This window comes from Sander vitreus, chromosome 11 (assembly GCF_031162955.1).
Source record: "Sander vitreus isolate 19-12246 chromosome 11, sanVit1, whole genome shotgun sequence".
Taxonomy (NCBI): domain Eukaryota; kingdom Metazoa; phylum Chordata; class Actinopteri; order Perciformes; family Percidae; genus Sander; species Sander vitreus.
This window is the reverse complement of record NC_135865.1, coordinates 22,722,877-22,839,410: the sequence shown is the minus strand read 5'-3', so window position 1 is coordinate 22,839,410 and position 116,534 is coordinate 22,722,877. Positions and strand designations below refer to the sequence as shown.

General features: G+C 39.9%; 1 protein-coding gene across 1 annotated transcript; it reads left to right on the top strand.

Moving 5' to 3' along the window:
• Nucleotides 1-27,038: 27,038 nt before the first annotated feature.
• On the top strand, nucleotides 27,039-94,679 carry klf7b (Kruppel like factor 7b). Its single transcript, XM_078262388.1, has 4 exons — nucleotides 27,039-27,514; nucleotides 71,715-72,366; nucleotides 80,757-80,880; nucleotides 86,236-94,679. Exons 1-4 carry the CDS (start codon nucleotides 27,413-27,415, stop codon nucleotides 86,285-86,287), a joined length of 930 nt encoding a protein of 309 aa, XP_078118514.1. The 5' UTR covers nucleotides 27,039-27,412; the 3' UTR covers nucleotides 86,288-94,679.
• The last annotated feature ends 21,855 nt before the right edge of the window (nucleotides 94,680-116,534 follow it).

The following is a 116,534-nucleotide window of genomic DNA, read 5'->3' as shown; positions in this document are numbered from 1 at the left end:
CTGCTGAACAACTGGCAACTGAAATCAGAGTTCCAATCTAGATATGACAAATAGAATCAGATATACCAAAACCCTTTACTTTGTTCACGGCGGCCAATCAATAGTTGTTATAAAATCCTAAAACCTAAAATTAAAATCTTTTCTGAGCTCCAGCCTTTTGGGAAATGTGAGTCGTACCCAGAGTCAGATGAATAGATCTGTTTAATCTCTGTGCATTCAGTGGAGAGATGGGTCCACAATGGGTTTGTAGCCTATACCCTGTAAAGCGACTTTGAGTCCATGAAAAGTGCTATACAATTTCAATTTATTATTATTATTATTATTATTATTATTATTATTATTATTATTATTATTATTATTATTATACACAAAGACAGTACACCACAAGTGAAATGTAGTTTGTTGCTGCAGTCCGGAAGCTTTTGTTTGACTATTTGGCAATATACCTATGTGCTCTTGTAGAATATGTCATTCCAAAATACAGCCTCCATCCTTCTGGTTTCAGGCTTTCCACAAGATTGTGAAGGAAAGGGACAAACACAAACTGGAAACACACTTCAGTGCAGTCTAAAATATCCTTGTATCCTGTAGCATGAAGCTATATTAGCAGCAATTGTTCTGCCTGTGATCATCTTGCACTGTTTCAGGTCACATTGATTTTTGTTTCGGTTCTCCACAGTAATCTCTTGCACTCTCCGCATGTCTGTTGTCCTCTTCTTCCATTGCTTTCATATCTGTCAACTGCACTGGCTTTTATGGATTTAATCGCAATAAATATGGGGGCCAAACAATTTGTGACTTGAAATGCACTTGAAAAGGATTATGGGATACTTGACATTTGTATGTGCGTATGTGTATGTGTGCATTCCCATTTGGATCCAAAGGTGTCCTGGTGGTCCTCTGTTTCCTGTTGGAGCCTCTAATCCTTTCAAATCAGCTTTGTTAATCCCACTTTCTTCTCACAGCTGCTGTGGCTTCATACAGGCACATACAAGCATGCTTACCACTGTGCATGCAGGCTGCGTTTTCTGTCTGCTTCATTTTTTGAAATACGCTTGTTTGCTTGCTTGCAAAGACAGAGTAAGATTAGAAGATCAATATCAGTTTCCACTGTGTGCATCCAGAGAGTTCAGAAACATTAAGTCCATTAACATTTGCCGAGAGGCAGTGTACACTTTGGACAGGTCGGGACAAGATCATGATCTCATTATTCCGATTTTTATGAAAGTGGAAAACGTGTGGTGTGGTGCCTGATGTAACTTAAAGTGTCTTTAAAAATACATAAGGTTGGTTGAATGAATATACTCCTTTTAAATACTTGATGAAATGTAAAATTCCTAAATGTGAAAACAATGATTAAAGTGGCCATATTATGCTCATTTTCAGGTTCATAATTGTAATTTGAGATTGTATCAGAATAGGTTTACATGGTTTAATCTTCAAAAAACACCATATTTTTGTTGTACTGCACATTGCTGCAGATCCTCTTTTCACCCTGTGTTCAGGTCTCTGTTTTAGCTACACAGTGAGACCTCTCACTGCTGTAACATCTTTGTTGTCAGTCGCACATGCGCAGTAGCTAGGTAAGGAACATGAGCTAGCTAGGTGTTTCTGTAACTTCGGCCTGTACAAGGCAGGATTAGCCAGGAGACTTCGTCTAAATGAGGGCGGACTTCCAACTTTGTGCGGAATACCTGCAGAACAGGGACATGTAAGTAGTTCTATACAATTTATTTTGTAGATTAGGGTGAATTTGTGTGTGTTGAGAACGAGCTAGCATGCTAACAGTTAGCCCCCTAGGCCCCTCGTCTCGGCTAGTTACGTAGAAAGCCGTGCAGATTTTGACCAGCTTACCCGGAGACTGAAGGCAGGATACATCCAGAAACCCGTATCTCACTCAAAACAGCATGGATGTTTTTTTTTTCAAAGTTTTTATGCGTGTGGAAGCACCAGAGACACAAAATCCCCAAATCCCCAGAAAAAGTGTTGTTTTCATAAATATGGGCACTTTAAAGGGTAACTATCATTTTTTTCAACCGGGACCCCATTTCTCCATGCATTTGTGTCTAATAGACTGATGTCACCAAAAATCTTTGAAATTGGTCCAGTATTGAGCGAGATCGCAATGACGGGCCAGCGCAAACCGAACTGCAATGTAACCTAATTTTGTTTTACTACTGACAGGCTCAGATTGTTACTAAAAGTGTCTGAACACATTATTGATCTCAGGACGTGACTTTTTGTCAGAAGACAGCGGTGTGAAGAGTTGGACACCAGTCAAGACCTGGGTTCCAGGTTGGAAAAAAAGGTGGTTACCCTTTAACTAAAGAAATAGAGAGAAAAGGAAGGATAAGTGGATGAGAGATATAAAAGCAAAGCAGCCACTTCTCTGCGCTACCACTGGGATTTCTTTTTTGTTTTGCAACTTTGCCCTTTTTCTCCTTCACCTAATCTCTTTCAAATATTCTCTCCAACTCTCCCACCACCCCCCTTCCCAAAGATCTGTTTATGGAGGCAGAGGCTTTGAACCCCGACAGTCTTTATAGTTCAGAGGCTGTGAGGTGGCAGCTGCTAATGTCAATGCTAATGACCTGATAACCTGGTGAATGCTCAAAACACCTCTGCACTTCCAGCTTATAGAGGCTAAGGTGCCAACAGTCCTGAATTCTAATTTCAGAGAAGTCAGATGGGATGATGGTTTGGGGAAAAGGGTGGTACCAAAAAAGATTTTTTCAAAATAAGTGGCTCTATGAATGTATTCATTGAAAACAAAGATGAATGACAACCCAGAGTTGCTAAGCTTTCGAGTTATTGCAGAAATGACTAGAGAGGCTGCATTCTTCAGTTATAGCATGTCAACACCAAATTAGCATCTGGAAGCCCCAGGGACAGAAACACTGGGAAGCCCGTTTCCCCGCTAAGGAAAACCTGAGGAGTGACACAAAGCTGCAGGGAGAAAGAGAAAGAGACAGATCATATTGAGGACTGCTCTTATACAGAGTGTCTGCAGCTGTGTCCCATTTCTGGCTCCTCCTCCTCTTCCTCTCCTTCTTGCAAAGGATACAGCCTGTCCTTAAGAAGGCTGAAGGTCAGCGGGCTGAACCTGCACGTCCTCCCAAATTAAACAGTCTACAGAGGATTCAGCGCCACCGTCAGATCATGCTATGAGCCCTCTAGACATAATCAGCGATGTCAGCAGTGCTCACCACAGGGTGGGGCAGAGAGCACAGAGCAGGCATAGGATTAGAGTAGGTTTAACGCACCAATATGCTCAGGGTAGCAGGAAAGCACCTTTTGTATTCATTAATAAAAAAGCTGCTAGCCCAGTCTGACTGTTGCGTGGTATAGCCCTGCTTAAAAGATCATGGTACAGTATGATTTTAGGGTGGTTTTGTACAATTATGTCGCTAAAGTCGCTGAAACAAAGAGAATGAGTTTTATCATGGGTCACATACAGACTGTATTGTATTGATTGTGCATTGATAGGCCATCCACAAACAACGTCAACGATGAAGATGATTGAACTTTGAGTACAGTGGCAAGTCTGAATAGGGCACAATGCCCAAGGTAGCACTAACGCAATGTTTAGCGTCGCCACTCTCTGCATGGGAAAACAATAATTTACGTTAGTACAAACCAAATCTCATCAACCGTGAGGGCTTCATGCTACTGTCACAGCACAGGTGGGCTATACTAGTTACTAACAAGTCCCAATATATGCTATAGGCCTTATTTGCCAAAGTCAGAAAAAGGATGCAGGCCTTGATACATTCATCTACTGCAGCATCATCTCTCGCAGCTGGATGGTTGTGGCGGCCCAGCATTCTTTTGCATTGCTAACTGTTTACTGAGCTCTGCGTTTGTTTCAATTCATTTAGGTGAACAAAGAACTGCAGCCGTAAACTAAACCAAAATACTTCAGGAATGAGGGTTCTCATTCCTTGTCTTCATTTACCCAGCCAGCTCATATTAGATAAGACCCACCTTAACGTTTGTGGGTCAAATGACAAGCAGTGACCAATTTCCGATTGGTATACTTAAAGGGATATGTTGCTGATTTAAATCCAGCTCTGTGTCATCTTTGTGTGGGCAGTGTGTTTCGATCAACGTTGTTTGGCTTCAGTGCACAGAACTCCCTGGGGAGCCGGGCAGCGGAGGTCTGCCGAGATCTGCCGGATGACGCAAAACACGTCACGGAGGACTGCCAAGATCCGCTGCTCCACTCCTCCGTGCACTGTTGCCACGGATGGAAGCCAAACACTGTTCATCTAAACACACTGTCCACACAAAGATGACACAGAGCTGTTGTATTGTAGCTCTGCTGCAGCTATACTGTATAACCTAGTTTCAAACTGACATTCCTTAGTGGCTAAAAGGAGGCTTGTACTATCCAGCCATCTCACTGTTGTGTCCTCTTATCTGTAAACCTTTTTTCATAGACTCTCTGCAGTTTCATAATCCATGTCTTCTCACAGCTAACAAATACAACACACAACACACAATACAACCACTTGTCACACTTTTCTGTGTCACTCTGTTATTTTCTCCTCACACAGTGTCATTGTATTCCTCTCTTTTCAGCTGACTCGGTGATATGTTCCCGGAGTTTTCCACCAAAACCTTTTTCTTCATGCCGCTGTATAACTGGTGTCTATTTGTTTCAGGTTTCTGAATTCAACTCAACCACCCTGTGTGCATTTCTCACTCATATTTATCTTCAGTCAATTTATGCCACGATTTAACCTAGTTTTCTATTCCCCTGTTAGCTCTGCTGTTCGTCACAATTAGCGTCCAACACTAACTGGCTCTTAGTTAGCAATTAATGTCCTCTCCCACAATAAAACACTTCAGTAATAACTGCAGGTCTCTTTCCTCCCATCTGAAAAATACATAAATACATCAAAGCAATTCAATTAGATGCCCACAAAACACAAATTATAATAGAGAATGCGATGCAATCAGCTGAACACAGATGAGTTCATTAGAAACAATCGGGATGTGCTAAAGGAGTTGCCAGGAGAGGGCGCTGACTATGAATTGTATATTGGTAAGCTTTGATTAGGTGGCACCATAGTTAAAAAGCGCTTTAAAAAGAAACACAAAGATACAGTGCGGTACGTAAAACACAATGTAACACAGTAGATACAAGCCGTAAACTTGTCATTTCAGAATAAAAAATTTTTTTTTAAGTAAACATTTTTGGTGACCTTCCCTGTGAATGCTATTTTTACATTCACTGTTTCTCAGTTAAACACATTATGTGTATTATTGAGGTCTAACAAATATGCTGAATGCATTTTCTTTCTCATGAAACATTAGTACAGCTGATGCTTTATGATTTGACTCGCGCAACTGTTTCCTAGCTACCAGTATTCTTTATTTCCTGCCTTTGTGGGTGCATGGCTACACTTCTTTGCACTTTACCACCACCCAACTGTCAATAATGTGAAACCATCAGCACTAATTTGTTTTGCTTCGTTTGCATGCATCTGCACATACATGTGAGCATGCATGATACAGACAAAACAGGGGCCAAATCATAAAAGCATTAGTCCATATCACAACTAGTGGTCGAACACCACAATGCGTCTTTAAAGGCTGAACATAGCAGACCAGTTGGACCGACTACTGGAACAGGTGAACAAGGGATTATAGTTTCCAAATAAGGAATGGATCATGAATGATTTTTCCAAATGGTGAGGATAAAAACTGTTTCTTACAACTTAAGACCACTTAAGAAAAGTGGTCTGACTGAAACAGCAATTTCACACAATGTTTTCAAATCCAGATGAGAGTCAAAGAATAGACTCTTGCACATGTTCACATAGCCCACAGGCCATGTATTTTTCAGACAGCACTGGCTCTAGTGTGTGCACCACTTATTAACACATCTCACCCAGACAGAGACCATAGAATTAACATGGAAAAGAAAAGTTATGGGTTATAACAGTGTTTGAAGGCTGGGTAACTAAGAGGAAAATGTCAACAGATTCACAGCCTCGGGGTGGAAAACCCAAATCAAGAACTACCATCTTTTTATCCTCCAGTGCAAAACTCAAGCACTGAAGCGGTTGGCAGTTGCATAGCAATTAGAGCTAGGATAAATCAATACCTCCCAGGATGTGACACAGTGAAAAGGCTTCCTTTCACACAAGCAATGAACTATTAAGCTCAGTATATACATATTTATAAAGTGATGGGAGATGGGAAAGAGATGAGAACTCTGGCTTGGTTATCATGCAATAGGCAGCCCAGAGCCAATGATCGCTGTCAATGCACTCAGCTGAATTTTTCAGTATCAACATTCTGTTTGGATTCTTTTCAGTGACAATTTTCCCTTATCTGTGCCTGCCTGTAACCCTATGTATCTTCACTTGTTCAATAATAATTGTACATACACTGTAACAATTCTGATGTTTGTTTTTTTAATCAAATGAGAGTAGTTGAAGTGATTTAATAACTTTAGATGACAAATCTGCCAAAATAAACTCTAAACTTCACTCAATTAATGATAAACCTAATTGTTTTTAAATATAGTTTCACCACACTAATTCTATGTCTCGTTTTCTTGTTTTCATCTTGCTTTTATCTAAACGTTGTGCATAAATGTGACAATCCGGGTGAAAATTGCTGCTTTTATCTCGTTCTCAATGCCACAGCCTCATTATAGGCAAAATTTGGTGACAGTTTGTCAATTAATGTGACTGAAAGCATAGCCTATAAATTGGGTGTTTGCAATGGAAGTAAGTGTGCAGATGTTTTGATCTTCCCACTGACTTTTTGGAACCACATAAAAAGTCTGCGCCTAGATGGAAAAATAAAATTCCTTTGTGGATCATGTGACAGTCCAGCCTTTATAGTACATTACGTGACACTGTGAAAATGTGGGATTGAAGCAACACTATAAGACAGCAATAAATGTTTTGTTGCCTTTTGTTTAAGTTGGTCATCTGTACCAACAGAAATTCATTGATTCCATTAAACCAGCAGATGTGGTTCAATCTAAGCTGCAGTCTTTGAAGCCAAATCCCTTTTTAAAACACACCTGAGACATGCACACAGACATGGCCTCATACATTGAAGACACTTACAATACAAACATGTAGGCAAAAAAGATCTGTTGATCTTCACAATTGAATTAATTAAAATGAAAGAATACATGTTTATTTGTTTGACCTCACTTTCCTCATTTGCTGCACTTTTCATAATTTGTACAAACACTAATTAACTTTATTTATTATCACAATTCTTCTAGTAAGTGGTTTTTACTTCATTGCACTGATTTGTTCAGTTTAATTAGCCTGATAGCGTGGATTGAATTATTTTACTTCAGGTAAAACGCTCATCATATTGCAAGTGCTTGTTGTTTTTTATGAAGACATATTTACCTAACCACATAAACATTTAATTATAACAGCATGTCGATTAGTGGCAGCCTAAAATGTCCTCTTACTTGCATAATAATATATTTTATAAAATTATGATGTCTATAAAAGAAGCAGTGACCTTCAAGTTACTGGTACTGTACAGCCAGTAAAAACAATAAAAAATGTTCACACAAAACTAATTAGATATAGCAATTAAGTTCACTGGCAATATTTACTGCCAATGGAGAAGTAGTTCAACATTCATAGTTATATGAACATAATAATAAAAAAATAAAAAATAAAAACTTAAAAAAAAAAAATTTAAACACATCAAGCCATACCATTGCTTAAGGTCTGCATACTGTAATCAGCATGGGCAGTGCCTTTTATTCTGAGTCAACTCTGCAACTAAACATTCAGTGTCCGGACAGTAGCTCTCATTGAGCATGCTCAGGCATGTCATCCATATGTCACCCATTGCATATGTTTGTAATATTTTGTTTTGACAACAAGACGTCTATATGGCACTGAGAAATAATATTATTCAGGATTTGGCTACACAGATAATACTTAGTTAGTAGAATCAATTTATTGATGGTTTTAGTTTTATTTGTTGACAATAAGAAAATGATAAAATATTGAAGTTCTTTTAGATTTTTTGACGCGAGCATCACTCGCACCAACTACGACATTAAAACACTGGTTAGAGCTTAATACAGTACATTAGCACTCTGAAAGAAACCATTCTTTTTCTTCTTCTTCTTCTTGATACTTAAAATTACATTTTGATGCTAAAAGTTAGAAAGTTCGTTTGCAATTGAGTATTTTTGCATTGCCATGTTGCTACTTTTCGTTGAGTGAAGATATGTGAACGCTTGTTCAGCCTCTGCAAACAGTTTTTATACACCGGTGAGGTGCACTGTAAAGGTCTGAAAATAATGATCACCCTCTAAACATAGGCCACATTAGCATCGCATTAACCTTTGGGAAGAGTGTGTGTGTGTGAGCCAGGGTTAGAGGACAAAACAGTCAAAATCTTTCTCTCCTTCCTTCCTCTCTCTCTCGCTCTCTCTCTCTCTCTCTCTCTCTCCCTCCCTCTCCCTCCCTCTCTCTCTCTCTCTCTCTTTCTCTCTCTCTGTAATTCCCTTGAAGTGGATGTCATGTCCTCTCCCTCTTCTTCTGCCCCTCTCCTTCTTCATCAGTCTATCTTCTTTCATTTATCCGTCTCCTGGCACAAAAACACAATGAAAGAATGTGACACTAAAAAGCAATTTCTTCCCTTTTCTCTTTTTTCTTGTCGGTCCTGTTTTCTTCTCTTTTCTTTCCTGCATTTATGTTATGTATGTACTTATGCTTTTTCCCTTAAAAAAACTCATACCATTCTGATATAATATTTGATATCACTTATGGTGAAGTATGCTAATCACTTTTATCAAAAACATATGTTTGAAGTGTGATCGTTGGCTTATACATAAGGATGATGAGGGCATTATTATCTTGTCTCAACCACCCTTTATATACCCTCCCAGAAACTAATTGGAGTGGACCAAATCACTGAGGTGGAAGTTCACAATATAGGTACTATAACGAACAGATATTTACAATTTGTCTAATTCTGTTCACAAATCACCCAGCAATTACAGAGCAAATGTAAATGTAATCACCAACTTCAGGAAAACATGTTTTTATCTAAAACAGACAGAGGTGTATAAAGTACTAGAGACCCATACTTGAGTAAAAGTACAAGTGCTCTATCAAAAACGTGACTTGAGTAAAAGTAGAAGTGCTCTTTAAGCACAACACTTAAGTAGAAGTACTAAAGTATTCAAAAAATGTTGTACTTAAGTATTGCAAGTAGTTTATTTTAACATTTACTACTCAAGTACTGAAAGTAAAAGTACAAGTATTGTGTTATTTAGTTAGTCAAGAAAGCAGTCAAAAGTTTGAATATCATATTGTTTATATTATGTCAAATGTTTAGCCAACGCTGTAGCCAAAGGAATTAACAAATATGAATTATATTAAAAAATAACAAATATTAACAAATACTGAAATAAAATGTACAATTATCACACTGTGCAAGTAAAATAAACATCCTCTCCAGCACAGTAACGATTAAAGCCCCCAAAAAAGTTATCCCACACTAGCTAGTAACATGTGTGATGAACAGGAAAGTTAGCCAGCTAGCAAAGTACAAATAATAGCAGCTTCACTTCACAGGGTCAAACGGTTAACATTCAGGACTCACTGCAGACTCAAACAACTCAGGAATAGTTTAATCTGCTGCAACAATAGCTAAATAGAAAGAGTACAAACTTACATCGTCTCTGACTTCTGAACGGGCAACCGTAATGAAAAGAAACACGACGCGATCTCGGGGATTTCTTACGTAATTAGCGTACGTAACTAACGTACACACACTAACCTACACAGTCTCTGTAGCGTGAGGAATTCACAACAGTAACGAGTAACGATGCAGCACAAAAAAAATATATCGGAGTAAAAGTATTAAATTCATCGAAAATATGTACTCAAGTAAAAGTGGAAGTAGGAGAAAAAAATAATACTCCAGTAGAGTACAGATACAGCCTTTTAGTACTTAAGTAAAGTAGTGAAGTAGTTCTACTTCGTTACTATACAGCTCTGAAAACAGACATACAGTATGTCCCCCTCCTCTCCTCAAACATGGGGGAACCAGGAAGTATAAATACACATGAGAGCCTTTGCAGAACTTTTGCCTTAGGACCAGAAAACATCAAGGTAACATGACAATATAACAAATGTGTTAGCAGCCTTGTAAATGTAGCTTTGTTAGTATGCTTAGCATCGATCAAACAGAAGACAGTTTGTGGTGCTGGCCTTACTGCTTTTCATGTTCCATGCTGAGCTGTACACTGAATCATCCCATGTTCAAATATGTAAAGGCTACATACCTAGCATAATATGCAACATCGCAACATGGAGAATTTTCATTACAATGCATGGTAAAGTTGGTTTATGTATTTTTTTTATTTTTTATGTTTTTATCCACTCCCTCAATTCCAACTTGTATTTCAGAAGTTCGCTACCTCAGTAGTTTAGGTTTTAATTACAAAAAAATGAAAGTGACGAGTTTTTGAATGCCTTTTTTAAAAATTGGATGCAATTATTAATATTGTTAAAAGTTGTGGAAATTTGATCTGTTGTGAAAATATCGGGTCAGACATGTTCAAGTCTCAGCAGCTCTTTAGAATCTTCTCATTTTTCTCTTTCTATAGCGGACTGAAACATAAAATCCAAAAGTTTAAGTTCATTTATTCTTATTATAAATAATATTAACATTTGCTCAGATGATTCTTTGATCTTGAACAGTGAGGAAATGATTACAGCAGACAAGCTCTGATAAACTTGCTGTACATGACCAGGAGTGACTGGAGACCAAACCAGAGCTACTGTGCATTCATAAGTGGAAAGAAACACAACTCCAAATGAATGATAATGTTGCTACATGTTTAATGGATGTGTAAATAGCACACACACTTTTTTCTTCAGCACCTAAAACTACGTTTTCTTTTAGCTACACGTCTGAAACTTTTGGGCAAAGTGCCCACATTTGTCTACTACAAATGGCAACAATTTAAATTTCTTCAACTATATCACAGACTTTGTGAGATGATGACAAATACAAGGTGGTCCTGTGTTACAACCTACCCCACTACTGGGGTACTACACGTGTGCGTTTGTGTGTGCATGTCTGTATGTGCACATTCATATGGGTGTGTGTGAGTGAGAGCAAATTAACATACACATATTCCACAGAACGAACAAATGAAATGCATTTTTTATCAGTCACAATGGTGACAGTATAGTCACAGCAGTATACTGTATATGTTTATGTGTGTGTGTGTGTGTGTGTGTTATTTTCATCACACTCTGGCTGCCTATATTATGGACCGCTATGGGCTGACTGGATTACAACCAGCTACTGTATGGATGATTGGAAAGCAGGGAGAAGCAGAGTCTGACAGCTGAGGAAGCATTTAAAGGAACGTGCCGGTACAGTCAGATGAGACGACGGATCGGTTTTTATCTGTTCGTTCTGTACAGAAAGGTCCAGGATGTGTTGAGCCAAGTATTAGAAACACACTTCACTGTCATCAATCCAATCTACAACGCATTTATTTGGCTGCTACTGAAGCACAAGACAAAATCTAAAATTGTTGCTTTGCCCTTTGGCTCATTCGTTTGTATGGATCATTTAGATTATCTTGAACATTTGGTTATGTCACTAGTATGATCCTTTTAAAGTCATTTCGTTAGATGTGATGGTTTGGTCTCTTGAACTTAAGCTATACAGTGCTCCACTTTAAAAATGGTGTAAATTCAAATAAACCTGCCAAAGCTTTGCGCTAATCCATATCAGGTCAGTTGACGTGCTTACTCACTTACTCAACTATTTTACTTTTGTTATTACTTGAATTCTCAATGTTTCGTTTCCTTGTTATATCTTCTGTAAGGTCAATGCAATATTTCCAACACTGTAGGGTGGCATTCATGTAGCCTTTTTGTGCTGTAAAATAATGAACAAAGTAATAGTTTGAACTCAATTCTGTGTGTACCAGGGCCCGTATTTATCGAGCTTCTCCAAGAGCCATTTTAGTCTAAAGTGCTGAGAATTCATGAAATTTACCATAACATTTACCATAAAATATCATAAAATCTAGGCTATATCAATTAACAGCACACCGTTTTAAAATTTGTAATGGTGGAAAACGTTTTTATCTTTCACTTCCAATGTGTTTATCATAATGTATTCTCTTGAAACTCCTCTTAGGAGTTTCACCATTTAATGTGAATTTATCTGAGAATATTCTTAAATAGGGAAATCTATTCAGTGATTGGTCCATGCCTATGTCGTCAGCCAAAATCCCCTTTGTGGCTCAGCACAGTGTCGTAAATCATCTCTAATACTGACACTTAAGATGTAGTCCTACACTTCCTTTAAATTACGACTGAGATGCTTGATAACTTTTAGCTTTGAGGCAAGCATTTGTTTACTCTTAAGTCAATTCTTAGCAGTGTTCTTGTGAGTAATTCTCAGAGGCTTTATAAATACAGGCCCTGGTCTGAACTGATACTTTCTGGGGTGGGGTCATTTTAAAGGGGAATTTGTGGTTTATGAAAAGGATGGAGGGAGGATTATGAGTGAAAAGAAGGGATGCAATGTAGATGCAGTCACTTATTGTTTTGTGTCAGCTTATGGATTGTAATTCATTGATGTAGTATGAGTATTTGAAATATTGCTCATTTGTTTCTCTGTTTGTTTACAAACTTGTAACTCTATCCCAATTCTTTTATAAATTGGCTAAATCATAATGAAAACACGCAAGAAAAGCTTGAAAAGAGATAAAACTAAAATACGTTTAGAGGTACAGACTTGGTAATTCAACAAAAGAATTAAACTTTAAGGCACTACTGCATTTTCTGAAATTTAGGAAACTATTTGTCTTCATGGTATGACATGTTTGTTGTCCCTTGTGCATGAGGGATGGAACATTTGATCAGACCATCACCTGCAAACAAGAAAAAAAGCTATAACTGCAAAGCTCAACTGCAGTGAGCTCGGCCCAATCTCCTTTTTAAGCTCTAAGTGTGTGTGTTTGTGTGTGTGTGTGTGTGTGTGTGTGTGTGTGTGTGTGTGTGTGTGTGTGTGTGTTCCTACTCTCCTCCCTCCCAGTTTTAAGCCCAGTGCTGAGCCACTAATGGAGGACAAGCCTGTTAGAGCAACACGCTACGCTTTACTAGCAGCACACCAGGGACACACACACAGAAAAACACACACACAAGAAAAACTCACATGTATTCATGCAAAAGATAACACACTGAAATGCACCAAAATCGGAGCACATACACACATATGAATACTCGGGGAAACAACAAGCATTCAGCTCCATTATGGGCAACACACACACACACACACACACACACACACACACACACACACACACCAGACACTAAACACACCCTCACACACATCCCAGTAGAGTCCACCACCATAGCAACAGCCTGCAAACAGCTAATCTATTCAGTGATGCAGCAGTTGTCTCTCAGCGTGAGCAGAGCCTCCAATTATTCCTTCATTTGTTTGTCAGTTGTTTTGAAGTCAAGATGAAAACCAGCAGAATGGCAGCGCTGTGATTTAGAGGAGCATCAGACCTCAGTACCACTTCTCAGACATCATACAACATGGCTTTATTCTTTGGTACAAAAAAAAGGCCAGAGGGATAGTATTGTTGGGTCAATGTTGTATCAGGAATACTAAAGGCGCCTACACACTGTAAGATAACAGTAATCCTGCAGCAGGTTCATTGCATATGAGAGATGGGACCGATGAACTCCTTATCTGTGTCAGACTGTGTGATATCAGTTTTGAAGCCTGCATGCCACATTGTGCTATGTATGTAAATAAATGGAGCTACACGTCATCAGCTGGCGTCATCCATCTGCATCACCCTCATATTTTGAAAATGCAACAAAACAAAAACAAGCTTTGGCTTTTAATTTTATTCACAAATGTTACCTAAAGTGTCACATTAAACAGTGTTTTGCCACTGACAGGCTCAAATTTGTTTAAATTTCATCCATCCATCCATCGTCATCTGCTTATCTGGGATCAGGTCGCGGGGGCAGCAGCTCCTGCAGGGGACCCCAAACTTCCCTTTCCCGAGCCACATTAGCCAACTCTGACTTGGGGATCCCAAGGCGTTGGGAATTATATTTGAATTTCAGTTCAAATATAAATTCTGAGTTTATATTTAGCCAAAATTTAAACCTGTACATGGCACTAGTTTTAACCATACATACCAACAAAAAAAGAGGAGGAGAGAAGGAACAGGGTGTGAGGAAGGAAGGAGGGTTTCAGAGACATAGCAGTGTGTAAACGGGAGCCAAGCATGGCAAATTGGACTGAATTTTCCGCCTGTGCGATTTCAATACACAAACGCAGGCGTACATAACCATTCTTAATAAGTGCCGGGCTAATGCATTGTATAATCTCCTCTAAATTAATATGTTAGACACAATTGCCTGGTAATTAATTCCTGTCACAGCATATCCAAATGAGAAGATTTATTCGGTTCTGTCAATCACAAAACCCTGGAGCCTGAGGCAGATTATTGCCCAGCGACATGGCAGTGTAAGGATGATGATGTGCTTATGTGTGGAGGTTGTATATGTCTGGTTTCTTTAAACATCCATTTCCCAGCCTTTAAAGAGCCAATGACGAGGGACAGTCATCAAACAAAGGTCATTGTGATGACAGGATGAAGGGAGAGGCCAGCCTTTTGTTTTATGGCTTTATAAAGAACATGTCTCCACGGGCTCTTCAACCATCCAACATCCAACCTCCATTCGGTATCATGGCTTTTCCTTTCCCACACATGCCTTTCTCCGTCATTGAGTATGTTTACATGCACACCAATATTCCACTATTATTCTGAATATTACAACATTCCGAATTTGATACAAGTCATGTAAACAGCATATTCCGGTCAGACATTCCGAATAAGGCCTTTTTCCGAATATAGCATTTTCCGATTAAAACGTGGGATATTCCGGTATTTTGGGGGTTTTAGGGGCATTCTTTGGACATGTATACAGCACATTGGAAATATGTGTCTGAGTCAGGATTTGTATCGCAGTTTACGCCCAGTTTACCACCTCTTGCCTGTTTACAGTTTACGGTCAGCTCTGTGCTCTTGCTATGATTGATGTAAACAAACCAACCAGCCAACAGTTTGCAAGGCTGCAGACCTGATAAGAAGGAGAAACACAGCAACGTTTAAACATTATCAAATACTTGGATATCAACAGGTTTTTGGATATGCGCACACATCGCTACCCTGATCTTTTCAAAAAGCTGGTTGAAGGAATGAAAGAGGGATGCTGTGTTTGCGCGGTCCAACTAGTCCGCCGCCGCTGGCAAACTTTGAAAAAATCATATTTTGCACAGCTGCACGTAAATGGAAATATTAGTGGAACATTCACTTTCATTAGCCATGTAAACAGCTTAGATGGGATGTTGACTTTTTCAGAATAAGGGCAAAAAACTGAATATTATGTGCATGTAAGCGTAGTCAATATTTCTCCTTTTAGGTGAAACTACAGCTACATTCCTACAATCCACACAGTTTAAGTGACACTTTCTATGAAGCCTGTCTCTAAGATGCATTATAAACACATTTATAATGTGGTATAATCTGCTTATAATGCTCCTAAGTATAGTTATAGGCACTCATGAATAATGATAATGCTTTATAACTATAATCAGAACACATTGTAATGCATTTATATAATGACTTAAGGTCAGGTATTATAATACTCAATACTTTCTGTTCACTTTCTGTCTATAATGCATTATAAACACATTTATAATGAGTTTATAATCAGCTTATAAAGATGTATAAGTATAGTTATAAGCACTTGTGAATAGTCATAATGCTTTATAACAATAATTATAACTTATAAGGTCAAGTATCATAATCTATAATTGTTCATTACTCCCTGACTACCATATTCTTTCCATGATCATAGTGTATTATAATTCTCATAATTTAATGCATTATAATCATTTAATAATGCATAATAATCAGTGCTATACGGCATTATAATGTGATTGTAAGTGGTCATTTGGTGATTTAAGTAAAGTGAAAACATATATTTAAATATATGCAAGAAGAACACAGAAAACTTAAACTGTAAAATGTATTTATATGTTTAACTGGTCATAACAGAAATCGAGTACTGCAATTTGAATCAACTTTTTGGTAAAAGTAAAAACAAAAAAACTATGTAAAGAATAATTGTTTTTCACTTTACTTAGAGCAAACAATGACCACTTATAGTGAATCATAACCTGCTTGTAAGGTATCATATCTACCTATACCTCAGGAATTTCATTACTTTACTTAATTCATCCAATGACCAATTAGAGTAATTCATAATCATATATAATGCCTTACAGCAGTGATTATTATGCATTATAAAATGATTATAATGTATTAAAATTAGGAGAATTTCAATGCACTATGATTCTGGAAAGAATATGGTAGTCAGTGAGTGATGAGCAATTATGATACTTGACATTATAAGTCATTATAAAATGGTTTATAATGTGTTATGATTGTTATAAAGCATTATGATTATTCACGAGTGCTTATAACTATACTTTGAAAGATGATTAAATGTTAACTAGCGAATAATGACGGAATGGATGGAGCTTACAAACACTGATATATGCAGTTTTTTATATTATGTGCACATACAATACAATACACAACAACATACACACAAGCACACACTAGAGTGCAGATCGGGCCGCATTTTCCTGTCCGAGCCCGGCCCGCGTCCAACAGAGCAGTAACCGAACCCGGCCCGAGCCCGACAGGCATTAAGATATTTATGTCCGAGCCCGACACAGTTAAAATCTCGTTTTTTTCTGACACATGTACGTTTGTTTGTGTGGAAAGCCCGCTTTTATTAAGCAATTGTAGGAAGGCATTCGGAAATGTCAACAGATGAGCATATCACCGCACGTGGGGCAACAAGCGCACGCACACCTACATAATAAGCATTTTTAAATTAAAAATGTTCAATGCCTTATCGCGCTGATGTGACCGAGCCTGACCCAAACCCGAACATCCTTTCTAAATAGCTGTTCGAACCCGGCCCGGCCTGTCGGGTACCGTCGGATACCATCGGGTCCCGACGGGCTCAGTTTACCCTCCTCTAGCACACACACACAAACACATGGTAAAAATTTCTGCACACACACAAAGCCAAAAGGTATTTCACTTTTCAAATACTGGCTCATGCCTGGTGCTGGTTTGAAAACACACACACACACACACACACACACACAGGCCTGTGTTTTTTCTTTATTAAAAACCAGAAAGTGCAATTAGCTGCGGAATATGTTTAACCCTGTATCGCTCCCTCAGCTCGAGGATATATTGCTTCTTCCTCTCCATTATTAAAAATATCACAGACATGAGAGGAGGAGGGTAGCGGACAGGAAATATCACAGCTATGTTTACCAGGTGGAGGTTGGGAAATGTGTTCTATTTAGTGGTAGGAAGGCAAGTTACATTGTGTTTGTTTTAAGTGTGTTAATGGAGACTGAATTCATATTAGTCCATATGCTGTGTGTGAGTATTTTGGTGTGTTCTGGATGTTGTGGAGGTGGTGCAAACTTTGACTGACTGACACACAATGCCGTTGTAGGTTTTTCCACCTAACAGTGGTGGAGGAAGAAGTATTAGTAGATTGTATTTATATTATATTAAAATAATTTTCTTGCGTAAAAGTTGCAATACCACTCTATAAAAATACTCAATTTCAAGTGAAAGTCCTGCAATTAAATATTACTTTGATACAAGTACAGAAGTATTTACAACATGTATTTAAAGTATCAAAAGTACACATGCAGAAAGGCCCCTGTGAGTGTTAAAATGTATTATTGAATCACAGTAATGTATATGTAAGTAGCACGGTGCTTTAATGTTGTAACCTTATACTGTTGGAATGTTCTTAATCTGTAAAGTATTCGTAAAATAAATGTAGTGGAGTACAACATTTCTCTCTTGAATGTTGTGGAGTAGAAGTATAAAGTGGAAAAACGCAAGTGCAGTACTTCACCACTGATCCATGATAACACACATATTCTTTATTAATGGCCAATGTGTTGCATATGTTCCAGGATTTGAAGATTAAAAAAATAAGTTAATACAACTAAAACAACTGTAATCAGTTAATCTTGTGTAAAATGTGTTAAGACATAAGCATTCCTTTTGATTATGCATGTGTTAGTGTTTTTTATGTTTTTATGAATTGACAGATAGGCCAAAGACAAATGTCTTTTTACAGTCAGTGGTGTCTGCAAATCAGACCAAATGTTTTCATGACCTACACACTGAGCTCTGGCCTCAATTTAACCATCATGTGAAGGTGAAAACAACTTTTTGCCCTCAAAATCAGGACGTTATGAAGACACATGGAGAAGGCACAGAGATGTATTTTACTATTACAACCAGCCCACTGAACACTACAATTCTTTTTTTTCCATCTCTGTTACTGTGCTGTGCATGCAGAGTTGTTCCTGTGTTATTTTGAGGACTTTGATCCACCATGTTGCTTATGGTTCACAGCTTGTGGTTTCACCTCTGGTTCTCTCGGGCAGACGGAAATGTTCTGCTACATCCTGATGTCCAGCTCAGTGATCCAGCTGTGACTCTTGCAGCAGAACATGGTGTCTGTGTCGTCTCCTCCTGTCAGGGCCAGAGAGACGGAGGGAGTTTGTGTATTGTTTGGTGGGTTGTCCACCTTGATTGAGGTTTTCATGCACTCTGCAGGTAGGAGGACTTTGTGTTTGTGATGTTCTCTGGAGGCAGGAGACAGCTCAGGCCTTAGGGGTCCCACTCCGCTCAGTTGCTCCAGTTTTTTTGTCTTAAAAACTTTTTTAGGCTTGCTAAAAGCCTAAAAAAGACTTGAACTATAACTGCATTCTTTGCTCAATGAGTATATGTGTATGCATAGTGTAGTAATATCCCAAGCCCACCGGGTTGCACAGAGTTTGACAGTCTGACCTGTTTTATAAATTGGCAATTCTAGGTAGGGACATACAATATGATTGTTGGGAGAAATATAAATAGGATTTGACCGTTAAAACTTACTGTCCCAGTCTTGTTGTTGTTATTGTTGACAGTCTGCAAATAAAATCATACAGTCTGCATAATTAAAAGATGCTAATTGTTGGCGTTTTCATTCAGATAATGCCTGGTTATCGCATTAAGAAACTAAATTTGTATAACTACAATCAGGACAGTCAACATTGCAGATAAGTCTTTATGTGCTTTTATTGTCAATACTAAAAAATGTGTATTTTGAAGGAAATAGTTAATTTGTGTTGGGTGTAGCAGTTTCTTTACAGAAGTTAAAGTAGAGCATGAAGATGTCTTGCCACCATCCTGACTACGAAACACTCTGAACGCCTCAGATGTCTTCAGTCAGCCTCTCACATATTGTATCTAAACACCCCTTTCCTCCAACTGTTTCCTCAAGATAAAAATAATTAAAATAGAATGTGAGTAATTGAAACATTCACAAAGCCTGGGGCTCTGCACCAGCCAGTGGAGCTGAAAAAGGCTTGAGGGTGTGCAGACGTGTTGAAGATTAAAAAACTGATGTGGGTTGCACCTGCTTAGATACTGCAGCAGACATTGATCAGAAAGCTGGATACGATGTTTACATGCCTGTTTGTTTCTGAGGAACAGAGCCAGCATATTTTTCAAAACCAGGAGAATGGCTTGTTTGAGTTGCTGAAGCAAGAATATAATGATTATATGTGCAAACACAAATGGTACACTCTAAAAACTATCGTTCCCAGGATGATATTAAGAGTTTATGGGACTAGAAGCTTGTTGTCATTCTGTGATTATTTTACATTTATATGCTCTTATCTTTCTGTGTTGACTTTCACTGCCACTTTTGTTTTACCATGTCTTCATTATTAAATGTGGTTCCATATTAACCAAACAAAAGAGAAAACAACTGAATAGTTTTTTTGATTAACAACACATTAGCATGGCCATAAATCTCATCTAACAATTGGGGGGGACAATAAGACTTTACCATTATCCTTCTTTTCAGTGTTTCTCTTGATTCAATGAAAAATGTTTTTCATACTACCTCATCCAACCAAATAACAAGACTAAATAAAGACTCCTGTTAAATTAGCTGATCATAATGTAAATTAGTGAGCCACTGGTAAAACTCATCTGCTAACCCTGACAGCCACACACCTCCAAAAATATGAACTAAGCTCAACACACTTACCTGAGACTCCCTGTTCCTCAGTTCTTTCTGTCTCCTTTGCCTGCGACATAGTGACGTTAGTATTTCCATAAGCATCCATTCTTATAAAGATGTTACCAAATTGTCTTGATATGAGGACTTATTGTACTTACTTGGCGTTTTGGTGCACTGAAAAAGGATCTTATGTCTGTTTTTCTTTTCTTTGTCAATTTATCTGGGCAACAACAACACAAATCTTTAACGTCAGATGTCTAGGTTCGTGGGTTTTGACCACGCGGTCATAAATAATTATAAAATGATCTTGCGTCCTCCACATAAATATTAGGTTTTGTCTGGGACAGAGGATATATACAGTATTTAATGGCAGCAAACCCACTGATCAGCCACTTAACATCATATTGAGCAAAACACAACTGTAGATCTTCAGTATTAAAGGAACACGCCAACTTATTGGGACTTTAGCTTATTCACAGTATCCCCTAGAGTTAGACAAGTCGATACATACCCTTCTCATCTCTGTGCGTGTTGTAACCATAGACAGTATATACGAATGGACCGACAGATCTCGTTGCTCTGGACGGAGACCAGTGAAGGATATTAGAAGCACTTTTCTGGTGAGCGCTGAGCGTTGCTGCGCAGCCTCCAACTGAGAGAAACGACGTAGATGTGACGTGAGCAACCTGTCTGAAAGTTGTAAGTCTTCTGGTAGCTGTGCCAAGAGAAATCTCAATCATTCCCAATCTTGCAGAGACGGAGAGCGTAGGTATATGTAAGGAGATAACATAGGCACAGGCTAATTATTGCTAACTAAAATGCTAGTTAACATTAGTAATTAAACTTAAACAGCGAATGTAAGTCGAAACTGCCTGCGAGCTTCTACTGACTATACGGTAATTCCTCTACTATGTGACAGTAAGTCGCGTGGTTATGACACAATCGTTAGCCTATTTTTATAAAAACGTATGCTACGGAGCCATAACGTGAGGTACAAGGTAATGGAGCCTTTTATACATTGTCGTGTTTCTTTAGAAATAAACAATGGACAAATAAAGTCTTTAAACGCTTCAGATGTAAAGTTATTCGCTGTCAAAATGACTGGCTGTCAAGTGACGTCAAAATGAATGGCAGTCAATGGAATGCTAACGTCGGGTGATCGTTTGGTAGCATCAAAATGGCGCCATAGGAGGTTAGAGTTCTGAAGCGAAGCTTACCCCCTTGATTCCATCCCATCACGGACCACTTTCCGCCGGACTTGTTGTGTGTAAAGCAGGCAGTGGACCAAACCACTCAAAATGTTTCTAAACTTAAAAAGCATTTTTTGGGGTTTGTATTGTTTTACTACTTACGCAGATATTTTAAGTATACAGCATTATGTTATTTAAAATACACAGCATGGTTTTTAATGACATTTCTAGGGGGGGGGGCAACCCTTAGATGGGGGGAGGGGGGGTCCTGACCCCACCGACCCCCCTGGGATTTACGCCTATTCACATTAGATACAATGTTCTTGAAAAGTAAAAACTAGAAATGGCATCCTAATTTCCAGTTTAACATCCTGAAGTTCCAACCCTGATTAGATGATGAAATAATGTTCCTCTCCTCCACCCTTCCTCTCCTCCTCTCTCCCTCCAGTCCTTCTCAGTGCCAAAACAACACAACACAATAATAAGATTACAACACTGAGTGAGAGTGGAGCTGGTACTGATGCCCAGATTTTAAAAGGTTTTGTGGGAGGCACACACACAAACACACACACACAGCTTTTATATTTTCTCCTCTTATGGTGTTTCCTCTTTGTGTTTTTTTTTTATAATTTCCCTCGATCTTTATTTGCAACAACAGAGGAGACAAAAAAGAAAGAAAAGCAGAGTCCAGGGTAAAAGAAAAACAAAGAGTTGATGTAGAAGTGGTAATGGTTGTACTAATGGTACTATAGTAGTATTGATGATAATAGCAGTAGTAATAGTTATAGTGGAAAAAGAGGAGGAAATAGCCATTTTATTAGTAATAATGGTACTGTAGCAGTAGTTGTCATTGTCATCTTAGCATTCATAATTGTAGTAGCAATAGCAGTAAGAGCAGAAAAAGAGTAGTTGTCGTGGTAAACGTAGTAGTAGTTGGAGTAGTTGTAGTAGCATTCATATTTGTTGTAGGGCTTTTTTTGTGTTTTAAGTTTACTTCCGTTCAAATATTGTATGTACTATTTGGTAAATCTTCTTAATACTGTTGTAATCTGTTTGTCTGTCTGTTACTGATGTTGTGTATTGTCCCAAACAAGTCTTTCTTGAGTTACCTGTATAAATAAAGGTTAAAAAAATAAATAGTAGTACTAAAGTAGTGAGAGGTGGAGTAGGACTGGGAGAATTATGAGGAGAAGGAGGAGAAAGACTAAGACTAGAAATAGTTAGGAGTAATAGTAGTAGGAGGAGGACAAGGAGTTAAAGGACAGTTGCATTACTAAAAGTTCCTCCTGCTCGTCGTACTAGTGTAATGGTAGTAGCATAATAATAGTTGATGTAGTGGTGCTGTAGTCTCGCATTGCCAGACCTTCCTCCAAAGTGCTGTGGAGGTGGGTCTGGTGAGTCCACACAGCATTCCGGGATGGGAGAAAAACGTGCTCTGGTTTTTCGCCATTTCTTTAAACCAATCACAATCGTCTTGGGCGGTGCTAAGCTCCGAGCAGAGCCATGGTGCCGCTGCAAAATAGCCTCGGGAAGGAACTTGTTTTCGTGGAACGTGTATGTTCAAAGGTTGTTTTAGTCGTGCAACAGAAAACTCAGATTGGACAGACAGTCTAGCTAGCTGTCTGGATTTACCCTGCAGAGATCTGAGGAGCAGTTAACTATAGTCCTCATTAATCGACCAGAGTTCAAAATTACAACACAAAAAAACCGGAAGGTAACGGGACATCCGAAAACGGACATCCGTGGAACGTCGTGGATCAACACATTCTCACTCCCATCACGTACAATACGGACGCTTGGTCAGGTGCCTTTGGCATTATTATTGACGCTAAAAAGATCGTTGGGTGGGCTTATAAAAGGTACGTTTCCATGACACGTGGGACAAGAATAGACAGTTGGGTTTAGGAAATGAAGAACGGGAGCGTTGGCTTTAGGAAAAGAAGAATGCGACAGTTGGGTTTAGGAAAAGTGATACGCGGGGCATGAACACCGGTCTCCGGGGTGAAAGTCCTGTGTGCCCCATCCACCACCCTCCGTATATGGAATTTCGGGCTTTAATTCTACTCGCGCCCGTTGTCGCTCTTAATACTACGTCATCTTCAAGCGCTGCCTAGCTGCTGCTCTGCCCAGTGCATTCTACACACGTGCTGAAGGGTGCTTTTTGCGTTGTATCTGAGGCTGACAGCCATCGCCCAAGCGTCCATATTTTACGAGTTCGGAGTGAGAACGGGTTGCGTGAATATAGACTAGTGGTGTTATGACCCTGCTATTGGTAACTCTTGATAATAGTAGTGATGGTAGTTGCAGATATAGTAGTGATAGTAGGAGTAATGGTGGCGGTAGTACAGTACTGTAGATAAAATAAGTAGGTGTAGTAGTAGGACGGGGTTGTGGCGAAAGTAGTACTGGTGGGTTATTATGGAACCCACGGTACTTTTAGGCAAGAACCGCCCTACTATTGGCCAGGTGTCCATGCTTGCGCGAGGTAACGGAACCCAATTTGTTCAGGTCCTATCCCCTGACCAATCGGCTATCCTAACCTTAACTACTCGAAGTAAATGCCTAACCCCAACCAATCAAGCTGCTTTGTAGGGCGGGTCTTGCCTAGAACTGCCGTGGGATACATAATTACACAGTACTGGTACTGAAATTATAAAAATAAAACATGATGATTGTTTTATACTTTAATGTTGAATCTCACAAAGATGTTGCATGTGAGTGTGTTAAGGGCCTCTTATAGGCACTCAGTATTAGTATTGATCCATACTTCTCAACCATCCACCCCCACAAAAAACACACACACACACACACACACACACACACACACACACACACTTTCACCATCTCCTTCCTGACTCCCTCCTTCTTCTTATCCTTCCTCTGTTCCTCTAGTGGCAGACTGAGCTGTAAAAATCAATGGGGAAAATGTCCAGAAACAGCCGATCTAGAAGCCATCTGGCCCTTGTTTTCCTCAGAGACCAACAGTGTGTCTCCCAAGGGACGAGCAAAAGAGAGAGAGAGAGAGAGAGAGAGAGAGAGAGAGAGAGAGAGAGAGAGAGAGAACAACACAAAGCAAGTGTTAACTCAGTAACACGCAGATTGTCAGTGTTTCGCTACACATCATGTGGCTTTTACATAAGAGACAGATAGGTGGAAGCATACAGTAATTAGACAGACTGATATCACATATTTTTTGCATGTTGCCAGCTCTGCTTCCTACGGTTTAGATTCATACTTATTCAGATGAAAATAAGTAAGGATATTAAGGGCAGGAAAAACCACCTAACAAACAAGCTTTTAACACCGCCTCCATCAGTAGAAGCTGTTTGTTCAATGCTAAAACAAAGTGTCAGAATGAATCACTGTCCAGGTTTTAGTCAAAATCAAACCAGTGTTGTCTGGGACATCACATTTGAGTTTCAAATTTTGACCTTTAACCCTCTGGGGTTGAAAGCTCCGCAGGCAGAAATCATTTTATTTCAAGACAGTTGATTCCTGTTTTAAATCAAAATTGTACTGGGAGTAGAGGAAAATTAGATTTTTGGTTATCAATAATTGACTAAATCACGATGCATTTTTGCAGTGAAAGTGATGTTAAACTGGAACCAAGGTGAAATATATAATAGGACTGTAACAGTATGTGTATTTTCCTTTAGTTGTTCGAAACATAATGTCCGGTTAGATACGTGACTTTCTTTACTTTGATACACCCTGTGAACCCAATGGCCACTGTTGAATTAGGCTAATACAGCTCAGGTGTTTAACACATGCTAAACATCTCAAGTTCAAGTTTTGGAAAACTTTGGGTCTGTTGATGTCTGTGTTAGCTAAACCATGCTATTTTGATTAGCCTCCTGATCTGTAGCTCATATAGTAAGTGTCGTCATTATGGTGAACACCAATAAGAAGTCAAAGCTGGATGAGCCTCAGATGTCACTTACAGGAGTGGTGGATCGTCATAAAACTGTGTGCTGATATTTTTGAACTGAAATTGTATACATATCTGTAAAACAAAGGTTTGGGACAGCATCACCCAAATGTGTCTACTGTAGAATGGAACACAAGCTGCAGTCACTCTCACCAGGGCTACAGAGCCTGAGTCTGAGTAAACATATCAAATGTGCAGGTTACGATAGAGCACTACTGACATATTGTTTGTTGTTTCTTATTTAAATGACTACGTTAAAGCTATAGTGGGTAGTTTCTGTCACTCCCATGAGGAATTCTAAGAAATGACAACAACACTGTCGCGTGTCCACATGATACAAGCCTTCCGTGATCGCACACCACCCCCACCCCTCCTCCACGCAGTTGCTAGTAGCCAAGGAGGACACGGAGGATTAAAAAAACATGATGGACTCTTCAGAAGAGGTCATTATCTTCATTTGAGTTTCTGGGCGTGTAAGTCGCCGGACGACACAATCTTCTGAACACAGTCATACTGAGAAATACAGAGAGGGTTGTGTTGAGCTGATAGTCTTAATTAGCTTCGTATCAACTAATTTGGCAATGGCTTGAATGTAACGGACGTTCATTAATATCAAAAAGTTACGCACTAAAGCTTTAAGTGTCTCACTGTTTACAGCAAACCTTATGGCTAATGAGCCACAGTTTAATGTTAACATGTTTTACAATAAATGACACAAATTCTATCATCTGTGTTTCTTTAAGACATTTTGCTGGATCAAAAACTTGTTAAACATGGATTTTTTAAATCACTATTACACCCCTTCTATATCATGTTTTGAGCGAGTAGCTATTTGTAAGTTTCCCCTTTTTAAACTGCACAGTTTCACATCTTATGTAATTTCCTGCAATGTTGCTATCATTAGCAGATATGGAAAGTAACTAAGTACATTTAATTATGTCTTAAGTAGAATTTTGAATTGATTTTACTTAGTGTGGTATAAGTTGAGTATCTGAACTCTTCTTCCATCACTGATCATTAGTACATGGTGTGTGTTAGTTTATACAGTGACATTTGGCAACAGTGTTCAGAGGATACATATTTAAAGTGAGGCAACAAAATATGCTAATGAATGTGAATGTATTTGTACTCCGTAGAACAAAAGGAGAATAAAGTCGTGTAAACTGAACAGGTGGGAGGATTCCTGTTGAGCTCTTCCCTCCACTGCACCCCTGCTCTCTGCACAGACATCACCACATGGAAACCACATGGAGGAGTCTCTGAGGTGAAGCTGTCACACCTCAGAAAAACAACACAGTATTTTATCTCCAACATCACTGCTGCTGCTTTTGACGCTCAGCTGCCTTTTTCTGCACATTTATACACTGTTTATGTCTTTTTGTTGTGTTTCCTCACAGCAGCAGCGCTCATGGTTTGTCTCCTCTCTGCCTGTGCAGTCTGTAATGACTGAGACAGGAATGCTGCTGGTTTTATATAGGCCTCTAAAAATAACTCTCCCCTCACTGCCATCTACGGCCGGACTGACAGCCTCCTGCAGCCAATAGCGTCCCTGCATCCCTGAAAGCTCCGCCCGCTTACTCAGTTTCAGCGCCTCCTTAATTGGACGCCAGTGACATCATCAACCCTATTTACCTTATTAGGTCACGCATGAAATTGACTGACAGGTGGCTCCTCCCCTGCCTCCCTCCCCTCTCGCGCCGGTCGCCTGGATTGCAGCGCGGTCCAGTCTGCTGCTGGAAGAGCAAACCTGGCAACCTGGCAGCTTGTCCGGAGACCGTTGGCAATCTGGCAATGCGGAAATAGATCTGGCACCCCCGAGCACGGACTGAGGAGAGAGGCGTGACTGAGCGAGCAGAGAGGAGAGTGGATTGCATTGGCAAAGATAAAATAGTCAACTATTTCTTTCCTGTTAGCTTTTTTCTTTTTAAAATAAAGTGCTCAGGTGCGCTCGTCTGCATCGGCTGGGATTTTTTCCAGCATTTGTTTTTCAACCTGACAAGTCTGGGAAGAAGGAAAGAAGAAGTGCGTTTTTATCGTTTGGATTCCGGACTTCTTTGCTGACTTTTCCTTTTTTTGCATCAAGCATGGATGTGTTGGCGAATTACAGTATTTTCCAGGAACTCCAACTCGTTCATGACACTGGTTATTTCTCTGCTATGCCTTCCCTGGAGGAGAACTGGCAGCAGGTCAGATTCTGCGTTTTCTCTTCTTTTCCGGGAAATTGGAGGGGTTAGAAACTGGGATGAAATGCCATGTGTGCTCTGGTTGTTGTTTTCTATGTGTGTGGTTTTAGTGTTATGCATCAGTAGAGCGCTCATGGAGCGGCAGCAGCGGCCCCGTGTAGTTGCGTTAGTTTTTTTTGTCGCTCACATGGAGCACGGCGAGGTCCGCTGACAGGAGAACACACACACACACACACACACACACACACACACACACACACACACACACATACAGAGAAAGGAGAGGATATAGACAGCGCTTTAAGCACTAATGGCACTAATGGACAAACAGCATTTTAAAATGCGTAAAGAAATTCGAAGAATATTTACATTTTCGCACACGCCCCTTTCTACGAACGAATGGTCCCTTAATATACCTTAAACATACTTAAGGGTTTATTAAACCCCTTAAGCATTAGTGTAAAAGCAGGAGCATTGGCGCTGTTGTCCTATGAAATCCCCCATGATGATATTCCGATTTTGAATCAAAACCTAAAAAGCATTTTAAATGCTGCTGGAAAAAAAACTCAAATGGTCAAGCTGCTTTTTCTCAGAGGTTGGTAGTTTTTTGGCTTGACTTTGGTCTGTCAATGATCAAATTCAGCTGGTTTACCACTTACTTATCCCACACATATTCACCCCAATGGTAATATGAAAGGCTGTTGGATAGACCTCTGCAATGGCAGGTACTGAAAATCCTGCTATCCTTTACCAGAGAGAGAGAGAGAGAGAGAGAGAGAGAGAGAGAGAGAGAGAGAGAGAGATTAAAGGTTCCACGTCGATCTAATGAGGATCACATTTCAGCTGTTTAGGTGACTTATTTGGTGCATATTTTACCTTAATCTGAATAGCAAAAGTTTTAGGAGGTTGTAGAGTTTAAAAACTGAGGCTTTCCTTTAACTTCCCATCAAGGTTGTATTGCTTTTCGTCCTGTTATATTGGATGAAGATACTGTAGACTTCATGATATATTTGATTGACAGCTGAGAACTGAGTGAGAGCTGACTGAAGGTGACTGTGGAGTGATTTAGTTTTTTCAGTCTGAGCTGATGATGGAGAATGCAGTCTTTAGTATAACTGATTTAACAGATAGACCAGTCTGACAGCCTGATATGTTTGAATTATCACACACACACACACACACACACACACACACACACACACACACACACACACACACAGGCAATTGAAGATGGACATATGCTTAATAGCTAGTGACTTGTTCTTAAATAATATATCCACATCTGCCACTGTTTGTTTGCAGATAATCCTGCTGAATTATGCATTATCAACCACTATTTAACATACACTACTGAGCATGAGAGCTCACAGTCTTATAACCTTTGTGTGACATGAAAAATATTAACTGTACTAATTATGGTGATTTTCTGTGTACGGCACGACCACGTGGTCATTTTGTGGTCTGTGGGGATAAAAAAACATTGACATTGGCCTTTTTCTGTCTCACAAACAGAGTAAAGGTTTCAAAATCTGAAAGAGGATTTAAAACAATTATAGACTCAAAAGAGATGAGAATTTAATAAGAGCATCAGGTGAGACAAATATTTTCCCTAAAGTTTCCCTCCTTTGAACTTGCGAAATAAGCTGTTAATTGGAAGTGATTTCCAAAGCCATAACCAAAGGCTCCCAATAGGTCCCTGCATGGGACAAAATCCACTCAGATGTTTCGGTATTCAAAAGGGTTGGACTATGGGTGTTTATTAGGCATGGGCCGGTATGAGATTCTGACGGTTTGATAACCTTCAGCAAAAATTTAACACAATTGTATTTTATTTTGAAACACACTGCACACTGGCAGGGAGAGGGAGTTCTAAACTGCACTTTCTGTCCTTCAAGACTCATAAACACTAGGCATGGGCTGGTTACCAGCCCATGCCTAGTGTTTATAGTCCTGAATGAAGCCCAGACTGCATCTCTCCTCCATGACTGTCTTACTGACACAAATTCACTCTGCCTCCTCCTATTTTTAGCACGTAGTTTCATCCCCTGTAGCCTATTTTTTCTGTCTGTAATCATATTGATAAATGATTGAGAGGTTTCATAGAGTTTCAGGTTTTGATGTCATGTCTTATTTTCCACAGAATGGCTGGAAAAGCTGTTTAAATCAGTGCAGAGAGACAGGAATGTAGAGCTGCGGGGGAAAGTAATTCCACTCAGTTTATCCACACTTTTATTTGCAGACAACAGCTGCAAATATTTCAGCCAAATCCAGTTAAAATAAGAGTACACTGTAAGGTATCGTTTGAAATGTGACAGCTACTGTACGTGACACCGTGTTTTGGCACAAAAACCGAAAGTGAATGACAGCAGCAGTTTTATGCGATTGGCTGAAAAGACATATCAGTCTCAGAGTTAGTTTGTTTATTTGGATCCTCACTGGTAAATCCTGGATCTGTAAGAAGGCTTTGCTAATAGCTAACTGTCAAGGTGTGTCTTCTTGATGTGGAGTTCTTTTGCCCAAAATGGCCAGATATAAATCAATTCTTCTAAGACTTCTGGGTTAATGAGCAAACATCTAATTTGAGTTGATGGAGCTTCTTTTAGTGGAAGCTAGCAGTTTCCACTTACTTCTAATCTTTGTGCTAAGCTAAGCTAACAACATCTGGCACCTGTCTCGTTGTTGAATGCATGATATGAAATTGATATCAATTTCCTCATCTGAATTCGGGTAAGATATCCAACCAGCACCCAAAATGTCAGAATATTTTCTATATTACTTTCTTTTGGGTGTATCATCAAATCAAAATCATATCAAATCATATTTGTAAATGTAGCTTCTAAGGAAATTCCCACTTTACTCACACAAACTATTACAAGTAAGTTTTTATACTCTCCAGAGAGAGTTGATATAAACTCAGAGTGGAAAATGCTGTTATTGTAGATGGAAGGCCAAAACTGATTATAAAAAAATATGTTTTGTCAATTTTATCTGCACTAGTGGGGACAATCTCAGAGAGAGGAGAGACACACACACACACACACACACACACACACACACACACACACACACACACACACACACACACACACTGGGACCAGGCACATCCACATTTTTTCCACTCTTGTTCCTTCTGTCTCCCTCTATCCCCTCATTCACTCCATCACACGCACACACACGGCTGGCATGCACTAATGGAAAGCTATGGTCTGGCAGGACTCATCCCGCCACTTTCGACAGTAATTGGCCGTTTGCTGTCAGAGAAACAGAGAAACACACACACACAGGCACACGCACACACAAACTGAGTCAAACACACGCACAAACAAACAACCATATTTGTGTGTGTCATTTATCTTTCCTGTCTGTCCCTGCATCATGCTCCTGGTCTTTGTTTCCTTGTACTGGCTTCTTTTATCAGCTGCTTTGTATCATGGCTAAACATGTGGAAAACACACGCACACACCACACACACACACACACACTCTCTCTCTCTCTCTCTCTCTCTCTCTCTCTCTCTCTCTCTCTCTCTCTCTCTCTCTCTCGCCTGTCTATCAGCCTTGTTGCCTCTGACAGTATGAGCCCATGTTCTGCATATAATTGCTGCATCTTTGCAGGTCTGGAATGATGTGATGGGCTTTAGGGATTTGTGTGTGTGTGTGTGTGTGTGTGTGTGTGTGTGTGTGTGTGGTGTCCAAGGATAAAATGGCAAACCCAGACTTCCCAATTAGATATAATCCATTTATTTCAAAGCAGAGCCATGCCAAAGTCTGATGAGCTAAAGGGAAAAATAGACAGTGACAACAAACAACAGAGGTTTAGGTTTCATGAGATTCTTGTGAATACAGATATATCTGCATTTATAGACTCATACTATACAGTAAATGGACACTGCATGCAGGTAAGCAGCCTCACTTAGAAGCCTAACGATACTTTAAACTGGCTGAGTCTCTTTCTCATCTTGTCTCTTGGTTTATGTACTCTCTGTGTGTCTGTAGTTCTTTTCAAGCTGATTGATTTATTTGCTGTGGTGTCGTTACAGCACTATGCTAGACCAACCAGCTCTGTGTTTGTGATATACGGTACAGTGTCTCCATTAGACCTGACAAGCCTGCAACCCACAGCCCTGCGTCTTTCTCAAGAGTTCATGCTGGCAGTGTTGTACCTACTTCTGATTCAACCATTGCATGTACTTTTGTCCAATCCTCACAGTAGTTCTGCAAAAGATACACTGACAAATCTCACCAATCACTGCTATTTTTCAAATCAAATCATCCAATTCACAACCACTGCTTAAAGTCCAGGTCAAATACAAACCTTGCCCTCAGGCAGAACTTACTCTCCGGTGTGTATCTCCTCAACAAGCTCCATCATTTCAAATCTAACACGCTCCTGCACCTAATCTGAGCTATCAATAACACAATAACTCAGCCTGAGCATTTGACTTATGTAGCTTGTTTGTTTGCTACACAGCCTGTGAGGAAACCCTATAGGTTAGATTTAGGAAAAACCATTTTACAAAAAAGTATTTTTTGTTTAGTTTTTAAAGTTCTTGTTTACTCCCAGGTACTTCTGTATCATTGAATTCTTTGATCACCCACATTTTACTTGCTGACTTACAAGTACAGGATTGCCACAGTTTATCGTAAAGTGATGTAAAAAGCTAGCAAGTTTGCAATTCTTTCAAAAATGCTGCTATCAATTGACAAAATTCACAACAAAACCCATTTAATATGCAGTTTGGACTGAAGGTCCTTGTCAGAGTGAAGGTGCTGGTTTTGTAATGATGCCCTTTTTACAAATTGATTCTGCTGGGATCCGTACATTTAGAAGTGGGGTGTATTAGATGTATTTTAAGTGGGTTTTGTTTTGTATTCAAACATTAAAAATGAGACCCAGTCCTACCCGCACACCAATAGATGAAATAAGATTTCGATCGTAACAGTCATAAGATACTCAGCCGGCTGTGCAGCTTCTCATGTACAGTGTCCATTGTTTCCCCTTCCTCTTTTCTCATTGGAAACCTGTTAACCTACTGCAAGGACCACTGCATGAACTTGGTTTTTCTCGATGTCTCTCACTCTTTCTCTCTCTCGCTCTCTGGCTTGAGGCTGGCCCTGGGAAGTTTGACAAGATAATGAATTGCCATGCATGCTGCAGTTTTTCACATTTCACAGCCCAGTAACTCTGCATGTAGGGATGGAGGGGATGGGGGTGGGGGTGAGTGGATAAGTGGAGGAAAGAATGAGGGAGAAAGGAAACACCAGTAGACACAATACATGAGGTAAGATGCATAAATGCAGGTAAATGTTAGTCAGGAAAGAGAAGACCTTTTATCACGCAATCTTCCTCTTGTCTATCTCGCCATCCGTCCTGCGTTACGACAGACACGCACACACAGAGTTATGTAATTGTCTGTGGCGCACAGCTGCTTCCTCAGTCATAGTAGAAGAAAAAAGAGGACGATGAGGGAGATAAACAAAGGAATGGAGAGAAAAGACACGTCAGAAAAGTGAGGGAGCGACACAGAGAAAGACAAAGAGAGGTGAAGAGAAGAAGGAATGTAACTGCTGCTTATGTAATTCAAATACCAGAAGATATACCTTTTTTGTAAAAAAAACAAACTAGTTTCTTGAATTCATCAACTGGAACTTTTACTACTTAAATTATTGTATGGCAGTATTACAATATATTTTTAGTGCTGGAACAATAATTCAATTAATCAATCAGTTTATTAAAAGAAAATGAATAAAAACAACTTTATTCAATTAATAAGTTAATTTGTAAAAATTGCAATAGGGTGGTTCCTGCTCTTAGGTTTGGGCTCTGCTAATGTTTCATCACTTCTAAGGACTGTGATGTCCGTCCAACACTTCTCGAGTGAAATATCTTAGCAACTATAAAATGGATTGCTATGAAATTTTCACGCAATCCTTCATGTTCCTTTTAAAATGAATCCTGATGACTTGGTCATCTGTCCTTTGGTCTGGTGTCACCAAAACTTCCAAATTACGATATTTTTGACCAAATACATCGATGTCGATATTGCGGCGATATTGTGGGGTTGACTATTGGTGCTTTCACAATATATTTACTAGTGCTGTCAGTTAAACGCGTTATTAACGCCGTTAATGCAAACCCATTTTAACGGCGTCAATTTTTTTATCGCGAGATTAATGTTCTTTTTGGCCTAGCAAACTTTGTAGTTTTTTTCACATGCTGTTGCAACAACTAGTAACGTTGGAAAAACTACAACACCACACCGGATCTAGCTAGACCGGAAATAAAACAACAGGCACGCCGCACACACTTGTTTGGGCTTGCGAGCCGGCCAAAGAGTAGTAGGCTAACGTTACGTTTTGAGTGGATGGTGAGCGCGAGACGCCGAAATGGACGCCAATAAGATTCTGAATGGAAAGTTTACTTTTAAAAAGTTGCCGAATGGTTCCATTGACAAGACCAAAGTGATCTGTGTGTTTTGTCGTTGTGAACTGAGCTATCATCGCAGCACGTCCAGTTTGAAATACCACTTGGCCAAGCACACAGCTAATGCGAATTCTCCGCTCCCTCGTCAAAGCCAGGCGACAATAGCACAAAGCAAGCCGATCCACTCTTCCATGTTGATAAGAGCATTAAAATGAGAAAAAATAATTGGACAAAAAGAAATCTAGGGACATTTAGAATAGATAAATGCGATTTTTAAATATTTTAATCGTTTGACAGCACTAATATGAGATAACAATGAGAGTTTTGATAATTAATTACCAATAATGTGGATACAATGACTAAGTGTATAAAGGCAAATAATAGAACCGCTACAACAGCCTGGTAAGTTCAGAAAATGACATCACTTTACTGTAATGCAGCCTTTAAAACCAGGAAAAGACAACACTTGTGTCATATCATGATATTACGATATCCAAAATTTAAGACGATACCTAGCCTCATATCGATATCGAGATAATATCGCTATATTGCCCAGCCCTACTGCAGACTACCAAGATTTTAACAGTCACACCAGATGAATGTAAATTAAGCATAGATTAAGGCCCTGTCCACACATTTATTCAAAACTGCAGCTCTTTCTATACAGTTACAGTACAGCCGTTAGTCCACACGCAAACGCAGTATCAGGTCACTGAAACCGAACCTTTTTGAAAACTCCTGCCAGGGTGAAGATTTTTAGAAACTCCGGCTGCATTGGTGTCGTGTAGCCGGTAAAAACAGTGATTTTGGCTTGTGACGTCGGAGTGCACACTGTTGTCTCCTTTTTTTGACATCAGATTGTGCACCGCTATCACCTTTTGTTTACATGAGACAAATCTCTGCAATGGCGGACGTAGCTAAGATATTGCTGCTAATAACTGTGCTAACAGTCCTTGTTACATATATACAAATACATGCACACAGTTCTCCCATTATATTGTGGAACAGAGGTGTCGGAATACAAGTCACTGCTTATGACTACACTCCCACGACACAGAACTTGCCGCCATCGTCGCCGGTTTTGGACGAGACGGACGAGACCCGGTCGGACCTCAACAGGAACTTCAGGATTCTAATTGGCCAACATGGCTTAACGGTTAGGGTTATATCGCCACCTGTTGGTTTGGCATGCTCTTGACAGCACTTGAATGTGTGTTTTTACGTTTTCATGTGGACAGAGGTTTTTTTAAATCTTGCTTGTGTGGACGAGATTTGTTTTTTCAATCCAAAGAGGAAAAACTTGGTTTATAAAAATACCAGTGTATGTGTGGACTAGGCCAAAATTTGTTAACAAGTGAAACCTGATACATGATGCATTGCTCCTTAGCTGAATCAATTGTTAATATCCAATTTCATTTAGATGGAAGTGCCAGCAATAATGGTTTTGCAGCTATTTTCCACTTTTGTTGACACTTTTGTAATTCTTTTTGGCAAGTGGGAGATATTGTAGCTGTCAGAAATGACCCATAACAACAACTTGGAATTACAACTAGGAAGCTGACATGGTTTTTACCATTTGGCTGCTTGTTTCATTTCGAACTGTACCCGCCAGGCTCCGGTTCATTAATAGAAACTCTAGTTTGTCTTTATGTGTCAGCCCTGTGATTGACTGGCAACTTGTCCAGTGTGACCTGCCTCTTGCCCACTGCATGCTGGGACTGACTACAGCCCGCTGTGACTCTGAACAGGACAAGCTTTATAGAAAATAGATGGAGGTCCTAAAATATGATTTTTAAGCAAATAATTATGAGGCACTATTTCACTAACATAGCTATATATAAAGATATCATAGTCCAGAGACAACCACAAACCAGAGAAAGACTGAAAAACATTTGAAGCTGTAAAATAAGTCAAACCTGTAAAAACAGAAGCCTTTAGTCACAAACGTGCATCTTCACTTCTTAAAGTGTGGGAGCTGGTGCCAATATTCTCAATATGAGGCGCTCTAATCACTGCATTCATTCATTTTCTTTATCGTTTTTCCAAACACACACACAGTTATTGTCTTCTCCTCATAATTTAAAATCACTCGAGTAAAACACACACACACACACACACACACGCCTGAGAACCCATAATTCAGTAAGTGAATAAGGCACTCGGTCTACGGTGGCAGAGATTAGATAAGAAAGTGAGCAGTCAGACTGCAGCAGCAGAAAAGCAGAACAAATTAACTGCACTAGTGATAGAGAGAGCTTATACTGTGAAAGCCATAGCCCTGATCTTTCAAGATGAGTGGTTTTTTTATGGAGGGCAACTCTCCAACGCTATTCACCATGGAGCTCGATTACTACAGTTTACAAGGAGATTTATCCATTCATCTCTCCATGCTTGAAGCACACTGTGGCTATCAGCTATTGTGTCTTTCTATTGTGTTTTTTTTAGGGCTGTCAATCGATTAAAAAATGTAATCTAATTAATTCCATACTCTGTGATTAATTAATTGAAATGAATCGCATACATAATTAACGGTGCCTAAATCGATACTTTTTAAGAAAGTAAAAAAAGAAAAGAAAAAAAAAGGGTACTAAACAACAGTCGGTGACATTAAAGAACGGCTTGTTTATTGCTAAGGCCATATGGTCAAAATTAAATGATTAAATAATAATGTATAACAATAACAATAACTTATTTCACTAGTAAATTGCTGTTGAACGACAAAAACAACCACCAGATGGGAAAAGGACATTTACAATAACTTCAAATGCACCACGAGGCTGTAGTTTACCAGTTTCATTGAACGCACAGTCTGTGTTGTTTCTCCGACGGCAGCTGCAGATTGTTACATACCGGTGTTGAATCCTCTACAGTAAAACACAGTCACACTTTACACCGTTTAGCGTTAGCTGTCAGCATTTTAACCGTGTTTAATCCAGCTACTAGCTAGCGGTAGGCTAACATTAGCTGCTGTTGAGTATAGTGTGAACTAGCTTCACGTGCAGCGGTGTTTGTGTTGCCTGTATCGTCTTCAGAGCATCAGAGAGAAGTGCAGACATATCAGTAGCACCAGATTTCGGTAGCCAGGGTTGGCAGGAAGAAGATTTTTACAAGTAAACGTTCCAATTAATGAACCAGGCAGAACATTCTCGTCTCCCTCCTTCATTTTACAGTCCAATGGTGCTAGAACGGCTCCGGGTCAAACGTCAGTATGGAATGGATTATTCTGCGTTACTTTTTTTAACGCGTTATTTTTTTCTCAGATTAATTAATCGAAATTAACGCGTTATTTTGACAGCCCTAGTTTTTTTGTATTTATTAGGAATGTATAAAGGTAAAGTCTAAACATTTTAGGAAATGTGCTTGTATTACCTGCTGTCAGATGAGAAAACCGATATCAGTTTTATCTCTCTGGCTTCGGTAGAGGAAGGTGTTTAGCCTAGCTTAGCAAAGACTGTAAGCAGAGGCTGACTGCTGTCACAGCTCCAACAGCTGCAGGGCTGTCTAATTTACATGATGTTTAGTTAGCAGTACATGCATACGGTGCTAGTGTTTTTAACAGGTTAAGAGTATATTTGTGGTGGTCAAAGCTCAAAGGTGGAATTCCTGAGAGAGAGTAGATTTGCTGGCAGAAGTAATGTAAATTCACATTTTGCGTTCATATAAAGTTCAGCTTTGCAATGATTAGTCAATTAATCTGCAGCTGAGTTGATTAATCGTTTCAGTCATTCTTTGGTTAAAGCTTCTCAAATGTGGCCATTTCCTTTCCCATTTTATATAATTGTAAATTGAATATATTTAAGTTGTTGACTGCTGGTCGTACAAAACAAAACAAGGCGTCACCTTTTGGCTCTGAGAAATATGAGCATTTCTTTTCCCACTATTTTTTGTGCTAACCAGCTGGACAGTCCAAGCTGTGTTCTTTCACCTTTTAATTTTATGTTACGCTGCTTTGTAAGTGTATAATAAACTGTTCCGCAAAAAAGCAACACAGCCTGCAGTCAGTCTTTAGTGGTCCAAATAAGTTCCCTTGAACGAAGAGTGCTAACTTTCCGTCTGGTCAGTGACTGAGAGCGTGAGTAATTACTTCATCACAGAGCGTCCATCATTATGCCCTGGATGCTGAGTCATTTTCTTGTGTGACTGGGCACTTAGAAAAGTCATATTTCAGCAACTGCAGGTTAACACATTTGAGACTTTTTCCATTTATACCAAGTTATGAGGCTACATTTGGGAAGTTATTTCAAAACAGAAAAGCTGAGAGTGTTTGATTTTATGCTTTTTTTATTAAGAGAAATCCTTCTGGTGATCCCAGGCTGAGCTGTGTTTACACACACACACACACACACACACACACACACACACACACACACACACACACACAGACACACAGACAGACAGACAGGTGTGTTGTGTAGTCTGCGTTTGTGTCACTACATCCTGCTGAGCCGGTGTTTGCAGACCGATTGGCTCAGGGATAAAGCCTTGTGACCTGGCATCCATCCAACCCTCCCATTCTCTGCTTACCAGCTCTCTCTCTCTGTTTTTCTTTTCTTCTCCCTCTCTCCTCCCTGCTTCTCTGCCCCCTGTTCTCCCACTAACATCCTTCTTGTTTTTGCACATTTTGAGTTTAAAACAACTGAAAAGATAGGAATTAGAAACAAAGTTTGTGCTCTGGTCTGAGTTTGAAAAGCTGATTAGTTAGCAAGAAAAGATGCAAAAAAGGCTGATGGAAACACATTTTCCAAATAAACAATGACATTGTAGGACCTGCTTCCTCTAACTTTCTTCTGCTTCTCTTGTATTACTACTAATAAAGAGTAGAGAAAATTAAGGATAAAAAAGAGAGGCTGACAAAATCATGGTAGATGGAATAATTCATTAAAATTACAACTACCAGCAGCATTAAAATGTCACGATGTACCAGAAGAGTTACTGCAGCTCTTTTTCATTAAGTTATGATCTCCTGAGAAAATTCTCACAGCTCAAGTTAAGGAACACACCATCACATTTTAATTTGCAGACTTTTTTTAATATCTGCACATCTGGTTCGGAAATACACCCTCTTTCTGTCTCTTTAGTTATTAGCTCCTGTGCTGAACAACAGCCACCAGGGTGTGTGTGTGTGTGTGTGTGTGTGTGTGTGTGTGTGTGTGTGTGTGTGTGTGTGTGTGTGTGTGTGTGTGTGTGTGTGTGTGTGTGTGTGTGTGTGTGTGTGTGTGTGTGTGTTTTAGCTTGGCAAGGCCTACAGTTGGCAGTACACCATCCAGGATGCATACACGAACATTTGCCGCTGGTTTCTTAAAGAGCTAGTAGACTATAGTGCATGAAAGTAATTAGACCTTGCTTAGGTTTTTTTGTTAGGCTACTCTAAAGTAATTCAGACATATTTTAATAATAATAAGTTCACCACCATGTCCCCAGGCTATCTCAATAACAACCAATGTCACCTTCTCACATAATGATAAAAACATGGCTCCATTTGTGGTTCGTTAACTGTGTTGTGTACATAGCTAGCAAAATGAAAAGAGAAAGAAACATGCTTCTGCTTCCCTAATCCCTAATTGTTCCCAGAATGCCCTTGTAACTGACATTGTAATTGTGCCAAACTTGTGCATTCTGAAATTGATTTCAAAGGCACAACGTCTGTGCAGGGGTGACTGGAGACGAGCAACTTGAACCTGCCTTAAAATGGAGCTCACAACATTTTCAGCAAGTTAAGAACACAGTATGCTGGCTGTTCACCTTTTAAAGAAAATTGTCAATTATTTTCTGCTGGTGTTCAGGTAGAGGAGAAGGGCAGACAACTAAATACATGAATTAAACATGTAAAGTCCATAGGCTTCAACATATCTTTGAAAAAATGACCAAAAATGACTACACTTATGAAGAACATTGTAAACACAGTCAGCCATGTGGTTTAGTTTGAATATAGTGTAAACTAAGTTCCTATCAACCATCATAGTTATCCTACATGGTCAGAAGTCAAAAACAGTCATCTTTGTGAAGCCTTTGTGACAACTGCTTATTTGAACAGAGATGTAGTTGAGATATGGCTGAAATCAGTATTACAATGTTAATGTTTTTTTGGCGATTGGAGAAGCGTTGAACTGTCGCCAAAAGTCAGTCAAGTGTGTCTGTATGAAAGCTCCTGCTAAGAGTTTCATCAAGGATGTCACATTGTTTCAGGGAGGTGTGTGTGTGTGTGTGTGTGTGTGTGTGTGTGTGTACCGAACAAGAGACAACGTTGCAATGAGGATGGAGCGTGCAAGCGTTGCAGTGTGCCTTTATGCATGCATGCATGGTTTGTGTGTGTGTGTGTGTGTGTGTGCGCGTGTGCAGAGTGGGACACAGTAAATGGGTCACATGCAGTGGAGGAGGATGACCTTGGGAATTTGTCCTGTTTTTCTTTACGAGTCTGCAGACACAGTTCTTTGTCAGAGAGAGAGAGAGAGAGAGAGAGAGAGAGAGAGAGAGAGAGAGAGAGAGAGAGAGAACTGAAAGTCACATTTACCCAAAGCTAGATTTGTTCAATTTAAAAATTAAATGAAATGGTCTTCTCCAAACTGTTACCAGAAAGTTGGGAGCACACTATTGTTTAAAATATCACTGTATACTGTAGCATTATGATTTTCCTTAAATGGTTCCCTGTGAAGTTTTGGACCTGTATTGGGACTATAGTGCAGTTTTTTTTATGAGTGGGTCCTGTTTTGTTAACCTCGTGCATGAGGACACATACACAGTCCCACCAATGGTGTCCCACTGATCTACTGATCCATAGGTGATGTTAACACACCAAGATGTGCAGCAAAGGCAGAGAAGGGTGCTTGCTAGTCAACATGGATGTATGCAATGCTAGTTTTAAAATTGTTTTTTTAAATACTTAAAACATTGGTTTTGCTAATGTTTTTATTTGGAAGGAGATACATCCAATAACCCTAACCCATTTATTAGAGCTCAAAGATACATTAATGTAAATATAACTTTATTATGTTTACAATAAAACCCCACAGGGAACCTTTTAATTGGAACTTAGAAAACAAAACCCAGACCAAAAATACACTAAAGTATCTGCAACACGGTGTCCACTTTTAATCTCATCTCCTTCCGCCAGCTGTCTTTGAAGTCATTGCAATAGTATGTGTTTGAAATGTTGAACACAAGCTTGTTCTCCCTCCACCGGACTTCCCTTCCCTTCCGGACTCCTCACATACTTAGTTTAAAAGCAAACTTTGTTCACCATCCATCCATCCATCCATCCATTCATCTTCATCCGCTTATCCGGGGTCGGGTTGCGGGGGTAGCAGCTCCAGCAGGGGACCCCAAACTTCCCTTTCCCGGGCCACATTAACCAGCTCCGACTGGGGGATCCCGAGGCGTTCCCAGGCCAGGTTAGAGATATAATCCCTCCACCTAGTCCTGGGTCTCCCCCGAGGCCTCCTCGGTTCACGTGAGTTCAAAATCCTTTGTATTTTATAGCTGCTGCATTGCAACTTCGGCTTAGTTGGCTCCTGCCACGTTGTCAAATTTTGCTTTCATGTTTTCCTCCAGCTCTCATTGGCTGGATCCACCTGATCTGGATATCAAACAAAAATGACATGACAAAGAATGAACAGCTGCAGGAGCAGAAATGTTAAATGTCTGAGTCACTAACTGAATCCACATTATGTCATTTCCTCTAATGTGTTTCCTGCTGCAGCTTTTAGTGATATGACTCAGTGTTTTGGATGACACTTCTTTTAACACAGTTTGGAACTAAAATATCCCTGATTGAATCGTTCATTTTACTTAATAACATGTTGATAAAAAGAACTACTCCTATCCAATTATCTTACTATCACTCTGAAATACTTCCTTCTAGCCTAACTTCCCTATTCCCTAATGTCCAAATACCACCCAATTTTAATTAGGGCAATAATACTATTGTTGTAGTTGTGGCGGGTCACCATTTTTCAATATTTGTCATAATTGCTAGATTTCTAAATCAGGCCAGCTGTGTGCTGTTGTATGTAGACAAATGGTTATAGTGTCTGGCCCAGCAGAGCCATGCCCGCTACACTGGGATATGTGGGTCGTCAGCTATTTTAATCCACAATGTTGCCAGTAGTACCAGAGGGAATAGACATAGTGTGCGTGCGTGCGTGCATGTGCACACACGCATAAATGTGCTCTCGGTTCATATGAACATATACACACACATGAACAGAGACAAAGTAGACAAAGATTGTGTCTATCTGAGAAAAAGACAGGGAATTGGAACGTGTGGCCACACTAATGCAAGTTAATTTGATAATGTTGATTAAGTGTCAAGCATGGGTTGTCATTTTCTAAAAGGAATGGTTAAACTTTCTCTTTTTCCTACTTTTTTTGATGTCAAACAATGGCCTTGTGCATTACATTCCTTCATTCTGCTGCCTCTGTCTCTCTTATTTTGTGTGGCATTGCAGCTAAACAAACAGTACATGCATTGTCTTTAACGCACTGTATATTTCTGGTGTTTTTTTGCTAGATGATTGCACAAATTTGAAGTAGTGATTAGGTTAGGTGTCATAAATGCTACCTGTTAGCCAAGGCTAGTTTCTGGGCTGCTGCATTGAGGCCCTGGAGCAACTCACTTGTTTATACATTATAGGTGGAGAGGCATAAAAATAATATCATTGGTTGTATATCAAAGACGGTTACTGTTATGATAATCGATTGTTTCAGTCATTCTTCAAGCAAAAATGGCCAACATTCTCTGACTTCAGCTTTTCAGATTGGAAGATTAGCTGATTTTCTTTGTTTAAAGTAATAATGTGAATTTATTCCATTTTAGAGACATAATGAATAGAGAAAATAATTGGCAGATTACTTGATAATAAAAATTATAAATAATAGCCCTATTAATAATAGCCCCTTTGCAGCCATGTCATGTTGATGGTTGCCCCAGTCCATGTTACAACAAGAGACCAGTGAGATACCACAGAGATACTGGCAGGGAGCCCAGGAGAAAGACAAAAATATGCCTTTTCAGATTTAGGGTGGACATGGCCTCAGTTTCCAGCTGAATGAAAAGCCAACTTCACATCGATGCCAATTCTAGACACTGTGTGTGTGTGTGTGTGTGTGTGTGTGTGTGTGTGTGTGTGTGTGTGTGTGTGTGTGTGCGCGTGCATGCGTGTGTGTGTGTGTGTGTGTGTGTGCGCGCGCGTGCGTGCGTTCGCCGGGGGAAGAGGGGAGACATTTAATTTATTTAAGGGTGAACTGCAGGACACAGCAAAGTGGAGAGAGAGAGGGTGTTTCTCTTTTACCCCCAAGACAAATTTCTAATACAGAGAGGGCTTCTTCTGGCCAGTCGCACACATACGCACACACACAGGCATGTATGAGTCATGTGTTCACCCGATTTGCTTTCCAGCAAGGCCAATGAGATCAGTGGCTTCCTAAAAATACAAAGAATTCTGGAGGTAAAAAGAGAGAGTGACCCTAGAGTAAAAAAAAAAGGTGTGATGACAGTAGAAGCCTCCCTGGAGACAGACACACACACACACACACACACACACACACACACACACACACACACAATCTTGTACATCTATCCATTGACTCCATTTCATACTGTTTGTCTTTTGTCAAGCAGAGTTGCTGTTGAAGTTTCCTTTAACATTGTGACATTTTGGTTTATGAGGATATATCCTCAGAAGGTTATTTCTTGTGTCTCTCTCTCTCTCTCTCTCTCTCTCTCTCTCTAGCCTTTATTCAACTAGTTACAGTAAGTCCCATTAAAGACCTCTTATGCAAGGGAGACATTGCCAAGAAAGTTAACAATTAAGAACATACAGAACAATACAGAATCCAACAAACAGTATTACTGAAACAGGCCAAAAAGTGCTAAACACAGTCATTTACCATATAACACTTTCAATTCTTAATTCAGTTTCCTTCTGAAGAATATTTCAAGTGGCCAGAGCAGACTGATGAAACGTATACTAATATATGTCTTGGTTGGTATGGTTCTGTTCAGGATGTCTGAGCTTCTTGACGTCACAACAGTTGACACATCTTAAATTATTCAGTGTGATTAAGATGGTTTGGAGCTCATTGGTGCATTTAGTTAGTTAATTCTGTGATTTTATTTAGCGTTTCCTCGTATAAGATTTGGAAGAACAGTTTTAGCTCATGTGGATCCTAAACCACACGATGAAACAAACAGACTCATTTTCTGAAAGTGTAACATTGTATTGATAATTAGAATATACGGTATCAATGATAATCCTGATATGATTTGGCTCTCTTTGTTAAGTTTACATTAGTCTATTACAGACAATGACATGAATACATTTAAACAAATGGAACATAAAGGAAGGGATCAGCTGGGGTTGGGTCTTAATGGATTGGGTGTGTGTGTGTGTGTGTGTGTGTGTGTGTGTGTGTGTGTGTGTGTGTGTGTGTGTGTTAAAGGAGGGGTGATGTGAGGGATGAGGTCATCATTTAGTGTGAGCATGCGTGACTCTTTGTGTGTGTATGTGTGTGTGAAACAAAGGCAGTTGGGACTGTGTGTATAAGTGATGACTTCACTCATTATGCATTTATTTATGATCATTGTTAAACCTCAAGGTGTGTGTGTGTGTGTGTGTGTGTGTGTGTGTGTGTGTGTGTATGTCACCTTTAAGGGAAAAGACTGAAAAGAGAATTTCATTTTCTGATCTATTGCAGTGATTCTGGACAGTAAAGTCAGTGTCTATAAATGCACACAACTGTCTTTTCCATCAGAGCATCACAACTTGACCTCAGTATCTTAAAGGGACAGTCCAAGATTTTTTTTTTTACCCCCTCTGTGTGTCCTGTGTAGAGATAAAGGACAGCCCACAACATGTTTAGCCTAGTTTATCGAAGCACATGGAAACTGGTAACTTACCATCAATAAAATACACCGTCCAGTAACTACAGTATACCGCCATGTGGCCAACAGAGACAACACTACTTAAAGTTGAGGTTTATTGGGTAAAATGTCATCAACATACAGTTAATTGGCATGTTGTTACATTGTATCCATGGCAGAAGCAATAAGCAACACCGAACTAAGTGGTTGTTGTGTGCACATAAGTAGGCCACGAATTTTGTTGTTTTATATCTCCGGTCTGCATGTTGTCTGAGCAACTTTAACACAAAATACGCTCCTGAAAGAAAACTGCGTCAGATGTTTGTATAGTATGATACAAAACATGTTGCAGGTTCAGGTTTTCTGAACAGCTTTATCAGTATTGTTTCATATAGCAAAGCTGTCATTGTAACCTCAGATTGTAAAACATTATTATCAAGAGCAATGCAACACAAATAATTAAATTGGAATATTACATTGTTAATCTTTTATTGTCAACGACATACGTTTGTTGTGCATTTTTATCAACATGCAACTGTGTGAAAGGTGAGTGGAAAGTCTGTTTTCCTCTGTTGTTAAGCATCTAGCAGCATGTGTTTATCAGGTGATGTGTAATGAAGCCCTGCACTGAGTCAGGACACAGATTTGTGCACAGATGTGCTTTGCGGAGTTAGAATAAGTCACAGTTTTGTGCACAAACTGAAGTAGGAATACGTGTGTTTTGGCTTCTAGGTTTTGTTGTTGTTTGTTGCCTCCAGAAATGTCTCTGTGACACTTGGTGGCTCATGGTGATATGTAGCACTGTGTTTAAAATTCATTGATTCAGATTTCCAGCTGAGCTGTAAACCCAGACTTTACTTGGCTCAAGTGTTGATTTAAAGTTACTCTCTCTGCTTGTCTTTGGTCTATAAACCGCATCATCGGCCGGTCAGCGGCGTTGTTGACTCTCTGCCTCTGATACACATCAGCAGGTCCTCTGCACACTCGCCTTGTTAGCTCTGCTTTTTTGTAAGTGGAAGAGAAGCTTTAGCAAGCAATAACAGCGAGAAATACTTTTGGAGTCCTCTGTGCATGCTGGAAAATAAGGTTTTTATTGGTCCTTGGCTAGGGAAGAGGTGGACTGCGGCCCTTGTTGATGAACAACAGTTCAAAATTAAACAGTGGTTGCACACAACAATATATATATTTTTCCCATTTTGCTTGGAAACATAATTTTAATATTTCCTCACGTCCTTCTCAGTAGGTGACAGTTTGGAAATCAGCTATAGGAAATATAATAGAAAAATCAAGATGAACGCTAGATAAATTGCATGTCATTGTTCCATCACTGGGAATGCCATGTAGCCTACATTTGAAAATAGTGACAGTAAACAGCAAACTACAGTGTTAGAATGCAACTCCCACAAAGATGAGAGCACAGCTGTATGCACAAATCAATGGTTGTGCACATGAGTCTGTAGGGGAGATGGTGCATGGACAGGTGCAGGCATGCTAAAATCATAAATTGTGTTTTTGCGACTTTACGCCCGCCTGACATTGAAGTGAATTCTCCTGAACTGTCGCTAAGATGTTTACCTGCCCTTGTATTGGTATTTTTTTTAAACATTCGACTGATGAATAACATTATTACAAAAGTTCACTTGGACTTCTTCCTGTCCTGTAGAATAACCTTATCAGGGCTGCATGCTGAGGAGAGTCATGTTGAAACAGTTCTTTACAACATCAGAGATATTTTTTCTGTAGTGTGAGATTCAAGTCATGATGTTACATGTTCTGACAGAGACAGTACACATAGCACTCTGAGCGCGCCCACACACACACACACACACACACACACACACACACTGTAACATACGTAGTTGTTGATGTGACCTCGCACAGGAGAAAGGTGACGATCCTCTACTTCTGCGCTGTTATTGTTGGGGGAGTGCGTCTGACTCTATCATTTTCTGAGTGTGTGTCTTTGTGTATGTGTGTGTGTTTCTCTCTGCCCTTTCTCATCCCATCTCTCGTCACGTCTTTGTCTCAGAGTTGTTCACTGTGCCGGCTGCTTTTCTTTGGCCCTCTCATCGCTCTGAGCGATGAAGATTAGCTTGGCACATGGGACACGCACACACACACACACACACACACACACACACACACAATCCAGCGTCTTATTAAAAGCTGTTAACCCCCGTTTATAAGTGCAGCCTTTGAATCAGCTCGGTGAAAGGGAGTGTAATCCCTGCCGGACGATTTAATGGTAATCTCCACATCCTGATTAGATTACACACAAACACACACATGTTGTCTGCAACACTTCTAAAGGACTGAATTGAAACCAAATTTTACTGAAATGAACTGAAGTCCCTTTTTCTCTTTTTACCCACCCCTCTGTATTTTAGTTATTTACCTCTCTCTGTGTTTCTGGGTTATTAAGAGTTTTGGGCGTATCTTTTTCTTCTTCATGATCACACGCTGTCAGGATGGTCTACAAAGATTAACATTGATGATGTCTTTTTATAGCATTTGTTCCTTCATGTTTTGGTAATTGACAGTACAGAGTAAACAGCATCAATGCCTTTATATATCTGACATATTCGGCTTTATTTTTAGAATTATTTTAGCTCAATCTAAAATTCACCCACATCCATTTTTGAACTATATCTGCAGCTTTACCCTGAATACCTCTTACAACTTTTTCTCTTTAGGCTGCATTCAGACTGACAGTAGCCCTGCGTCCAAGAAATAAAATAATAAAATGCAGCTCCTCAATATGTTGGCACAGTGGTGGCCCCACGAGGGCACCTGCAAAAGAAGAGTTTTACCACAACACACAGCTTTGGTCAATCAAAGCTGTGTGTTGTGGTAAAACTCTTCTTTGTGCAAGCCCACAATCCTGGTAGATAAGATAGATAATAAGTGAACGTCTTAATTCTACAATTCACGTTAGCAATTGTCAAGACAGAATATTTGATATAAATATAAATTAGTTTTTGCGTCTTCAAACTCATGAATCTAAATATTAAACTAGACTTTTAGGATTGTATTAGCTGTAGAAACCTGTACTCAACATCAACCCTTTTGAGAGTTTGGTCTTTTTAGTGCGGTCCAATTTTCGGTTTGATCGCAACGTTATACTCGGATGGCTTTTATTCTTTAATATATATGTACTAGTACTTTAGTTTTTTTTTAGGTTCTTCCTGTTCATTTATGCAATGTACAAAGCTGCCAAACGCACACGCATGCCACAAAAAAGTGGAAAGTTTCACTTCTACTACTTAAAAACATGAATTGCTGAAATCATTCCAATGCCAACATCCAAAATGTTAATTGTTCGGTCAAGTCTGTGGTTAAAAATAAACAGATGTGTTATTATTATTCTAATGTATTTATCTGCTGTGTTTGTTAAATTTAATCTACTCCATCTGTTCTCGATACAATATATGACCACGAGTCACATTTTTGTGCTGTGACCTCCACACATGGATCTCCTGACTCCAGTGAGCAGTAGGGAGTCTGTTGTTAGCACACCAACTGCTGACACACACACACACACACACACACACACACACACACACACACACACAATACCCAGGCCAGCGATCATTAAATGAATGTATTCTTCAGACTGCAGGCTGTCAGCAATATACCAGGAATACATCAGGGGGTAAAAGTCAGCATGTGTGCTGTAGTATGCAGCCTATCACACACACACACACGCACACACACACACACGCACACACACACACACACACACACACACACACACACACACACACACACACACACACACACACACCAAACACAGCACCATGGTGCTGACATCATATATAAACACCATCATCATGCACAACATCATTTAACAGCTTGTGGTATCTGTTTGCATTCAGACTAATGTGTGGATGATAAACTCAAGCTTGTTGTTCAGAGTAGCAGCCATTTAAACTAAACGATTGTCACCAACAATAACCTTATTTAACAGAATGAGAAATGGGCGATGAACGACACCAAATAACTGCTTGCCAGTGTGGGGGTTAAAACAGGAAGTTGGAGGTGCTGTGAATATTCATGGTCCTCAGATGACAATCAGTGGTGATTTGGCAACCTCCTAACCTTTCATCTAGTGCCATCACTATGTCAAAAATATTGTCCTTGACTTTGGTCCATTATACTAATAGCTGGATTTCCTTGAAAGTTAGAGAGCAAATTCCTGCTTAACTTTAATAAAACTTTATTTGAAACAGGCTTATATTAGAGACAGGCCTTTTTTTTAAAATATATATAATTTCCCCTGTTTTATAAGTACACTTTATTATATTTTAGGAAGAAAACCTTATATTCTGATCTGTTCCCCTTTAATTTGTTGATGATTCTAAATGTGAGCTAGTACTGTACTAGTACTACCCCCCCCCTCCACCCTTCTGACCTTTTCTAGCATCCGGCCATAAGTTCTTTTAGTGCTGGCTATTATTTAAGACATTATTGGAATACCAGATATTATGTGAGACTTTACAGTAGTTCTATTAGTAGTAGTAGCTGTTCTGAAGCCTTTCATGGGAATGGAAAATAGATCAATTAGACATTCTGCCCCTTAATACAGTAAAAACACCATAAATTGAGAATTCTTTGAAATCCCGTGTTTCACATTGGTTAATTTACATCTCCGTAGTTTTTTAAAGCAGTTCCTCCTGCTTGTAGAAAGAGCATAAGTGGAGCACCAGTGACATGAATAGCTTATGTACCTGAACCTGGCATTCACAAAGTCAGCAACTCTGGGAGCAGCAGGGTGGGACGCTCATATAATTAGGGTTACACTGTAGGGCTTTGGGTAATGTAGCACTGGGTCTGTCATCTGAAAGCATCTGCCAGCCTCAGGTGGCATGCTTTCACTTTTTTTTCCGTGACACCAACACAACATAAAAAAATGTCTGTGAACTCGGTCACGCAATGCAGACCGCCCTGCAGGACCCTCCGCAGGGGGGCAGAATGCTAAAGGCCATGCTCAACACAGCTTGACTGACCTTAAACAGGCTTCTACTTACTTACTTACTTACTTACACACACACACACACACACACACACACAGCTATAAATGGGTTGTCATATTGTCACACGCTGTAGAAAATGCAACCGTAATATCAGCATTTTCTGGATTCAAAGGAATCAAAGCAGTGCTTACCCTGCTGACAGCAGCTGATACTGAAGTAAAACTCACCTCACTCCACAAAGCACAAGTATAAAAGTAATCAAATGTGAATTTGCATTCTTATCATGATTGGACCAGCTGCCATGCACACACAGCGGTATGTCTTTCATGCACCTAAATAAAGCCAGAACCCCCCTGTGGATTTGGATGGAAGATATAAAGTGTGAGTGTGAAGAGTATGTGTTTGTGTGCACGTACATTCACATGCATGCTATCTCCTCTCTGGCTAGTTGGCAGAATTGCAGTCTCATATCTCAGCATTAACTTAATGTTCTACTTCAGTGGGTTCATTGGGTTCAGTGCAGTGTTGTTCACAGTACTGCTGGTGGATACGTAAATGATCTCTGTAGAACATTTTCTTAATGTTTGAAATTAAATGTGTTTATTTGATGTACACACAGTATGTACTACAATAATGATAATTTCCTTTGGAAATATTATTACCATATACATATAGCTGCATTAAGTTTTATTCTCTGAGCTTTTACTTTTTATATCTAAAGAGGCTTCATGAGGCAAATTTGTGAGTCATTCAGTAATGCAGCTTTTATGACATTAAAATGCTAGCCTTAATACATTTGATACAGTATACATACAACTCTATTTTGATCAACACTTCATTGAAACAATATGCCCTTTACATTGAATGGAAGTTTTTTGTCTGCAGTGTTCATCACATGAAAATACTGTAAAATGTGCAGTATTTTATGCAGTTTCCCCCAAAATTCACTCTATGTTTTGAAAAAATCCAGTATTGTCTTGTGGGATATAGAACACAGTGGATTCGAACAAATCTTGTAGTGTGTACACTAAGAACAAGTGTTTTTTTTTTTTTTTTTTTACAAATGTAAATCTGTTAATGTCAGTTCTGACTGCAGGTCATTTTAATGATTTGGATGGTGACCAGGATTCACCATTATTATAGACAATGGTTATGTAGATTAAAGTGAAAAATCTCAGTCCTGTATTTACCACTGCTCCGTCCAGCTGTTTTTATTACTGTAAAGATACCGAGTCCCTTAGTGGGCAACTTTTATCTATCCATCCTGTCTGTCTGTGGCTGAATGGACGTATTGATTTCTATGACATTTAAAACCAGCAGATGATTATGAATGAAGCTTTAGGTTTTTATAATTATACCATCAAACTAATGAAAACTGTGCAAAGTAGCCTGGCCACTACAAGTAAAATGACTGGTTTCCATTTTGCACCTCAACAATATTCGGCTTCAAGACATTTCCCAAAGCGATATTGTTGAACCTGTTAGCAAACGGTGGAGCAGCGCGAATAGATCCATACCAAAGCAGAGCCAGAGGGCAAATTTCAGACCTGGTCCCAGAGTGTCTCGGCCCTGACAGACAGGGGAGGGGACAAATGAGACAGTGTCAATATTGAAGCAGGCTAATGGGCTAATGAATGTGGAGAGTTCTGCCTAATGTTCCCAACAGAGATCCTAGCAAAACCATTAAAGCTCTTTTATATGACTAGACAGGCACAATGCAGTAACTCGATTTATGGGGTGCTTTCATGGTCAATTAGGAAGGGAGAGAGAGGAGAGAGGCCTGATTGTGTGTGTGTGTGTGTGCGTGTGTGTTTTATGAGCTTTAGACAGAGTTACGGCTGTTTTTGTCAATATTGTCCTGAGGTCCTTTTTGATTCTGTCCTTCTGATCAGCATGTGCACAGACTGAACAATTTAACAATAAAAAATGCTGTCAATCAAACCTCATCATAGCGGTCAAATATGAGAACATACGCGACTGACTGGATATGTCAAGTAAAAGAGTAATATTGCTTCAAATAGTCACCTGGGTATCCTCCAGACCTCAGTATGTCAGACTGAATAATAAAGTTTGACATTATTTTTATGAAAGCAGAAGCTCCCTATGGAACCATCTCACCACCTTCTTGATTAACTTTTACACAGCTGACTGCAGCTGTCCTTTCATCTTAAAAAATGTCCAGATTACTCTGCCCCTGAGGGTCTTATATCAAATGGCAAAAGATCAGACCTGCAGAGGTGAAGTTGGGCACTTCAATCGCAACGCATGCAAAGGATTTCATTATTGACCGAAAAGGAAATATCTGAGTGTTCCTGTTGACACGAAAAACTAGTCAAATAAATGTTCAAACCGTGTTTGGAAAGGTTGTCGTGGTTACTATTTGATATAACTTGTTAACTATAACCCGGTGTTTGATAATCTTTGTTGTTTAGTCTTGTTTCATCGGACCCTGGTTCATTTTCCCCCTTGATACGATTTGTTTGGGCAGAGCTGAACACAGCAATGAAACTCAAGAGTGGACCAAAACAGCTGCTCGAAGACCTTTTTAGAGGATGTGGTCTTGGTTTGTTCACAAAATAATTCTGGAGTGATTCACTTAGGGTGGAAACGTGATATGACCTCGCTCTGACCCAACTGCAAGTTATTCTTTGCAAGTTTGACCTGAAACGGCTCCCACAGCCAGGTTAATGATGCATAGATGAGCGAACTCCAGCAGGTAGCCTAAGAATGAATCATAGTCTGACCTGGACCAGCAATAAAGCACATTGGGCAGATAGGATCTTGTTCAGGACCATCTTCCTGTCTTTATGTTGTCCCTCCCGCCCCAGACTCATCCACTGATTCAGACCAGAACAAATAAACAATATTAAGAAAAGCCCTTAAGCTTTGCAGCCAGAGCCATGAGTTTAGTTCATAATTTCTGACTCTGGTTTTCCATGCAAAAATGTTGCTTTTATACATTAACGTTGGTGTCATGGAGGCTTTGTGTCGTGGCCTCTCAGGGTAGCAGCATTTCAGACAGATTGGTTCTATAATTGGCATGACTCCTGATCTAATATAAATTGTTTTGGAGAAAGAGGAACAAGAAGGGAGGATTCAGACTTCAGCATAAATAGGCACTTGGTCTGGGAAAAGAAAATGTGTTTTTCTACTGATTAGATGACCAGATGTTCACAGAACGCTTCAGCAAGTCCTCTCTACCCTTATATCAGTAAGGACACCTGTGAATGGATTGTAATGTTAGATGTGTTTTTACATTTGGATCTGAGGTGTTTTATGGGCAACAACATCACATGTATTGTATATTTTTTGCTTTTGATTAGTTGTATTACTGAAGATCGGCATATCAATCTATCCATCCATCCATCCATTCACCTATGATATTTACAGTTGCTCTTTGCATTATGCCAACAACTTGCAGACAGACTTATGATTTGCAAGACCAAAAATCACAAAATCTTAAATAGTTAAGAATGCATTTGTTTTTATTCTAGCAAGCTGATAATGGCCAAAAAACACTGTCAATATCAGTCATGACAAACCACCCAAATGACCCTGAAATTCATTAAATCTTCCGTAGAGGTGCACTCAAGATAGAACAAAACAGAGCGTTGTTGCAGCAGGCAGAGTCTGTGTAGGATATTTTTGCAGAAAAAAACGAATCAGGTAGTAGGACAGTTCCCCTCCTCTATTGGTTTGAATGAAATGTTTCAGTGGTTAGAGCATCAGTTCAATGTGCAACCTGAATGACTCAGTGAACCCTGGGGTGTAAATCATATTATAGATCTGTCATTTCATGCTAGGCAGGTAGCATACAGCCTATTTGTACTATAGCTCCAGTATTTGTTACTGTTAGAAGCAGCATTGTTTTGGTTTTGTTGGCTAAAAGCTGCACAGAAATGCTTGGTGTGTTGATTCTCAGTGTCAATAGCAGCACTGGCAATAATTTCACATATCCTGGAGTCATTTCATTTTACGTTGATAGGAAAAATTTTGTTTAATGCATCGTTAATGTACCAAACCTTGAAGCAGCAGCACAATTGTTAAACCCTTTTTTCAAAAGCCAGCAAATAAGTCTCTTTTTAAAACATATTTCTAGTTGACATTATGAATAACATTAAGTTGAAAATGTAATTGAATTATTTACATGTATGTTTTACTGTTTTACAAAGTATTTACAACTGCAAGTTGTTGTGGCTGAAAATATGAACAGACCTCCCCAAGAGGCACATACTAACAAGCATATTTCTGCTAGCTGTGTGTTAATGATGTGTGCGCCATCTGAAGGAAACATTTCATTTATTTATAAGATAACATTTTGAGTCAAGTGTTTAAATGTTTTTGTTAAAAGGCTAAGATGTGAATTATGGATGACCGCTTAATCAGAGCAGGCCATGTAATCCGAATCACGGGCGGATACACAAATGTTCTTTTCATTTTTGTTTACATTGCGAGATAGGGCACGTTCCCTGGCTCACCTGATCTGTTTCCTTTGCTCTTCGTTGTCGTAGAAGTACTGGAAACCGCTATCAACGTGTCGTTTAAATGCTCTGAGCAATATAATACACCACATCTTCTTTGTAGCGTCCCTGTTGTTTCCACATTATGACTTGAAGTTAAACACACCGAAGTTGGAAGAATGACTCCCAACTTGGGAAATGGTACCATCCAAGGAGCATGTGAATGCAGTTGGCCTTGGCGGAGGTCTGAATCCAGTTTACTCTATTGATATGTGGTGCAGGTTGGCATATGTAGAACTGGTCTGATGGAACAGATTCCCCTTGTGGAGAATCCATAGCCTGCAAAATGTGAATGAGTGAGTTTGTGAATAAGAGGCCAGTTCCACGAGATGCGTTTCATTCAAGCTGAACGTCATCATGTAGTTTATGTTCTTGTCATTCTTTGTCCTCTATCAGGAACTACATGAAGCTTTTAACAAAGCACTTGGCAGAAGTGTCTCTTTACCTCTCACATTTACCCTTATTTAAGTTTCGAAAGCAACAGTTTTTCTAAAGTCAAGTGTTTAACATTCACTTTCAGTCTGTGGCTCTCAAACTGTGGTGTGAATGAAAGTGAACAAAAGCATTCAGAGTGGAAACCACTGGGTGCTTCAAGTAGCCCAGATACACTTTGGCTGATAGAAATGGTATTTACATTTGAAAAAACAATGACGAGATTTATTCAAATGCTTTATTTTCAAATTAAATAAGGCCGAGCTTTAATGATCCCTTTGGGGAAATAGAATTACTGCTGCAGAATACTGAAAGGAGATAAAGCAAAAACAATAGATCATAAATAAGAATGTAGTTAATGAGGGGATTCATTATATCACATTAAACTATTTAAACACAAGAACACTAACACACAAATTGATATCTTTTATTACAGCAACAGTGTTTGCACAATAACAGTAGTAACATCAGCAGAACGTATGCGGGAAAAGACAAAAGAAAAGGAAATGTGTCTAAATGAAAATAATACAGTTCTCGCGAGCAAAGCTTTGATTTTTATAAAAAAGAGGAGGTCATTGCTACAAGAAAAATAAACAGAAACATTAGTTTTATAGTATGAGGGCAGGGTATTGTTTGAATAGTGTATAGGCTACTGGAAATGATACTGATACACGTACATGTATGCACTGTCTGTAATGTAATGTGTGGACAGCAAGCCTATCATTTTTTCCAGGCTGGACAAATGCCTCATGGTGGAGGATAGGCTGTCCGACATGACAAATGACCTGGAGGGAGGGAGGGAGGGAGGGAGGGAGGGAGAGGGAGAGGGAGAGGGAGAGAGAGAGAGAGAGAGAGAGAGAGAGAGAGAGACAGAGAGACAGACTTCATTAACAGAAAGCACAACAGACAGAGGAACAGATGATTCTGCCACAGATTTCAATCCCTCCATCTCGGCCAATTAATGAAATAGCTAGGACACACAAACACACAGAGGGACAAAGAGGGAGAGAATGGCCATAAGTCTGGTTAAGCAGTATTAAATTATTCCTCAAATTAAAAGGCCGTACCTGCCCTGTCCTTTAAGAGCTCTCTCTGTGTGTGTGTGTGTGTGTGTGTGTGTGTGTGTGTGTGTGTGTGTGTGTATGCATGCGTGTGCGTGCAAGTGAGTGATTAAGCTGTTAATTAATTTTATGTCCTTGTATTTAATAACTGTGGACAGTGAAGTGTGTGTGTGTGAGAGAGAGAGAGAGAGAGAGAGAGAGAGAGAGAGAGAGAGAGAGAGAGAGAGAGAGGATGAGTGATTGTGTTCTGGATAATGTCTCTGTTGTAACAGCTTTGTCTAAAGAGAAAAGAGAAAGGAAGAGCAAATGAGTAAAAATCCACACAGACGGATGATGTTTCCTGAACTCGTCTCACAGAAAAGATTATTATTATTATTATTATTGACTTGAGGCAAAATCGTATAGCGAATGTTGAATGAACATATTGTTTTACAAAATTCTTTCCTCCATTTAATGCAAATCATCTAAGCTAACAAAATATGTGTGACGTGTGTTACATGTGAAGAGGGTCTATGATGTAATGGATAACAGATGAGCACAGTTCATTGCGCTGAACATTGGATTGGTTATTTTATATATGATTTTTTACCATAAATATTAATATTGAAGTTACAATCTTGAACATCTTCATTTCATTCTCTTTAGCAACACCTATGGTGATAAGTGGTAAATGCAGGTTTGTTTTTGGATTTCACTTTTTTTTTAATATGTTCGGCCATAGTAACCGTTTACTCGCAATGCTAGCAGAGAGCGGTAAAAACAATACACGGCTTTACTCACAAGTGAATTGAAGAGCCTGCTGTTGCGTTAGCTCCGCCTACCCTCTATGGTAGACCAACCACTGCTTGGTGATGGAAACGCATCGCTAAGTGTGCGCCGCTTGTATTTTTTCCCAGGAATGTCGCCACAGACACCCAGTTCGTAACACTGCAAATGCTAAGGGCCTTCATCAGTGGGCCAGATGCTCAATCGCCATTGTGTTACCTCATTCAGCAATAGATAGATCAATTTAGAGGCAACAGTCCACATCAGTTGTGTTCTGGCTTGTGTATTCATTTTCTATGCATTTGATTGTGATTTGTCATTCTGTGTGCAGCCAGAGTTTTCAAAAGATGAGAAAGTAATAGAAACAAATGTGAATGAGAAGGAGAAAGAGGAGCAGGTGACCTTTGCTTTGTGAATGAGGAAGTGAAATGTGTGCATTGAAGAGAAAAGAGGAGGTGTTTATAGAGGTGAGAAGGAGGAGGAGGGGAGGCGTGCTGAAAGGCATGAAAGGATAGAGAGAAGATGGAGAGAGCAGTTACACAGCAGGAGAGTCTGAGTGCTCTCCTCCATCAGAGACTGTTGATTAAAATTTCATTGGCTGAGGCTGGAGGTCGGAGGTGATGTGTGTGTGTGTGTGTGTGTGTGTGTGTGTGTGTGTGTGTGTGTGTGTGTGTGTGTGTGTGCGTGCGTGCGTGTGTGTGAGCAATAAAAGCTCTGAGCCGGCTCTCTTCATGCACTCACTCACTCCTGTACTCTCACTCTCATTGGCTAATTATCTTTCTTTGTCTCTTGAGTTCACTGCTTTCTAATTGGCTACTTGCTTTTAGTCAATACTTACTATAGTTACTAGTTTAATTAGCATGTGCATAATGGCTACCCTATGTGTCGTGCTTTAATTCTGAACATTGGTTGTGCATGTCCCCGGAAATTAATGCTCTTATGTTCAATCGCGTTGAAAGGACCGTTGTAAGACAAGTAATTATAATTGATATCAAAATATTTAAACATTTCCTAAATTTTATTGTCCTCTGAATTTCCTTAGAAAACATTACAGATGGAACCATTATTCCTAATTATAAATATTTACTGCTTTACTTAGTTTAATGTAAATAAATTATTAAGTTAAATTAGTTGTTGGTGTTTTTTGAAAATGTCCATACAAGTGTCAATACAAATTTGAATACCATTACCAATACTGAAATGTAAAGAAAGAAAGAATATAAAGAAATAAAGAAAAGTAAAATTGTTATTGATTTCACAAAATATGCCAAAGTTCTCAAATGGCCTATGCTGTTTAAACACAAGCAGCTGAACAAGAACTTTGTGTAAGTAAAATGATGTCCACATTTGCTAAATAATGGTTTCAATCAGGAAATATCTGATCTAAAAATGAGTAAATAAGATTACTAATCCAAATGGACATCCGATGCCAACCTCTTCAGACTTTTGACTGTTGCTCAGACTAAGAAAGCCATTTGTAGACTTTTCTTCGGGCTCTGGCCACTTGTGGTTGGTATTTGTCAGGATTTTTGACATTTGATGAAGTAAATGATTAATAAGTTAATTGCAAAAAAAGATCTGAGCCATTGCAGGGATGTCGTCTCGTTCTTTCATCAGGTCTCGTCCCCATTAACCTCTTTCATTGAAGCCTCCACCTGCTTTTCAAATCAGACCACACCGGACTCTCCTCCGTTTGTGCTGGTGCTTTTTCAATTAAGGCAGAGTGAGAGGATACCTGAACACACGGATGGTACACACAGATGTTCACACAAACACAAGTGTCGGCTCTGTCACTGTGGCAGTGCTGTGTCGGCATCTTTATGTCTGCAGCGAGTGTCACACATAACTGATTGATTGTAATGTTTTTGTCTGTTAGTGTGTGTGCATGTGAGGCAAACTATTTTGGACTTATTGTTAGTATTCAGTAGTGTCTGTATTTGGTGATTTGGTCAGAGCTGTCTTTTTTTTTTGGGGGGGGTTCATTGGAGGAAATGTGTGTGAGGAGCTGCGCAGCGATAGAGGATCTGGCTAGTCCACACAGCATTCCGGGATAGGAGGAAAACGTGCTTTGGTTAATTGGCATTTCTTTAAACCAATCACAATCATCTTGGGCGGCGGACAGAGCCAAGGTGCCGCTGCAAAATAGCCTCGGGAAGGAACTTGTTTTGGTGGAACATGTGTAGTTCAAAAGTTGTTTTACTCGTGCAACAGAAAACTCAGATTGGACAGATAGTCTAGCTAGCTGTCTGGATTTACCCTGCAGAGATCTGAGGAGCAGTTAAACATAGCTCTCATAAATCCACCGGAGTTTAAAATTACAACACAAAGAAACCGGCTGGGAAAATGTGAAATCCGGCCGAATTTCCGGCGGCAACGGTGTAATCCCAGAAGTGGAACGTCGTGGATATAGACTACTGTGTTATTAACCCTTTCCTTGGTCCTTGCATCGCACTGAAATGCAAAAAAACACAAAATCTTCACCTATTTTGAAAAGGTGAAGACCTTTTACTGCCACATAGAATAGTGTTAAATGGCACGTTCATTGTGTACTTCTTTTTCTGTGTGAAAAACACAGCCTTGCAAGTTCAATTTGAAGTCGGCAAAGATAAAACAGGAGACTCAGATTCAGTATTAGCTCATCCAGGTTTTTATCATTTACTGTACAAAAAACAGTACAGCTCAAGGGATTTTCTTTGAGCAGCCAGCATCGCTATACAAACTTTTTACAGATAAAACCACTGATGCGTTGAAGCTGAACGGTTAAGAGACTGAGCCGTTAGTCTGCTGTTCAGTCAGTATGTTTCATTGTAACTCTGCCTAAGTAGCTGGTTTTATTGAGTTACACACCTTCAACCAGAGAAGGGAGCTGATCATTGATTGGATGAGCTGCTGTAGTTTGTCTGCAAAGCGGGTTTTCACTCCATCCAATCACCAGACAGCAGTTTATGTTAGTGATTTGCGTCTTTTTAACCAGTGTGTAGGAATAATATTGAAAATATACATATATGCTAAAACAAACCACGCTACAAACTAAGTTAATTTTGTATAATGTTGTCTTTAGAATATTTAAATAGTCAATTCTTCAAGTTCAGATCATTAAAGATGATTAGGAATAGTGGTGTTTTTAGCTGCTGTACTATTAGTATAAAACTAATTGGTTGGGCTATCAAATTTTAGATTAATTCAGTGAAACAACTATCATAAACACATCAGAGCACTGCAGAGGTTTCACTGGTACTGGAAGCAGCAGCAGCGCCAGTATTGGAAGCAGAGGCAGGTCGAGATTGTCACCACCCAGCATAAAGATATTGGCTGGTTACTGCAGCTGGCTCAGTGCAGTGGAGGCATGAGGAAGCTGGTGTCTCCAAAATGGCATGCATAAGCGAGCTGAGGTTCAGACTGCATGAGAGGATAGTTTATGTTCCGTATGCTGCTGTGCTACACTAGATGGCCCACACATCCATGTCCATATACGTTTGTAAAAACTGATATTTTCGACCATGATGTGGTTCCAACTTTCCAACAGGGGAAGTTAGTCTCCTGTTTTAACATGGCAATGCTCCCGTGCACAAAGCCAGGTCCATAAAGAAATGTTTTTTTTCCCAGTTTGGTGCGAGAGAACTTGACTAGCCTACACAGAGCCCTGAACTCATCCCCATCCAACACCTTTGGGAACTGGAACCACCGACTGTGAGCCGGACCTTATCACCCCACATCAGTGTCCGACCTCACTAATGCTCTTGTGGCAGAATGGGAGTAAATCCCTGCTGAAACCAGAAGGGTGGAGGCTGATAACAGCAGCAGATTAATGCCCATGATTTTGAAATGACATCACAATCCCATAGATGGTTATGTGAGTTGCTCCGGCATCTGTCTGGAAAGCTGCAGATCTAACTGCACTATAAACCAATTAAAAGCAAACCGATGTTTCAGTACTCACCTTAAGTATAGAAACTGTTTGGATAGTTATTCTCCTTTTCTGAGGGTGTTGGATTCATCACCACACAAGCCTCCACAGATTCATGCATTCACTTCTTTGCCTCGTTAAAGTAGAAGTCAAAAGAAACGTCACTGCTCCTGTTCCTCCACTGCTGCATTTCAAAATTCCTCTTAATTCTTACTCATCATGGAATTATCTAGTGTAAAAACATGAGGATTTTAGGACATTAGAGGCAACAACATTTCTCGTGACTTTTAATGTGTAGCCTTCAGTGAATTTGCACTTTAAATGTGAGATTAAAATTATTGAAGAATGATGTGACACTGCGAGGTAGAAGGAGACATGTGGTTGTAACTCAGTGTGGCTCGGCACAGACGTTGCTGCAGTAACTCAAACAGCATCTTCACAGGCAGCTTCACACAAACTGTACTTCAGTCTCTTAACAAAGCACCAAACCCACATCCACTCTGCAGCACTGATGCCTGCTCAGACATAAAGGGAGGCAGCTCGCTGCCAATGGCAGCGGGTTTGATATTGAGGCATTGCATATATTCACACACATCAGTTAAAAGTCATTATGCTCTTCTCACTCTTACAAACACACACATCCACCGTGTACACAGCCGCATCAGCAAATTAGCTGAATAAAGAGCCTCTTTTTGCCTTTTCCTTTGAGTGGCTAATTAGCCATCAGAGCCCGCTGTGTGGAGAGAGCGAGATCCATCAAGAGGTAAAGCTTCAAAGAGCAGTTTATGGAAGCCAAAGCACTTTAATTAGGACCTATTTGTACGAGAAAGTGAGGAGAAAAACATAATTTGAAGCCAAAAGCTGTATAATGTTGAGGGAAAATAAACTCTAAACTCTAATGCACACATGAATAAAGAGAGACAGGAACAAACTGAAAGGATTAGACTCAAGGAGATGAGATCCTCTCAAGGAGGCTTTCTACAGCAGCGTGCGGGGAAACTGATTCCTCATACGGGGACATCAGTTTTTTGTCGTAGTCAGTGAGGAGCTTTACATGAATGCAACTGTAACACAGCTATATTTACGATGAATGAGAATAATGTGAGGAAGATACAGTCAGTATGTTTACATGCACACCAATATTCCACTATTATTCCGATTGTCATTCCGAATATGACAATATTCCAAATTTGATACAGATCATGTAAACAGTATATTCCTGTTGGATATTCCGAATAATGCCTTTTTCCCAAAATAGCATTTTCCGATTAAGACGTGGGATATTCCGGTATTATTATGGGTTTCAGAGGCATTGTTTGGACATGTATACAGCGCATTCGGAATATGCGTCTCAATTGGGGTTTTCACCACAGGCTTATGGTCAGCTCTGTGCGTTGCTATGGTTTCTGTACACAAATCAACCAGCCAATAGTTTGCGAGCCTGGAGACCCGATAAGAAGGAGAAACACAGCTACTTTTAAACATTATCAAAGAAAACGGGTTTTTGGATATCAAACAAACATCACTACGCCAATCTTTGGCGTCAAGCTGGTTGAAGGAATGAAAGAGGGACGTTGTGTTTGCACGGTCCAACAAGTCCGCTGCCGCTGGTAAACTTTGAAAAAATCCTGTTTTGCACGGCTATATGTAAATGGGAATATCAGTGAAATACTCACTTTCATTAGCCATGTAAACAGCTTAGTCTGAATATCGTCTTTTTCGGAATTAGGGCAAAAACCATAATATTGTGTGCATGTAAACATACTGAGTGTTATGTTCTTCATTTGTGGAATTTTATTGTAGTAATATGTAGTTACAAGAATGTTAATGCGGTTAGTGGAGACCTGTCACGGCACGTCCACACTTAAGTCATGTTTGTTTAGAGGAACATACCACTGTTTTGCATATTTTTACCAATTATCTACAAATTACATGCACAACAACTCATGACCATTTATTTATATATGAGTATCTATAGAGTTACAAAAAAAGGCTACAATTACCAGAACATGACTTCAAACATCAGCCAGTCGATTGTTCTGCAAGTCTAAAAGATTTATGTTGTGTTCAATTCTCTAGATGACCTTTTCACCATTTCCATCCATGTCAAGCATATGTGTTTTTGATCAAGGATTCAGATGTGTGTCAAAGAAATGGAAAGGAAAATTGGGTTCCTTTTACAGCCTGGGGCTTGTTTTCAATGTTCTGACCGTCATTCCTTTAGATTTACTCTCCAATGTTACTGAGACACCAACTCTGCTAGACACAGATTCACACAGTGTTTTAAAAAAGACAATCTGGAAAAACCCATGTGTAAAAGAAAACATAAGCGAACATTAAAAGCATCACCCTATTACCCAACTTGTTGGTTTTGTCAATTTGTCTGGTTTAGTTACTGGTTCGAGTTTTACCAACTGAATTTACTTTAGTTGTGCATATATGTTGCTTTATAATACAATGGACAATTGACAACCCAGAGGGTTATTGCTGGATCCATCAGGCTTGGACAAATTGCAGGAGCTGGACTGTTCTTTTTCCCAGTAGTTTTCATTTTTCCAGAGTGATCTGTGTCTGAATTGTAGATGTACCACTGCTCAGCTTGTCAAGCAGTTCCATGAGCAAAATCCCATTATGTGTCTAAAAGGCTGTTTTTCTACTGTAAGCGTGTACCTGACATTTACATCACAAGATTCCGACCATGTATCCTCTACTGGCTGAGCTGTTGCTGCTGCTTCTTCATTGGTCTGTCTGTCTGATGTTACACAGACATCTTAATCTTAAGAGTATGCCAAGAAACTTGTTGTCGCTACTTGGAAACTCATGAATAAGCATGGACAAAGAGTTATTTTAAAGGCCCCATATTATAAATAATTAAATCTCCATGTTTTTTTTCTATTACAAACCAGGTTGAGGTGTAATGGAAATACTGCATATCAAAATGTTCAATCCACAGAGAAATGCACACAGCTCGTATTAGCTCGTATCAGAAACGGTGCCTTTAATTGAGCTGTCAGGACTTCCGGTTGTGATATCACAAATATACTATTTATAGGTAGAAAGTGCCGCTACAGTGCTGTTACTGTCAATTCCGGCTCCCGGCTCGGCTGCAATGACGGTGCAGAAATGCTGAGTGCGCAGATGCAGAAGACTCAGAAACGCTGACCAATCAGAGCAGACAGGGCTTTTTACAGGATGGGGGCTTAAAGAGCTAAAACGAAGCGTTTCAGACGGAGGGTAATTGCAGGTACAGTATATTCAGACAGATGGTATGAGGAATATGATGTGGTTTTTGAACATTAAAGCATGTAATCATGTTCTAGTTTAAACCCATAATACAGGTATGAACATGAAAATAAGTATTATAGTGGAAATTTGTTCTAAGCTGTACACCAGAATGAGTTTATGAATTAAACAGAAAAATAAACAATGCAGAATCAAGAAATTGCATCTGCATGCTTCACTTCACAAAACCTAGTTTTGATGGGTAATAGTTTGTAAAAGGGTGACAGGTCATGTTGTTATGAAAAAATTCACTGACTTGTATTGGAATCGGTTCATAATATTTCTAGGCTTTGTAAAATATTGCAGAATGAAAGCTGTTGATGTTGCTCATGTTCTGTTCAGTCATTTCTCTTGCAATAACCACATGCGAAGCAGACCATTATAGGAAGTGTCACTTTACAGAATCACGTAAATGGCTTAATTTCACCATTGTCCTAATGGAAATGTTGGTAATAGTCACATAACTGTGTGCATGCAAACACAGATGGAGCATCTCCTGCTGAACCACCCACTTCAGTCTGTTTGCTGAGCTCCATCCTCAATGATCTTTTGTCTGTCAAAAGCTCTTAGCGCTTCCATCCAGAGAGCCCTCTGCTCTCTGCATTCATTATTAATGAATCTCAGCAGGCTGCACACACACACACACACACACACACACACACACACACAGGCAGGACCTTGCACGCCACCGGTAGCTATTTTAGACAAGATATTAAATCAAACACTCAAAATATAAAGGGAAAGAAGCGTTCATTGAGGGAACAGAGTATGCAGGAGGACAAGATGGATCCTTTGTTTTTATTTTCAGCTCTGTGTATGAAAGTGTGAAATAAATCCACAAATCATCACAACCAAACATAGTTGATTTTACAAGTAAACCAAATGTAGAATCACTATATGAACCTGTAGAGCCTTCAGATAAAGGGATATATGCTATGCTATGGAGTGACATTTGCTTTTGATCTTGTTTGACATTGATCTTAATACAGTTACATAATTAAATCAAGCAACATTGAAGACCATGAAATTATCACAGTGGACATAATTCTGTGAGTGAGTACATTAACTGCAACTGTGCTCTGCAATTGTTTTGTGTACATGTACACTGTCATATGAACACAGAGTAATAGTCTTTATTGATGACTTATTTCTTACACAGATCAAACAATAGAAATGAGAGGAAATAGGCAGAGCAGCTGGTTCTACACGTGTTTCCTCACTAGAAATTAACATTTGAAACTCAGCTTCTCTCTGTTCTCAACACAGAAACACTTGACTCTCCTGGATGGTTTTACAATATTACAGAGTTATAGTTTTGCTTTTAATCCTTTTTTTTGTTTTGTATGTTAGGTATTAAGGACCCATGAGCTGTGAAGAATCTTGCCAGCCAGTGAAATCACAGCTTTGGCATATTCTGAAGACTTCATCACTGCAATCAGGAGCAAAACACTGAACCTCATGCCACATTCAATTGGGAGATTCTGAATTTCTGGCAGCAGCTACATTATCTCCCAATTGTTGAAAACAACTACAGAAGTGTCAACAAACTAGAGCTGGGCGATATGGAGAAAATCTAATATCACGATATTTTTGACCAAATACATCGATGTCGATATTGTGGCGATATTGAAGGGTTGACTATTGGTGCTTTCACCAAATATTTACACAATGAGAGTTTTGCTAAATAATCACCAATAATGTGGATACCATGACTAGGTGGGTAAAGGCAAATAATAAAACAGTAAGTAAGTCCAGAAAATTACATCACTTCACTGTAATGCAGCCTTTAAAACCAGGAAAAGACAACACGTGTGTATATATCACAATATTACGATATCCAAAATGCAAGACGATATCTAGTCTCATATATCAATGTCGATATAATATCGATATATTGCTCAGCCCTACAACAAGCTGGTGGCCAAATGGCTGCCAAGCCACCAATGCTGACGGTTATGTCAAGATGAAATCCAGTATTAACACAAATACAGTTGAGTCAGTATTAAAAAGCAGCTATGCAGTATCTCTTTGTGGTTTTGCTTGTTTGTACATATCTGGTATGACTGCAGGGCTAGCAAAAAAGTAACTATTTCAAAATAAAGCAGAAACGCTCACAAGTCAGAATAACAGGATTTTTTTCCATTCATCCTATTCTGCCAAAGATGACGTGAATGCAGCATTAGTTATTTATTTCTTCTTTATTTGTTCTACAGAGATCAACCTCTAACTTCAGCCAGCCATTAGCTGCCAGCAACAGAATCTGAAGCTCTCTGATTGGATGTTTCTTGCTGCAGCGGGTCTCTATTGACTTATGTCCGAATACTGTTGTGTGCACTGTGTTGCAGATTTGACTTTTTGTCGGTAAAGCAGATTTTCTTCAGCTCAGTGTCTCATTGTTTGCACTGATGATTCAAGGAGAGATTTGTGTCCACCCGAGTGTTGAAACGCTCCAACAGTCAGTCAACAAAATGTTTTTACGGGAATGAGTGTTACTGGCTGCCTGTGTGCGAGTGTGCGAGTGTGCGAGTGTGCGTGTGTGTGTGTGTTTCGATGTGACCTTTCTCCATATGGTGTGGGACTGAGCAGGGGGACAGGAGGTGAGCCCTACACATGCTATCAGTCTGAGCTGTTAGCCAACTGACACACACACACACACACACACACACACACACACACACACACACACGCTGCAGGCCATACATGTCATTGTTACCTGATATTCATTGTGTGTAGGAGAAACAGACGAAGGAGAAGGTCATACGTGTGATGTCAGAGGCGGTGCGTTCACTGCCAGCCGTGGGTTTGATTGCCGCTCGCTCCTCTTCTACAGCCTCGGGCTCTCTCTACTCTCTGTCCTCGCCCGCCCACCTCCCACAATCCCCAGCATCAGTCCAGCCCCCGCCAAGAGACACACAGACCTTTCTATTTTTGATTTCTAGTCCAAGTGATAAGAGTGGTACAGTGTGCCATCAGAAATCACTAATAGAGGCTGTATTTACTGTATCAAAGAGAGCTGATATTTATGGTGCTGTAGTTGTGTTTCCGACGATGATTAGTAATGTTACTAGGGCTGTCAAACGATTACATTTTCTTAATCGCGATCGTTGAATTTCTATAGTTAATTGCGATTAATCACATGTTTTATCACATGATTAAAATTCTATTATTTTGCATTTCAGAACTGTTTTTAAGTACATATTAACAATGGAAAGCAATTCTTACCAGTGTATCTTGATTGGGAATCAAATGAATGCAAAGAAAATGATTTTATGAACTTGATTTTAAGATTTGTATTTGTTTATTATATATTTAATCTAGTCACACATTTGAATCTAGAGTCAATATTAGGGTTGGGTATTGTTTGGTTTGGATACCGGTGCTAAAGCGGTACTTTTAAAACGGTACCGGTGCCTTAACGGTGCCTGAACTGATACTTTTTAAGAAAGTAAAAAAAAAGAAGGGTACTAAACAGTTGGCGACATTAAAGAATGGCTTGTTTATTGCTAAGGCCATATCGTCAAAATTAAATTTTTAATAATAATGTAATCACTATAACAATAACTTATTTCACTAGTAAATAGCTGTTGAATGACAAAAGCAACCACCAGATGGGAAAAGGGCATTTAACAACAACTTTGAATGCACCACAAGGCTGTAAATTACCAGTTTCATCGAACGCACCGTCTGTGTTTTTCCGACAACGGCAGCTGCTGATTGTTACATCCCAGTGTCGGAATCCTCTACAGTGGAATACAGACACACTTTACACCGTTTAGCGTTAGCTGTCAGCATTTTAACCGTGTTTAATCCAGCTACTGGCTAGCGGTAGGCTAACGTTAGCTGCTGTCGAGTATAGTGTTAACTAGCGTCACGTGCAGCGGTGTTTGTGTTGCCTGTAACGTCTGTTTCAGAGCATCAGAGAGAAGTGCAGGCATATCAGTGGCACCAGAATGAGGCACCGAAATCTATGTATATGTCAATGCGAAATCCGCGTTGCTATTCCTGCAGCAGCAGGATGTGTTACGAGGAAGTACGGCAAAATAGTAGCCTGTTGGGCACGACGCAAAGCCGAGTGAAGTGAAAATAAATTAATAAATGGCGGCATGCGATTGATACGATTAAAAAAAATGAACGCATTATGCTCGACCCTTAATGTTACTCATACAGTGCAGTAGCAAAGTACTCCTTTTGATGACCTTTACATCCTCACAGTATCTTGAATCTGTAGCTGTGTCAGCCAGATGGCCAAGTTACCCAGATGTATATCAATGGTACACTTGTAACTTGCAATTTTATATACATCACACGTTGATTTACAACAGTTGACACCTACCATCCAATCAAGAACAAGTACTTCTGCAAACATGACATTTTCTAAACCACTGATTGGGAGAGACGATTTTAAATTTAAACCAAACTTAATGAGTTAGGTCTAATAAGTTAATCATTGGGGATTTACTTCTTGGTTCAACATTAAACACTGTTCTTTTACAGTATGGTGCATAATTGGAATGATAGCTTTTACTGTATTAACTTTTGGATTGTTATTTGTATGAAACCACATTTGTTTAGAAGACTGCGTGATTGGTTGGGTTTGTAATGCCTCTCAGACTCTGTTAATATTGCTATGAGTGATCAAAGAACAGTGTACTTATTCTACTATCCAAACCATGCAGCTAAGTTGTCCTGAAATAAAGCACTTGGCTGTTTAAGTTCCACTCTAGATAACCTGATGTCTGCTTGATAATCTTCAGTATTGGTTCCTAGATGCATTAGCAATGACTGATCTAATTTAAACAGATATAATAGCCTCCTTTAGCGTGCTTGATTAGATATTGTATTACACGGAGCAACTACTCAAAGGAATACCAATGCTAACAAATCATAGCAACAGTCTAGACAAAAGGCTAACCTGAATGTTTTCCTCAGCACTATGAGCTTTTGCAAAAGATATTGTTACTTGGCGTCATCTTTGCTTCTGTACATGTAGCTTCTCATTTTCAAGTTTCCTTATGAAGCAGTGTTACCCTCCTAAAGAGATATCTTTGGTTTATATTCATGTGCAAATGAGCATCCTTAGGAAAAAAAGATATTCTTTCAAAGGGAAGAAGAAAGGGGGGAAAAAAGAGGGAGAGGGAAGTTCAGCTTATCACCACTCAACAGATGTTCAGACTAAATGTGTTGGTTTGTCTGTCTCGTCACTGAGGCTGAGCAGAGCAAAGCTCCAGCGCTGGCCGGTCTGAATGGACCAAGTCAACAAGATGTTGTGGCTAAGAAAAAGAAAGAAAAAAAAATTCTGTAGTGGCTGTAATTTGCTCCAATAGCAGAGGTGGAAAGAGCCAAAGGATCAGGATGAGAACCCTCAGCTGCCAAAGGCCTTTGGCCACACAGAGGAAATAATTCAATTCCAAATAGATACAGTAAAGGCAGTATGCTGCAGGATGGTGTTCGAGCCAGGTAGCTTGCAAGAAAGTGCTGAGTGGACAGTTACAGAGCAGCAACTGGAATGTAAACCTACAGCTGGAAGTTTGATCCAGTTTGATCACTATAGTGATGATATTTCAAGGTTGGACAGTACATAAACTATACGTTTGACAGTTGGGCGGCAACTTTAATGAGGTTTGGTGAAGATTTTGTTATTATAGTACATAAAATAGTCTTTATTATGGGAACACACAGGCGCAACCACAAACATTTAAAATCCATGGACCCAACAGGTGTTTTTTTCGGGGGAACAGAAGCAGATTTTGGTGAGAATTTTCATGAAATTCAATGCTACTCCTGTTGGTCGGATAATTGGTCAGCATTGTCATTACAGAATGAAATTTCATAATGGAAAATATGTCATTATTTTGCGGTTAACCATGAATTGATTAATGATTGACACATTATTTTGTAGAGCAGTAATGGTAGTGTGCACATCCCCACCGGTGAGGTGCAGGGCAAAAAGGGGCTGGATACAACTGAAAAGAATGAGATGCCCGCACTCTGCTAATACTCCCATACGTTTATTGTGCTGCAACATTTTGCATCTCATTCTTTTCAGTTGACACATTATTTTGCCATATGTTTTAACAGTTATATTGTGTAAATATTTACTAAAACTGCTGCTCTAAAATCTGATGTTCCACCATCTGGTTTGCATCTGTTGCTTTGTAAAACCATCTAAACTATAAGAGGCACTCTTTGTACCCCTTTAATAGCATTTGTTTTTTTAGTTTACATTTTATATCAAACAGCTGTGGAAACTTCATTTTTACTTCTTTAGATTACGATCAGCTATAACAGCTACATGTGTCTTATTTCCCCTGTGGAACAAGGCAGACAGAAGTTCGATAAAAAACAGTGTTGTAGGTGGTGTAAGAGATCAAAGCAGGAGCAGGATCGACTAAAGTCCCATGTAGACCTCAGAAGTGCAGTTGGTGGTTCCAGTGAGAGTGGGCAGGAATTACAGAGGTTACAAAATTAGGTTACTGACCTAAAGGTTTCTGGCTAAAATCCCTTGAGGTGATGTGGCCGGTGCCCTTGACCAAGGCACTGAAGCCCTAGCAGATGAACAACTGTGGTGATGCTGCTCTGCTGCCAGAACTGGAACTGTATAAACAATGCACAGATGTCTCTGTTGTTTCTGGATAAAGGTTGAAAAAACAATTGTAGAATGACTCGCTTGTTTCTTTCTCCCTATCTCCCGTCCTTCTCTTTTGTTTCTTTGTTTGACTTTCCCTCCATCACCTCGCTCAACTTCCTTCCTCTATCTTGCGATATAACTTCCATGGCTGGATGATTTGGGTGAGCAGAGGCAAACAGGCAAGGCTTCCACAGTTCAGGGCTCCGTAGAGCTTGGCCAGGCAGCGGCAATCAATCACAGAGTAAATCCCTCCTCTCTCAGGACTGCCATGTGCCAGGTGACATGGTCAACAGCTGCAGAGAAATATAAAGCCTGCAGTGGGTATTTGAATTTAAATAGACTAGTTAATAGGGGCTCTGAACACACTGCAGTTGGGAGAAAACCCCTGAAAGAGGCAAAACAATTGCATTGGTCTTTTGTTCAAACAGTTAAACCAACCTATGTTTACATTTTCCTGACAATCCAACACTGGTCCTTAAATGGTGGATGGCTATACACAAGGCATGTGACTTTGACATGGAAGGCTGCTGTTTTTGTTCCAGATCCTAGTATCCTGACTTATAATCAGATTTGGTTTCTTTTAACCACAACCATGGTCTTTCTCTCTGGAGTTTCTGACCTCTAGTAGCGCTATGGAGCCAATTTCTAATGAGTGTGTCCCCATGACCAGGGTAGCCCATGGAATGACTTGATTGATAAGCTCGAACTAACACCTCCATTGAGTGATCAGAGACCCTGGAAAGTCATGCAAAGTCAACTGAAGAACAATGATAGAGAGGTGCTGTTCCTGGCATTGCAGTGCAATTCAGTGTAGTTAATGCTGGATTACTGTTTCAGTCAGAGACACGTTAAGGAAGTGAGCATTTATTACAAATAAAAGTGTACTCTCAAAGAATCTGAGCAGCAACAACAAATCCTCCAACATATTAGTTTTTACATACAGAATGATAGTGTACTGATATCAGAGATTGCTGTATACATGAACATTAGATAATAGCAAAGTCAACAATGCCAAAAATATGATGAGTTTGAAGTTGTGGTGGGAGCTTCAGCAGAAGTAAATGATGGTGGAACGAAGGTATCAGCAGAGTAACAATGAGACTGGTGAGGTTATAAATTCCTCTACACCTGTCAGAATATGATTGTATGTTACTAGTCAACGGGTGGTGATATAGCTTATGTGTATCGGGGTATATGAATAAAATGGACTTGCTGAAGCGTGGATGAACCTGATGGCTAAAGGCCATTTAGTCACCAACTTTGCAGTGAGACAGCATCTTGCATATGTAGATGGTGTGACTGAAGTTGCGAGAAATACTGAACTAACAGACTCATGTGCTTCCTTGTCTTGCAGACATGTCTCGAGCTGGAGCGCTATCTACAGACGGAGCCCAAGAGACTCTCAGAGCTCTTTGATGAGGAGCTGGACTGTCTCTTAACGCCGACCTTCATACAGGGCGGTGACAGTGACGAAGACCTGATGGACCCCCTCCTCCCCAGCCTCCCTGACCCGCCCAGCCCCCCTCCACTACTGATAACCCTCCCCAAGGTCCAGGCCAAAATCCTCCAGGTGCCCAACCCCAGCAGGACCCAAGCAGAGGCAGGGACTGAAACCCTTACACCAAAGGACCAAGTCCTCACAGGAGTCAGTGCCGCACAGCTCAGCGCCGCTGTTACATCCCTTACACCACCATCGTCACCAGAGCTTGGCCGCCACCTCATCAAGCCCACACAAACACTGACTGCGACGGCAGACGGTACACTAACGCTCAAATTTGTGGCAAAGAAGGTTGGGTTTGGGGCGGCTAAACTGGTGGCAGCACGAGCATTACCATCACCGCCGAGCCGTGGAGGAGCCCTCAGTGACAGCGAGCAGGGAGGAGGAGGAAGTCTTGGAGGAGACATACCAGAGAACAAAAAGAGAGTCCACCGGTGCCAGTTTAATGGCTGCAGGAAGGTTTACACCAAGAGCTCCCATCTGAAGGCACATCAGAGGACTCACACAGGTAAGACCTTCATTACATTCATTACAACTTTTCAGCACAAGTACTTTTATATTACATTATTTCAGCACAGTGATTATGAGGTTACAGTGCTGACTTTCAGCTACATCTTCAGGGTATTCACATCGATATTATGTGAAGACTGTAATATTCATAGCCCTTTGTATACATGGAGCCAGTTTGAGAAAGATTTGCAACATAAGATCTCGTCCTATCATTTTGACATGTTTTACTAATCAAAAGTATACTAAGTTCACTACCCATGCATGAACATGCAATAAACCTGTAAATATACTGTATCTGTAATTTGCTAGCAACAATCATTTGTGAAACATAACACTGCTTTAGGGCAATGCAGCAGGACAACATACAGACAAACAAGGAGTTTTATGGCCAAACATGGTGACGTTTTTGGTTGTCCAAGTGAGTCATATGACCTCAATCCAACTGATCATGTGTTTAAATGCTGAAGACCAGACTGCAGGCAAAGTGCCCTGAAAAAAGAATTGAAGCTGGCTGTAGTACATGCCTGACAGAGCATCAGCTGGGAAGATACCAAGTGTCTGATGACGTCTGTGAGACTTGACAATAAATATTGAAAATAATGACCTTATTCAAGTTTATTCAACTTTTCCAGTTACTTAACTGTGCCCTTGAATTAGGAGACTATATATAGAAGTGAAAACAATTCCTACACCATTAACACACTGATAGTCAGCATTTCTGCCTCATAGTCTATGCTCCTTTTCAAACCCAATGTGCTGGAGTTCAGAACCAAAACAATGAAAAATGTGTCCACGTCCTAAAGAATTGTCATTACACAAGATGTAGTAGCTCCAACAATATGTCTAAACCTGGAGCTCTGAGTAAGGCTAAACCCAGCACATGTACATAACCCAAAAGATACTTCACCTTGTGAGTTGGTTGAGCTCATGGAGACATTTGCAAAGAAAGTTGAGTTTTTTTTAAAGGCCCTCTGCTCGTCTTCTTTTGCTTCTCAGGTGATCCTCTAGATTTATTAATTTCCTCATGCTCCAGCTCATGGCCAAAAGGCCGTGCCTCAGTAATTGCCTGATGAGTGATAGACTGGTAGTACAGTAAATGACATTGATAATTCAGCCGTGTCCAACTGGGTCAGACATGCAGCTTAAGTTGCTAACTACAGCTGCCTTCTCAGTGACCCCTCAGACAGAACACACATCAGGCTAATGTGTCCAGGGGCTGTTTGCCATGAGCTCTGCAAAGTGTAAGCATGTGGGGACGAGTTTTGGGTTAATGAAGGAGACACATGAGTGAAGATGGATTTGACTGATGCAGATAATGATGAATTCCTGGTTTAAACTGCATTAAGTCACCTGAACCACCTGTTGTCGGTCATATAGAAACTAAACCTTTCAATCAATTACACAATTAAGTCTGTATACCAAACAGAAGCATATCTTGTTTGACATACAATAAAAGTAATTGGGGAAAAAGTGCTCTGACTTTTCAACCAAATTCACAAGTAAACCAACCAAAATAAAGTTGAGTCCACAAAAAAAAAAGTCTTATAGACGTATAGACCAAAAGCAGCCCTGCATTTAAGACACAAATAAATGCAAAGGGGTGCGTTAGTAAGGGTGTTATTGTTTCAGATACTAGTAAGGTACTGTTGAGAAATCCGATGTCAAAACTCTCTACAGTGTTTTACTATACTATGAGGAAGGATTTTACTGTGGAGAGCACATGATTTTGTAATGATAGTAGTAGTATAGTAGTAATTTTGTGTTTTTAGTTGAACCAAAGAAAATAGAAACTTTATGAATTGTTTGTCTGAAAATGTATTTAGCCATTATTCTTTTTGGAGGTTGTTTTGATTTACGATTGTCGCTCAGAGCTACATCACTACTTTGCAAGTGACAGGAACTAGTTTAGCCCCACATATTTATACATTCTTATAAATCCTTTCATCTGCTGTCACGTCAAAATGCATTCTAGATTTTAGTCAAGTAACTGAGTCTGAATCCATCACTTATCTGCAGCATGAGGCCTGTACAGACCTGCACCACCTGAAGCTAGCATTATTCAACTTTAGCTTGGACCCCAGTGTCATTTACAGTATCTGGAGTGGTTCATGGCCTCCAGTTGTCATCATCCAGTGTTAGCAGTTTCCTTGGTGTTCATCAGGATTACAGTACATAGCCTGCAGACCTTCTACTGTATTAATACTGGCAACCTTGGCATCATTAATCCAGCGTGTTACAGGCTTATATGATCCCAGTGACCATCGCATGGCTTTAAGTATAGCATTACATTCAAGGCCAGCACCTAGCATAGCCGGGGGAACCCACAGCTGTAGCTTTATTATAGTTAATCCAGAATGGAGCAGCTAGCTTTCTAGGTAGCCTGGCCGCTAGCTGCAGTATCTTTAATCTTCTGATGATTCTACAGTCGAGTCATGCTAACCAAAGATGAGCTTTTAAAGGTGAATCATTCACTGAGGAAAAAAGGCACCCTGGAGATACCGCAGCTTCTTCAGTGTGCGTGTGTGGTATAAATGTGGGGGTGGTGTATTCCCTCCCAATGTGTTCACTACAAGCACATCACTGGTTTAATTAGCTTAATCCTCTTTTTGGGTTATTATGACCATAAATCATTGGACATACATGTATGGAGGGATTAACATAGCAGAGACCACGGGGAGGAGCAACTGCAGAAAGCCTGCACAGTATCAATACACTTACTGTCACATTGTGCACACCAGAGGCCATTAGAAACATAATTATAGTGAGGTTTGTCAGGAGTTTACTGTTACATGTGTAGCAATTCCACATAATGTTGGTAATAATATTCCTCTGTTCATATACAAAACAATTTCTCTGAGCCGCAGCAATATGAAAATGTTCAGACAGGGAGAGTTGTAACATTAAAAGATGTACAAATTAATTCAGTAAATCTCTAAAGTACCCAGTCAGAGCTGTTCTGAGTCAGAGCCAGGTTTTATCTCTAAAAACACTAGATGGCTAATAATTGTATCCTCCTTGTTATTCAAGCTGCAGTCCAACTACATACTTGGCACCTGAGATAGCAGAATAGTTATGCAGTTTTGGAAGGAGTGGAAGAGTATTTGTCTTAACTGTACTTAAATAGGAAATAGTCATCAACTCAGTGTGCAGGCACCTGATACAATATTTCGATGTGCATACAGTATAATACAATTGCAGATCACAGTTAAAATACACTTAGCTGCTGTCAGATGATGATTTGCTTTCATTACAGAAATAAAACAGAGACATGTATATAATAGTGAAGAACCAAGACTGGAGACATGGGGGGGGGGACTGCAACCCTAGCTCCATCAGTGAAGAAATACACCTTTCAACAACTCCAACAACAAGCTGTCTGGTTGTCTAAAAGTTCAACGGCAGTTAAGTTAACATACCCAGACAAAACCCAAAACAACCAAATAGACACCAATCAGCAAGTGTACGACAGAAATGTGGTACAATACACCATACAGGCTTAATGGTTTAGTAAAATCCCAATATTTTTACAGTGAGAGTATATGTATATATGTATAAAAACTGTTTAACCTTTTTTTTTTTTAAAGAGAGGTTTTAAGAGACTTTAGTACAAAATGACAGAAAAACTGAATAAAATTAAACAATAAAGCAGCTTTATTACAAGCAGATCTGTATCTACATAAAACTACACAAACACTGAAAACATGACTAGAAAAGAATGGCCTCATAAAGATAAAGAGCAAATGTCTGAACTTGATTGAAGTAATATTCTCCAAAGCCCTTCAGTTGGCCACACATCAAAATTTAACCAACACACCCTAAACAACAGGATGATAATCTATACACTGGTAGTATGCAAATCAATTAAAACGTTGTTGAGAGAGAGCAATGAGTCTGCATTGATTTTTGTGAATGTTAATATTAAATGTAGATTAGGTGCACATTCAAATGAAAAGTCTGCACTGCATAACCTTACAATGATAATGTAATTTTGACGACAATTAATGCAGGTTTTGTGTTCACTTTTTATGGTTTATGTATGTGTCTAGGGCTTGTAAAGCAAAACGTGATGTAAAGTGATGTGTAGTTCACAGGTTAAAACATGAAAAAAAACACTCCAGCTTGAGTCTGACTTCCCAAGACCTCAACCCCCACCCCACCCCCACCCTCAGCAGGTACCACAGCCTCATGTGAATTCAGGAAAAACCCTGCTGTAACCTCAGACTCACACACACACACACACACACACACACACACACACACACACACACATACACATACATATACCTCTATACTCCTCTACTGAATCCAACCTCCAACCTGCTCTCTCTCTCTCTCTCTCTCTCTCTCTCTCTCTCTCTCTCTCTCTCTCTCTTCCACTTGCTCATTCAGTTTGGGTTGCCAAGCAACTGCATCACACTCTTCCATAATTGGTTAGTGGCTGGTTGATTGTACATGCCTGTTAATCTCTCTCTCTTTCTCTCTCTTTCACTCACCCACCCACCCCACCCCCCCCTTTCTCTATTTCTCTCAGTTGCTAGGTGACTTTTTCACGCATCCTTGCCTTGCCGTGCTATAATTGGCTGGCGTCATGGTAGCTGTGGCGTCAGGCCCGAGCTGGCTTTGCTTCATTCCTTGTGTGTGTGTGTGTGTGTGTGTGTGTGTGTGTGTGTGTGTGTGTGTGTGTGTGTGTGTGTGTTAGGGGGGTCCTATTGAAGGAAGATGGGGTGCCCTGGCCAATTACAGAAGACGGGTGTGAAACGGCCGCCTGTCTGGCACCTGCGGCCCCCACTCATACCCCATATCACACACACACACACACACACACACACACACACACACACACACACACACACACACACACAGGTTGAGAGTGTAGCATTTCTCCAACAGGATAAGCTGCCAAGGGGTTTGCTATTGTATGTTGAAAATATTGGTCCTGTATTCAGTCCTGAGCGAGGGGACTCTGTGGAGTGTGTGGGAGGATTCACACATTCAGATACTGCTGCTGAATATTCAACATGGAGGATTTTTGGTTTCTTTACAGAACAAAAAGTGAATCTGTTGTAGAATCACACTTCTTTCACAGATGTCTGATTGTGGGCCTTTACAAAAATAGCTGTTGTACATTAAAAGTACAGTTTGAACAAAACAAATATAACTGAAAAAAGTCTTGCACTGGTTGTGACAGTCTTGAACTCTCCCATCTTAATTGATCTCTTTTAACAACCTTAGTTGAGGTGAATTAGAAGTAACAAGACTACAGAAAAAAACTAAAGATTAAATATTGACCCTTAGAGCCAAACCAGATGAACTAACCAGATGATAGTTCATCATTTCAGTTAAATGCTCCACTTGTTCTTTTTCACATATGCAGGAGTGCAGGAGTGTAAACAGACTTTGATGTGTAGTATTGGTGGAGTTCCCCTTCTATGAATCAGCGCATGTGTTGTTCTGTATCTTTTAAAATGATTAGGTGCTCAACTTTACTGCTAGTACAGTAGATACTAATTTAGCTAGAATATGGACAGAACCTCCAAGAGCATGTTTCAGCTCTTCAAAAAGACCAATGAAAGTAACGCTTGATAGCAAAACCCAAATAAATGCAAAAGCTAGTGCAGCAGAGGCTCGCTTGGAGAGGGAGGATACTTTATATTTGGTCTTGTCCCCTAACAAATCAGAAACTATAGATGAGGTGGCAGAGGAAGGCCTGTCTCCAATAATGCACAATGGTGAGGCAGCAACAAAACCAAGATCCCTGTTGTGGAAATCAGCAACTGACTGCACAAGATTTGACTGGAGAATTTGAATATGCAAATCATGGAGAGAGCAGCTCATGATCTGAAATTAATTCAGTCCGAGAACAACTGCGTCTTCTTGCAGCCACGTTGTATCTGTGGATGAAATACGACTGAAAGAGACACAGGAATTGGGGGGAAATAAAGTGGACGAGGGGCATCATTCACAGTTGGATGTTCCTGTAGCACGTAATCTTTTACTGGTCGTTGCATCACCTTGCTGTCAGAGCTGCTCTGCACCTCAGATATTAGTCCATGTGAAGGTCTACTTTCTACAGCTTCTGTTATTCTGGCATGATGATTCAAGGTGGGGAATCAAGGCAATTAAAGTTAGTTCTCCTGTTGGTATGGAATAGAGACGTTATGCCCTGTGGTACGGTTGGGGACTTTTGGGGACTTTGCTTTGGGGACTTTGGGGACTTTGGGGACTGTGTAAACAGCGCAAAAAAGAAAGAAGGTACATGAAAATCAAAATAGGAAGCTGCATCTGTAGATATGTCTACATTTAAATGTATCTCCAAAGTAAAAGAAAAACAAGTGTTTCCTTCAACTAGCATTCAAATGTTTTCAAGAAGGTGTAACAAGATTACATACTTAAAAAAATGAAAAAAACCAGTAACATCAGATGATTTTTTCCAACTGAAGTGATGGGCATGATCTGACTGAATTGCCATTTTGTTCACTATATTATTTATCTGATGTCCATTTCTGCTGTTTTCTGTTCAGGAATGGTTCCTGAGTTTCCTAACCAATCACAAGCAGCTGACGTAACTTTCCCACCAACATAATTTCAGTTGCCACACGGGTGGCAATGCAGAGATCTGGAAACAGGTTATACTTATATAAAATGAGTTTCTCTGTCAGGGTTTGTTGGCTGTCATTTTTATTTCCAAAAAATCCTGCTGAAAAACCGACGTGCTTGTAAACATATACACATTCTTTTGCATCCAATTATGTTTCCACCATATTGTGAAATACTTTAGTTTTCACATTAGTGCCACTTTGTTTTGAATTGGTGTATGCTGTGATGGGAGTGGAGGGGCTGCTAGGACATCTGGCTAACTGACTGTAAACTGCTATATTACTCCCCATTAAGAGTCATTAGGACCCCAATTATAGTTACCACCCCCCAGTTCTCTCACACACACACACACACACACACACTAGTGGTCTGCAAGTAGGTTCGGCCAGTTTGAGAGTATGCAGTGGAGAAAGGCCTGTGTTTTAAAGTGTTTCCTCTTTATTGATATTGTAAATATTTAACACGTATGTCATTTATTTGATTTAAAATAACTTGGTTTGCTTGATGTTTGTGCAGTGTCAAAACGGCTTCCTCCCTTTTCATTTAAACAATGCTACTGCGTTGAGGCAGTGGGAGTCCTGACCCAGAGGTCTCTGGAACAAAAATGACACTGGATCGAACTTGGTTCAACTTTAGCCACAAAGCAATGCAACATCATCACGTTTTTAAAAAAAACCCAGAACCAATCTTACTCTTTCAGGTTTTGAACCAAAATGAATACTTCTGAATATATCCAAAAATGAAACACACCAACTATATGCACAAACAAGGTCATGCCAGTAAAGAAATCTTTTATGGTTTCCTGTGAAGGCAGTTGGGGGTTGAATTCACTGAAAAATGAAAAATTTAGTCTGCACGCACAGTGGGGCATGACATACTCAGTTGTATTGCAGTTTGATATATAATCCAGAAATAGCTTGTTCATGTTTTGTTACTCTGTTAACTTAATTATACTTATTTCAAGTGTTCATTGAAATGTGCCCATAACTGTGTTTTTGCTTGCATTGTTAAACATTGTATTAATGAAACATAGCTTAATAAAGGAAAATGTATTATTTATTTTTATTTGTATTAACATTAGTTGTTGTAGTCTTACTTTTTGGGGTGGTATATGATATTCTGATTTATCTGTTGACCCACATATACCCCAATCACACCCACAGAGAGAAACACACTCTTATACAGGCAGTCAGACATCACCACCTCCAATCTGAAGACAGGCTGCTCCTGAAAGACACACACACACACACACACACACACACACACACACACACACAGCTGGAAGGCTTTCTATCATGGAGAGATAACTACAGGCTGAGAACAATAGACAATCTCTTTTCCCATCTGGTGAAGTGGGGGATGAAACTTAATTTACATTTCAGATCCCACCACCTCTGTGTGTGTGTGTGTGTGTGTGTGTGTGTGTGTGTGTGTGTGTGTGTGTGTGTGTGTGTGGAACAAAATGAGATTCATTTCAGCGTGAATTTAGGATTATGAATTAACACGCCACAGTGCTGAAAGACTTAATTTACAGCTAATTGAGTGTATTGGCTCATTAAAATGGCTGTTGTGTTAAAACTGGTCTGCCTGCCCGGCCCTTGGGCTTTGTGTGTGTGTGTGTGTGTGTGTGTGTGTGTATGTATGTCTGTGTGCATGTGTGTTTGGGTCTGGAAAAAGCCAGGGGTTGTTACCTGTAAATTAGTGAACAGCTGTTGTTTAGATACGTGAATTTAGATGTAGAAATTATAATAAAATGTGACACCTTATCATCTCTCTCTCTCTCTGTCTCAGGTGAGAAGCCCTATAAGTGCTCATGGGAGGGCTGCGAATGGCGTTTTGCCCGCAGTGACGAGTTGACACGACACTACCGCAAACACACCGGAGCGAAGCCATTCAAGTGCAACCACTGCGACAGGTAAACACACACACAGGCATCCGCTGTACACAAGAACTATGACAAACACTTTACATTTGCAGGACATTGATGCACTTTATCTGTCAAGGACTTGTGTTTAACCTGCATTTGTCCCCAAAAGTAGAACTCCAAAAGCCAAAAACAAACCTGTGTTACCTTCTTGTCAAGTCACATATTTGGGCCATTTTTGTCAACATTAGGTCTGCAACTAAGAATTGTAATTGTCGATAAGCCTTATTCTCAGGAAACATTTGGTAAATAATAGAAATAATAGAATTAACAATGTGCGATGGCTATCACAATTTCCCACAGCCCAAAGTCAAGTCTTCAAATTTCTTGTTTTGTGTTTCCAATTGTCCAAAACATAGACATGTTCAGTTAACAAATGTAAGACATGTAATGTCTATTTGAATAACTCTTTCATGCTTCTCGTTTAAATCAATAGAGGGATGGAAACGTTTGTACATTGCTTGATAATGCATCCAAAACTGGTTGGTAGTTGGCCCAAAGGTTCTGAGAAATTATTCAGGTTTGCTCTACATGCTTCTCATGTAGCAGTTCAGTTTGCATCTCTTTTCTTAAGCACAGGTAAATACAAGTTCTTAAAGAAACACAGAAAACTGCAAATGAGTCAGTTTGAAGCTTAAATGGACGTCATTTTCTTAAAGACATTTCCCTCCTTCAGCAGCTGAAGGAGCTCAAGTGAGCTCTTATCTGAACTCCTGGATAATAAAGGGTTCAAGACTCCTTGTGGACAAAAGCCAAGGAAGTCACATCATCACTGTTTGGTGTTCCTCAAGGTGTGTGTGTGTGTGTGTGTGTGTGTGTGTGTGTGTGTGTGTGTGTGTGTGTGTGTGTGCGTGTGTGTGTGTGTGTGTGTGTGTGTCTACTCATGCCCCTTTGCTGGCAGTTAAATGGATTCTGGCTATTGGCAGACTGGTCGCAGCTAATTGAGTGGCACCAGATGCCAGCTCCACTTTAACATACACTCTCTCTGTATGTGTGTGTGTGCCTGCACTACCTTTCTGATGATCAACACACACACACACACACACACACAACCACACACATTTGCCCTAGAGACAGTGTAATTGGCTGTTGTGGGTTCCCTCTAGTTTGGGTTTTAGACATAAAACCCTCCAGAAACCTGCTGGAAGCTTCTAATCCTGGCTGAGAGCTGGGACTGTATTAGCTCCTTCTTGGCACACACACACACACACACACACACACACACACGCAAAACTCAAAGACGTTTAGATGCAAAGTCATATTAACACATGAACATTTAAAGGCCCAGACGTAACGACGACACACTTGGATACACAATGACACAGATATGAGCTGTGTTACAATTGAGGCTCTGCGTACTTCAAAGTCTACATGGAGAAGTTATTTTGGGCTTCTGAGGTAAATGTTAATTTTCTGCATTGACAGTGTTGGTGACTGACATTTGGAGTTCTCACAAAACTCTCCTGATTGAATCATCAACGCAAAGGAGGAACATCTGTGTTGGAAAATATCTGCTGCTTTGATCAAAAGTCAGAGGTGTAAGCCGTGTACATAGAAATATACAAAAACTATCAACATTTCAGTAAGAAACATCCAATCACAGAGCATACATTCTGCTGTGTGTGGTAGTGACACCGACCTGAAGCTGAAGATTACACTATGTTTTGACAAAAATTTTCAAAAGCGAGGCGTTTTGAATTTGCTACAGCTCTGATTTGGCCTCTGTCCGGCATCTTTCCGGTGAGACTGATGGGTACTGTAGTATTAAGAATCAGTCACCGTACTTCACTGCACACGTTCTGTACATCCTATTTTAGGATTAAGCTACATGAGTTAAATTAGCTTTTATTTCCAGATTTTAAAAAATGACAACTTTCTATATTAATCGTCAGAATCAGCTTTATTTGCCAGGTATGAGGACACATACGAGGAATTTTGCTTTGGATTATACATTGCTCACAATGTGCTTACTCATACAAAACAAACAACAAAAACAAACAATATATACACACTATAAACAGAAACAATATAGACAGGTTGAGGCAGTAGTGCAATGAAGAGTGCAGGAGTAAATTATTTTTATGATAAAATATTATTATTTTAATTATGGAACATAGTGCACAGGATGCTGGAATAAATAAGTATTATGTTATTATATAAGTATTATATTACAATATGAACAGTATGAACAGCTCTGAAATAGATAAATAGAGAATGGTGAATAAATAATAAGTGGAACCAGTAAATAATAAGTGGAACCAGATCGTGTCATGTTTCTAACTATTTCTTCTATTGTAAGCTAAAACTTAGTCAATGTAGCTGTGTAATGAGATTACAGTAGGACCTACACAGGCTGCGTAGCTGTCTGAAAGCACCTTTAGTTTTCACATTTCCAGTAATTTCCTTTTTGGCTTTTTGATTCTCAAATTACAAAGTGGGTGGAAACATGCTTTACATAACCAGGATGTACCTCAGTCTTACACACACACACACACACACACACACACACACACACACACACATCTTTGGTGGGTGGAGCCCATTGAATATTACCATGAGAAAAGCAAAAAGTGGCAACCATGGAGAGGTTAATATTAGATAGACTGTTCAATCTGACACAATTTCTCCTGGGGAAACACACACACACACACACACGCGCACACACACACACACACACTGCAGTCTGTCATTAATCCTGCCTAATCAAGCGGGGACCCCCCGATGTTTCCATGGAGCTGGAAAGAAGGAGGAGTGATGAGGAGGAGGACAAAAAGAAGTGAGGAGGAGAAGGGAGTTTAGAGGAGGAGAAGTGGAGGATGGGAAGGAGCAGTGGGTTGTGTGTGTGGGAGGGGGAGGGTTGGGGTGGTACCAGCTGGTCTGGCTGCTCCACACCCCAACAGTGACACAGTAACTGGCATGGCCATCTGTCCAGCCACACACACACACAAACACACACAGATTGGTGAAGGTGTACAGTAGGTACCACATGGCCAGCTAAGGGTTGAGGGGAAACACTAGATCACAGACAACAGAGATGAGAGCAAAGTTCAACTGTGCACTTCACAGTAATGCTTTGACATCTGAAAACGTATGCGAATTAACATGAATCAACACAAAGTTCTGTTCACACTTTGTGTTTTCAACTACTTTCTAGTAAAACTGTCCACACTGAAAACCCAAAACAGCAAGAAAAACAGTATGTTTATATATCTCTATAACCTTTGTTTGAACACCCATCAGTTTTTGAAATTTACTTTTGTAAACTATATACATAATGGGGTTACAAAGTGAATTACTTGACATATTCTACTGGTTATTGACCTAACCCCTAACCCAATTTCAATTTCATTTATAGTGTCAAATCATAACAGGCGTTATCTCAGGACACTTTAAAGATAGAGTAGGTCTGAGATTTGTACAACTGAACATCACCATATATACAGAATATATGAAAATATACCACTCCCAGCTTTATGCACAGGACTTTAGTTTGACATTTTACAAATTTGCAGGTGGCTGGTCAGAGATATCTCCTCAGTTGAATTTGTGAGGAGAATTTCATGCTTAAGTTGAAGATTTTTAACTGGTTTCTTATTTGGCTCAGTGTGAAGTTCCTAATTACTGAACTCTGGATGAGGTTTTACTGCAGGATCTGCAGACTGACATTAAGAGAACGAATCACAGTAGAAGCTTTTGAGAGACAGCCGATTTTGCCGCAGCGTGAAAACTTTCTATTATACTTTTGAGTGTTCAGCTGGATAGAACAACAGCCTGCCTAAACACACACAAACACACACACACACACACATAGAACACATAGAATAGCCTTGACTAATTAATAATGAATAAAGCCTCTGGCAAATTGAATTTTTAATTCCTCATTTTATTCTCGCCCACATTTTGTTTTGCCTCTGCTCTAGTCATATCATTTGTGATTCATTTTATTGTGGATGTTGAGCTTTAATGTCCTCACAATGGTGTAATGAAATTAAAATACTCTTGAGATTGGGATTCTTATATTATACATCCCCAGCACCTGGTTTTATGTCTCTCTCACACCAGGTGCAGTCACTGCTGAGTTAAATTGCCCGGCATCAGAGTGCACTGTCGGCCTGTCTGCATTAGTGTCCATGTTCACAATGCATATCTAATTAGTTTCTACAATAGGATTCTACTCAGAGCTTGAGGACTGACTGCAGAGCTGTGGAGGTGTGGCTGTGATTTATGGTCGTGTTTGTTTGTTCATGTTTAGGAAATCACTGAGCCTGAATTGGCCCGTATTGTTCTCTACGTCTGAGTTTCATCGGTCTGACATAATGAAATTCACTGTGCATTTAAAATGAAGTGGTTGAAAGTCTCTGCAGTTCTCTGCATTAATACATTTGTGTGTTAAGCTGTGAGCTCTGTCTCATTCATGTTGAAATAATTCTCTTACCTTTTAGGTTTTCCGGTAGGCTATTCTCAGTTATAACTGTGACAGTTATAAAAACGTATATGGCAGCCATAGGAATGTCTTGTCAAGGAGGTATCTATTATACTTTGACATGTTGCCACTTGTTAGATAATTCACAGCACCCCAGATGTCATTTTTGAGGGAGAATTTCAACATTTTCATCCACATCGCCCACTCAACACTGGTCGAGTTAGCATTGGAGGCTGAGGTTAGCATGCCTAATATTTTAGTTTATCCATTGTGGTTTGTTGCTGTTTGAACCAAAAGGCTAGAAAGACAAAGTAGCAAAGAGAGTACTCTTGGGTGTTTCATGTTCAATACTTGTGACACACTGTGGTTTTTTGGTATTTTCAACAAACATTAGCTAGTTAGCTTATGTAGCTAAAGTGTGCAACAAGTAACTTTGCTGTCCAAAAAACAGAATGCAAACTCTGCATGAATATAAAGTTTCCACCACCTTCACCACCTTTTGCATTAATGTTTACTTATGTTCAAACCAGCGTGTGCACGGTGGGCAGTTCAGGGGGCTTGGGATTAATAAGAATTCCTAGCAAATACACAGAGCCAATGTGTAGTGTATGGAGGCTGAAAGAGTGGAACATTTTCAGCAAATACACATAGCCGGTGGGAGGTTCAAGGGGCCTGAGATTATGGAGAGTTCACAAGATATACCCAGAGCCAGTGGGTATTTCAGGGGCCCCGTTCACAACTAATATATCACCTGCTGTGTCCTGTTTTTCTTCGCTGCTGCACTCACTCACTTTTCAAGCATTAATAGTTTCATCTTAACATTTTCCATCTCTTAATTTGACTGTATTTTGTGTACATATTTCATCCATTTGTGGGATGTTTAGTTATTATTACTGACATGGTTTCTCTGTTTCTCTTTGCAGGTGTTTCTCTCGGTCGGACCACCTGGCCCTGCACATGAAGAGGCACATCTGAGGGAAAAAATAAAAGGAGTGGGAGAGGAGAAGAAGCAAGAGGAGAAAAAGGAGGAGGAGGAGAAGAGATAGGAGGAGAGAGGGATGGGCAGTCAAGCTACCTACTGCCCTCCTCGTTCACCCCATCCATACCCCATCCGTCAGCGGCCATGACGCCTGCAGGGCAGCACATCCATCTGGGAGGGCCATGAAGATCAAACGGACTGACGGCCCTCTGATTGGAGATGGGGATTAGAGGAAAACGAGGAGTAGCTAGATTGTTGTTTTTCTTTAAAATCACACACACTTGCAATAGTGAATACTCAACACACCCGTCTTTGAATGCATCATCCCGGTGAACCCCGGCTGCTCTCATGCGGCTATGGGGGCATGGACACTGCCAAACCAACATATACTTGCTTGATGAAACATTACGCAGCCTTTTTATCTTTCTTTGTAGTCAGTGTGCTTAAACCATAAAGTCACTTTAGGTGAGGCGATAGTTCAGTGGGGAAACTTTGAATATCCATGTAGTCAGTTGTAAGTGCTTTACCGGCTTTTGAAATCAAATACTCAACTTTTTTCATTGTTTTTTAATGTTTCTCATACACGGGACACGAAACCATCATCTGCCGCAGTCAGCTCCAGTAATATATGTGAAGAAAACAACAACAAACAACAAATCTGTAGGAGAGAGACTGTATGGATTGACTTCTAGCATAGCTGACAATCGAACCCAGGGCTCGGACACCGGGTGTTTCCGTGCACCCATGGGACCTCGGTCAGCGGGTGCTGCTTCAACTCTCAGGCTCTCCTCCAGTGGGTGTTTGCATCTCTCACCTTCACTGAGACGCCTGCTGCCTCCGCAGGCTAACTGACAGAAATGCGCAGCGACACTTTCTTCCCTTTTTTTCTACTTAGAGGACGATAATTCTTCTTATTGTTGTTATTACAAAGAATGACACTTTGTTCTTTTCTCTCTTGGAGAAAATGTCTTAAAAATCACTGAATTGTGTTTGAGAAAAAAACTCAAAAACTAAGATGACTTCAACGGAATGTGTGGGATGAAAAGTAGAGTGTTGTTAGTCTTTTAATCCCCATGTGCACCGGCTCTGCTTCTGCAGTCTATGAGCAACCAGTGGATGAACAAAAAAACAGAATCATACCAACTCTCAGAAACGGGATTTGTATTTTTGTTGGACTAAAATAAAAGCAGAAAGCGGAGAGGTCTTCAGTTGTTCGTGCTGCTCTTTCTGCCCTGCGATTCACTCTAGCTGAAAAACACAACCCCTGCATGACCCTTTGTGGTCTCGCACTCTACCGGAGTCAGGCGGAGGACTCGCTAAGGAATGGAAACCTGTTTTTTCTTCTTTCTTTGTTTTTTGTTGATTCTGAGAGCCATCCTGGAGCTCTTTCACAGACTCTGAGATCTCATCTCCCCGGCAGCATTGCAGGGCATGAACAGAGGCTGAAGAGCTGCTTTTTGGTTACTCACTCAGCTTACTGGGACGCCAACCGACCTTTGTGTGGTGGTGCCGAACAGACACGGTCACGTTGCCCCGGTCAAATTTTGCCTGTTTCGTATCCATTGACTGCACTGACTTCTTTTCAATGTTATCTGTGCTTTTGTTTCCAACAGCGATAAAAGGAACACAAAGAAAAAAAAATCATAAAAAGACTTGAAAAAATACGACACAAAAAAAACAATTCTGTCTCGCTCTACACATTGTATACAGAACAAGCACACATATTCCATCAACACAAACACACACACACACACACACACACACACACACACACACACACACACACAGACTACCAGTTTCTTTGCTCACGGCTTCTCTAGAGATAAGACTAATAAGATTTAGGAAAATAATTATTAAACTAATGAACAGAGTTGGAAAACAAAACACTGCATGGCAGGCTGTATTGCAAACACACATACACCAGCTCATACACACACACACACACACACACACACACACACACACACACACACACACACACACACACACACACTTCCTGGAATTATATGTTCTGCTCCCAGATCTTTCTTCACAGTAGGAATTTAGCAACTGTTGTTTAGTAGAAGAGGATCTTAGCTCTCGGCTGGAGGTAACAAACTATTTCAAATCCTTTTGAAGTGAGAAATCAGCTTGTTCTCAGTTCCAACAATCACCCACATATCCCTTGCTACAGTTTGTGCCTCTCATTTAATCAGCGTTTTTTAATTCAGAGACAGAGTATAAACTACTGTTTTCATCAAAATAAACAGAAGTAAAACAATTGCAGCAGGCCGTTTAGCAAAACATGTTGAAAACATGTCCATAATCCTCAAACTCCTTTATATCCTGCCTCTCATCTACAGTGCATTTGAATGTCTTGACCCAAACAAAGATAGCAACCAGAATCATTATCACATCTGGTTACTTAAATCTGGTAAATCAGCTTTCCAATTATTGAAAGTCCTGAAATGACTAAATTGACTTAAACATAAAGTTATTTAACCTGGAAATCAGGTTTCATAGGCAAACTGTCATTGGGATCACAAGCTCCTTAAACTTGTTTAATGTTGATGTCCCCATAACATATATTTTGTTATTGGAGGATTAAGTCTTGTGGTAACACCGACATTAATGTTGGTGATATTTTGCACATATTTCAATTCATTTAAACAGAATCATCACAGTGAGAGAATTGACTCGTAAAAAGTAAACCTATGTGCTGAATTTAACTTTGACACACTAGTTAGCTAAATAAAGAAGTAAATAAATGCAGTTTAATGCCCAAAGCATTTCTGTGGGATTATATCTAACAGCTGTTTGCTAGCTTATTAGCTACTAATACAGCTAGCGAACTAGCTAGCTTGTGGCGGTGCTAACAACTGCAACAATGTATAAAGGAATGTCGTTTTGCTACTTCTTTCTGTGACCGAGTGCTTAGAGGTTTATGGGCATTAAAGTATTCAAAGAACACACATCACCTGCTGGGTTTTCAAAGCTGTAATTAATTGAATTTTATCTGCAACCTGAATGTAATCGCTAACACTAACATCTCCATTGAAATAATTATGCATGAGAGGCGAAAACTGTGGTGAGCACACATATCCACAATGCCTGCTTCCTTTGCTTAACGGTTGCAGAAAAAAATAAACTTGCCTTGCAATCAGGGCATTACTGATACACACTGACACCGCTGCTCCATCCACCCACCACCACCTATATGCCCCTTAGCACATGCAAACATTCTAATACTTGCTACTGCTGACTGGTGCAGCTGGGTGAGGGTGCAGGGTTCCTGAAGCGGGGGATTTCACATCCCAGCATGCCCAGTCAATGTGCCAGTCGGCCTTGCCAGCCTTCATTAGGTGAAAAAGTGAAAACATTCCCCTTCAAGCGGGTTTATGGGGCAGCTTTGAACAATCGATACCAAAAACCTCCAGCGTGGAACTGCCCTTTAGCTATAGGCAGAGTCTCCCCGGTCAGGAGAGATCAGCGGGAGACCGCCTCCATATGAGGCCTCTGTATCCAGCGGCAGCTTTCTCTACTAACTCTGTTTCTGCTAAATATGACATAACCAACACACGTTTGAGATGAATCCAGTGTTTCACTTTTTTTTTTTATTTCACTTTTAGGTTTCTGTTACAAAAGCTATATTGATGGTTGTTTTCTTCAGCTTGGATGATGCAAAGTCATTCCAAAATGTTGAGACCTGCAATGGGATGTAGAAGGAGCCCTCCTATACAGGAAGTACAATCATAGAGGGATGGGGATAGTAGCACTTTTGAGGCTTTTGATGGCATGAATGTGTATATTTGTGTATGTATGTGTCACCATTAGGCATACTGTGATTCAGCAAAGTGGTTGATAACAGATTTTAAACTGCTGGCCATGTGTGGGAGAAATGTTGGTTGATAAATTTGCTGTTTGAAAATGCTTTTTAATCCAAGCAAAGGCTGACAATGTGTTTATTACGTTTTATTTGTTCTGACCCTTCATTCGTTCATAAATTCATTCATTCATTCATAGTCATGAAGCTCGATGACTTGCGTCAAAGACATGCAAACTTGCACTTTGTTTTAAAGCATGCTAAAATCAGACTCCTCGCTGCCAGATTAGTTTAAATAACGGAACACTTATGGCTCATTATTTTTCTGTTTATTTTTCTCCTTCCCAAAAATCTCAGAATGTATCAGTATCTGTTCTGATTATTGAAAGACTGGTGAAGAAACAATAATACAAATATCTGGATGTAAATAAGATCTTAAAAATACCATTTGCAGCACAAACACTGTAGTTTCACCATTTTGAATGAGCTGCTACCTATTTTACAGAAACCTGTGGGGATCAGTCCGTGTCTTCTTGTAGTAGCAAACTTTTTCATGCATGGTCACCTGAAACTAAAATTGAATAATGGTTTAAATTGATTGGCTTCTTTAAAATAGTACAATTTGTTTAGGTGAAAATCAAACCATGAGAATGATGAGCCTTAAGTACACTCTAAAAGGATCAACACGTCTGTGTTGTTTTTCGCACATTGAACAATTGTGCCCCAAACTGCATAGACATACCAAGTTGTTGAAGATTTCGTATACCAATTTAAAGCGTACATATTCAAATGTAAAGTTATTGTAGTAAGTAATTGTAGTGCTGGCCAGCATGCAACAAATACAACTCATGGGTTTTCTCCTCTTTAATTAAAATCTGGCTTGACATCCGACAGATCTCAAAGTCAATTCAGATACAACTTCACATTTCGGATCCATCGTGTTGAAGCAGTTTTCTGTCACAGTGTTGCTCCAGGTCTCTCAGGCTCCTCTAGGCCAGCTAGCAGCCGTCCCACAGCTCTGATTAGCATTAGCACTCCCGGGTCCTCTTCTCTGGTTGCAGTTCAGCTAATGAGATAGCTCTGGGTCACAGGGAGACTGAGTGGTCTGGAGATGAGAACAAAACAAAACAACAGGGACCTTGAGCCGGACTGATTCCAGCGCTCCATACCCAGTAGACAGATTTGATGTGAAACAAACTCCCGTTAGATCCCGTTAGCATCGAGAAATGCCAGGAGATAGTGAGATAGTTGTCAAAGAGACTAAACTGTGATGAAAAAAAGGATTTAAAAAATCCATTTACCCACATGAATATCCAAATCATTAAATCAGACCTTGCATTTTATCTCATGGATTACAGATCAAATAAATTACCTTTTATCTGCAAAGTCCCTACAGATATTGAATCCACTCTGTGTCCCCCAACCCTCCCTCCTTCTTCACATGCTATTAATGTTTCCCTCCATCACCCATCTCTCCCTCTCTGTCCACAGCAGTTGTCCATGCACTATCAGCTGCAGGAATGCTGAATGCACACTTTACACATTTTGCCCAAAGATTTGCATATTTGCAAGTTAACTGCTGTGAATGTACTAGATGTAGAGGAAAGAGTCGAGAGGCAGAGACGCAGAAAACGAGTGGATGGAAGGAGAGGGAATGTTTTTCTTACATGATCGTTCCATTAAATCTTAATTACCGGTATGCTCCAACTCTTCATGCTTCATAACATTTTCAGTCTACTGTTGGTAGCTGGAGCTGAACTCATTGTTCACAAAATAATGTTATCATTGGAATTAAAGGCATGAAGTGAAGAAGCTTTAGTATGTTGGCTTCTTAGCCCACTGCAAATAATAATGTCAAGTCTTATATTTCAAAGTCACAGGCTGGAATCCTTTGAAATATTGAACTGTTGACTATCAAAACCAAGTTTACCATTCCCATACATCAAATGGTTAAAGTTCAGTGGAAATCCAGACAAGAAGTGCTTTGGGATTTACTATAGGCGCTTTTACACTAGCAGGTTAGTCCGAATTTGGCAGTGGTTTGCCTAAAAATATAAAGTTTTGGGGGAAAAGAAATTACGCATTGTCACAAATCAGAGCCAGACAGACTGTAGTACAGTTCATGTTCAGTCAGAAAGCAGTTTATACCCCACAACGAAAAACTTGTGAACATGTCTCTCAAACCAACAAACCCAGTGTGAAAACAGGCTTTAGACGTCGTCTTTGACCACAGCCAGTTGTTTGGACACAGTCCTTTGAGGCACCAGGCTTCAGTTTCCAGTTTTGTACCATATCACTCTGAAGAAGGATTATCACTTCTGGCAGCTTTTGTAAATAGCGTGAGATCTTACACACAGGCCGCTCTGTGTGAAATGAACCGTATGTGGCGACAGCCCCGTCTCAGATATTTCAGCGTTAATATAGATCTGCTTTAGTTCACGCAAACATTGCACTACATGATCATACTTAGCTATCGCACTCTCCATGTGCACGCACGGCTAGCTTAGTCTGTTGGAGCACTCTGTCAAATATCCACTTAACATTTGTTACACGTCCAGGATGCACTTTTCCACCAAGAACCATTTACTACAGGTCCACTCGCGATAGATCAGAGTGACACATCAACTTAAACCTCCAGTGAAATGCCTTTTTTATCACCATTATTATGGGGGAGTATGTTGAACTTTACTAACATTCAGTCATGCGCTGACTTGGTTGAACCTTCTTGGTATCAGTGGCATCCCGGAGTGACTGTCTGTAACTACTGTGTTTGTCCATGCTTGATGTGTCCGTATATAAGAAATTCACAGATCTTTACCCCTTCCCTTTTGTCTGTATATTTCACTCACCCACACCAAACCCTCTCCACTAAAACCACAAGAAGTCAGAGCCCTCTGTGGCCGAACACACTCATAGTCTTCAGATATCCAGCTGTACTGGGAAGTATTCGTAAGAGCTACGCAGCTTCTTTGGTGAGACTGAAATAACATCTCCACCTTACCAGCTAAATGTCCAGTCGTTCTGTACCGTTTAAGTTCACTCGACCCATCCTTGTAGGTGATTTGCCATCTCTGTCAGTTTATCTGCTCAGTTAGACCCTAATGTCTGATGCATTCTTGTAGAGTACTTAGAGATTGAGAACTACGTTGAGAATGTTTGCCCAGTTGTTTGACCCCTCTAAGTAAATGCAAAAAGGATTTGTATCAAACATGTTCTGTTTGTCTCTGGCATAGCTCCATCAAACTTTACAGTACAGTTTCGTATCTAAGAAAATTGACAAACTTAGTACTGGAATTTGGCATTACCTTTTTTTGCTGATTAACTTGTTTCAATTCCAGTTCTAACTGAACAAGCCATGCTCAAGCTCTCAAAGGATCAAAGATCTTCTGCATCTGAAAATTTGTTATTTCTGTCACATTTTTTTAATTTTACAATCCTCAACAAGTCTAATAGTCTAAAACATGTTCTGGGGTGAAACCTGGATCTTTTACAGATTTAGAGAGATTCATTTTTTATTTGGTAGAAACCAAAGAATCCCTCATATTGTCGATCAACAACGTTTCGTTCCTCAGACCTTCATAAGTGATCGACTGTCTACGTGATTATTTTCTTGAAAAAGTTTCTGGACTTTTTTCCAATATGGGTGTTATTTACATACTTTCGCCCATCGTTTCTGTTGGTTATGACAACATGTGGCTGCCTACCAGCTGCTTTTCAGAGATCTAGTACATGACGGAAAAGACACAAGACACCTTTAAATGTTGTTTCATGTTCAAGTGCCAAACATAAGTTTTAGCTAATTTGGGCTAAACTTGAGGTTTTACAAATGTGCATGATGCTCATCTTGCTTGCCCAAGTGGACGTTGTTGTAAAGCTGTATTAAATGCAATCTCCAAAATCTCTGAAATGCATCTGATGAGTAAAATATTGATTTAATCAACAGGAATGATAAAGAATAAGACCCATGTTAAAAAGAAAAATGATTTGCAACAAAATTCTGTTAGGGACAAAAATGATTTTGGTGCCAATCCTGATGCCATTTATTGGGGGAAAAGTGACCAATCCAGTGTCATTGTTTAGTGAAAGCTGTCTTTTAGCACCTTTATATCATCACAGTGAACTCAAACCATAACTGTTAAGGTTTCACAACTATATATTTCCTGGGATGAGTCGACATGTAGAGAAAAGAGAAGACAGCAGGTGTGTTTTTACCATCACAACATCCCTCTCGCCCGTCGTACAGGGGCTCTGTTACTCTGATACCTTTCATATTAACCTTTGATCCATAAACCTTCACTCCACATCCACCTTCCTCTCCTCTGTTACCGTCACCTCTGTTGATTTTGTTTTATTTTTAAGTTCTCTTGTTTTACTTACAATTTTTTGCTGTACAAAGTGTTTAAAATATTATTTGTATTATATGATGTTAGTATGGTAATGTTCTTTATTAAGGAAGAAGAAAATTTATTTTTGTTACTGGTCTGTTTCATAATTCTTTTCTAAATTGGTATTGTAAGATATCTATGCAAGTTAAGTGGAGCATTTTTATTTAAGAATGTAATATGTGTAATAAATGGTAGAATCTGGTCATGTCTCTCTTGTATTTTGTTCTTTTAAAGGTTATTAAGAACCCTTACTTAGAGGGACACTTTGCAGATTTCAAACCAGCTCTGGGTCAACTTTGTGTGGGCAGGGTGTTTGGATGAAGGGTGTTTGGCGTCCAGAGCAGCGGAGGTCTGCAGTGTTGTTTAGCGTCATCCGGCGGATGTCAGCAAACCTCTGGGACCCATTTCACGTAATCCGGCAGATCTCAGTAGACCCTTGCTGCTCTGCTCTGTGGAGAGCTCCACGATGTCAACACTGCTATGACACAGAGCTGGATTTAAATCAGCAAAATATCTCTTTAATGCTTAACACACTTAAAAACTGCAAACTCGCCGTTTTTTCAATCCCTCTGCATAGAAATGTTTGGTCATCTTATAATGTACTCCATTTGGCCAAATCACAGACAGACCTATACATGATGCAGGATCTTGTTGCTGAACAGTGAAGTGGCTTTGTTTGGCTCAGTGAAAGCAGTGTTTGCTCTGCATGCGGTAATGTTAATGTGCAGATTTTTTTCTTAAATGACATACTTTGAGAGAGTTATGGACTATTGTAATCATTCCTCCTCCTCTCCATACTGGGCATGAAACTACTTTGACAAAACCCACAGTCCTCGTTCTCTACACAAATGCATTCTGAAGTTCAGCTGAAGCTAATATGAGTCTTCAGTCGTAGTTACGCAAATTGAGTGGGTTAGCTTAACTAATGTACGTAACTTAAATAACGTAAGTATTACGTAACTTTCTACACAAATATCTTTTCCTAAACCTAACCAAGTAGTTTTGTTTCACAACATACTTGTTTAGAACAGCAACCATTTCACAATTTGTGCCGGTCACACGTTTCCCTCAAACTTAATTGAGAATGCAGTTTGGCTGTATGGGAATGTAATTTTTAAAAGGCGTGATGGGTGGATGGGATGCAAGGTACCCACATAATGTACTATGTTCCCTCTATTTCATTTTAGAATGCTTCATGTGTTAAAATTGTTTAAATTTTCCTCTGGGATGGGATGCCTCTGGATCCCTCTAGAGGTAGAGGCGTCATTTCTGAACTGTCACCTTTTTCAGATGGCAATTTCTGAAATGGTTTGAAATATATAAACATGAAATATAAACGTCTGCAAACTATCAACAGTACACCTGTGTGCTGCTCAAAGTAAGGTTCTACCTGAACAACATGTATCTTTTCCTTTCATTTTCATCTCAAGCGCACAGAGGCAGGCACAAAACTGTGGGCTAGATGTACGTACATTTGCGAATGTAGCGTTATCAACGCCATAGCTAACCCGCAGAAAGCGCACGCTGTGATACTTCAGCTTACGTTGTATTCACCAAACCTGCAGTTCATTGGGTAATCAGCGCCTTTCTCCACCCACCATACCGTAAATTGCGCTGTAGCAAAGCGTTAAGTACTTGTGCTATGATACGGCTGAGTGCAGACTGCGATATTCCCACTGCTGATGCTATGACTGTTTGAAATGATCCTGATGCCAATATTTGTAATGTAGCGAGGAGTTTAACAACTGCTGGAATGGAATGTGAACGCTGAGTCGGAGATTCTATGTCATCTTTGATTTCTTCTAGTAACTGTAATATTGCATGGATGCTTAATCTGTAACGCTTAATGATTTCGTGTTCACTCAACTGAAAAAGTGTGATCCTTGTGGCAAACATCTTTTCAGCCCGTCTCCTTGGCTTATGTCATGGTCTTGCTCGAGGAAACCTGCTTCCAGGTTTAAACCTGCTTTTAAGAGGTGGAGAATTTTCACTGCAAAATAGAGGCGCACTTTCACGGGCGGTTTTTGTACATACCGCGGAATACATAATTAGGCGCACCTTACGCTTTCCCGCCTATCTCTTATTAAACTCCCACTTTCCCCTTGACCCTCCCGTGAATGCATATGCATGACACGGAAAAGCACAATTTACCTTTTCAGTTACCGCGACAGGCAGTCTGCGCTTTTACCTCAGTTTGTACATACCTCGCCATGCTTTTACGCGCACGTTGCGAAACAAATACGCCTGAAGTGGGCGCAAAAGTGTTAGTACATCTGGTCCTCAGAATATAACCTTCTAAAAAAAGACCCTTGTATGGTCACCCAGATGACTTTAATTATGAGTAACATAGTAGCACATTTTTCTTTCGTAATGGCCATTTAAGGCAGATGGACACATCCTGTCCAGCCGCTGGCATGAGTGCAGACGTACGGAAAACCAGCATCCCATTACTACAACAGAGAGGCTCAAATTCTCAACACTGCTGGTAATTTAGGTCTTTATTACAGATTAAAACAATCTCATGAATATCTATAGCTCTCCCCTGCCTGTAAATGTCTTATCCTAGGCTGCTTATAGAGTCCTGGTCTTTAATTAGAGCTAGCTTGTCAATGACTGAGCTGACATACAAACCAATGACACGCAAACTAAATGAGGTAATCAAATAATTAATGGCTAATTTGGGATCAATTAAGCAGAAGTAAGGGAGCTCATATACGGTATCTGCTCTGTGAGTTTGTCCTCTTACATAGAAATAGCTAATTAACAAATTAAAAGGGACCAAATCGTAATTGTATTCCTCTGGAAGGACAGACTTGATATTCATTCCTATGATTTAAATCATCTTAACTGGCCCCTTGGCTTTCCTGTAAATATAGACTTTGCATTTCCACACATACTATGTTTACTTTGCTTACAGAATGCTTAAGATGCTGGATTAAGACATTTCAGCAAAGCCAACACAGAGGATTATTATCATTTCTCAGCAGTGGGCTGTGTTGGCTAGAAAATGGAAATACACAATGATGATTAGTGTGGGCATTTTGAAGTTTTGCATGCTTATTCAGTTCTTGTCAGAGGTAGAGAAGGAAGGCGAGTGAGCTGTTTATAATCTTATTCAGCAGCATTAGTGTATGTAGTGTTGGTAAGTGTTTACAGAAACAGCAACCGTCAGCTTTCCTTAACAGCAGGAATAAACAGAAATGTGGTGAGTTGCCCCATGGCATATTCTATACTTATCTCCCAGAAGGACCATGTCAGCTCATTTGAGTGACTCTTAGACCGCACTGTCCACCACCACCTACCCATATAATGCTGCTTTGTACTCAAAGAGATATCAAGACTGCTGTGCACAGAACAAAAGCAGCTTTAAAATGACTCATGATGACTATCTGTCTCTTTAGCTGCTAAATGCTGGTATTGTATAGAGGGGTTTTAGAGTTTTTTCGCAGCAAACAGCTGCCTCTTGCGCCTGAAAATGACGCGATGAGAGTAAACTGAAATAGTAACGTTGTGGTCCGGACAGCTAAACAATAAGCTGAAACTCGCTCCGTAAAGCTGAGGGGAGCTGCGACCCTCTGTCGCATTGTTTTCATCTTGTCATTTGATTATAGCCGCTTAGGGAAAGATTGTGGTTATGGTATGGTTAGAGTTAGGCAACTAAAACACTTGGTTTAGGTTAAAGAAAGATCATAGATTATAAAAAGTAAAAACACAAATTGCAGGTGACAGGAGACAAACCACAGTTTCCTACATAAAAGTCAGACTATTGCACCATCCACCATACCGACACCCACACCCGTACTTTACGCTTCACTTCATAGGGCACATTACTTCCTCTACTGGCACTGGACATAAATCATGAGGTACAAAATCATTACCTTGCTACTATTTTTTAGCATTTTTATTTTGGGCATTTTAGGCCTTTAATTCCACAGGACAGATGAAGACATGAAAGGGGAGAGAGAAGGGGAATGATGTGCAGAAAGGGCCACATGTCGCAGTCGAACCTGTGTCTGTTGCATCGAGGAGTAAACCTCTATATATGTGCGCCTGCTCTATCAACTGAGCTAACCTGGCCACACCTTGCTAGTTTAATTTCCATGCAAATCCTATGTCCTGTCTATTGTTATTGGTTCATTGAGGTAAGGTGGACAACTTTTTTTTACCTTTGAAATCAACATTTCCACTGCCTCCAGGAAGTGAAAGTCTGTCTGCTCCAAAAATGAAAGAAATCCTCCCTAGAAGAATCATGTAAAAGATAAATGAGGTCTAGTTTGAATTCTAAGATGTTTAATCATTTTTGCTTTAGGAATTGTAGCGACTTAGCAAAGTATCTCATCAATCTGAGCTGTGTGAGCGCACCCAGAGTTTCTACCAAACACACTGATCTAAAAATGCACAGTCTCTCTCAAACATACACACACACACACACACACACACACACACACACACACACACACACACACACAAATCCACTACCTGCTTGTTTTTCTATGTGTTATTTTAGCAGTGAAGCTTTACAGCTTCTTTGTTTCAAAATGTGTAGTTTTAGCCTGGTGTGAAATGTATGAGGGTGTGTGGGTAGGTGGAAATTGTGGGAGGTAAGAAGCATGACTTTTTATTTTTATTTGTTCATAAAAAAACAACTTTGTTAACACAAAAGAACTAATGCATATAATTTGATTGCTTTTTAGTTTTCTTACAAAACATGAAGAAAAAACATGCTGTACCATTTTGTATGTATACTAATTTCACCATCAGAGTTCATTTCTGTGTGCTCAGTTCAGAGATCCAGAATGTGTTTAGCCTGTTTACACCAAAACTAAGGGTTCAGGGAAACTGCTTGCCTACTGTAAAATTACACCTTCCAACAATTTCCAAAAATGTCATTTACATGACACATCTTATTGCAAGCAAGTCACCAATCAGGCTTTGGGCTTTGGCCAGGGTAAGAAAGGAGCTCAAACCTGGCAACCCCTTTTCTTTCACTCCCTGTGACTGAGACTGGTGATTACAGCGAGCAGAAGTCTGATGTGTGTTACTGAAGAAAAGACTAACTGAGTCTTTCTTCAACTTGCGTCATGTTGTTTTTACTCTCAACGATCTCTACCGGCATCAGCAACTTGTTGGAGAAAACACAAGCAGCCCAAGCTAGGGATAGACCGATCATCGGCCCTGGACGATTATCAGGCCGTTTTTTGGCAGTTTGCAGATTATCTGTATCAGTGTTTTATTTGCCTGATGAACAAGAAAGTTAATCAATTAAAAAGTGCCCTACTTTGGATCGGCTACAGATTTGTGTCTGTCCCTCTGCTTCGGTTTCACTCACCACTGAGTCCGACTTAATGTCCCGCCCACAACGCTATCTTTTACTGTGTATTATGTTGAAAGTGTTCAATATATTAAATAATTGCTTAAAGCATTCTAACAAAGTTTTATTACTAAATAAATGTCTTTTGAGCACATGCTCTGCAGCCAGAAGCTTATTAATCCATAAATATTCCGTCTTGTAAAGTAGTAGCCCACTGAGGAGTTTGTTTCGATGCACTCGTGATGTGTTTGTGATGAATAGAAAGGAAATCTGAGCTCCCACTGTGTTGCCCTTGGACAGGTGTGTTTCTCTGCCGTTGGTTTCCTAGTGTTCTGGGTCGTTTCAGGCTGCCAAACTCAATACAGCTCCTGCCAGTTTGTGGAGGTGGGAACCCTGATTAGTTGTGATTCTGTCTTCCTGCGTTTCAAACACTATTGCTTCATGATAGACTCACTGTTGATAGCGTTTGCCTGTTCTCCTGAGCCAGAGTTTTGTCTTACTCAAAACAGTTCTATGTTTTACCACAAAACTAAATTCTTTAGTTTGTTTCTGTCTATTTTGCAGTGTGCATGTATTGTTATATTAACAGGGGGGGGGGGGAGACACAATTACTTCTCAGAGACTCCAGTAGCTTAGTCTGCAAAGGGTCAAAGCTCAAGAGTGTGGACTCATGGGGTCACTGGAGCAGAGAGAAGCAGTCTGTGTAACTTCTGTCTTTACATGATCAGACAGATTAACTAATTACAGCGAGTGTCTGCGGAAGTCAACAGACAATCAAGTCTTTAGCTTATCTGCTGCTTACAGGCCCTCAGGAGGTCAAACACCCATTACCTTGCTATCACCGCTAATCTCTGTCTCCCTGTCAGTAGATGTTTCTCAATGTCAAGGAAGGATCCTTGACATTGAGAAACGCCTAGTCTCTGCTCCCTCCTCACAGGGACATGCACAGGTATGAGCTATTGTTGCCCGGGCAACAATTGGCTTAGCTGCCCCTCTGGTGAAAGATGTTGGTGGTGTGCTGTTGTGGCTGCATCAATACGATAATAAGCCCATCAAGTTAAATCAAATGAAATCGCTATATCATCCAATCTTGGCCTCTGCCCCCAGTCACGTGACTTTATTTATATTCTCACACATGATGGAGCACCGCATATGAAAGAGAGGGAACGCCAAGCCCTTCTGCCTCCACGTGAGTTTTTAAAGTTATGGAGATTATGACCACTTGAAAAAAATCCACTTGAGCTTTGAATAAAGTGCAGCTTCAGCTTGTAAAGTTTGCATCACGTCGCGCAGCATTGCCTTATATTTACGTAAAATGCTACGTTATCAACCAAAGCTAATGACAGCCTATGTTGCAGCAGCAGGCTAAAGTAGCTACGTTACGTCCGTTACATCAGTGTGCGTTCTGTAGAGAAGAGAGAGGCTCAGGGATGGGATGGTTTGGGCTGTTGAATCATGCTAGGTTATACGTTGTTTACAGTCAATATTTTAGGTGAGTTCAGATGTGACGTTAGTGAAAGTAAAAGTCGCCTTATTTTGTTATGAGATGATAAATTAACATCCCAATTGGTAAATGTAATGAACTTTGCATTAATAAAAAAAAAAAATAAATGATAGCCTAATGTTAGTTTTTGTGTGCTTAAGTATGCCTTCACAACAAAGACGACTGGAGAAAAGAGAGAAAGAGCTCAAAGAAGCAGCTAAAAGATCTGCAGCTTTGCAGAGCTGGATTAAAACTGTCAGCAGACCAGCTGTGAGAGAAGCATCTGATAATGTCCAGCAACCATCCTATTATTCATTTAATATGTAATTTCTATTTTATCAGAAGCATTTTCTTTAAGTTGGAGTAGGCTAATAACTCATTAAAAACAAATGTTTCATTAAATAATGAATGCACAGTAAATTGTGTCTGTGCCGTGTATAGCATTGTGAATTAGTTATTATTTTATGTATATCAAAAGCTCCAGTTCACAGAGCATTTGAGAACCTGGGGCTAGCTGTAGTCATGTTGTAATTGTTCTTTATATATAAACATAAATATTATTTATGGTGCCAAATCATAACATTAGTTATCTCAACCAGAATCATTGAGTGCATTGAGTGCAGCCAAAGGTCAACTGGCAGCACTAGTGTCAGTGTTCAATTATTTTAACAGTGAAAAGTACAGTATACTGTATAAATTACTTTATTCAGATTCTAATAATTGTATTCTAGATGAGGCCTACCACAAGGCTACAGACCAGAGAGGGAGGGAGAGCATGCGGAGCATCACTCAACAAATCAGACGGCTACATAATGAGTGTGGTGAGTGTTCCTATAAAAGGGCCATGTCAGTAAAAGTGTGATAAGGAAAAAGATAGATGCTGCGGCCAATAGTATTCTTAATTTAAAGATACATTATAGAACTTATTCAGAATTATGTTTCTTTTGGAGAAATCTCCATCTTTGAAGGCTGGGGGAGGGGGGTTGCCTTTTTTCCCAGATTAGAGCAATAGCCCCTCCAAATGTCTGTGCACGTCCCTGCTCCACTTCAATACCTCTCTCTCACAAACATACACAGTGCATTTAGTTACCTGCTTTCTGCAGTGAACTGATTTATTATACGTCATGTAAACAAGAAGTCATGTTTCCTTTACTCGTGTTCAGACACGTAACCAGCTTTTTAATGGGATTTGTTTTTCGTGTGCACATGTGCATGACAAAACTTCGGTAAGGGAAAGTAACTCTGTGTCATTTTAGGAATAAACTGGAAAGATAATTACTCATATTCAAAATAATTAAACCTACAAACTGAGTCAAGTTGATTTTGAGTCAAGTTATACAACTGAGTAAAGGTTAAAAAAAAAAAAAAAAAAGGTTTTCACAGCTAAATATCAAACTGCATAGTAGAATTCAGACAAAGTAACCCTGTGGGCTCTTTCTCTACAGAACATGTCCTCTTACTGCAGGAAAAGGTCTCTTAAGTCACTAATACACTTAATAATAATATAATAAGCCAGCCTAAGTTAAGAAATGTACAATGCAGTCATATGTTTAGGAACAAGTTGCAATGTTATGAAAATAAAATTTCCAGAAGAGGTCCAGAATGACGCTGCAACAATACATTTAGAATTTAGTGAGAAAGATTTAACAATAAAATAAGAATAACGTCTTAATATATTAAAGGCTCAGCATTATTGTCATTGTGCAATACAGGATTGCACAATAAAATGCAGTTGTAGCCTCCTCCACGCGGCACACACAGAAAATGTATAAACACATTCAAATATTTAAATTAGAATAGAATGAAACAATGTAATATAACAAAGTATATAAAAGCAGCACTAAAGAGATAATCTAAAAGATAATCGTATGACTTTATTTTTAAAATATTACCAACTTTAACTTCAAATCCTCCCTGTAAATTGTAGTGTAGGTGGTATCGGAGAAATCTGCTTACTGACCAGCTGCATGTAAACGCAGGTTTACTGTTTCAATCTTACTTGAAACTTTTGTTCCACTGCAGCAGCATGCTCTTGTAATATCAACAGGCTGTCACATACTACACAATCTTTCTTCGACCAGCCCCTCCCTGCATTTTGTCCGCACTGACACTGTGTACATTTTCATTTGAAATACACAAATCAACGTTCATCTTTCCAAGTAAACACTGACTCAAGGAGATTGATCCATAACCCTTCAAATGTATGACGTTTTTGCTGATTTTGCTATATGTACAGTAAATTGCATGACGGCATCCTCCTGCTGCCTGAGTCATTAAACTGCACTGGTGTTTTGTTTCACATTTATTCGGCATGATCATACTGCCCTCATAAGAAAATAGCACTGCCAAGTCTTACAGGACGAACACACACAGGCAGACACCCAGCTCAAGTAAACTAAAGCGCCAGCCTCCCTGAATGACGACGTAGAATTGAAATGTAATCCTGTGACATTACATTTTTATCTGGAACAGTAATCTGGCAAATCGTCCTCTTTGTGCAGACAAATGTTCTGCTTATCACAGAGAGTCAAATATCGAGCAGTTATGTTTCTACCTTCGTCTCCCTCTGTCTCAGTCAGAGCTTCTGCCGTTTGGTTATCTTTATCACCGGCTGTACTGTAAAGCTTTAAATTATTCAGTGCACAGATCGAGAGAAAGAGAGTGGGAAAGGGAGGGGAGAGACATTATCTTTGACAGCAGCCTCTATTTTCCTCCTCTTCTGTCTCACTGCACATCAGATCAGACAGTGTTTACCAGAATAAACCCTGTCCTCCTTCCTCATCTTTGCTCTTCCTGTAGATGCTCTCTCATTCACTTGTTTGCTGTGCAGTTATTGCTGGACAGACGCGTTAGGTTTACTCAGCAGCTGTAGATTATCATCTCCTGCACAGTGATCCTGATCCACATATGATACGGTGGAACATTCAGAAGCATAATGTTGATGCACTGATACAACCAAAGACTCTGGTGCTGGGTCCCACTGACTGCCAAAGCACCCCCTGCCTTACTCACCTAACGTAGGGTTTACTGCAGTATAGAGTGCCTCTTATCCTTTCCAACGTCTGATTCACCAAATTATTTTTAACTCATAATTTTGGGATTTCAAGTCTTATAACTGTCTGTTGTTATATAGTGTCCCAGAGTGATTTCTGTAGTGTATCATAGTGTTATTGTCAAGTGCCCGGTAATATTTCCTATAGTGTCTTATTCTTATATGGTGTCCTATAGTAGTTTCTCCAGTGTTTTCTTATTGTGTGCTACAATGTTTTCTCTTGTGTTCTACAGTATTTCTTTTTATTGTACTTATTACATGGGGAAAATAGAGACACTGCTGGTACACTTCCGTATTAGCGTGGTGTTTTTTAGTCAGTGCACAGCAAGACAGCTTGAGCATGCAAAAATGTGAAATTTGTCTTCAGGGAGGCATAATGAATGGAGGTTTAGTATGAGCTTTTCTTACAAGGAAATTCCTATTTTCCTTAGTACCAGATTATGTCCAGGAAACTTCCTGGGAAATTATTAAAGCACAATTCCGGCACAAAATGAACCTAGGGGTTAATAACAGATGTGTACCCACTTGATCGCTCTCTGGGACATGTTTTCATGCTAATCGAATGTGTTTGTAGCTTGAAAGAAGCTAGCACGGACCGCTGATTAGCTTACAATGCTAGTATTTGGGGCACAGGGAAAGTAAAAACAAATCGCTATTTTGTACCACTAAAAGGCTCAAAATATCACCAAACTTCAACGGTAGCATAATGAGGGTCCCTAAATGTTAACCGAAGCATTGAGAACTTTGTAAGTGTACAGATAGATTATAGTGTAAGTGTAAAAGATAGATTATAAAGACACTTGCGTTCATGTTTACATGCAGCCACCGTCTTGAAAACCAGTCATGATTTGTGACAGGTGGCGATGCAAACTAAAATCAAAAGCAATTTGCTCAATATATCTGAAATAATCACACGCTGCATAACTTGTCTAGTGTACTTACTCAGTGGATAATCTGTCCATCTGGTCCCTCCGGTCTGGGTCGCCGTCTCCAATTCATTTTCGGGACATGGAAAAAAGTTTCACGTACAGCCCTGTTTATCAGAGAGGGGAAATCTTCAGACTGTACAAAACACTGCGTCTCTTGGGTGTCGCGACGCAACAGGTCCCACTCCATGCAACACAGACACTCCTGTTCGGTGGCCATAGCTTCACAATGTCCGCAGGTACACCACCAGTTTCCCAAAGTACGAGGCTGTGTTGCGGCATTGACTACCGGTAGCTCTCTCTCTCTCTCGTAGCCCTTTCACGGAGCTCCCGCAGCTCTTCGTTCCATAAACAGTCTGTACACTTACAATGTTCTCAATGCTTTGGTTAACATTTAGGGACCCTCATTATGCTACCGTTGAAGTTTGGTGATATTTTGAGCCTTTTTAGTGGTATAAATAGCGATTTGTTTTTACTTTCCCTGTGCCCCGAATACTAGCGTTGTAAGCTAACCAGCGGTCCACACTAGCTTCTTTCAAGCCACAAACACATTCAATTAGCATAAAAACATGTCCCAGAGAGCGACAGAGGTGGGTACACATCTGTTAATAATCCCTAGGTTCGTTTTGCACCTGAATTGTCCTTTAAGGACAATATTCTAAGATTACAGACTAAAATAAAGCGTTACAAAATGTTCTGTAGTTTAGTGTTGTTTATATGACATTTTAACTGTTTTCAGTAATGTCCTAAAATGTCAAAACGTAAATTCAACATGACAAAAAGTATCAAAAACTGAACTCTAGATGGATCATCAGCCGAACAAATGTCACGGAAAACCTGGCTTTAACTCAGAGGCCTCTAGTTTCACAATGATGGTAGAGCAGTTTGAGCTGGTTTGAGATGGGATCCCTCAGCTTCCAGAAACTACATTTTATCATAAAATGTGTGTTGAAAATCTTGGTCCATCATGAACCTAAACTCACTGGCTCTTCATCATTTAGGTCAGGAGCTGTCCTTGCATTTGAGTCATCTTTATAAAACATAAACATGTTTATCTCTTTAAACATAGAGATAGAGAGACATAAAAATAAATCTATTTTTCTTCTTCCTCCTTGATGCGTACATCCCATCTGGTGGAGCTCTGTCGGCAGTAGTTCGCTGACAGGGCTGTAGTCATGTCCACCTTTGTCGAGTCCAAGACCAGGACTTGTCAAGACCGAGTCAAGGCCGAGTCCAAATGAGAGACAGTCAATACCGAGACAGGAAAAAAAAGAATCCTCTTCAAGACCACTTACTTTCCTGTTCATAATTTGTGTGATGTGAGAGACAGTATATCTTCTATTTTAAGATGATAATTTTGCTTTAATATTTGTGATAATCAAAAAGCAAGTGCAGAGTAACACACTATAGGATCAAATTAGGCCATATTATTTACTTAAAATATAAAATGGAAATGTTCTCATTCTTGAACTTATTACCTGTCCTGAAGAATTCATGGTACATGGAACATAATTGATACCTGATGATTGAGGTATATGATGCAGCCAGGTGTATACCAGGCGACCAATCTCGATACCTGTTCGCGCTTCATTAATGGTTTTGTTTTGAAGGAGGAAGTTACTTTAGAACAAAAGCATTTACTGCTGGACTTGGTCGACACCAACTAGAATATTTGGCGAGTCCAGTGGCTGAGTCTGAGAGTCCAAATACCAACGAGTCCAAGACAAGTCCGAGACAACAGAAAAGCGTCTCGAGACTCAAGTACTACAGCCCTGTTCGCTGATGCCTAAAAACAGAACTTTAAAGCAAAATGATCATAACCCAAAGGAATAATGGCCAAAACAACAAAATCAGACCCAGGTTGTTAAGAATAACATGGATTTTCCTTTAATCAAAAAAGCTATTGACTCTCCTTAGATGTAAGTTTGTAATGGAACTCCTGCCTTTGATAAGAGGCCTGAAAGAGCATCATTGGATTCCTCCCGTCCATGAAGCTAGAAGCCTCGAGCTCTTTGTGTCCTTTCTGTCAGTCTGTAATCATCAAACATGAAACAGTATAAAAAGAGTGAACGACAGAGCTGCTGAAGGGCCAGTTTCTCCTTGCAGGAAGACGGTTGAACAGAGTTTAGAGGAGAACAATGAGACCCTGTCCTCGCCGAGCCACTCTAGATTCTAGATATATTATTAAACACAAAACCCAGTTTCCTTACTTTTAAAGAAACTGATTTCATATTTCTGGCTAAGGACAAAATCCAGAGAAATCCACCTGTCGACATTTCTTGGCTGCAGTTGAGACGTGTTGAGACAGTTCACAGTGTCAATAACTTGTCATTTAATTGCACCCTCCAGCATTTAATATTCAGTATAGACAACAAGTATCCCTGAGGGGGCATGATTAATAAGATTTATTTCATATTGTGAGTCATTTTCAGCTCAATGATAAATGATCGCTTCATATTTCATGTCATGTAATATTGTGCTGTGATATATCGTCACACTTCTTGCATGCGTGGATACACAAGAGGAAAGCTAGTCAATAGCCTATGCAGCAACAGAAAGTTGAACATTCACGTAAAGTGGAATTAAGGAGGAGAAGAGCGACAGAGACGTACAGAAGCAGGGAAACTGTCAGATTGGTAATTCATTCATTCTCTTATGCATATCCTTCAATTCTCTGTGTGTGTTTAGAGTCCATTTGTGTGTTTGCACCTGGTGCATCCTGCAGCAGCCTAAGAGGAAAAGGAAGAGGAAGCTTGAGCTAACACTCACACACACACACACACACACACACACACACACACACACATGCAGCCTAGTCACACTCGTACACAATGAGTTTCTTCTGAGTCAAGGTCTCAGGTCATTGTTCGAGGAGCTGCTCTGATAGAACTGGAACAAAGAGCACAGCAACAACAGAAGACTCAGCAACACAACACAGTGCCACAGTGTGTGTGATGACTGTATTTTTCCACATTTATATGTATACATCATAAACAATAAGGAATACTATGCATGCCTCATGATCATGTACTCAGAATGCTTCATATGTAAATGTTGTAAACTTATATTAGCTGTAAAATGCACTCAGATATTAAAGATAAAAGCAGTAATTGTGGAGAATATTCCCCTTTAGAGGTTCAATTATTGATGTTTAACCTCTTGAAGTCCAATGAGATTGGTCTCCTCCCGTCTCCTCTTTCTGTAGCTCATCATGTCAACTAGTCTATATGCTCGACGTTTCACTTCCGAGATTGCTCCGGTGCCGCAGGAAATTCCACCGGTGCATGTCTGTTTCCTTCCACTTTCTTTGTGTTGGAATTTTAAACTCCGGTGGATTTATAAGGGAATATGGTAAACTACTCTTCAGATCTCTGCAGGGTAAATTGAGACAGCTAGCTAGACTATCTGTCCAATCTGAGTTTTTTCTCGCACGACTAAAACAACTTTTGAACGTACACATGTTCCACCAAAACAAGTTCCTTCCCGATTTTGCAGCGGCTCAATGCGGAGCTTAGTGCCGCCCATGACAATTGTGATTGGTTTAAAGAAATGCCAATAACCCAGATCACATTTCTCTCCCGTCCAACAAATCCAAATGTTATAACTCTGATCTCAGGAGAACTTTGGGTTTTCATTTAAAGCTGCACTTAGCAGCATCTGGCCATAAGGGGTCAAAAGTATTAAAAAAAAACACAAAACAGGTCGTTATGTACTATTGGATCATGAACAGTATATACTAAAAGCCAAAACACATTGTTTTATCCCTTTATTGTTGGCAATTTTTCCATTACAGTAAATAAAGATCAGTTTCAAGAGTTTTCAGGAGGTTCTCATACAAAGCTATATGAGACAGGTCTAACATAGCCACAGCTTTGAAAGGAAAATGTTTAAAGGTCAAGATTCAGAGATCTAAAAGACTTACAGTTTACTTATAAAGACTTGATTTAAATACAGTTCAGCAGCAGCAACCCCCTCATACTACAGTGAGTCATTTAATTCAGTGAGTGTGTCAAAAAAACCTTAATGGAGATTCAGCATTCAGAATGAAGTAACTCAGATAAATTACGTGTGTGTGTGTGTGTGTGTGTGTGTGTGTGTGTGTGTGTGTGTGTGTGTGTGTGTGCATGTGTGTGTGCATGTGTGTGTGAGTGTGCTGTCAGCCTGTCCTTGCTGTGTCCAGCGGTGACAGCAGAAGCTTTGGTCCTGTCACTGCTCATTGCTGCTTTACATCCACAGCGCTCGCAACGTGTCAGTGTTTCTGTTCCACATGGGAGCCAGTGGGGTATTAAAACCATCTGGCTATAAGGCTATACTGATGTCAAATATAGGCCAGTGAACACACACATACATACAATCACACATGTACACACTGATCATCCACACAGTGCGCTGTTAGCACTTGGAGAGCAACAGGGGGAAGGAGGCGACGTGTATGAGGCCAGCCGCTGTGACAGTCCATCCACATTGACCGCCAGCGCTCTGGTGGCAGTTGGCCTGGTTCCTTCTCATTGCTATGTGACATTCCCTCAATCAACACTGTAACACACACACACATGCTTACACATTCAGAATGATATCCTCCAGTGGCCCTCATTGTCTCACTAGACTATCCATATGAGTCATTCTTCCCCTGGCTACAGCTTCCAATAAAAATACACTCAAAAGCACACTAATTTGTCCCTCTTTATTCAGCAACAATAAAGATCAACACATGTGGCCTGTTGCAACAAAGAAAAGGTCAGCTATTCAGGAAAAATAGTTCCTTTTTCAGCCCCTTTATAGAATAAATACTCCCCATTTCTGGGAAGAGAAAAAGTGTAATGTTCTGATAAAATAACTATCTGACCTCTTAAGGCTGATTTATAGTTGTAGGTGGCCTATGCTGTTATGAGCATTTATACTTGTGTATCTCTTATAAGAAAATAGCAGAGCCGGTACATAGTGTCTGTGACTGAACCAAACAGTAACCAAAACTTTGAGATAGAGGCTGAAAAGCCCCATTGAGCTGCAGATTTGTCTGATCATCATCTCTATGGGTCGTCACAGTAAGCAACCACTTTCGTTTTATCTGTGCTCACTGAAAGATATTGATTAGAGGAGCTTTCAAGTAAGAGTGCATTTGCATATTTTCTTAGGAAATTTAAATATTCCAGGAACCCATCTATAAAGCTCAGTGCATTTTATTTTATGACACCAAACCAGGCTGAATGATGAACGATGACATATAGCAGGGTATCATTCTAAAAAGAAACAGTCGGTGTCCATGGTTATAATAGGCCTATATAAATTGTTTTTGCATAACTGGTAGAAAACAGATGAATTATCTTCAGCACTTATCCCTGGTGAGTTTCACCTTGCCCAGTCTTCTGAGAGCTGTTGGTCTCATTAATCTCTTGTTTTTTCTCCCCTGCCTGCTTTCCTCTCTTTTTTTTCTTCCCGAGTCCCTCGCTCCTCCTCTCTCCTTTCCAGACAATGATCCAATTAGCTGCTAGCTGCGGTGGCACCAGTTGCCTACAGATGTCAGATGCCTGTGTCTGTGTGTGTGTGTGTGTGTGTGTGTGTGTGTGTGTGTGTGTGTGTGTGTGTGTGTGTGTGTGTGTGTGTGTGTGTGCGTGCGTGCGTGTGTGTGTGTGTGTGTGTGTGTGTGTGTGTGTGTTGTAACTGCCTCAGTAATTATCAGTCTGATACTCCTGCAGCTCAGTAACCTTGCTCTGAGTTCAGACTCCATGCCTCACACTGCTGGTGTGCACCGCTCTTTAAAGGGTACATAGATCTGTGAACAAGTTCTATCGCTTTAATCAGCTGTACTGCTGTAGAAGTCATGGATGAACTCACACTGCAGTCATAGTAATATACCACGTCATCACTAATGGGGTTACATTTGAAAGCTCAGTTTATGTGTATTCATGCATTTCAAGATCAGTTTCTTAAAGCTCACCGTCCACCTAGATGATCTGATCCGTCTAAAAGAGCTCTAAATGTTTGTTTTGTCTGAACATAAAACATTAAAACAACAAATCTGCACTATGCAATGGCTAGACAGGCATTACATGAATGCCATACATGGCTCACCATCCTTCCTTTTTCACTGGCCATAAATATATAGTAGTATACTAGTTTGCAACAAGGAATTGGAAGGACATTTTATAAATAAATTGTAAAATAATAGAAATAAGAATAATAACAAAACAAAATACAAGAAACAGAAAGAAATATGATGCATCCTGAATTATGTTTTTCTTATTAATGAGGTAATTAAAAATGTCAAAATATTCACACTTAACATATCGGTAAATGCTGATTGACAACACATTTCATTTGTGTTTCAGACAATATTCGCTTGTGGCAACTAAAGCATGACTCATGTTTTCATGATTAAGTTAGAACACTCATAGCACTTGGTTATGTTTTAGGAAGGTAACAGGAATCAGGTACAACATATTTCAGACAACAATTACATTTTCCTCCTTGCACATAAATGTAATGTGGTGCAGTAGAGCCAGACGTGCCTGGGTCTATACTGGGTTTACACTCACTACTGTGTTCCCTGCGCATCTTTCCTCACATTCTCATTCCCCAGCTGTCCTCCAGATGCCCTCAGTGTGTTCCCACCTAAGTCACCTGTCTCCACACCCACCTGCACACCTGCTCCTCATTACCTCCAGTATAAATACCTGCTCTCTAACCCTGTACCTTGTTGCTAGGTTGCTTCTGTTTTCTTGTTGCCATAACTTTCCAGACATTTCTGCTTGTCAGGATCCTGTTTCCTGAATGGTAAACCTGCCAGTTGGATTGGCTTGCCTGCTTTGACTGTCTAAGATTGTCACTATTGCCTCTTGTAGTCTTAAAGTCCCTTTAAATGTGAAAATATCTGTTTGTTTGTTTGTTTTTGCCACTGTGCTCTTTTAAATTGATATTCAATTCAATTGTATTTATAGTGTCAAATCATAACAGAAGTTATATTCAGATATGGCCAACATGTTGCCTATTTACACATTAAAACATAACTCTTGCGAGTGGCGATTCTGTCCTAAATATGCTTTTAAACGAAAGTTTGACTCGGGTACATTCACAAAAAGACCCTAGGTTGCATTTTGGCGAGAGTTACGCTTTAAGCAGATATGGAGCATCCTGCATTTGGAGTCATGTTTCTGGTTTTTACTGTAGCTCTGTTTTTCCTCCTCTGGAAAATACCTGGCTTTTTAGCAACTAAATACTCCACTGTGTTTACTGGCCTGTTGCTATCTCTTTCTATTTGTCATTTGGTGCTGAATAAGTAGTGTATGGTCGGATTTTGGAGTTTTTTTTACTTTCCCGAAAATTACACTAAAAGAGGTGAGAGTGAACCAGAACAGTAAAAGTTCTGGGCCAGAAAACTAAAACAATGAGCTGAAAGATGCCTAAAATATGAAAAGCTCCATATAGCTGAGGGGAACTGTGATAATTCACTGAGGGTTGGTCACTACAGCTGACCCCAACTGTTAATCTAAAAATATTGATTATAGCTGTTTTTATTCAACCTGCAGCATGTGTTCTCTTTCTTCTTGCCAGTACTTGAACTGTGACACAATTATGTTTGCACAGAAACTGGTAAATGCATACATCATGTGAGTTTTGAATTAAGATATACTGAGCTATTCTTCAACAATAATTTATTTATCAAAAGTTTAAAACGCCATCCAGTCTTGTTTAAGATGTCTAAAATTGATGATGTGTGGCCTTTATTTGTTAGGACAGCTTAGACCTGAAAAGGGAGCGAGAGGGTGAATGACACACGGCAAAGGGCCACAGGTTGGAGTCGAACCTGCGGCCGCTACGCCGAGGACTAAACCTCTATATATGAGCACCCACTCCACCAGGTGAGCTACCCAGGCATCCAAGATGTCTAAAATTATACATTATATGAATATACTCTTGACAATGGAACTCACTAATTTATTATGTTTATATTTGATAATTCTGCATTAGTGATTTATGTTTATGTAGCACGGCAAAAAGTATAGTGGAGGCCCTGGTTTCTATCTTGTCTGGTATATTCATAGTCAATGTTTTTTTGCTAAGATTTAGCCATGTGCATTGATCTGAAGCTTTACAGCCTTACAACTGTGTTTTAAAAAAAAAAAAAGAAGCTGTTTGCCACATAAAGGAAAGGCCATAATTTTCTATGTATTCAATGTGAACAGCATTTTTGAAAAGCATGGGCGTGGAATCTGCTGGCTGAGTGTTGATTGAAGGCCAAATCTAAGAGGAAAAATAATAATTTCAAAATGTGCCTGCATTATATGTATGAAAGAGGCATCATGTATTTGTGTGTTTGAAGGTGCATTACTGATCTATTGTCCATCAGTCTCTTCTCTCTTCCCTTTCCCTCCTTTGTCCTTTTCTCTCCATCCTCCAAGCCTCTTTCATCAAGGTCCTCAGGTCAAAGGGAGCAGCAGCTGCCTGAGGCTGTTTAGGATTCAGAGGGTTTGACCTCTGACCTTTTATGTTACAGCAACGTGCCATCCATTTATACTCAATTTAACACAGCAATATGAGTGAAGACAGAACAGGGCAGAGCAGAGCAGGATCAATGCGGGAGCATGCCTGGAATTCAGCAGCAGGGCTTCATCTTTGTACATGGGGGGGGGGGGGTTGCTTCAAGCTTAGACTTATAACAATTTCTTGTTTGGAAGCTCTCAATATCAGTAGATATTATTCAGTGTTTTTTCAATGTATTTATAAAGGCATGTCTCTCACAGAGAGATCATCATCATTTTCATGAGTACTGTATTGTGGAATTATTTAAAATCATATTTATTATTTATAATTTAATACAACTCCACATGGACAAGCCGTGTAGTATCAACTGCTGACACGATTGGTTTATTAATTGATTATTTGAGGGATAGGAAATTAATTGGCAAGAAGTTTTGTATGATTGTAAATTAGATATCTTTGGGTTTGGGACTGTTGGTTGGACAAAATAACAAATTTGAAGATTTACATTTTCTCTGTTTTCTGACATTTTATACATTAAAAGATTAATTGACAATGAAAACAAGAACATGAGTATTAGCGGCTCTGTGGGGCTGTACTTACAGCACAATGACAGTGCTAACATGCTGATGTTTAGCAGGTGTAATGTTCACCATGTACACCATCTTAGTTTAGTGTATTAGTATGCTAACATTCGCTGACTATCACTTGTCACTACCCGATCCGTACAGAAAACCAGATTTGTTCAGGTCCCACCCCCTGACCAGTGGGCTATCCTAACCCTAACCATTTGAGGTCAATGCCTAACCTCAACCATCTACGCACATGCTTGGAACTAATCGGGTTTTTGGTAAGGATCGGGCAGTCACAACACTAAACACAAAGTGCAGCTGAGGCTGATGAGAATGTCATTGGTTCTGTAGGCATAAGTAAGCTATTGGACAAATTAAAAGTTTGACCAGATGATGGTGCTTAATGAGAAGTTAAAGCTTTAGTGCGTAACTTTTTGATATTAATGAACGTCCGTTACATTCAAGCCATTGCCAAATGAGTTGCTGCAAAGCTAATTAAGACTATCAGCTCCACAAAACTCCCTCTGTATTTCTCAGTATGGCTGTGTTCAGAAGATTGTGTCGTCCGGCGACTATCGCGCGCAGAAACTCAAGTGAAGATAATTACCTCTTCTGAAGAGTCCATCATGTTTTTTTAATTCTCTGTGTCCTCCTTGGCTACTAGCAACAGCGTGGAGGAGGGGTGGGGGTGGTGCGCGATCACGGAAGGCTTGTATCATGTGGACGCGCTGACAATTTTGTTTTCATTACTTAGAATTCCTCATGGGGGTGACAGAAACTACACACTATAGCTGTAAGGGATCATCCTGAGGGGAACTTGAATGTCTGTACAACATTTCATGAGCTCCATCCAATGGTTCTCGAGACATTTCACTCAACCCCACAAATGTTAACCTCTTGTGGCACTAGATGAAAAGTCAGGGGATCACCAAAGTCATTAGGATTCATCGTCTGGGAACAATGAATGGCTGGACAAAGATTTTCTGAAAGTTAATTTTGTAGATGTTGAGATATTTTATTGGATGACTGAAAACTTTGACCTGCTGGTGCTAGATGAAAATCAGTGGGATCACCAAAATTTGTATCATTCTTGGCCAATGCATACAATAGTTGTTGAGATATTTTAGTCTGGACCAATGGATGGATTAGCCACCACTTTCGTGGTTAGTTGCAGCCCAAGTATTGTCAATGCATTGTCTGTAAAACAGTGTAGCCATCATATAAAAGTGGATGACACAGTCCCAATTCCCACCCCTAATATCAAGGTCCAATCAGTCCAGACCTAATCCTGACCTAACCCCACATTTGGCTTAAGACCCTGTATAGTCAAGTAATACCTACTCACACCTCCCATCACAGTATGTACCTGTCTGTCAAGCAAATATGATTGTTCCCATCTTAGATTTACTCATTTAAATTGTTTTTTTAAAGTCCCGAAGAGGTAAAACTCACCAACATTCAACAAGGGAAAAAAACCCATAATTTTGTATAGAAATGTGTCTTTTTTCCCTGTCTTATTAATCTTCTCACAACCCATCAGACAAGCCGTCAAGGGGTCCCAACCCTCACATTGGGATCCACTGTCTTGGTGTATATGCCTCAGGCTGTAGTTTATATTTGATTGCATTACACACCTTATCTGGGCCCAGACTGCCATCATATATTGATTTATTTTAAAATGAATCTCTCTGCATCGCCTTGAGATGTCAAAATTAAGGCAGCTACTTGAGAAATATATTCAAAGGAGAATCAAGGACCTCCTTAAGCGTTTTGACAAACCTGGTGAGATAAAGAATCATAACTGCCAGATTCAATATAGAAGCTAAGCCAGGTTAAAGTGATGTTTTTGTCAAGCCATCATAGGTTTTTGGTAGTTGGGAATTTCTCTGTCAAGTTGCTGAAATTGGAGGGGAGTTGTATGTGTGTGTTAGTAAAGATCACCTGCTGCAGATTCTGTTAACAAATATCAAGTTTTTCAAGTAGTCTTAAAGCAATTTGACTTTTTTAATGTGGAATTTATCACATCACAGGTTCACCTACTCATACACACTGTGTGTGTGTGTGTGTGTGTGTGTGTGTGTGTGTGTGTGTGTGTGTGTGTGTGTGTGTGTGTGTGTGTGTGTGTGTGTGAGAGAGAGAGAGAGACCAGGTGTGGATCATGCAGAGACACAAGAAATGCAGAAACACGCACAGATGGCCAAAGTCTTTGATATGCACATGTGTAAACAGACACC

What these genes read in the sequence shown, in the direction of transcription:
- klf7b (XM_078262388.1), top strand. Translation starts at nt 27,413, where the DNA reads ATGGATGTGTTGGCGAATTACAGTATTTTCCAGGAACTCCAACTCGTT. An exon ending in TGGAGGAGAACTGGCAGCAG is followed by an intron (nt 27,515 to 71,714) that starts GTCAGATTCTGC and finishes CTTGTCTTGCAG; the next exon opens with ACATGTCTCGAGCTGGAGCG. An exon ending in AAGTGCAACCACTGCGACAG is followed by an intron (nt 80,881 to 86,235) that starts GTAAACACACAC and finishes TTCTCTTTGCAG; the next exon opens with GTGTTTCTCTCGGTCGGACC.